Consider the following 144,179-nt stretch of genomic DNA (forward strand, 5'->3'; position numbering starts at 1 on the left):
CCAGCCTACTCTGTATTTGTTTCCACTTTCCATTCTACAAGAGAAGCTTTCATTTGTCAAGGACAAGACTACAAGCCCCCTTCCTTTGACTCCTTTTGTGATTCCTTAATAAGAGAACAAGAAAAACTCTTACACCTTGGTCTTCTTAATCTTGGAAACTCTTCCACGAAAGCGTTAGCCGCCCAGCAGCAACCAAATTCAAAGAATCCGAAGAAGTCATATTCTCAAAAGAATGGTCCTAAACCATTTCAGCCTCAAAATGAAAGATCATTTCAGCAAAATGATAAGACCAATAAAAACAAATGGAAGAAGACTGATAGACATTGTAACTTTTGTAATCGAGATGGCCACTTAGAATCTAAATGCTTTAAGAAGATGGAAGCCTTGGAAGCCGCAATGAAGAAACATAACATCCATGTGGAGCCTACTTCAACTTCAACTTCCGGAATGGCACTTTCTGCATCTCATTGTCAATCATCTCAGTCTGGTTATGCATTAAATGTATCTTCTTCTTCTTCTCATTCTCATGAGTGGCTCATTGACTCTGGAGCCTCTTGTCACATGGCCAAAAACCAAGCCATGTTTTCTTCTTTAAATGATTGTAACACCAAAAATATATATATTGGTGATGATAGATCTCTTAATGTTGTAGGGACTGGAACTGTTCATCTAGACAATGGTCAGTTTAATGATGTATTATGTGTTCCAACCTTATCCTGCAACCTTCTATCTGTCTATCAGATAACTCATTCAGGTGAAGGTAAAATTGTTGAATTTTCACCTCATGAGGTTGTAATCAAGGATCTAAAAGATCCTAAACAGATTCTAGCTACTGGTCTTGCTGATGATTCCAAAAGGTTGTATAAGTTTCACAACTTTGGGTCATCCAATCTTCCCTCAGTATTTGTTGCTCATAATGATGAAGTGAGCAAACTTTGGCATGAGCGATTTGGTCACTTAAACTATCGCTCCCTTCAGCATCTATGTAAAGAAAATATGGTGACCGGTCTTCCTATGGTATCTTGCAGAGATGGTGTTTGTTCCGGATGTGTACTCGGAAAACATCATCGGGACAGTTTTGACAAACGTGCCTCTTGGCACGCCTCAGCCCCTTTACAGCTTGTGCACAGTGATTTATGTGGTCCTCTTCCTGTTGCTTCATTCTCTGGCTGCAAGTACTTCTTAACTTTCATTGATGATTTCTCCAGACGCACTTGGGTATACTTCTTAAAACTCAAGAGCGAAGTATTTACCACTTTTTTGGCCTTCAAAGCATTTGTTGAAAAACAATCTGGACATCAAATTCTTAAGCTAAGAACTGATAATGGTGGAGAATATGTTAAAAACACATTCATCAACTTTTGCACCGAAAATGGAATTCAAATGCAACATACTGTTCCATACACTCCACAACAAAATGGTGTAGCTGAAAGGAAAAACCGCACCTTAAAGGAAATGGCTAATTGTATGCTGCAATCTAAAGGACTCAGTCTTAGTTTTTGGGCCGAAGCAATTAATTGTGCAAATTATATAATCAATCGCACTCCTACTAAGGTTCTAGAGAATATCACTCCAGAAGAAGCTTGGAGTTCCATTAAACCAGATGTAAGTCACTTTCGTGTGTTTGGAAGTGAAGCATGGGCCCATATTCCAGATGAAAAGCATAAAGCTTTAGAACCTAAAAGTGAGAAATGTACTTTTGTTGGATATTCTGAAGATGTAAAAGGTTATAGACTTATTCCATTTAAGTCCAAAAATGTTATCATTAGAAGAGATGTAAAATTTGATGAAAATAAATCGGCCTGCGAGCCTAGTCCGGCGGATGTGCCACCTCTTCCTATCTCTTCTATCTTTGAAAACATTTCTTCTTCAGATGATGAAAGCGAGGATGATAATCCTCCCCCACCTTCTCAGGATCCTCAACTTCCAAGATGGGTCCGTGCCACTCGGGATGCAGCAGGTGATCTTGCCGGTGATCCTACAGATCAGCGACGTACACGTTCTCAGTTTGAAAGAGCCTCTTCTTTACTGGCTCAAGCTCCAGTAAATCATGATCCTGACACTTTTGCAGAAGCTTCAGGCCATCCACATTGGGAAGCAGCTATGAATGAAGAATATCATTCATTGATGACAAATGATACATGGGATCTTGTTCCTCTACCAAAGGGACGCAAACTTGTTAGATGTAAATGGGTTTACAGAACCAAGTATGGACCAGATGGGAAAGTTGATAAACATAAAGCTCGTCTCGTTGCTAAGGGCTTTTCACAGGTTGAAGGCATTGACTACACTGAAACCTTTTCTCCTGTTGCCAAAATGAACTCCATCCGCCTTGTTCTTTCCCTTGCTGCCTCTTTAAAATGGGAAGTCCATCAGATGGATGTTAAATCTGCCTTCTTGCATGGGGACTTGCAGGAAGAAATCTATATGGAACAACCCATTGGCTTCATACAAACAGACTCCAGCCTTGTTTGTCGACTTAAGAAATCCCTTTATGGCCTCAAGCAAGCTCCTCGGGCTTGGTATGCCAAAATGGATAGCTTTCTTTTAGAATCTGGCTTTTCTAGGTGTCATTCTGACAATACTGTCTACACCAAGAAAGAGGGCAACTCTCTTATCATCCTTGTTCTTTATGTTGATGATCTTATTCTTACTGGTAGTGATCCCAACCTTATAAACCATGTGAAGTCCAGCCTTAAAAAGAAATTTGAAATGACAGACTTAGGACATTTACACTATTTTCTCGGTCTTCAAGTCTTGCAATCCCAAGAGGGTATTTTCCTTTCCCAGTCCAAGTATGCTTGTGATATTCTTCGTCATTTTCACATGGAAGACTGTAAGCCAGCCCCTTCTCCCTTTCAGTCTGGAGTCAAACTTTCAGTCTCTTGTACCTCTCCTGAAGTTGATGCTACCTTATACCGTCAACTTGTCGGAAAACTCCTGTATTTAACCCATACTCGTCCTGATCTTTCCTTTGCTGTTGGCCTTGTTGCGCGTTTTATGCAAAACCCCCGTGAAAGTCATTGGAAAGCAGCTAAAAGAATACTTCGTTATGTTCGAGGTACAGTACAGTTTGGGATTCATTACAGTGCCAAAGCAGCTCCTCTGTTAGTTGGTTTCACTGATTCTGATTGGGCTGGTGACCCTGATGATCGGAAGTCTACTGCCGGTTATGTCTTCACTCTTGGTTCAGGACCTATTACATGGGCTTGTAAGAAACAGGCTGCCATTTCTCTTTCGTCAGCAGAAGCAGAGTATCGTGGTGCCGTGGAAGCTAGTAAGGAAGCCTTGTGGCTTCGTCAGATCCTATCAGAGTTTGGCTTTGAGCAGCAGCATTCAACCACACTTTGGTGTGATAATCAAAGTGCCATTCAGCTATGCAAAGATCCAGTCCAGCATCAGCGCAGCAAACACATTGAACTACACATGCACTTCATCAGAAAGCTCATTCATGACCATGTTCTTGAAGTGCAATATTGTCCAACAGATGATCAGGTTGCAGACATCTTCACAAAGGCTCTCACAGAGGCGAAGTTCACTAAACTTCGATATATGCTTGGAGTTCAGGAAGTTGTCACTAAGGGGGGATAGGCTCTAGTGCCTCCTTCCTTCTCCTATTGTGTCATATTTGTAAATCCTTCAATCCTATCCCAAGTTGTTCTTAAGGGGGGATGTTAGGATATTCCGACACATAGGATATAGTTAAGTTCAACTTGGTCTAGTATAGAGTTAGGTTAGAGTTAGGTAAAGTGTGTTTCTTTACCGTTGTACATTTTGTAACTTACAATCCGACGGTCACGATATGTAGTGATCCGACGGTTCACTCTCACCTCGGTATTACCGACACTTGATCCGTGGCTTGACACCCGATTGGTCCATGAGTTCTATTTAAAGCGCATGGAGGGTCATTGTTCGGGTAAACCGTGCATGAGAGAAGCTTATGTAAATTTTCATTCTTTGATTAATAAATTGCCTGTAGTACCCACGTTGGGACAGGCCGTGGACTGTTTCCCTCCTTGCACTCTGAGGGTTTTAACCACGTCAAAAATACTGGTGTATTGATTTGAGATCTGGTTGTGAGCGGTGTCCTTTTGGTATTCTTTCTGTGGAACTTACCCTGTAAATTCCTACACACGTGTGGGGCTAGTCGTGGAAAGAATATAACACACATCGAACATTCTCTTATATATTAAGTAAAGACATTTTTTTTAAATGTTGGTGATTTTCATGATGATTTTGAAATGTATTGATGCAACATCAACCTTTTTTGTTTGGAAAGGGCCATATTTTTGACACTTCAAATTTTCTTATGTCTTAAGTATGAGCAATTTTTTTAAGTGTTGGTTATTTAACCATTTTTCAAGTTGCCTTCTTTTTTTCTTTGTTTTCTTCCTAAGAAGTGATTTTTAAGTCTTTTTCAAGTTTTTTTTTGTTTTTTTCCAATGTTTTTTCTGTAATGAATTCCAATTTTTTTCCAAAGTTCAAAAAAAAAAAATTAATAATAATAATAATAATATTTTGAAGTTAGGTTTTTTTATATATTTATGTATTTTAAATCAATACTTCAATACACATAAAAAAATTGTCACTAAAAAATAACAATTTTAAACACTTGATAAAAAAAATACACATTTCAGGACCTTTTCACTAAAAATGACATGTCAAATAAAGGATTTTTATGGAAAAATTGAACAACAAAAAGTTGAAAGTTAGAATTTTTATGAAATTTTTATTAATTTTGAAGTCCAAAGATGATAATATTTGAGGTTTTTCTTTTCCAAAAATAATGATTCACAATTTTTTTTGTAAGCTAAGTTGTATTACCTTGCATAAAACAAGAATTCAGTACATAGTCCATCCATATATTGTGATCCAACTTTGCGACAAATGGTCTCAACCTAACCAATGGGAAACCAGGTATTTTTTACCATCTTTCTATAGAGTAGCAAGTCCAAAACTGCAAAAAATGTAACATTTGCAATATAACTAGAGTAGCTATAAAGACATCATACCATAAAAAACTAACAACAAACATATATCAAATATGAATCAGAAGAAGTGACTGGTGTCGAATCTCTTACACAAGAACCTAGAGGGGAAAATGAGGTAGCTATGCATGGGATATGGTGCTCAAGTTGAGCTAGGCGAGTGTCCATCATGTCCATGTGGAATCTCATATTTCTTTGCTCTCTTTTTACATCCACAAGGCTAGCAAAGATATTGTACTAATTAATATGTCTTTCCATCAAAATCCTAGCAATCAAAGTTTTCATCTTGTAGTTCTGAAAAAAACTTGGAGGTACTGCTTTTTTTCCCCTAGTATGTCTAGGGTCAAAACTATCTTCCCATACTCCTCCAGTAACTCTGAATCATAAAGTACATTTCTATCTCTAGTTGACATGGTTTCAAGGGTCTAAATCTCACTATGAATATTAAAGGGAATGGTCGATTTGGAAGCCTCAACAACCTATTGGGCTTGTTGTTGGGCACTATTGCAACCCAAAAGGCCTTGGCCACTCACCACCCCTTCGACTCCTTATGCACTGATGTTGCATCGTGTCTTACGTGCAGGGGTCTATATAGAAATAAACAAAACACAATTCACAGCTGAAAAGACACCAAGGTTAAAACTTTGGTCGAGCTCAAAACATAGAAGTCCCAAGTAAGATGGTGCAACTAAGACCAACCGTAACCTAGCAGCCCATAATATGTGAGTATGAAGTCATCCATGGCTCGAATACCACAAAAATAATATTCCCCAATGCTTGAAACTAGACTCTAACTGACCACATTCGCCACAAGTAAATCAATTCAACAAAACAATAAGATAGATCACATTGTCATCATTGGGGATTGCAAGCAATCCAATGAGCCAAGCACTAAGAAAGAGAACCACAACTACACAAAGAAATGTAAAAGTGTTCATACTTACTAGAGAGGAGTCGTATTCCACCTTTTGCATGCAAGATGCGCTATTTGATTTCATAATTTTGGGTGTGATGACCACCAACAAACCCCCTCCCTCTATCAGCTCTTGATCTAGGTTTCCATCTTGTTCCCCTGACACATCTTCTTTGAGCTCTGCAGTGAGATTGTTTAAATATCTTCTGATGTGGAAATATGCTTGGAAATTCTAGTATGCCAAGCCCTCTCTTACTTTTGGGAGTCCCTCCCAGTTGTTAAACCAACTTTGAATTGCCTCTAGTATTCAAATTACCATCTTCTCTAATTGTACCCCTAAACCTTCTAACAATGGAAAAGGGCATATTCTCCACATGGTGACGGTTCAATTGGTCCTACTACTCCCCCTTTTGCCCTCCATTGGCTATCCTCTGGAAATCCATATTAGCTTCAACACGTATGTGATTGCATGCACGGGGGTGGCCACACCACCCCCATCCTTTAATGCCCCTCATGTCACTCAATTGCTAAGGTGGTGGGCACATTTACCCATGCTTCCATTATTTTTTAGTCACACAACCATCTATGAAGTCTGATCTCCAATCTCCATATTTCCTCGAAGACTAGACTTGTCTTCTTCCAATATATCGAATAGTTTTTTAAGTTCGACCATTTGAGTATCCAGGGTTCGTCCACTCTCTAATCTTATTCGTTGATGCATGCAGCCTAGGTTGGCCAAAAAACTAGTTTCTTGATTCACAGTTCTTCGCTTATGAGACAGTATCACATAGTTAAAGGATCAAAGAAAATGTTTTGTTCCACAAGTCATGTTATTAAGACTCCAACTCTATGATAGTTTTTCAACATGAACTCCTTGGATTAACTTCTGGGTTGTTCTTATGGCTAAGTGAGAATCCCCGTCTATATGAATCTTCATATATTCCACTAAGAGAGCTAGTTTGAGACCCCTTTCCAAGGCAAAGAATTTGGGCTCATTGTTACTAGCTACACCACAGTTTGTTGCAAAGATCTTAAGGACCTAATTTCTATAATTCCTCTTAGTCCTACTGAGCTAGGACTTCCTTTGGAAGCTCCATCAAAATTGAGCTTTGCAAAACCCTTAGAGGGAGGTGAATATATAGGAGTATAATTCTGAGGAGGAGGGGGTTTCAATGAAGCAGGATAGATCATACTAGGGGATAAGTTGAACTTGTTCAAAATGTTTTCTTCATGAGGTTGGGATTTCCAATCATTTGGATTCTAAGGTTCCACTAGGATCGTTTCTCTAGTATTTTACTTAACTATAGATGGCATTCTATCCACTGACTCTTGTTCATCCCTAAAGATCCTCTTGTTCCTTCCTTTCCATATGGCTCACATTGCAAATCCAACAACAAGAACCCATGCTCTATTGAAAATTGGGAGGAGAATATAAATTGTCTCCATTGTTCCAACGTCTCAATCATGTTATTGTGAGATTGATCTAAGTAACCAAATATCTCTTGAATTCGGCATCCATATTGATTTAGAGAATTGGTAGTTATTGAGGAGGAGTTCCATTATTTCTTCTTATTATCTACACATACAGTAATACAAACCCTGGACTCCTTTGTGTTGGATCTAGTCCCATGTTAGTATCCTCTGGCATCCCACCAGGCACATAAACCATGCTACCTTAGGCCATAAGTGATATGTCCATATTTCTCTCCATAAAGGTTCACAGTCCAATATATTATGTTTGGCTAAAATTGAATAGGCTTCCTTTAGGGTAAACATCCATCTCATTTGGTATCCACATCTCAATGTGTCTATTTCGATACCTGTTGGTTTGTGTTCAAGAAAGATACCTGCAAGATGGTTCGGGAGCACTGGTATTGATGTGAGGAGTTTGGATTGGAACTTTATACAAGCTGCAAGGTAGCATTGTTATTGATGGGTGCAACAGTTCTGTGGTTCCTGAAAGTGGAGCAAAAAATCTAGTGATCTCTGGAGAAAAGACCATGTTATGGCATCAAAAGCTTGGACATATTGGAGAGAAGGACCTTCGAATACTTCATGGTAAAGGTATGGTAGAAGGTATGTCTAATAGCTCTCTGGATTTTGATTTCTATGAAAATTGTGTATATGGGAAGCAGAATCGGGTGAATTTCCCCTCTGGTGGTAAGAGGGCGAAACAAATATTAGAGCTTGTGCACAGTGATGTGATTGGACCTGTGTCAGTTCCATCACTGGGTAAGTTTGTGTATTATGTATCATTTATAGATGACTTCTCAAGGAATACATGGATATATTTCCTCAAGAAGAAATCTGAAGTTTTTGACAAGTTTAAAGAATTAAAGGTGTTGGTGGAAAACCAGATAGAGAAGAAGATAAAGGTGATGAGGATAGATAATGATGGAGAGTTTTGCAAGAAGGAATTTGAAGAGTTCTGTAAGAAGTGTGGTATAGCACGGTAGAAGACTACTCAATACACACCTGAGAAAAATGGAGTTGAAGAAAGAATGAACAAGACGTTGATGGAAAAGGCAAGAAGCATGCTCATTGGTGTCGGGTTAGGACAGGAATTTTGGGCAGAAGCGGTGGAGATTGCATGTTACCTAGTCAATAGATTACCTTCATCAGTGTTGGAGGATAAGACTTCACAAGAGGTATGGACTGGTAAGAAACCTTCTCTTTCACATCTGAGAGTATTTGGATGTGATGTATATGTACATGTTCCAAAGGAGAAAAGAACAAAGTTGGATAGTAAATCTGAAAAGTGCATCTTTATTGTGTATAAGGATGGTTTAAAAGGTTATAAGCTTTGGAACCCAGTAACAAGGAAGGTTGTGTACAGCCGAGATGTGGTGTTTAGAGAGGTGAAAGATGTTATTAAACATGAAGTCCTACCAAAAGAAACTAAGAAGATAGATTTTGAGCTAAAGGAGTAAGAATCAAACTCTACAGCAGAAGAGGAATCAGAAGATGAAGAGCCACAAACTCCAGCTATGAGAAGATTAGTTCGCGAAAGAAGGCAACCAGAAAGGTATATTCCATCTTCTTTGTGTTCAAGTTTTTCTTTATCTATTACCAATGATGATCCCAGAACTGTGAAGGAAGAAATAGATTTAGAGGATGGCAAACTCTAGAAAGAGGTCATGGTTGATGAAATGGCATCTTTGCACAAAACTGAGGCTTGGGATCTGGTGGAGTTGTCAACTGGAAGGAAACCCATTGGCAGCAAATGGGTGTTCAAGAAGAAGATGAATGCATAAGGAAGGTGGAGAAATACAAAGCTCGATTGGTAGCAAAAGGTTATTCCCAGGTGTCGGGAATTGATTTTGGTGATATCTTTTCTCCTGTTGCCAAGGCAGCTTCTATTAGATTACTTTTATCTGTTGTTGTTGCTTTTTATTTTGAGGTAGAACAGATGGATGTGAAGACAACATTTCTTCACGAAGATCTGAAAGAAGAGATCTATATGAAGCAACCTGAAGGCTTTGTGGTGAAAGGTAAGAAAGAACTGGTATGCAAGTTAAAAAATTCTTTGTATGGGTTAAAACAGTCACCAAGGATGTGGTAATGTCGTATCAAAAATTTGATACATTTATACAGGGACTTGGCTTCACCAGAAGCAAAGCAGATCACTGTGTGTATTTTAAATTAATTGGTGACCATGTTATTTATCTGGTCTTGTATGTGGATGATATGTTGTTGGTTACATATAAATATCTAGTCTTCAATAGCAAAGGGACCTCCCCGTGATTAATCTTCAATTGGTCATCATAGGCATCATTATTTCATTAACCTAATTATCTAAGGCCATCGTGGATTTGATGGGTAACGATCCATAGGCTAAGAGATGGTTGAGGCTATAAATAATCATTCCCGGAGAATCTATTACTAGTCCTAGGTCCCATAGAACATGATTATAAATCATATGTTCCCATGCTCTTTTTTATTGTGTAAGGGGAGGCCTCCAAGGACAAGAGTTGGTACAAATGATATGCATCAACGTAGAATTTGCAAGTCATCTTGCACTCCTCAAAGTCATACAAAAAGCATGCAAAGGCATACTAAGGAATGGCCTTTAAATAGGTTTGATGATTGGGATCTAATACATGAAATTACTTTCACCAACCAACAAGGAACCCCCGACGCCTACATATATGCAAACATTTGTTGAAGGAAAGGAGGGGGTTTTGGACTTGTACATGGAATTCCTAGAAACAAGATCTTTCCTAGTCAAGGTTTTCTCAAATTGTTAGCATCCTCATTTTTTATCTCCCCTTATATATCTCAATCCTATTTTTCGAAGGCTATACCCAAATTAAAGAATCACTCTCAATGATAATTTTTAAGGATTGTATCTTTGACAGTGGTAATTGGGAGGAGAGATCAATGAAGTGATCATTGTTAATCCCTTGATATATTTTTGTAATAGTTTATTGGTTGGCAATGAAACACTCAAACTACATTTGATTGTAGCTCCATGTTATTAATTTATTGCTTTTTCTCTATTTGATTTTCAGGTAATTTTTGGATGCTAATAACTATTACCCAATCATTTGAATGTCTTCATTGGTGTCTTTGTTAGCAATCCGTAAGGGCCAATCTACAAGATTCATTGAATTCTTAACACATTTCTAGATTTATCCAATTCCCATTTTAGACCCTAACAAATGAATGTATTAACTCAGCCTAGTGGTTTGTAGCACTAGGCACAATGAGTAGATCATCCAATGGTTCATTTCAGTGTTCAGCTTTCAACTCCTCTCAAAACCCTGTTTGTCCCCATTTCTAAATCCAAAGTACATGTGTTTTTCTTTTTAACCATGGCGAATCAATGACACAATGGAGTAATTTGGGCGAGGTCTAGGATCAAATATTTCGACTGCTACTATAACTTGTGACTTAGCAAGAGTCGAGATGTTGTGTGGATGAGGGCACCTACTCTTCGAGCTTTATCACAACAGACTAAACATGTCCCTTGAAATTGGACACGGGTGGATGGGAGAACAAAGCATACTCCAACCACTCGAGCTACTGACTCAGGACCAAAGAACATGTGTTATAGTGATAAATCCAAGGACACTCAAGGATACCCCCTAGAATAAGAAAACATCAACCTTAAAGTGAGAGTAACCTTGGGAAATAGTGGGTTGTGCCTCTCGAGATTGCCTCTTAGGGATGCATATGATATTGAGCTTAAAATTAATATTGCATGGAGTAGATCTACAAGTAAACATCATTATATAAGCAATCCATATGGGAAATAGTTGCAGTGAACACAGATCATCAACTTTAGGTCACCTATCATTGTATTACCAAAGAAGGATGGGGCTAGGAGAATATGCATTCAATACAAATCACTAAATAATATCATCCTCAAGAATCAATACCCTCTACCTATGATCAAGACTTGTTGGATCAATGGTAGCATGCCAAGTGCTCCCCTTAATTGGATCCCAAATTCAAATGCCACCAATGATCCATGGAAGAAGAAGACACCTAGAAGGTTGCCTTTAGATTAGGAAATATCTATATGAATGGTCAATAACACAAAATAGTAAAGGTTAAGAAGCATATTGTATTAATTGTTCCATGTTGGAAATATCATTAAAAATAATAATAATAATAAATCTTCCTTAAGGAGCCCATGCTTCAAAAATTAGAGCTTCTTTAAAGGTGTCGTTCAATGAATTATTAATGAGGCCTTTTGATTTTATCCTTTTCATTTTACTCAGTTTCCAAGTCACGATTGCCTTAATGAATCTTAGCCCATTGTGGTGCACATGGTATAGTTCACTAGGATGAGCTACTAGGAGCTATATAAATATTTCATGAAGTTTTGACCCCTTGAGTATCAAATGTATCATAAAAGAGGTTTCTTGGGAGTCGAGGTTTGGGAAGGCAAATTCTCTCCATGTAAACTCAAGCTCACAACCTGTCCAACTCCTACCTTCTAATGACAGTCATTCAGGTGGTTAGTTCAAGAGTATCTGGTTGATCAATGAGTTGTGAATCCTCCCCGATCCCCAAGAGTTTGGAGATCAAACAACAAAAGAGGTTTGAGTCTTAGTAGAACCTTGAATGGGTGAACTCACTTAGCCTCAACTCATTGAATGGGAGAAAGGATTCACGTATTGAGACTTGGATCTTCTAGATTTTAGTTGTTGGGTTAATAAGCATTCTCCAACCATTTACCTTCGACCTCCAAAAGGTCGAGGGTCAAAGCACAAGCATAGGTTGAAGGAATAAGATAAGTGTAACTCCCTACTCTTGGTATCCAACCTCTGACCTAAGTACTCAAAAGGACTCTTAAGAAATTTTCTAATACTCAATGAGTTTGAAGAATTCAACTTGATAGGGAAACTCTATAGTTTAAAAAAATTGTTTACTAGATACACTAAATTAGCAACAACCCTTTTTACTAGATCTTATCCTCATTTTAGTTTAGCTCTTGGACATCAATGAAGCCACCCCTTTTTTAAATTGGACTATATTTCATTACGACCATCTGAACTGTGTTTAAGACTCCAAACTGCTCAACAGCATCTTTAAGGAACCCATATTGTTGTGTAGCTATATTTTCTGATGCAATTCCTCGTCTTTGAGGGTCATTAAGAAAAATCACATTTGTGCTTACATGGGTTGATTGCTTCGACCATCCTTAATGTTTGAACAACCATATTTATTATTTAAACTAGGCCTATTTACACCCTCATGTTTTGCCATTTAAGGTGGACCTTAGTTTATTACGACAAAGACGATTTTGGATATTCATGATTGCTTTACCATTTTTCATAATAATAATATGCCTCGCAACATTTTAAAAAGTATTAAAAACAAATTGCATAAAATAAACACAAAAACAAATCAACGGTGACTGCATCTTTTACTCATTCACACTTTGGGGATGCTCTTCATATTCATTACAAAATGGAACCCTATTAGTGCTTTTGAAATTTACTTAGCAGTACTTAATGCACTTCTTGTAACATGACTTTCATATCTTCAAATTACCCATCCTGAATGAATCATCTTGTGTCTCTAATTTATATTAAATGAATCATCTTGTGTCTCTAATTTATATTGTTATTTTGCAATAGACCAGCTTTCATCATGTAACGTTATTATTTCAGAAGTGTTAGAAGTCTTCTCACAAGCTTTCACTTCAACCCTTTCTCTCAATAAGAAAATTTTACTCGCCTTGAAAATCCTGATGCACAAATTTTACCCACACAAGTGGCAGCCCTTCGTATGCTTGCCTCTTTTGCTTTTTGCTTATACTACGATCACAAATATTGCCAATCTCCACTTTTCCCTTTTTAACTGGAGAATTGAAATTGATACATGTGATCATTCAACATTTCTCGAGATAATTCTACAATTTCCTCTCGCTATGAAAAAACTCTAAAAAAAAAAATTGAACTCTCTCTTATTTGTTGGCCTGTCGCACTTTCATGTGAAATAAAAACATATATGCGAGACTAGGAAGATTTTTGAGTTAGAAGGCCTTTAATTGGATCAGCTCGGGTCAGTGACACGAATTACTGATCACTTCTCAATCTTGAAAGGAAAACGACAGAAAAAAAGAACCATCTAGAAAAGCATACTGCCATCCTAACAACAAAGATGGCATTGTAACATCAAGTCTGCAGTTTTGAAGGGCAGAATGAGAAAGAATTTTTAGACAATTTCAAAATGTAGTCCCTCACCAAGTTAGTTTGTGATCTATGAGACCCAATAGCTTAAATTGCAATATAGCTTGATTCCTTCACTATGCTAAACACTTCTATCTATTTACTTAGGAACATGAGTAGCAGTTTCATTATATACAACTCTCACATCCAGACATAATTCTAACCGAGTGATGACCTGCATCCTTTTCCACCAGTGGTATTGCTTAACCGGAGATACCAGATTTTAATGAATAATCAAGCATTGGAAAATCTACTGTTATTAAGATGCTTGGAATGACCTTGTTTTAGTGATACAAATCAGAGAGAAGACATCTCCAGTGCCACGGGACTGCACCTTACTGAAATTTTTCATGTGATCACACAAGATGGACTACCAACCCAGCCAAGATCAGATCTAACAAATGGTTCACGTCAAGAGACATCATCCAACTGATCACAAGGATCAATATAAGACAGCTGAAAATACGACAATAATAATAGTACTTCGTAGTTTTATCTTTCTCCAACTTATTTACAGCTACAATTCTAATCTATAAAAACAATTATTGGATAGCAGTTCAAATACAAATTTATAATGTCTTTAGAGAGTGAAAAATTTGCAGTCTTTCGTCACGGAAATTTCAGGGCCTGTCTCCAAAGTGAATTCAACCAACAAAATAAAGAAAAACAAGTCTTTATAGTATATAATTTTATCAGTTTTGCAAATTATTTCAAGATAGGAGATATAGCACATCAAGAGACAAATACCTGAAGAAATACAATGAGTATATACGATTTTTTTGGCAATAGATAAATTTGCTGTTACATTGAAATTCTATCAACATTTTGCTCTTTACATTTTGTTGAGAATCAACTCCAACCACTGGGCAATTACAGAAATTGTGCAGGTGCCATTTTATTGAATATCTACAAAAACAGTTCACACTTTAGCCTGCATTTCTCGAAAATGTTTCAAACCAATGCCCTACTTCCGGAGTGATTTCTGTGCTAAAGAAGCCAAGAATAAAGACTTTGCCCCTGTATCAGATCTTATGAATTCTCTCTCTGCCCGTCTCTGGTGTTGCCTCATGTTTTTTGCTCTTTTAGGTGCAAGGCGTTCATCTCTCTCAACAAAAGCTAGCCTAAATAGCTCAGCTTTAGGTAACATGCCAGGCTCAGAACCTTTTTTTTCATTCAAAGTTTTGAGCCTTGGAGCTGCATTAATTGTCCATGTCTTTGGATCTATGTCTCCAACAATTTGTGCATCTAAATCTATACCCGGTAGAGCTTCCCTTGGAACTGATACCCCTCTGTAACAAAGTGTAGATGGGTTGACACTGATTCGAGGGCACTCCAAATTAAGGCAATCACTTGAATCCTTGTCAATTGAAGGCTGAAGAACCAAAACACACAAGAAATATAATGAGAAATCATTACCTTCAGCCCAATCAACAGAATGAATTTGTATAAATGTCTGTTAAAGATGATTTCTAAGCATTGATGTACGTACAGCACGAACATATATTTAGTTTAGTTAAGCTCTTTAGGTATTGTAATCAAATTTTTGATAGATAAAATAAAAGTGGTTTACCCATATTAACCAACGAAGTGCCCAAGCACCAGTAGTAATGTCCTTGCTATCCAGCTCTTCCCAGCTATCTTCTTCCACCTCATTCAACTTTGGCTTCAAGAAATCTAAACATCTCCTCGCATTAAAATCACTTAGACGTGTGCCCCTACAATGAGTAATACAAAATCTGTTAAGTACTTGAAAGCAGGTTATTTGTTGTGAAGGAATTGTAAAATACCAAATTAAAATAACACACATTTTACTGCTTAATTAAAAGCACACGTATGAACCATAAAAGATTTAATATTTATCTGATAATCCTAGTCTCGATTCTTGACCAAGAACAACTCAACTGAGAAAAATGCCAAAACCTTGCAAACCCCTTGCGCAACTAGGAAATGCAGAGAAAAAAATAACAGCAGCGTAGTTTTCTTTCCACGTGTATCAAACCCCAGAGGCCATATCCGGGTGGTTAGAACAGCCTAAGTTGCATGAAAACCAATAAAGATCCACCAGATTTTTTGAAAAGTCAGAATAAGGATACAAGGAGCCACATATATATATATATATATATATATATATATATATTAGATTTCCAAATATATTTCACTCCAAATCACTCTTAACAAACTCAGAAATAAATACTGCTCTGAGAAGCTCATATTTTTAGGTTTTATGATGGGGGAAGGTGTTGAAAATTTCAAATCGTGATATGCAGATCTGAACTCAAAGATCTAACCTAGAACTGAAAACAAAAAACTTAAAGAACAATCAAAACTTTTCATTTCCAAGAAACAAATACTGTAGAGGTGTAGGTGAGGAGTAAATATAAAGAATATTTGAATTTGGGATCAACTCACCTAGTAACGGGCAGTAGACCTGAGAAATATTTCTGCTGGAAATCAAAACCAGTAAAGCTAAAAATCTGTAGTAGCAAACAGTAATCTTCAAACTGACCATCAAATAAAGATTACAATAATCCAAATACAAGAGAGACAACCCAACAAGGTAGGCGCTCCCACATGCTTTAGTTCTCTCAATTTAACTCACTGTCTAACTCGTCACATGCTCACTCCAAGCATCTAGATTCTAAGGGGAGGAAGAAGACAACCAGCAGATTAGAAAAATATCAGAAGTCACAATTAACTTTCCTTAACTGAGATACTAGCTGTTAGCTTTTGGGATCACTGCAAAAATATTGGGGGTGCTTCATGTGATGTGCAATGCATGGGGTGATGCATACCTTGGTTGTATCTTAGAGGACATACAAATTGGAGATCGGTTACTCATGGATTGATCGACCTTGACATGATGCTTATGTGGTGCACTTAGAAGGTTTGTATCCCAAGTGGCATGGTGACATTCTTCAATAGGCACACATGGAGGGTTTGCTACTTACTTTGGAGGTGAACATATGTGAGAAGAAGAGTGATGGGGCATCTAGGAGGAGGGTGCTTAGCACTAGGTAGCACGGGACCACTTGGTTGCTTACATAGAGACTTGTGCTTCACTTGAGGATGCTCATGTTGACGGTATTTCATGGAAATGTGGTGGACCCAAAGGAGCACATGGCTTAGGAGGTAGCAATTGGAGCTTGGATACCACCTTGGAGGAGAGTGTTGGACCTTGGTCTTGTGAAGCACTCACCTTCGGACCCTTGCTCAATGGACATTCTTACCTTGGAGCATGACATGTGTCATCTTAGAGTTGGTGCACTCCACAAGTAGACTTAGCTAGTGATTAGTTAGAGATCAGTTAAGGTAGTTGGAGGTGGACCAACTCCACCACTCTATTGTTGGCATTCCTTACCTCACATGTAAAGGAAGGTGGGATCCTTGGTCATTATTAACTCTTTGCGTACTATTTGTACTTGACCAAACTTATATCTTTCATGGGAAATTCTTCATTGTACGTTGCACTCTTATCTAGTGCACTAGGATTCTTATGTTGATGCAAGGAAGGCATCAGGGTTAGGGTTTAATCTAAGAAGACAATAAGAGCTAAGGTTTAGGAGAAACCATAGGGGAGCAAAGGGAGCACTTGTTCTTGTGGTTCTTATGTTTGTGGCATTGGAAACCCTCAGAATAATTGGAGTGTGGAACGTAGAAAAGATAGTCGAAGACTGTCTTGTTTTTTCTTGTGCACTTGTAATGCAATTATAGGTGCCAAATAGGATTTTCTAATGTGTACAATAGCTAGTTTTGGATCTTTGTTGGAGCAGCTAGCTTTGGTTAGGAGTGACTCCTGGCTAAGGTTTGACCGTTAATGTGATGCTAGCTTGTTGCGGTTTCCCTCACTGGGATTTGGAGAGCATTGGAGTCCTAGTTTGCAATAAGCTTGAGTGTCTCTCTTCAATCTTGTACCAGCTTGTGATAAGTTGTCGGCATATACTCGTAACTTCATTCTTTTATATATATATATATATATATATATATATATATATATATGAGGTGTGTTTTGCTGTCCAAACTGTGTACTTGTAGATCTGATTTTCAGCACATAGACTTACGGTTTAGTTTCTAGGGCTGTTTGGTATGTTGATTTATCATGAACAATTGGTAGATTTCGTTGAGTGTTTTGACATGTATATGAAAGCTAAGAGAGCATCTTTGTGGGTGAAATAAATCTGTTGTTAATAAGTAATTTTTAGATCTGTGATATGTTAGGAATTGTGCCCTACGGGCTGGAAACATTGTTCGCTTGAAGTACAACTGTTCAATGTTTATTTTTTGGGCTGCCTCGTTTAGTTAGACAAAAGTGAAATATATACTGGCGTAGTTTATATTTCAAATTCAGCACAAAGGCAGTTGACAAAAAAAATCCAAGGAACTTCAATGTTGAGCTTAAATTTCTGAATTTGCAGGGAGCAACTTTTTTCAAAACTTCTGCAGCAGCTAAACTAAGGTCTCCCCATTTAAGAGGTTGTCTCACTGAAGTTTCACTAACATGCATCAAGCCTAAGTAGCTCTTGACTATTTCTCTCTAGATAAGCTGCATTACACATGGGGAGTGAGGCCCACTGTGCATAGGGAGTAGGGCACAGTAGGAGAGGATATTCTCTCTTATTAACACATTCAATTCATTATTAAATGCAAACTCATAAATAACTAACCACTAGTCAAACAAACTAGAGTCTAAATGTAAAATAGAATTTAGAATCCTTAAATTTAGGAAATGAAAGGAAAAATGGTTAATCACTAGTCCATCAATAATCCAAAGATAAAATCTCCTAAAAAATAGAAACCCAATTTTTAGGAGTGGAAGGAAATCATTTGGAGAATAAGCTTGGAGCAACTAAAAATAATATCCTATTTGTGAGGAACATGTTCTCCACCAAACCAAGTTTGTCTCTCAACAATTCAAACTTCCCCTTTGCTAAGGGCTTCATTGTAATGTTCCAAACTAAGGAAAATAATGCTATGCAAAGCAAATAATAAAAACAACACCATAAAATTGAAACATTCAACGCACACACATAAAAAGTCCAGGAATATCCAACAGTTGAGCCATTTTATTATAATCTGGGAAAAAAGTACAATAATGTGGAAGTGGTGCACCTGGGCTTGCCTCAATGGCAGGCGTGATCAAACCCAGGTGGTAATATGTCAAGCCCAGATGGCACAATAACTGTTGCAATGATGCCTTGCACTGCCCTTGTGAAACTGTGTTGTCTGTTGCAAGGATGCTGCTGGAAACCCCACCTCCGATGCTCAGAAAATTACGGAAAATTAACCCCAACCTCTCCACCAAATACCCAGAATAACCCACGAAGGAATTGGCAAACTGTTGACCCTGGAATTTTGGCCCAAATTTGCCTTAGCTCCTCTAGTTGCTAGCTGAGTTGGGATCCCTGTTTGACCCCTTAGATCTGCCCAAAAAATTCCATAAAATTAGGTGTGATCCTTGCCCAAAACCCAGAAAAACCCAAAAAGGGTTTCCCTTGTTTCCAACCTTCAAAATTGACCCTTCACAACTTTGACCTCCTCCAATTTCGAATTTTGTTGCTATGACTGATCCTGACAATCTCTGCTCTCCCAACTCCAGCAATCCTCCTCAAATGGCCCTCTCCCATCCAGCTCCAACTCTACAATTCCTTCCTCCGACTCCCACGTGAGCCCAAGGGATTGTAAATCGAACTACTCCAATGTAGCAACCTCCTGCTCCAAAGCTCTTTCGAAAGGTTGATCCTCCACTGTAGCTTCAATGCCCAAACTCCTCCGGCAATTGCTGCCTGGATGAACCCACAAGCAACACCTGCATGTTCCCCTTCTGCATCCTCCAGAAACACGCACTAGCTGAGACAAATGTTGAATGACTGAAACTCCACTGGCTCTCCTCCAAGGTAGTACGAATTGCCTTCCTAGGGTAAGTCCACCAAAGCAAGGGTTGAGATCTCCACACAGAGACACTTGTGTGCTAAACAACACAGTAACCCGGCTAAGCAGCTCAAGCAACTAAGGTTGAGTTCAATATGTCAAAAGATAAGTTGTTGAAATGAGAAGAGTTGTCTTCCTTATATAGATTTCGTGGAGCACTTTTCCCTCCATTGTGGGTCCCTCACTTAACCATCGCTTTCCCCTCCATGCAAATCAAACTAGGGAATACGTATTCTCCTAGTGTGGGTGGCCCCCACCTACAAATTAACCACATCGAAATAACTTCTACTAAGTCTAGCCTCCTAATAAAATCGAATGGGCCCCATCACCTCCAAAATCAGCCCCAAAATGTAGAAATTAATCCTGTTCCTAAATAATTGAGGAAGGGACATTACATTCATCAAAAAAATTGTCATCTATGAATATGTAGGATTGGATCATCGCTCTCCATCGTACTATGTGTTTTGCAAACATCTCGATAACATCCCGATTTTATCTCAAAATCACGATTTTTTGGCCTAGCAAATGTTTGCCGATTTTTACCAATATTTTGATGGTATCTTGATTTCGCTGATGTTCACTGATTTTTACTGATATTTTCCCGATTTTTACGATTTTTTGGTTTTCCAAACCCTTGCCGATTTTATCCTCATGCCGATGTTTGCAACATTGGTCAACTTTAGATCAATCGTGGAAGACCATATTCTCAAAGAGCTTAATGTAACTTTAATTATCACAATGAACAACAATGGGCTCTATCATCTCACCAATCAACTCAACTAGCAACTTGAGAAGCCAAATTGTCTCATAACTAGATGAGGAAGCTTGTTAAATTTGCATGAAACTTGCAACTACTTAGATGGATATCTGAAAACTGAAATCTAGTTTACTTTCACCAAGATACCGAGTCTCTTAACAATTCATAAGCAACAAAATAAAAGAAAAAAAACAAACAAAAAAACAAACAAAAAGGAACACAAATAAAAACATATGCACAAATTGACATTTATTTTTCTCATGAAACCGAACAGGGAAAACCTGCTTGCTTGATGTGGCTATTTTATTGATTTTTTCTTGGGCACTTGGATCTATAACAAAGCAATTTGTCTCTTTGAGAAAGCATTCTAGTTCTCTCTCAAATCTCAACTGATACAATTGATCTTGGTTGGCCTTGATCTTGCTTAATCTCGGCCCTCTAGCAAACAATTCTACCTCTGCTGCCTCCTTAACTTGCTCTACAAAACCTGCTCTCTTATGCTTGATCTTTGCGCACTAGGCCCCTTTCCTAGCACACATGAGCCCTTATTCTCTAGCATTAACCAACTCCTATTTTATCAGGGAAAATCCCTATTTCCTTGCACACTTGGCAGCCCTATTTCTTAGGACCCAGCACCTCTTCTCTATGCAAAACCAACTTCTAAATCCTAGCGCATTTGTTCCTCCTATTTCTTAGGAAACAATTCCTGTGCTCTCCACAATCAAGGCTCTCTCACAAACTCGTGAGCTCTGTCTTGTCATACAAACCTTTGTGCACAAAACAATTGAATTTACTTGTGCCTTTGTCCTCCCTTTATAGGTGAGCTTTGATCCATGCAAGGAGACCCAGCTTAATTTAGAACTCAAGCTTTGATAGCGAGTTAATAACTCGAGCTCTCTCCAATCAACACTGGAGATTAACTCATTCTAACTCAGCCTATAACTGTCACCTCATCTTGCAGTCAAATTGATGAAGACTTCCACTTAACTGAAGCTCCAACTCTACACATGTTAGCGTGATGATTAATCTAGTAAATTGCAAATAACTCATCCTAACTGAAGTCTAACTCATGAGGACAATTAGAGGTCTTTGCTGGCAAGGCACAAGCCAAAAGGCCTTGCTCGCTACATTTTCAACACTCCCTCTTAGCGAGGAAGGTACTTTTGGAAGTACCTCTTCCACCTGGATCTATCTCCAACACCACCACATTATCCGTTGTTGTAGTTGCTCCCTCTGAACTAGAAGACTTCCTTGCTTGTTGTTGCGGAATATGATCTGAAGACTTTTTCTTTCCAACCATGCTCTGCGAATCTATCACCTCAATCATAAGTGCCATGTACCCCGTGTATCTCGATGGTTGCTTACTCTACCTGAAGGTGGTACTGGGAGGTCCAACTCTCTTTTGATCCTCTCCCTAAACAACTCTTATGCCCACTCGGCTTGAACTCTCCCTATACTAGGAGTCATAGACTGAGTGGCTACCTCCACTCGCCCTGGGCTCTGCTCCTCATCATCCTTTTGGTCGGCCCAACTGCCAACTAGCTGAGACTCAAACTGAGATACTAGCTAAAGCTCCATCTTGAGTAGCTTCTTCTCAGGTACTCTCATCCATAGTTTTAGAAACTAGAACCGGTGACCGGATTGGTCCACCTATCAAACTGGGTTTCAAACCGGGACTGGTCAAATCTCAATGAACCGGTCTTTAAAAAAATACATGAAATAATTAGTTTTTAATGAAAAAAACTATTTTTAAGATTTAAAAACATGATTCCAAACCAATAGAGATAAAGTTTGCTCATTTACATACCAAGTAAAGGTGAATATATCAAATTAGCACTGAGTGCAATACATATCGACATAATACATAATCAATGAGGCTCTAAATGGCCTCTACAGTCCAAAAACTATGGGGTCACTGGCCTACTACAAGTCTACATATCAGTGATCAGCATGATCACTCCTCATCATGATCAAACTCATCACCACTACTAGACAAGGGATCATCAACATGAGCTACATAAATAATTTGGTTGAGTGTTTGAGGACTCCTAAAACTCCTCTGCAACCTTAGCAGTAGTGGTAGTAGTAGCAGCAGAAATAGACATCAAAACTACAAATCACTGATCAACATGATCACTCATGAAACTCATCATTGATTCAGCGCTACTAAAAATGGGATCATCAGCAAGAGATACATAAACATCATCTCGCTCAAAGTCTTCAGACTTGGATTGCTCAACCTTATAATATGATAGAAATTGAAAAAGTTTAACATGCCTAACTAGTGATTTTGGTTTGAGTGAAGGGTTCATCTCCTCAACCTTATAATGTGGTAGAAAAAGCTTAGCATCCTTAACCAATTATTTTCCTTTGAGTGAAGTGTACATTCTTGTTAAGGCCATGGTAGAGGAGTTCATCAATCAATACCACCAACATCAACAAAGTTCAAAAATCAATGCCACTAACATCAAGGTTCTTAAAGGGCTTCATGCTCTTGATCAAACACCAATCTCATACCCTCATGCATGATAAAATCAAATGGAAACACTGCAAACCCCCAAACCATGAAATCCTAAAAACCATTAAGTCTACCGAATTTTGAGTGAACTCTAAAATTCTAGTTTCTCCATATGAAATCCAATGAGGTCGAGACTCGAAACCACTCTCAAATATCCTGAGTCATTTCATGGTAATGTTAAAAATTTAAGTAAAAGGATGAAAATGAAAAATAAAGTAAATGCCACTTTTACTTTAAGAATTTAACATTACCATTGATTGCTAGTGTTGCTAGGGTTGATATGTGCGAGGCAAATGAGAGGGGAGGCATGCTTTTCTTAGAGGGGTTGTTTTTGGAGGGAAGCAACCACAAATTCCCGTCAAAACGACATTTTGTGTGGTCCATAGCTGGCCTGGCAATAAACCGGTCGGTTTATGAAGGAACCAGTCGGTTTACGACCGGTCAGACCAAAAACCCGGTTCGTCGCTCAGAAAACCAGGTTTTTCAATCGGTTTGATGGCCAGGGCTAATGAACTGGCTGGTTTGACCGGTTTCCAGTTCAGACCGACCGGTTTTGAAAACTATTCTCTAACCTGTTCTTGCTCTAAGGACTGCCTCAGAGCTCTACTCTCCTCAACCATCACTTCCCTGCCCTGTGCACTTGCTACCTTGCTGCTCAAGGCGATGCCTGTCTCTACCTAGGACTTGTAGAGATTCTTCTTCCTCACACCTATCTACTTCTTACATCCAGAGGCTAAGCGTTGGAGGTAAGCCTTACCACCACTGAAGATGACATTATAACCCTTGTCCTCAAGGGTAGCTACTGAAACAAGATTTTGCTTCAGGCCTGGAACATAGAGGACATCTCTGAGATGAAGAGGATTACCTAACTCCCTTTGAAAACTTGCCCCAATCAACTTGCTATATATAATAGAATCAACCAAATTATAATCCTCAGCACAAGTGAATTTCAAATTTGGAATTACGGTGGTAGACATGTGCTTGCAAACCAACATTAAAAATTTCATCTGAATATTGGATCCCAGAGAATAGTGCAAGGAGATAATGTCCATATTAAACTCACTAGCCAATTCCTTATTACACCATGAAATAAGTTGGTCCAAGTTTTCTGTAATGATAAGGTCATCTGCATACATGACCAAGACTAGTAGTTCATATTTGGCAATTACAAAGTAAAGATTAGAGTCTGCAGAACTTTTGGAAAACCTCAACTTTTGTAAATACCCATTGATCATAGTGTACCATGCTCATGATGCCTATTTTATCACCAAAAGAGTTTTCTTCAACTTGCAAACATGAGTGTCTTGCCCAAGCATTTCAAACCTTCTTAGCTAATTTATATAAGCCTCTTCTCTAATCACACCATTAAGGAATGTAGTGTTTACATCCAACTAATGTAATTACCAAAGACCAACCAAGACAATAAGCCATAGATATAATGGTATGTACTATAAATGGAGGTATAAATGGCAACTTGAGCAAGTGTCTCATCTAGTCAACTCCCTCTTTCTGAAGGAACACTCTAGCTACAAAGCTAGCCTCATAATTCTCAATGCTCCCATCAACAACACGCTTGATCTTGTAGAGCCATTTCAAATCAATCAGTAATTTCCCAATCAGTCTTGGTACTATCTCCCAGATATCATTCTTAAGAATGAAGTTATACTCCTCTATCATGGCATCATGTCATCCCCACTCTATAAAGGTCTCCTAGAAGATAGAAGGCTCTATCTTAAGAATGAGATTCATCAAGACAACATAGGTAGGAAACTTCTTAGGTGGATTGCTCACCTGAAATGTAGATTTAGGCATGCCAACATGTTCTTGTGCATCCTGCAAGACTTAGGAAAGACATCAACTTCCTAGCTAAACTAGAGGGTGGTGTTGTCTCTCGTCTTTGATGGATTAGTTGCTGATCTAAATCTGGAAAAGCAGAATTTTCACCTTCGTAGGAGGCTAATGCTTTCTCCAAGACCACTCATCCTCATCAAACTTCACATCTTGACTTACGAGTCTTCCACCATGTAAGAATGTGAAGTTTGCAACCCTTTGAAGTTTTGTTGTAGCCAACAAAAACGAAAAATCCCCCTTAATACTAGAGGGTTCAAACATAGTATGTTTCTCATCATGAAAATGAATGTATACAAGGCAACCAAAAACTATAAAACAAATGACATCCATGTTTCTTCCCACCAGTAAGGGCTTCCTCATGTGCTCTTTCCCCATGATTCTGTGTGGGCACCTATTTAGTATGTAGATAATTGTATAACATGCCTCAACCCAAAAGCATGGAAAAATCCATATCATGAATTAAGACCTTGTCTCAAAGATAGGTTTGTTCTTTCTATCCACAACCCCATTCTATAGTGGGTTGTACAATGTTGGAAGCTCCCTATTGATTTCCACTTCACTACATTAAGCATCAAAATACTTCTTGTGCACTTTCCCCCATTATTTGATCTAAGCACATTCCTCCCTCCCTCCCTCCATCCATTCTCTAATCTAAGGACCTCAATCTCCTTTCTTGTTTGGTTCTCAACCAAGGCACTAATTCTTTAAATTTACGAGGCACTTAATCTTTAGATTTCATGAAGTGAATCCATTATTTATGAGAACAATCATCAATGAAGAAAGCATAATACATAATTCATGTCGATGAAGGAGACAAAATAGGCCTACAAATATCAAGGTGTATCAACTTGAGAATCTCTCTCAACCTTTGCTCATGATAAGGAAACAAAGTTTTGGAGAGCTTACCAGGTGCACACCAGTTGCATGCACCAATCTACTCCATCTTGAAATCCAACAATCCTTGAATCATATTTTTGAAGAGGGGAAAATTTCCATGGTGCGAGAGACCAAAATGATTTTACCAAAGCTCAAACAACTCGCCACTATCATGCACAAAGCTCCATGTTTTTCCAACGCAACAAGAAGCCTGTAAAGGTATCCTCACATTCCTTTGGCCAAAAACTAGGTAGGTTCTTGGCTGAAATATCCTTTTATAATGCACTACATATCATCAACCTCAATTTTACATTTCAAGTCTATAATAGTTGAGATGGACAAGTGATTCTTTGTTAATCTAAAGCACAAAAGGAACATCATGCAACTTAAGAACATCACTTGAAGGCACCCAAAGGATATGATGTCAATCCCAATCATTGGATAGGTAACATCATTGTCTAACTCCACATGCATGCCCAATTTATTTTCTTGAAGCTCATTGTCAACTTTCTTATTGACTAGCATATGCCATGATGCTTCACTACTCACATACTAACAAAGACCTAAGATGGTGTTAGTAGTGTTGTTACCTATTTTGCATGGGGATACACGTGATGACTTAGATTTTCTTTCTTGCAAATTGGCATTATGGTCCTAGCTCTCAAAAGGTTGGGATGTTGGTAGAAGGATTCTTCAAACGTGCATTGTGGAGAAATTTGGTTGAGTCTCAATTCTCCTTGGATGGGTGGTGGTCATGCTTGTTTCTCATGTGTCGATTGCCACGACTTGGTTCTTTCTCCATGATGGCATATTTGTGTTGATGGAGCTCCAATTCACCATGGCCCTAGAGAAAGATAAAGCTCTTGTTGCCCCTTAGATGCAAGGTTGCATTCTCTTCCTCCTCCTTGGGCTTCATCCCACTGTTGTTGTTGCCATCAAGTTTGCACTTGACTAAGTCTCACCTCATCTCTTCTTGTTGAAGAGTGGCCCACATTCCTTCCCAATCCGGCAATTTCTCTCTGCCCAGGATACTCTGGAAAAACACTTGCCATTCTTCTGAAACTGAATTCAGGGCCAACCTCACCATCTCTGTAGGCTGAGGTGTTGATCCTACAGCTGCCAACTGATCTCAGACTTCCTGAAGCTTTGATAGGAACGGATCAATGTGTTCCCCTTTCTCCATCCTAGCTGATCTCAACTTCTCCTCCAAGTACATCTTCCGTTGCTCGGAAGATCCTTGATATAGCGTAGCCAAGGCATCCCACATCTCTTTGGTTGTCCCTTTGCCAGCAATGTGACATACAACGTGATCCCTCACTCCATCGAGGATCAACCACTTGGCTTTCACCATCTTGGCCTTGTACTTTTTGAGTGGATTTGCATCAACGGGTATAGTGACCACACTATCGACGTACATCTTGAGATCATGCTCATCCAAAAGGCATGAGATCCTAGCCTTCCAGATCACATAGTTGGATGCTCCATCCAACCAATCTTGATCTCTCAGCCCATTAGCTACCATCTCTGCCAACAAAATGTCGAACTGCCTCCTCTCTTCTTTGCACTGCTGCTTTGCAAGCCTACGCACTCCCTGTTGGAGTTAGTAGATTTGCTCCTCTCAACTGCTGCTTAGCAAATGAGAATTTGCACTGCTTGGCTGGAAGTCTTCTAAGGAAGAATTCCCTCAAAATAGTGTCTACTTCTCTCTTCTAACATTTTTCTGCCCCAGCAACTACTGCAGAAAACTGTGTCTCACCAGAAACTGCTCTGCGTTGAAGCTTCTACTGCGCTGCTCCCTCTGCCGCCAACAAATCTCAATCTGGAAATCTTACCTCTCTGTCGACTCACTCAAAGAGAGATCTTCCACGAAAATCTTGCCCTCCTGGCTTGGATTGCGCAATCCCTCTAGGGTTTTGATCTGTTGCCTATGCAGCACTTTGATCTCCCTCCTCCTCTTCAGGGTTGGCTTTTCCAGTCTGCTCCCTTGCTTCACCTGCCCTCTGATACCATGTGAAAATTCGAGAAGCTTATGTTGCGCTGCTCCCTCCGCCACCGACAAATCTCAATCTGGAAATCTTACCTCTCTGTCGACTCACTCAGAGAGAGATCTTCCACGAAAATCTTGCCCTCCTGGCTTGGATTGCGCAATCCCTCTAGGGATTCGATCTGCTGCCTATGCAACGCTTTGATCTCCCTCCTCCTCTTCAGCGTTGGCTTTTCCGGTCTTCTTTGCACTGTTGTTGGGCAGGCCTACGCACTCCCTGTTGGAGTTAGTATATTTGCTCCTCTCAACTGCTGCTTAGCAAATGAGAATTTGCACAGCTTGGCTGGAAGTCTTCTAAGGAAGAATTCCCTCAAAATAGTGTCTACTTCTCTCTAGTGACATTTTTTTGCCCCATCAATTACTGCAGAAAGTTGTGTCTCACCAGAAACTGCTCTGCGTTGAAGCTTCTGTTGCACTGCTCCCTCCGCCGCCGACAAATCTCAATCTGGAAATCTTACCTCTCTGTCGACTCACTCAAAGAGAGATCTTCCACTAAAATCTTGCCCTCCTGGCTTGGATTGCGCAATCACTCTAGGGATTCGAACTGCTGCCTATGCAACACTTTGATCTCCCTCCTCCTCTTCAGCGTTGGCTTTTCCGGTCTGCTCCCTTGCTTCACCTGCCCTCTGATACCATGTGAAAATTCGAGAATCCCTGAATCACTACCGCAGCAAACTGATATTACTTCTCCTACTTATTAATCCATGTAAGTTATTTATTGTGTTCTACTGTAAATATCGAAGTAAATACAACTGCAGCCTTCACAACTTTAAATAATATGCGGAAACAAGAATCTGAGCAAGAAAGAAATAACACATAAGTGACACCATTATTTTTGGACCAATGTCCCTGGCAAGACCTAATGTGGGAAAACCGGTGCAGCAGCTGAGGGTTTGTATTACTAAGCAGTAATTTCTAAATACAATCTTTGGATGCCTTGTTGGCTATCCAATACAGAGAATTTGACTGACAGAGAGATGAGTGAGATATACCTCACACTATCATTGGCGATCCATCACTGATCCATCCACTGAATGGCTAGCCCCTACCTACCTCTACACAGTTTCTGTACAATCACTGTGTTACTTTGCGTCACAACGTCTGGGGACTGCGTCACTCCTTTGGCTGATCGATTTGCCTCTAGAACTTTGACTTTCTGCCCTCCCAATCTCACACCCCAGCTTCTAGCTCTGGAATTCGATTCTCCAGCAAATTTTGGATCTCCTCTTAGGCTTTGTGTTGCCTCTGCGTGGCCCTACGCTGCCCAGCATGGCTCTACGCTACCTCTTTTGGATCTCTCTTTGCTTTCTCTGTGATGTATCCCCGGATCAGGAAACTCTCCAACAGAGAAATCACCTTGATCACTGCTCCGGCAATTGTTGCGCTGCTCTCTTCAGAAATCAATCTCTTGATCTCTTACTCGATGTATCTTCCAAATGCCCATCAAGCCTCTTCTTATAATCTTCTCGTTGAGAACCAATGGCCCAGATTAGATTCTAATCAATGGCTCAGATCATTTTGGCTTGATCCTCGTCTTCTTCTAGAAGTTTCACCCCTAGTTTAATTAATACCCTTTAATTATTTTAATTTCCTAAGTTTAGACTTAGGCATCCATTAAAAATAATTAATTATTTTAATAAAACCTTCTCTAGGTGGAATTTCCCAAAACAATTTATGGGTATTCTGGAATACATGTGTCCTAGCCTCCCTGCAAATTTTGAGGCCTAGAGCACATTCGATGCTACCAGAAACCAACAGGGACCACTATACTCTTTTTCTTCTTCCCTTCTATTCCTACCCCCTTACCATCATGAAAACCAAAATTGGAATGATACATAGAAGCCAAAAGAACACCATTTTTGGAATATGAATATGGACGGACAACCTGCAATGAAATGAGCAAGAAGAAAGAATGGGAAAGAGTAGGAGAGGGAGGAGAAAAAATACAAACAACAATGACAGAAAAATGATGGAGTTTGGGGTTTGCACTTTTACCTCTTTAGCTCTTGTAGATGGAAGCCCTTCTTTACTCCTCCAAGCTCCTCCCCTTTCACTACTCCTAGATCCTCCTCCAAGCTCTCCACAAGCCTCTCTTCTCCAAGCTCTCTTCTCCTCTTTTCTCCAAGCTCTCCAAAGATACAAGAGTGAGGAAAAGAGAAGGGGAAATGACTTTTATCCCCATCTATTATTTCGCTAACTCACCTTAAACCCACCCCCAACTCAAGCTAAAGCAAAAAAAATAAAATTGGGTCAGCCTCTGTGGAACTCCCTGTCGAGCCTCAAATCCACTCAAGATCCGCTCGGATCCGTGCCCGACCCATCGTGGATCCAAGGCGGATCCCCATCCGGAACCACAATTCGGAAATCCAAAACCACGGATCGGGCTTGCGCAGTTCCATATTTCTAGGAACTAGCCCAATCCGGTGGATCCCCCACGAATCCATACGGGACGCATTTCCACCTTTGGAACCTTGGGGGGTGGGGGGAGGATCGTGCAACATCGAGTTCCTCACGAGCCTACTGGATACTTGTGAGGTAAGATGTTACGATCTCAAACTTGTTCATCCTGATGTTGTTTAATTTTTCCCGCGGCACCATCTTCCTTTTTTCGTTTGTAATATGATAAAGATTGGTTAGGGCTACTCACATCTTACGTGTTGTATCCTTCTCTAATATGTGAGGAATTATATAATCCCTCACACCATCCAAAAAAATACCCATCGCTTTCACATCCTTCTGATTGTGCTCGGCTACTTGGTTTGGATACGAAGGAACCTAGATATTTGTGTTCACAAAAGTCCACAAGTTATCCACTCCTTACAAGGACTGAAGTTAACAACCCTGTCCAACTTGTCTTCATATCTCAAACTACTTAGTGATGCCATCTCACAAATCCACCTGGTAACTTGGCCACAAAACCCCAGCTGCAAAATTAAAAATAATTATGTTGTCGTAAAAAGAAAAAAGAAAAATTGCTTTAAACCCTAGTGATCTCAGATCTCTCTTTCAGAGTTTTCTAGAGCTCTGATACTTAAATCTCCTAATACCAAGCCAAATTTATTTTCTCACAATTATTTATACCCAAAAAAATATTTTATTATCCAAATGATTTTTTTATTGTTGAAAAAATAAAATCATTGGAATTCTAACTTTCATAAATTAATATGCAGCGGAAATAAAACCAAAGAGAGATCAATCACACACACATTACAACACATAAACACCCACAACAATTCTCCTTCATTAATTCATCTCAGGAGAATCAGGGTTTCGACCCACAGAGAAATTACAAGGAAATACGCATTGGCTGGAACCTATAACTCAGCCCCCACTAGAAGAACTCAGTCCTAGGAATTTTGGCCCACTAGAAATTAGCCTCTGAATAAATTTGGCCTGAAGAATTTAGGCCCACCTCTCACTAGCAACTTGACCTTGCGTCTTCCCCTCAAACAGCCTCTACACTTCAGGAAATTCAGCCCTAGCAAATCGGCTTCTCCAACAATTCGACCTCCTCACTTCAGCAATTCAGCCTCCTGGAAATGCTCTTGAATCCACCTGCACTCTTCCTCTTCTGCGCTACAATCTAGTTGAGCCTCTCGCTCTGGAGAAAATTGTTTTCTCCACTTGTGTCTTCACTTCTCCCTTAGGATTATTTTATAATCATCATCAAGCCCAAATCCTTCACCCTAATCTACCTTTTAGAAGATCTAAGAGATCAATGGTTGAGTTCATTTCTAAGTCACTTAAATAATTTAATTATTTATCCTTAGAAATTGACTTAATAGTCCACAAAAATTAATTGACTTTAACTATTGTACTTTCCCTAAGTTGGACTTAGGAAAGAAGACATAGATCACTCACTCCATCAAGCAAGCACCTAAAGAGGCAATAACTCATCTTTTACATGCTAAGACTCCAAGCCTATGCAGAAGACCTTCGAAGCTACCATAAGCTTCAACAACGGCAAATCACATGACATACAATTTGGATAATTTTTAAATTTGAATATGAATTGCAATGTAGGTAGATCTATCCTTCACTCATCCACAAAAGTGTATCCAAAAGCATTTGAGATTCTTAAATCCTGTTCTAGAGCCTCACAGCCAAAGGGTTCTGGTCCAGAGGGAACACACTTAAGTAGGTGATGCAAAAGATGAGCCCTTGGGCCAACAACTCAAGAACTAGTACAGTTAGGGGTAAACTAAACACAAGGTAGCAATCTTTATGGTGTCTGACTGTTAATCAAATTCAGCCAACTACAGTGAGATTGGAGAACAGAGATTTTCTAAAGAGAAAATTGGACAAACAAGACTATTAATGTGCATTTACAAATTCTTGAAGAAAACAGTACACTGCATAACTAATGAAAACCACATAGCAATAAATTCTGAACAGTCAGCAACACAACAGAATACTATTCAAAATTCAATGTTGCAACTAATAGCCATTCAAGTAACGATATTTGAAAAGAATATATCTAGTGAGATAAATGCAATATAATCATATTGAATAAAATGTGGTTATGATACCACAAATTCCATTAGCACTCCAAGTTACAGTTTGATGTACTAAAATTGCAGCCAGACAGTTTTGGTTTCAATCAGACAAACCCAGTATAAGTGAGAGGCCACTCATAAATTGTAGTACAAGTTGTATACCAGCAACAAGAAAGCATTGTGTTATATAAAAGATAATTTGTTGTAATAATGCCATAATTGGTCATTAAGACGTCATAACTAATTGATTAAGATAGTTAGACAACTGTGTCACTCAGTTAGAAACTGAAATAGAGGAAGTTTACATACTTAATATGGTGGGTATCTATCGTTATGAATCATAATTTTGAGGATTTTGAGGAGTGGTGCAACACTTCAGCTAGCAGTTTAATGTACCTTATGTTCCATTAATGAAGACAACATGCAGATTATCTGTTAGTCTAGTACATTGATGGCATTCTTTGTTTTATGAGTGAATAATCCTTGACAATTGCTGCATGTAACTTTATACATGCTATATATTTAATCTCAAACTGTTCATTTTTGGAGCAATCATCTTAGGCATAATAGGCTAGTATCTGATGTTCAGACAGAATACAGCAACATTGGTAAAGTGGCCAAAAATACATACAAACCTACAAGTAAGACAACAAAAACAGAAACAGAACATAAAAGCAGAAAGACCTATGATGATGAAATATTTTCACCTCTTTTAATGTACTTATCAAGACCTTATATGCAAATATAAAAGAAGAAATGACTGGCATACCCACAACGTAGTATCTCCAACGAGTGGCATTTTTGCAGCAAAGCACAAATTGACTTTGAAGTTAGTTGGTTGCACCGGCTGAAAAACAAAAAGGGTCCAAAATGAGAAGGATCAGTGATATTCCAAATAACAACTAGGAGAAAAACAATATAACAGAACTGTTTTAACATTTCCCTTGAACAAATAAGCACCAACATCACCATTTGTCCTCACATAAAGAATACATACAGTTTTCCAACAAAAGACATAAAACCAGTTGTCCAATGAATAACAGTTTCTTAGTTTATTTCATTTTTTACTAAGGATAACCTCATGGGGAAACCCAAAGGAAGCTGCCCGACAACCCTAGATGGCATCCCTAGTAAACCTGTCGACATAGACTAGTGCACCTTACCCATGGGAATTTGAAACAGGCACAGAACTAGCCAAATGCCTAGCAATGTTGGCGACAACAAAGTTGTGCTAACCTCTCAGGTTCATACTTTTCTCCTTTCAAATAATACCCAAATAAAAGTAATCTACAGATATAAATATTGCAAGAGCTAAATCACTATCTCAATACTGCTCTAGCACACCGTCAGAAGTTAAGAACCAAAACAGGTTGTGACATTGAACTCAAGCAAACAGACCTTACATCAACAGCTTTCAAGTGCAGGCATATCTCAGCAACATTCTGCAGGCCTGCATCTGTCACATCTGATCCTGAGATGTCCAATAGCTCCCATGAACAGTCTACTAGTGCAAGAAGAACACTATCAGACAACAGCCCTCGTCTCTTAGCAATGCCCAGCAATGTCATCTGGAATATTTGTAAAACCATTGTTAGACGCCATATGATTCCTTCATTAACAGGCTCATATACCTAATGTATTAGAAAGAAACAGCCCTGAGGAAATTTTCATTATAGAAACTATGAAAGTTTCAGTGCCTAGACTAAGAACATCAATGTTTGACTTATGGAGGAACCAGCGACACTCTTCAGAATACAATTTGACTTTTTGTTGAGATTGTCAAACTAAGTTTCTTTAATGTAATACAATTCCTTCTATTTCTACTCTAATTTTTCAATAAATATGACTACTTTCAAGAATGGAAAGCCAACACTGTCTTTTGATACAAAATATATAACATCATAAATCCTTTGGCCAGACTTCAAACATTTTTTTATGACTGCAAGAAGTCAAGGATCTTTGCTTCTTTCATATAAAACAATTTGAGTCAAAACCTTTTTATTCATTATTGTTTTTGGTTCAATCTAGTTTCCTTACAGAAGTTTGGTACTAGAACTATTCAGAATGCTATGCTTGCATTTTTCCTACATACCAATTTGCATCTTCCTCTTTTCAATGCTAGCAATCACAGAATGGAAGGCCATTTGTTTCACTATTCATTGTTCAACTAACTCAGAAACCTGCAGTTTCTTTCACTAAATTCAAAGCCAACTCCTCACAATGTGAAGAGTTCGATGGTTATGTAAACAATAAGAGAATCAAATGGCACCAAAGACAAACCCAAATTCTGCCATAACCCACTCACAAGTGTGCTAGAGAGAGAAAACGATAAACAAGAGATGCACAAATAAAGAAACATCAATCACAAGACAATGACAAATATATAGGTGCCCTTACGCATAAAACACTTACATAAAGGAGATCAAGATGATCACAAGTGGATGATATTCAAATGAGAGAGTTGTGTATTTACATAAAACTCAAGTAGGGCACTTTCCCCAAGAGAAAAGTGATTGAGCCTACACGTGCAAGTTGACTTGGTCAGCCTTAACCATTACTTAGTATAATAATAAATTATTATATTAATGCCTAACCAAATGCATTCATGACACAATATGAGTTGACCATAACCGAATGTAAGAATCACACCATTCTCACCATTTTCAACACTGGAGATTGTAGGATGGAAGGCCATTTGTTTCACTTTTCAATTAATTTTGGAAAACCTACAGTTCCTTTCACTAAATTTCCTGCCAATTACTCTCAACATGAAGAGTTTCATGGCCGTGAAAACAATGCAGAACATCTGATCATTTTATATGATATATTTGTTGCCAAAAGAGGTCCAGCTTGATGCAGACATTTGGAAACTATTGGTTCATTGCATATTTGCTGCATCTATCTCAAGTGCTGTCCTTGAGAGAAGTCCCATGACAAACAAAAAGCCTTTCAATGTATACTTCATCTCATAGGAAAAGGGGAATTTTTTCAAATTATGACAATGTAGATGCCTTTAAAATAGGGAAAAAATTTCAAACTATCACAATGTAGATGCCTACCACCAAAGTCATCTTATTCTATATTTTTAAGAATCAGGATTCTTTGTTGAACCTTTATTATGCCTGTGTGTTCTAAAATGAGCTCACAAATGGTAAAATTAACAGTCTTCAGAGATTTTCGAACATTCTGTCAGCATGATTCTTTTTTTAAGGTAACAAGTTCCAAGGAAAACCCCTAGGCACTTCCTTTTATTCCAAGGATGGTACCCAGGATAAATCCCAGATTCTTCAAGGCACAAGGCCAGGTGAACAAGGGCTCAAAATTTCATGTCCCTTCTCAAAAACATTAGTCACATGGTGCTGCTACACATTTTTGGCACAATTTTGACTTAGGAGGAGGACCCCACACTTAGACTTAGGAACTATTGGGCAATTTCGACTTTATTTAGCAGCTAGTGGAATGTGGGAGCCACCCACATGAGTAATTCGAACTTGGCCATTCAATGTGCTTGGAGGGAAATTGAATGGGTGGATGGCAGGGGCAGAGGAGGAAAATGGAGAGACTGTGTATAACCCAAAGGAGGGAAAAAACACAGGCAGCATTTTAAGCTTCACTTCCTTTCTTTCAACCCAATATTGTGTTTTTAGTCATCCACCTTATATAAATATCATATGCAGAGAAGTTTCCTGAGCCTACCTCGTCTGGAGCTTGAAATTTGCCGAAAATCCCACGTTTTCCTTCAGCATGGTTGTTTTCTGCGTTTCCTATAGACGACTTCCTGTAGAAATGCCTGTAGAGCGCCCCTGCACCTCTGAGCGAGCCTGATATGCAGCAGAATCTCGAAGACAGGTAGAAAAACTCAGTGGAGGACTATAGGTTAACCGATTGTGCACACTTCAGTTGAGGATGTGGAAAGTGCACATGAACAACAGTTCATGAGTTTCAGCTGAGCCGTCTTTAATTGCTGCGTGATTTGTGGTGAGGTGGCAAAAACATGTGCGCTGGCTTTTTTGAACTGCAGTGATGTTATGAACTGCATGTCTTCTTCTATTTGTTAATCATCTGATGTCCTGTGCGCTGGAGTTCAACACGTCCACCACTGCCTGTGTTTTTCAACTTCCACGTGAATGACCATACATGCATGCGGCGTGATTTTTTGCCTGGATGAGTGCAATCGAATATGACTAGCTTCCTGGCTGAATCCCCCCATCTCATTCATTCATGCAGTGCTTAGATTAGATTCATGCGATAGAAGAACAAGTTTTAGTCACGTACCTGAAGTCAAATGGTTGTTGTGATGTGCTTTTTGTTGCTGCATGCATCTGTTTCGGTGCTTGCATGATGGCTCCTTTGTGCTATAAGCTCTTTGCTGTCTGATGTGTGGTTATTTTGCTTGTGCAGGTATCCTCTAGCCGGATCTAAGCTGCAGGAGTTCATTTCCATGTTCAGATCTGCACCCTCAAGCTGCTGCTGCTGAATTTTCACAAGACCGAAACTTGTTTTCGCCATTGCTCCCGAACGATAAACCGGATCGATCTGAAACTTGCTGAGCATGTTCCTATCGTCATTATGCACCTCCCATAGCAAAATTGCGATCAATGGATGCACAGATATCGAGAAAAATGGAAAATGGCTGAAGATTTCAGAGATCAATTTCTCGAAAACTGTGCATCGGAATCAACTGAAACTGCTTGGGTAGGTTACTATCACCCATATGCATCTCCCATGAAACAGGTTTTGAAATGGATGCACAGATATGGAGAAAATGAAAAAATGGCTGACGGTGATGGAGGCGGATTTCTTGGAAACCGTGCACCAGAATTCGTTGAAATTGCTCGAGCATGTTGCCATTGTCCCTATACAACTCCCCCTGTAACAATTTTGCAAATGGATGCATGGTTTTCAAGCTAGGGAAAAAAAAATTATGTTCTATGTATTTTTTCTTCAAAGCATTCTGCAAGTTTTTGCATGGAAAGAAAAACTGAGCTTGGGCTGTGATGCAGGCATGGAGATGATGGAGGAGGAGTTTGAAAATTGCAGGAGGACTTCTGAACCCTTGAGGAAGCTACCATGTTCACCAAACTACTTTTTTTCAATCCATTTTTAACTTCTTGTAATTTCTACAGGAACTTCCTGTAGAAAAGACAATTTTGAGGAAAGAAGCACAATGACATGGAAAAAATGATGGAAAAGGATGAGGGATGGAAACATGGATGCTTGTAGGCATAACCAAGAGATTACAAGCTTTAGATTCCCTTCCAAAATCAAATATGGCTCGCCTGAAGGTTCTACAGGATGTTTCCTGTAGAAATACAGAACTTCCTGTAGAAGGCACAAAAACTCCTTAGGATGTTTCCTGTAGAAATACAGAACTTCCTGTAGAAGGCACAAAAACTCCTTTGTCTTTGTTTTGAGTGATCCTCCTGACCTGCAATGTCCTTCTTGCAACCTGCAATTATCTAATGGAAATTAGGTTTATTTTTATTTTTATTTTTATTTTTCTCTTTTTTTTTTGAAAAACAACTAGAGTGCCTCATGGAGGTTTTCACCCTAATTGCCTGCCCTGGGCGCCTCCAAGGGAGGTTTTCACCCAGAGATCTTATTCTCTTTTCTCTTTTTTCCCAACCCATTGACCGCCTCATGGAGGTTTTCAATCAATGAACCAATCTAAGGCGCCTCCGAGGAGGTTTTCACCTTAGATTTTTATTTTCTTCTTATTTTCATTTTTTTCTCTTTTTTCTTTTTTTTCTATTTTTTCTCTACCCTACCCTACTTGAAAAACAAAATCATTTTCAAGTGTAAGAATACTTCCAATGGAGCCATGTGCACATCGAGATTAGAGACAAGATGATTTGAAGGCTCGAAATGCATGCTTTGACAGGTATCCGGATTTCAGAGACCAAATGATCTAACTTTGAAGGGATCAAACATAGCTAAGGAAGATAGTACTGCTGCAACTTAGTGACCGTCTGGAAGCATGTCTCAATATAACTTTGATATCCTTGGTCCTTTTGCTGATCTGGATCATTCTCCATATCTTCTTCTATCATGAACTTCACATCTTCCTCTTTGTGTTGATTTTTCTCTTGACTAAATGGAGGGGTTGATGGTAACCATGAGGGAGCTTTCTTGATTTCTGCTTCTGATGTTTTCTCTTCATCAAGTGCAGCCCATGGTGCTTTGATCTCCTCTTTTGAATCTTCTTTTGCCTTTGGTCCTTCAATGTTGTCAACATAATCTCTGCTTTGCAACACTCTTCCTGAGCTATGGTGAAGATCATTGAGCTCAAGAGGAGTCATTTGGACATGTTGTGTCCTAGCATTGCAATTGTGTTGAGCTACTCCAATGGACAGGTTTGGAAATGGTGGTATGGGTAGCTGAGTGGGGGCGTAGATTTGAGATGGATGTGGATGGGGTTGTGGTTGGGCAGGCATTTGGGGTTGCCTTGGTGGAGCAGGAGGCGATGGTTGTGGACGAGCAGGTGGTGGAGGAAAAGAAGCGGGAGGAGTGTTGTATTGGGGCCTCCACTCCTGATGAAGTGCATTCCATTGAGGTTGTGGCTGAGCATAAGAGTGAAATGAATGAGCAGCTGGTTGGGCATAATATGGATCTATGAAGGAACAAGGAGGAGGTGTGAACCAGGAAGGATGAGCAGGGGGACCCCAAGAAGGCATGAAAGTGGCTTGATAGGGGTCATAATAGGTCTCGGATGTCCCTTGCAGTTCCTGCTGATAAGATCTAGGTTCATGTGGCCTCCTTTGGTTCATATAGTAGAGTGATTCAGTGGCTCCTTTTGCCCTCTGATATGCAGCTTTGATTCCAGGCAAGGAAGGGCACTGATTCGTAGGATGGTATTCTTCACAGACGAAACACACTTCTAGGGAGTGCATTGGACATTCGTCCCTAGGATGCTTTCTAGTGCACCTGGGACAAAAGATGGCCAAAGCCCTCTTGGCTTCCTCTTGCTTCTTTTGGATCCACAGGGTATCCAATTGCATGGCAAGAAACTGCCTCATATCACTCTTGAAATCTTCCATCTGATCTTCAAATTCGTCTTTGGACAAGGTGTTGCTCCCAACATTTCTGCTTGTAGCCATTTGCTCCAGAGGAATGGTTTCTTCTTCTTCTTCCCTTGAGGTTCTTCAAATATGTCTTGCTGTCCACCTAAGGGTTCTTTAATCACAACCATCGAAGAAGAGAGAAGGTTGGCTGTGTGAAGCAGTGGGGGTGTTGTGCAATCATTTTTCTAACTTATCTCTACTCCTACAAGGCATGAAATGAAATCTTTTTGGTTGATTTTCGCTTTTTTTCTGCTTGTACCTGCAAAAACTAAAATAGATTGAACTGCAACTAACTATCTTGCTGAAATGAAAATGCGGAATTGAAATGAAAGCAGGAAATGACTAATCTATTTTGCTCAAATGAAATTGCAGGAATGAAATGCTATTCTACGCTTGCGGAATTGAAATGCTAATCTATGAAAGCGGGAAATGTCTACTCTACTTTTGCGGAAATGAAATGAAATAAACTACTTAGCAAAAGGTTGTAGTGGAAAATAGAAGAAAAGCAACAATCACCAATACTCTGACGCTTCCCCGGCAACGGCGCCAAAAAGAGTGGTGAGCCCCAGTAATGCAGCAATAATGCTACAACTCCTGAGACTCCCTTCTTTAATTTTATCAACCCGGTAGTTCGTAACAAACTTGGAAGCGACGGTGTTGTATGCACAAGTACTAGCTCTTGCCACAGCTGTCACTTGGTCAGCTGGCACAAGTCCGCTAGGGGCTTAAGCCAACTTCTATGAGCGCTTAGAAGAAGCTTTTTAACTGATGGATGAAAGCTAACTCAAAGGAAGCTAATCTACTTGCGGAAAGAAACTGAAAGCCAAAAAGTAACGCAAACCCTAATTCTACCAGCTAGTCCTACTGATGCAAAGGAGAGAATGCAAACTACTGGAAGGGATGCCATTTCTTCTATGAAGGTAAAATACATGTGTCTAGACTACCTCTACCTGAAGAAAACATCTTTTTGTATTTTTGAATAAGTTATTAGAATTATCATGCATGTGCTTTTAACTGTTTGTGACTGTGCAGAGGTGGATTGGCGAGAGGAAATGCTTGGAAGAGGTCGGGAAGGTTCAGAGAGGGCCTAAGGGGTCCCTAACACCCTTCCAGAGAGTTTCACAGAGTTTGGCTATCAAGAAACCTCATTTGTGAGCTTCTACAGGAAGTCTGCAGGGGTTCTACAGGATGTTTCAGGAATTTCTACAGGATGTTTTAAAATTGGATTTTGGAGGATGGGTGAGTGAGGGAAGATGCATGAATGGATATGGAGGTAGGATAGGGGTCTGAAGTGGCCCAGGGACTGGTGGATGGAGTGGTGAGAAGGTGTAGATAGCTAAAATGGCGGCAAACGTGAGGTAAGGATTCTAAGTAGAGGGTGCAGTGAATGGTGCTGATGGAGAATAAGCAGATGAAGGAGTGGTACAGGTGCTCTGCAAGTCGTTTTTCCAATCTGAACCAACAAAGACTTGTAAATTCAAAGACCTAGTTACGTTGACCTAATTTGCTAGCTGTCAGTAAAGAGAATGAACAGAAGTGTGACCTGCAATGAAACCATGTATTTTAATTCATGCAACTAAGCAAACAAAAGTCTAAACTTGTAACCAACTCCTACACATGAAGATCAAACACTAGTGGTTGCATGGCAAAGCAAAATCAGTGTTTTTGTGGGCAGCAAAGTCATCCTAGTCACAGCTCCTAATCCCACTGAGGGAGAGGTGAAACCACAGATGTTTGTTGGCCCTTTTCTTGAAGCTTTTTCTGTTAATAACCTATCAACTAAATCTAAGCATGAAAAGCTATTTTACTCATCAAAAACAACCTAAATAACAAAACAAGATTTAAATCTAAATAGCAGATTTTATTCTAAGAATGCAGCAAAGACACATGAAAGTAAACAAAGGAGGTACTAGGCGCTTGAGATGGGCCCAACCCCAAGAGCTACAGCCTCCTAAGAGAGATTTAGAGCTGGTGCAAAGCTGGATTCATCTTTTTTGATCAAAATAAACATTACATTCCAAAAACTGTCCACAAGGAGAACTTGAAAATGTGCTGAAAGCAAAGCTAATCTACTGCCTAAAAATCGAACTACAAAATGAATACAAAATGACTATAAAGTGACTAACTGAAATGATGCCCTAAGCCCTCTTATTTATACAAATTGAGGACCCCAACAGTCCTCCTAAACTTTAGGGACTCGGCTGCCCAAAACTTGCAGTTAATAGCAGTCCTACTTGACTTGCTTGGCTGCCCTTGTGTTAATTGATTTGGTGGCCCTTGAACTCCGAGCTGATGGTGGAGAATTCGAGGTAAGGGCCCATAAATGAAGGGGACACCTTCCTACAAATCCTCTCCCTTGTTCTCCCACGAATTTGGCTGCCAAGTTCATTTACACCTTTGATTTTGTCTCCAAATTGACCAAAAAGGCTACACAAAGCACAATTAGACTTGTTGGCATAATGACTAACCCAATTCACTCTATTAGCATAAATATAATCAAAAACATGCAATAAACTAATGAGAATGGTGGATTAAGTCGAATTAGGAGGTTGAATGAGCCCAAATAATTATCCATTTTTTGGGCTCATCAGCAGGACCCGCATGAGGTTAAGGAGGCCCAAGGTAATAAAAAGAGGATCAGCTCTCATTTTCGAGCATCTTGAACATTTGCAAACAAACACTCTTTTGTACGCTCTGCTGCTTAGCGAGTCTACCCGTTGTTTAGCCACAAATCTCTCACACGAGAGATTCAACCTCTTCTTCGGGGGCCATCCGTGCCCGCCCTAGGGAGGCCGTTCCACAGGAGTTTCAAGCAGTCCGGTAGAGTCACACACTTCAGCCATCAGCGCAGAGAGGGAACTGCGTATTTCCTGGGCAGCTAGAAACACGCAAGAGGAGTTGGAAGCCAGCAAGGAGATTCAATGCTTGCTGGGAGTCCCGGGAGCTAATGAGGCTGCTTATTGAGGAAATTTTCATTGGAGTTTGCAGCCAGCTAGACCAGTGCATCAATTATTCAAATTTCTGGGCAGAGGGATTGCGCAAAGGCCTACAGCAGCAATTCGTGGGGACTTGCAAAGGTAGTTAATCTTGGCCAAGAGCCATCCGGAGAGCAAGGAGATGGATTGCTCAAGAAAAACCAACATTTCAGAGGAGTTGCAGAGGGATTTGCAGGTTGTTTCTTGCAAGTCGAAATTGGCAGTCGAAGCTGGGAGAGAGGCTCCAAGGCGGCCGAAAATCCAAAGTCAAAGCTAGCTAAATTCCCTTCTAGGTTTTTCTGGGTTTTGTCCAAGGAGTCCAGGGTTAAAAGCACACAATTTTCTAGGCATTTTTTTTAGCACCTTCCAACTAGTCAAAGTCCAGCAAGGCAACAGTTTACTGTAGCAGCACAGTGCAGAGTGGTGCAACAGCTGGGCAGCCTTCAGCTCAGTTATTTTCCCACCCGGGGTTGGCCTTGCTTGTCCATTGGGACAAGCCCAAGTGCACCATTCCATTTCATATTGTATCTAGCCTGCAAAATTTTAATAATATGGCTCAGCAGTTCCTTATTAGCAGCGTTTTCATGGATGTTTGATGTGTGTTTAATTTTTATATGCTACTGCACAGTTTATTTGCTTAATATCACTTGTATTCCTACTTAGGAACATTACAATGGTATTAGAGCCTAGTTCTTGGCTCAGCTGTGGGAATTGTTTCCTATGAGAGAAGGGGACCAACAGAACATCACCTACCGTAGGCAGAGGTACTGCAACAGAGAAAGGGAGTTAGAAATTACTCCAGACACGGAGGATAGAGGGAAAGTAGTGGCCGAAGAGGAGGAAATGACAGAGCCCAAGAGCAAGGAGGAGATGGCTTTCGACAGCCTCCTGCGAGCCTTGAGTGACTTGGCCAAGGGGCACAAAGACATGCTAGAGGAGATCAAATCACAGAACAGAGAAAGGACCACGCCTAGAGGGTTTCTATGTGGAGAAACTTCTAGGGCCTCTCAGCCTTTCGATCACCCCACACCAGCGGCACAGCCCCTTCAATCAGTGTGCCAACTCGGGCTACACTGCCTTCTTTCGTACCAATGGCACAAATCGAGCCTGCAAGGGAGGAAGATCCTCCTCAGATGGGCGATTACTTCAAAGAGTGGCAAACCATGGATGAAGACTTCAAAGAAGCCCTCTCCTTCAGAGATTACTGCAAGCTCAAGCAGAGTGAGAGGAACAAGGGTTACAGAGGACAAGGGACCCAGAACAATGAGCTGCAGAGAACCATAGGGAGGATGTATTTCCCTACTTTTGATGGCACTGCCAAGTGCATGACAAGGGCTTGGGTTGAAAATATGGACACATACTTTCAACTCAACCAAATGACAGAGCAGGAAGCCATTCAGATGACCGCACTGCACATGGAGGGGGAAGCCCATGATTGGTGGTTCCATGGCTTGACCACCTTAGGGCATGCCCAGATAATTTCTTATGAGGACTTCACCCAGAGGGTGGTGGAGCAATTTGATCAGAGGGATCCGGAGGCGTATTTTAGGGAGCTGACACAACTACGCCAAACTGGCAACCCAGAGTAATACTTTTCAGATTTTCTGCGTGTGTCAGTGATGGTCCCAAATCTATCTGAGGCAAGGAGGGTATATACCTTCATTGAGGGCTTGCTTGAGCCCCTGTGTGGACTGGTGAAGTCATGCAGACCCTCCACGTTGTAGGAAGTGGTCTTGTGTGCCAGAGATCTACAGGGGGGCATCCCCAAGACTAGAGCACCATTTCCTGCACGGACCCCTTTCCCACAGAAGGGGCATGAGACTAGACTCCCACCACCGAGGACCACACAGGGGAGGGGGCAATTAGATGAGGAGACACAGAAGGACCTCCAGAGCAGGAAGTTGTGCTTCACATGCAGAGAGCCCTGGGCACCTGGCCATAGGTGCACTGCAGGTAGAGCACACTACATTGATGTCTTTTCTGACAGTGACCAACAGGATGAGGTGGAGTAGGATTGTGGTGGGACCAACGTTTTAAAAACAGGAACCAGTGACCGGATATGCACGGGTTACACAACAACCTCTTAGAGGAAAATCCAAACGAGGGGGGCAACGAATAGGAGAAATGGAAGTTTGGGCTCTAGAAGGTTTTGGTGTTGCTTATATTTTACAAGAGATGCTTACTCTCAAATCTGACCATATTAGAACTCGTAATGAATTACTTGGTGCCATTATCACTGGAGGGCCAATACCTAAACCTGACACTACTCCAGAATCTTTTCGATTGCTCATTCGAGAATTACGATCTTTCGCTCTAGAATTGACGGTCACTGGTCCACCTAATGAACCGGGTTTTGAACCGGGACTGGTTAGGTCTAAACGAACCGGTTTAAAAAAATACATTAAATAATTAATTTTTAATGAAAAAAAATATTTTTAAGATTTAAAACCATGATTCCAAGCCAATAAAAACAAAATATGCAAGGTTTGCTCATTTATATACCATGTAAAGGTGAATATATCAAAATGGCATCGAGTGCAATACATATCTGCAACAAAATACATAATCAATGAGGCTCTAAATGGCCTCTAGAGTCCGAAAACAATGCTCTAAGCTATGGGGTCACTGAACTACTACAAGTCTACATATCAATGATCAACAACATGATCACTCCTCATCATGATCAAACTCATCACCACTACTAGACAAGAGATCATCAACATGAGCTACATAAATAATATGCCTCTGCGTTTGAAGACTCCTAAAACTCCTCTACAACTTTAGTAGTAGCAAAAATAGACATCAAAACTACAAATCATTGATCAACATGGTCACTCATTGTTAAAATTGGCAACTAGGGCCAAACTCCATGTGGGTCATCTTATTAATGGAAGCTGATATTTTTTTTGGATCCCTCTCATCGAGAGGTGTAGGATTGATCTAAAGATCATCCGATTCCGATAAGTATTCATGGAGATATGAATTTATTTGTGTTATGGGACAATTCGTCAAGGTCGGCCAGCAACCAAATATACCCCACTTGTGCTCAACGTTTTACTATAAAAGTTTAAAGGAGGAGGTCTTCAAGTCATATGCACACACACTCTTCTTGTGATCTCTTCCTCTCCACATGTCTTTGGGTTTTGGTGGGAGGAGAGATACTAAGAGTATACGTTGGCCTAAGTCTTATGATGCCCTAGCCACAGTAAGGAGGATGCCCTAGCAGCAGTCTAGCCACAGTTAAAGGAGGAACATCTAGACGCAGTCAAAAGAGAAGGCTCTACGCAGATCTAAGGAGCAACTAGAGGAGGCTTCTAGCCACACCATTTAAGGGTGCCCTAGGCCGCAGTCAATGAGGGTTTTTATGCAGCAATAGAAGGCACTTATACGCAGTAAAGGGAAAACCTTAATCCGCAGTTGAGGGTGACACTTATTCACAGAAAGGAGGTCTCTTAGCCGCAATTGGAGAGGCCCTAATCAACTGCAAATGAAGGCCTAAAACCGCTACCACAAGAGGCTTCTATCTGGCCCTAATCCGTAGTTAGGAAAGGTCCTAATTTGCTGTCCAAGAAGCACTTATATGCTGTCCAGGAGGAGCCTTAATATGTTGTGAAAGAAGCCCTCAAACCATAGTTAGAAGAGCCCTTATCACAGCATTAAAAGAAACCCTCAGACGCAGCAAGGATAGAGATATCTAGCCGCAGAAAAAGGAGGTATCTAACCGCAGTTTGATGTATGATCTATCAGCTGTCCAAAGGAGCTTCAATACGCTGCAAAGGAGGTCAACTAAGGAAGCCCCAACACATCAAGAAGAAGCATGATCAGATTGTTGTAGGTGACAGCTCATTGCTGTAGGTGACAGCTCATTGCTGTAGATGACAGTAATGTGATAGAGATTGTTCCAGGTATGGGACTGTTTGTAGAAGTGAAAGCCACAGTCATAAGAGGAAACTGTGTGATGATGAAGTCTGCCCGCAGACTTAGATCAGACCTAGTAGGACTGGTTTCATATGCAGATTGGGTACTGATATACTGATGCATTTATAACTGTTTTGAGGTCTTGTACTTTTGTGTTGCTATGTGCTAGGCCACAGGCCATAGCACCATAGCAAAGGTTTCTTTGGGGCTGCTCTCTCTTAAGTCTGTTTTGAAGATCATATAGGAAGCGTTGGACAACCTCAGATATCCTCATCAGATCAGCAAGCTTATACATGGGTCAGCTGCAAGCATGAAGAATCATGGACAGCAGCAGCATGGTAAAGCATGGACAGCAGCAAGTACATTGGGACAGCAGTAAGCATGGTGCAGCAGTGGCACTATGTACAACAATGATAAACACTGGGACAGCAGCTGCATGAGGTCCCAGATTGTGATGATGGGTGCAGCATGGTGCAACACGGTGAGCTACAGCACATGGACGAGATGCAGCACAATGATAGGTGGAGGAGTCACCTTGGAGCTGCTTCAACTGATCTCATGTAAGAGATGATCTATTCTCTTATCTAGAAAGTCAAACTGTTGACTTCTGTTGTAAATGTACTATCTCTCTCTCTTTCTGCTGAACTATTGAAGAACATAGAAGAAGAATTGATCAAGGGTTTCCCCACATTGGGGTTTGTCCCTGGCTAGCGCCACATCTTGTGTCCTCTTGTCTTGGCTTGTCTTCTGCGATTTATGTTTATGTTCGATCTGCAATTTACTTTAATGCTGATGTGATTGCTAATCTAAGAAAGATATTGAGCTAACTGTGAAAATTGAAATAAATTGCTATAAACATAGAACATACCTAAAATTAACATGGTATCGGAGCTAAGGTGAAGACAATGCCCAAGCAAGAGTGAAAGAGCAATCACCGAAGACAGTTGGGAAAGGAAAAAAAGGATCAATGGATTCCTCATCCCTCTTCAAATTCACCAAGGGTGAAGTCGAAGCAGAGAATATTATCCAAATGGCGCAGCGGAAGTTTCTGATGGCCTACCTAAAGTCCGGATCTAAGGGTGGAAGGAAAGGCAGATGCCTTGGTTGCAATAAGTTTGTCCATTATGCCAAAGAGTGTCCGAATGGCAGAGACACATCTCTTGATGAAGATAATAATCATTCCAGAGATATCTTCAATGATCAAAGGAATGACAGGTAATGCAGGTCATCAAGGAAATGGCCGACCCTTCAAAGAAAGCAAGGAACCCCAGGTATGAAGAATCAAATGTTGTTTTTGATAAGATAAAGAAGCGTTATCTAGTATTGGCCCTCTCCTTCAAATTCTTTGGGAATCTGCCTTATTGATTGTAGTGCTTCAAGGCACTTCATTGGATAGTAGGGTGCACTCTCTAATTTGGTAGAGATGGAAATAATCGTGGGATTATACTTGGAGCCGATGCCACCTATCCCGGAAAGAGTGTAGGGAATGTTACCCCTCAATTGAATGAGGGTAACTCAATTCATTTACAAAATCTCTTTTATGTCCCTGATCGCAAGAAGAACCTGGTGTCCATTTCAGCAATGGAAGTCAAAGGTTACAGGGTGGCACTCATCGAAGGAAAGGTACATGTTTCAAAATAGAATTTTCAAAGATGTTTTTGAGTTCAGGGTTGTATCAAGTTGCAGGAAGTCCACTGGGGACCATGTCCATTGACACATAGCACTAGAGGTCTGTGAGTCAGATGGTGACAGGGATGCCTGAATTCAAAAAGAGCATGAAAGTACATGTCTGAGATGTAGCGAAGGAAAATCTTACAAGGGGACCATTCCCCTCATGTAGCAGGTCCACAGGTTTGGAACAACCCGAGGGGTTTGAGATTCATGATCAAGAATCTCACGTATACAGGTGGAAGAAAGCCCTCTATGGCTTGAAGCAAAATTCCCCGGGCGTAGTATGAGAGGATTGATAGCTGTCAGATGAAGCTAAGATTCACTAAGAGTGAAGTCGATCCAAACCATTGTTTGAAGGTTGTGGATGATAGACCTCTCATACCAGCACCTTCTGAGGACGACCTATTTCAAACAGGTGCAGACCCTCTCACTTGCAGAAGTAAGAGGGAGTTGGATTCCGGATGTGGAATGGTAAACTGCAAGCCCGTGACTACCTCGAGGATCTTAACTTTCAGAAGTTATATGGTGATGATGCCAGACCAGATTTGGGAAATGCCTCTGAGTTCCATAAACTCATTTGCATTGATGTTCTTGGTGAACTTCCATCTGGACATATGTTTTGCAGTTAGCATGGTGAGCTCATATTTGGTTGAGCCTCACTGGATTGGTGCTAAGAATCTTTTGAGATATCTTCGGGGCACAATCTCTCATGGATTGAGATACACTGCCGGAAATATGAAGCGCCTGATTATTCGAATGCTGACTGGGCAGGCAGTGTGGAGGATCACTAGAGCACTTCTCAGCGCTGGTTCTCTTTGGGTTCTGCTTTGATATCATGGATGAGCAAGAAGCAGAAGTCGGTTGCTATAAGCACCGCCGAGACCGAATACATAGCTACGAGTATGATCTCGTATGAAGCTGCCTAGTTGTGGAAGCTCTTCAGTGAGTTGTTTGTACACATGTTGAATACCACTGTGATTCTCAGTGACAACCAGAGGGGGGATTCGATTATTGAGGAATCCCGTATTCGATGATTGCTCCAGCAGATAGACATCAAATACTGCCTTATCTGGGATATGGTAAGTCGATGAGCGAGGAGGCTCCATCGCATTGAGACTGATGTACAAGTCGTAGACATTTTGTGAAAGCCTCGGGAAAGGTCAAATCTGTGACTTTCCCGAACGACTTGGAGTCGTTGAGAGACCCTCTTATGAGGGTCGAGTATGATGTATTGAGCTCTGTGAGCTCCAGGGGGCACGGGGTACTTCTTGGAGCGACATGTGACCACAGGGTGACTCATTATCCCCTGGTGGTGTACTATGTACAGGGTAAAAGGTTCAACCTTCTCCTGTGACACCCAGTGGCGACTGTGGAACAAGATTATTAGTTCTCTTGTGGGCCAGGATGATTAGTTCTCCGTGGCGACTATGGAACAGGATGATTAGTTCTCCTATGGGCTAGGATGATTCGTTCTCCGTGGCGACTGTGGAACAGGATGATTAGTTCTCCTATGGGCCAGGATGATTAGTTCTCTGCGGCATCCATTGGATAGGATGATTCGTTCTCCTGTGGACAGGATGATTAGTTCTCTTGTCGAGGCATCCTACCCATGCAGTCTGGGACTCGTGGGAAGTACCTCTCATCTAATCAATGAGCAGGGAAATGAGGTTAGGGACCATAGTAGTACTATTAATGGACGCATCGTTGTATCTACCGTACTCCCTATGCTAGGATAACCTCCATTGATCTGGGATCAATGAAACTGATCTCGAATTAGTATGAGTGGTTTGAGACACTCTCTTGTGATATTGATTTGGGATGAATAAAACTTATTTCAGGTCAGTAAGAGTGATGTGACACAATCTCTTCAGATGAAACTGACTTCGGGTCAGTAGAGAATGGTATGAGACATTCTCGATCAATTCTTCTTTATGGTTCAGCAGAGCAGTGCAAGGCACTGATGGCAGAGATCGTACAGTCAGACATATGGATCAGCGGATGGAATTCTCCCTAGTTGAGAGGGAGTGTTAAAATTGGCAACTAGGGCCAAACTCTATGTGAGTCATCTTATTAATGGAAGTTGATATTTTTCTTGGATCCCTCTCATCGAGAGGTGTAGGATTGATCTAAAGATCATCCGATTCCGATAAGTATTCATGGAGATATGAATTTATTTGTGTTATGGGACAATTCATCAAGGTCAGCCAGCACCCAAATATACCCCACTTGTGCTCAATGTTTTACTATAAAAGGAGGAAGTCTTCAAGTCATTTGCACACACACTCTTCTTGTGATCTCTTCCTTTCCACATGTCTTTGGGTTTTGGTGGGAGGAGAGATACTAAGAGTATACGTTGGCCTAAGTCTTATGATGCCCTAGCCGCAGTAAGGAGGATGCCCTAGCAGCAGTCTAGCCGCAGTTAAAGGAGGAACATCTAGACGTAGTCAAAAGAGAAGGCTCTACGCAGATCTAAGGAGCAACTAGAGGAGGCTTCTAGCCACACCATTTAAGGGTGCCCTAGGCCGCAGTCAATGAGGGTTTTTATGCAGCAAGAGGAGGCACTTATACGCAGTAAAGGGAAGACCTTAATCCGCAGTTGAGGGTGACACTTATTCACAGAAAGGAGGTCTCTTAGCCGCAGTTGGAGAGGCCCTAATCAACAGCAAATGAAGGCCTAAAACCGCTGCCACAAGAGGCTTCTATCTGGCCCTAATCCGCAGTTAGGAAAGGTCCTAATCTGCTGTCCAAGAAGCACTTATATGTTATCCAGGAGGAGCATTAATATGCTGTGAAAGAAGCCCTCAAACCATAGTTAGAAGAGCCCTTATCACAGCATTAAAAGGAACCCTCAGATGTAGCAAGGATAGAGATATCTAGCCACAGAAAAAGGAGGTATCTAACTGCAGTTTGATGTATGATCTATCAGCTGTCCAAAGGAGCTTCAATATGCTGCAAAGGAGGTCAACTAAGGAAGCCCCAGCACATCAAGAAGAAGCATGATCAGATTGCTGTAGGTGACAGCTCATTGCTGTAGATGACAGTAATGTGATAGAGGTTGTTCCAGGTATGAGACTGTTTGTAGAAGTGAAAGCCACAGTCATAAGAGGAAACTGTGTGATGATGAAGTCTGCCCGCAGACTTAGATCAGACCTAGTAGGACTGGTTTCATATGCAGATTGGGTACTGATATACTGATGCATTTATAACTGTTTTGAGGTCTTGTACTTTTGTGTTGCTATGTGCTAGGCCACAGGCCATAGCACCATAGCAAAGGTTTCTTTGGGGCTGCTCTCTCTTAAGTCTGTTTTGAAGATCATATAGGAAGCGTTGGACAACCTCAGATATCCTCATCAGATCAGCAAGCTTATACATGGGTCAGCTGCAAGCATGAAGAATCATGGACAGCAGCAGCATGGTAAAGCATGGACAGCAGCAAGTACATTGGGACAACTGTAAGCATGGTGCAACAGTGGCACTATGTACAACAATGATAAACACTGGGACAGCAGCTGCATGAGGTCCCAGATTGTGATGATGGGTGCAACATGGTGCAACACGGTGAGATACAGCACATGGACGAGATGCAGCACAATGATAGGTGAAGGAGTCACCTTGGAGAATCAGTGGAAGCAGCATGTCTTCAACTGATCTCATGTAAGAGACGATCTATTCTCTTATCTAGAAAGTCAAATTGTTGACTTCTGTTGTAAATGTACTATCTCTCTCTCTCTCTCTCTGCTGAACTATTGCGGAACGTAGAAGAAGAATTGATCAAGGCTTTCCCCACATTGGGGTTTGTCCCTAGCTAGTGCCACATCTTGTGTCCTCTTGTCTTGACTTGTCTTCTGCAATTTATGTTCTATCTGCAATTTACTTTAATGTTGATGTGATTGCTAATCTGGAAAAGATATTGAACTAACTGTGAAAATTGAAATAAATTGCTCTAAGTATAAACATACCTAAAATTAACACTCATGAAACTCATCATTGATTCAATGCTACTAGAAATACATAAAAATCATCAACAAGAGATACATGAACATCATCTAGCTCAAAGTCTTTAGACTTGGATTGCTCAACCTTATAACATGATAGAAATTGAAAAGGTTTAACATGCCTAACCAATGATTTTGGTGTGAGTGAAGGGTTCATCTCCTCAGCGTTATAATGTGGTAGAAAAAGATTAGCATGCCTAACCAATTGTTTTCCTTTGAGTGAAGGGTGCATTCTTGTTAAGGCCATGGTAGAGGAGTTCAACAATCAGTACCACCAACATCAACAAAGTTCATCAATCAATGCCACCACGATCAAGGTTCTTAAAGGACTTCATGCTCTTGATCAAATGCCAATCTCATACCCTCACGCATGATAGAATCAAATGGAAACATTGCAAACCCCCAAACCATGAAATCCTGAAAACAATTAAGTCTGTTGAATTTTGAGTGAAATCTAAAATTCTAGTTTTTCCATATGAAATCCAATGAGGTCGAAACCACTCTCAAACATTTTGAGTCATTTCATGGTAATTTTAAAAATTTAAATAAAATGATGACATTTCCTTTAATTTTCATTTTCATCCTTTTACTTTAAGAATTTAACATTACCATTAATTGCCAACATTGTTAGGGTTGAGATGTGTCAGGAAAATGAGAGGGTAGGCATGTTTTTCTTGGAGGGACTATTTTTGGAGGAAAACAACCCCAAATTTCCCTCAAAACAACTTCAAAACTCACAAAAATGCATTTTGCAGAGGTTATAGTTGCCCTGGCAATAAACCGGCCGGTTTAGGACAAAATCAGCCGGTTTGACCACAAACCGGCCAGTTCCGTCCTAAATCGGCCGGTTAGGGCAAAAAAAAGGCGAAATGAGGAGGTAAACCGGGTTTTTAAGCCGGTTTGACCCAGTGGGCTTGCTAACCGGCCGGTTTGACCGGTTACCGGTTCAGACCAGCCGGTTTTTAAAACACTTCTGTGGGACAGATGGAGAGAGTCTAGCAGACAAAGGGCCACAACCACCACCACCACAGGGAGGGGCATCTCTTGCTCTAGCAGGAATAGTCCTTGCTTCTTTATGCGAGATTCCTAAGTTTTTGACATTGAGAATCAGAGGCACTGTACAGGGACAGAGGGTATCAGTGCTGGTGGACAGTGGGGCTACCCACAATTTCATAGATGCACAGCTGGTCCATAGGAGGGGCCTCACCACAGCAAAGTTTGAGGGTTTCCCACTCCTCGTGCCAGATGACCGTACCATCCAGTGCACCAAATATGTGCCCTCCTTAACAATAGTTATGGGGAACTACTAGATTACGGACCACTTTTTTGTGGTCGATGTGCCAAACACCAACGTGGTGATGGGTGTCCAGTGGTTGTATTCCCTTGGGCAAGTCACAACGGATTGGAGGAAACCAGAGATGGAGTTCGTTGGGCTAGATGGAAAACTAGTGGTCTTTAGAGGCATGCAGTCTTACCCATCTCAGACAGTTTCAGCCCACAGGATGGAAGCAGATCTACGACATGGGGACATTGCATGGGCAGTTGAGTTGGGGATCTCAAAGGCTAGGGGACAGGCACAGCCACCACCAACAGACATACAAGCTTTACTAGACAGGTATGCAGTAGTGTTTGGGGACATTCCACCAAAGCAGCCACCAGATAGAGGATTTGAGCACACCATTGGGCTGAAGCCGAGTGTACAAGTCATGATCACTACTCCTTGCGCCATATCAAGCCAAGTTCTAGTCCTTTCGCTTCTTCAATAGTGCTGGTGAAGAAGAAGGATGGAACCCTTCAGATGTGTATTGACTATCGGGCCCTCAACCAGAAGACTCTTAAGAACCGGTACCCTATTCCCCGCATTGACGAGCTGATGGATGAGCTTAGAGGAGCCAAGTACTTCTCTAAGATTGATCTGCGTTCAGGGTACCACCAGATCAAGGTGAGGGATCAGGACATCCCGAAGACAGCTTTTCGGTGCCACTATGGGCACTTTGAGTTTCTGGTCATGCCATTTGGGCTGACCAACACTCCAACCACATTCCAGTCATGCATGAACCACGTCTTCCGAGGACAGCTAAGAAGGTTTGTGCTAGTGTTCTTCGATGACATCTTGATCTATAGTCGGACGTGGGAGGAGCACCTCCAACACTTGGCAGAGGTATTGCGCACTCTGGAGGAGCAGCAGTTCTATGCCAAGCTCTCCAAGTGCGAGTTTGGGTTGACAGAGATGCTCCACCTAGGGCATATCATTGGAGCAGATGGGGTGAAAGTTCACAAGGAGAAGATTTAAGCCATCCGGGATTGGCCAGTACCCCGAGACGTGACTACGCTGAGGGGCTTCTTGGGCATTTGCACCTATTACAGGAAGTTTGTCAAAGGGTTCTCGCAGCTGGCAGCGCCTTTGACCAACTTGACCAAGAAGGGGGCCTTCGCATGGACTGATGGAGCACAGGTTGCCTTTGATCACCTCAAGGAGGTGATGAGCAATTGCCCTGTCTTGGCACTTCCAGACTTTTCCCAGCCATTCACGGTGGAGTGTGATGCATCTGGGGTAGGAGTTGGAGCAGTATTGTCATAGGAGGGGCATCCCATAGCTTTCGAGAGTCGGAAGCTCCTACCGCATGAGCTATCATATTCCATATATGACAAGGAGATGTTGGCCATTATGCATGCATTGGCCAAGTTCCGCTAGTACTTGGTGGGCAACCGATTCCGAGTGAAGACTGATCACAATAGTCTTCGACATTTCATGGGGCAGCAGGGCCTCAATGACAAGCAACAGAGATGGGTCAACAAGGTGCAGGCCTATGATTTCGACATCGAGTATGTGCGGGGCATGCACACATTGGCCAAGTTCCGCTAGTACTTGGTGGGCAACCGATTCCGAGTGAAGACTGATCACAATAGTCTTCGACATTTCATGGGGCAGCAGGGCCTCAACGACAAGCAACAAAGATGGGTCAACAAGGTGCAGGCCTATGATTTCGACATCGAGTATGTGCGGGCCATGCACAATGTGGTGGTCAATGCTCTATCTCGGATACCAGCTGGGTTATCTCTCATGAGCATCCGCCAAGATTGGAGGGCTCAATTGTTGGTGTACTCCAAGGACAGGAGGGCATGCGAGGTACTGGCGGGGACACATGCAAATGACCATTACCGTGTGATGGATGAGATCATCTATTACAAGGGGCGCATTTACTTAGTGCCCAACTCATTGTTGAGCGAGAGGATACTCCAAGCAGCTCATGATTCACAACTGTCCGGACACCAGGGGTTCCGGAAGACTTATATGGCTACTCGAGAGAGATTCACGTGGAAGGGCCTCAAGGAGAACATGCTGCAACACGTACGGGAGTGTGAGGTTTGTCAGCGGAACAAGGGGGAGTTAACCCACCCTACAGGATTACTACAGCCACTTCCCATTCCGGAGGGGAAATGGGAAAGTATTTCGATGGATTTCATCACTGGGCTCCCCATAGTACAGGGGAAGGATTGCATATACATAGTGGTCGACAGGTTCAACAAATTTGCCCACTTCTTCGCCATACCCACTAGGTCCACAGCTGCACAAGTTATTGAGTTGTTCTTTGGGGAGGTTTTTAGGCTGCATGGGCTCCCCAAGAACATAGTGAGCGACAGGGACAACAGATTCATGGGTGGTTTTTGGCAGGAACTCTTCAGGTTGGTTGGGACGGAACTCACTCCTAGCACTAGTTATCACCCTCAGACTAATGGCCAAACGGAGAGGGTTAATCAGTGGTTGAAGGGGTACCTGAGGAACTATGTGACAGGTCAGCAGAGGACGTGGATTTAGTGGTTGCATCTGGGCGAGTATTGCTACAACACTGCGCACCACATATCTATTGGTATGACTCCTTTCCGTGGCCTTTATGGATATGATTCACTGACTTTTGCTGATATTGTTTTTGTAGAGAGTCGGGCCCTAAAGGCCAAAGACTGGGTCCAAGAGAACCAAGATATCCTCAAGGCTCTGAAGGTTAATTTGGTGACAGCCCAGAATCAGCAAAAACTCTATGCAGATCGGCACAGGACAGAGAGGCACTTTGAGGAGGGGGACTTAGTATACCTCCGACTGCAGCATTACAGGCAGTCTACGCTGAAACAAAAGGGGGCCGAGAAGCTACAACCACACTTCTATGGGCCTTACCAGGTGGCTAGGTGAGTTGGGGAGGTGGCTTATCAACTGGAGTTGCGTCTAAGGAGTAGAACTCACAATGTGTTTCATGTCTCATGCCTGAAGGTGTTGGGACAACAGGTGACGGCAGTAGCTGATCTACCCCCATTGGATGATGAGAGCCACTTGGTGTTAGAACCAAAGGCCATTCTGCAGAGCAGGGAAAGAAGACTGAGGATCAGGACCATCAGGGAGTTCTTGGTACGCTGGAAGAACTTGTCGGATGAGAATGCCACCTGGGAAGGTGAGCACATATTGGAGCACCCAGCTTTGAGGTTGCTTGAGGGAAAGCATCATTTGGGAGGGGAGGATTGTCATGTCCCTTCTCAAAAACATTAGTCACAGGGTGTTGCTACACATTTTTGGCACAATTTTGACTTAGGAGGAGGACCCCACACTTAGACTTAGGAACTATGGGGCAATTTCGACTTTATTTAGCAGATAGTGGAATGTGGGGGCCACCCACATGAGGAATTCGAACTTGGCCACTCGATGTGTTTGGAGGGAAATCGAATGGGTGGATGAAGGGGCCCACATGAGGCTAAGGAGGCACAAGGTAATAAAAGGAGGATCGGCTCTCATTTTCGAGCATCTTGAACATTTGCAAACAAACACTCTTTTGTACGCTTTGCTGCTTAGCGAGTCTACCGGTTGTTTAGCCACAAATCTCTCACGCGGGAGATTCAACCTCTTCTTCGGGGGACCATCTGTGCCCGCCCTAGGGATGCTATTCCACAGGAGTTTCAAGGAGTTTGGTACAGTCACACACTTCAGCCATCAGCGCAGAGAGGGAACTGCATATTTCTTGGGCAGCCAAAAACACGAAGGAGGAGTTGGAAGCCAGCAAGGAGATTCATTGCTTGCTGGGAGTCCCGAGAGCTAAGGAGGGTGTTTATTGAGGACATTTTCGCTGGAGTTTGCAACCAGCTAGACCAGTGCATCAATTATTCAAATTTCTGGGCAGAGGGATTGCGCAGAGGCCTGTAGCAGCAATTCGTGGGGAGTTGGAAAGCAGTTAATCTTGGCCAAGAGCCATCCAGAGAGCAAGGCGCTGGATAGCCCAGGTAAAACCAGCATTTTAGAGGAGTTGCATAGGGATTTGCAAGTTGTTTCCTGCAAGTTGAAATTGGCAATCGAAGCTGGGAGAGAGGCCGAAAATCCAAAGTCAAAACCAGCGAAATTCTTTTGGTTCTTTCTGGGTTTTGTCCAAGGAGTCCAGCGTTAAAAGCACACAATTTTCTGGACAGTTTTTGAGCACCTTCCAGCTCGTCGAAGTCCAATAGGGCAACAGTTTACTGTAGCAACGCAGTGCAGAGTGGTGCAATAGTTGGGCAGCCTTCAGTGCAACTATTTTCCCACCTGGGGTTGGCCTTGCTTGTCCACTGGGACAAGCCCAGGTGCACCATTCCATTTCATATTGGACAAGCCTAGGTGCACCATTCCATTTCATATTGTATCTAGCATGCAAAATTTTAATAATATGGCTCAGCAATTCCTTATTGGTAGCGTTTTCATGGATGTTTGATGTGTGTTTAATTTTTATATGCTACTGCATAGTTTATTTTCTTAATATCACTTGTATTCCTACTTAGGAACATTACACAAAATCATTGCAACAATATACTCACTAAAAGCTCAACATGTCATTTATGGGAATTGAACCTGTGCAGTGGGAAGAATAACTCTCCTCCTCTCAACCACCTAAGCTAGACCCAATTGACATATCCATCAACATGTTTGAGTGAGCTAATTTTCTAATCAATATGCTCTCTTCCATGAGATTGGCATATAGTAACAACTCTCAAGGCTTGGTTGGATTTTGTTAGCTTTTAGGGTTACTCCAAAGGTGTTTATACCATGCTTGGGGGTGCTTCATGTGACTGCAGGCGAGTATGTCTTATAGTGGCAATGGTTCCTACAACGTTATCTATGATATCCCCCCTTTTAGAAGGTAAAATTGGAGATAGATCCACAGTATTCATTGTATTGGAGTCAACATTTCGAACGAGCAACTAGATTCATCATCGAGACAACGAATCAAGAGATAAAGATGCAAGGAACTTCATTAAATACCAATGTAGCGAGACCAAATGGAGAAGGCGCGTAGGCCGACTTCACAAGAACAACTCAACCCTAAAAAGTTAGACAAAAGAAAAACGTCAAAATAAAACCCTAAAAGTATTATTAGGTTAATATTAGGTTAAAACAAAATCCCCCTTGTTTGCATCCCCCTAGACAGTGGACACCTTGAATGGATGGATGAATGGAGAAATGTTTCCTTAATCATACCAACAATCATTGTAGAGTTCTAGGGAAATTTTGCCCTAGGTTTTCTTTAGGCAACTAGAGTTTTCAATAAAAATTTCCCTTACTATTCAAAGAACTAATCGTTCCAGCAAAGATGTAACCTTCCAATAAACAATACATCAACCATACAGAACAAGGCTACAAATTGATTATCCAATAATGCAACAACAGTGATATGGTCCAAATTCAACTGTTTAGTAAAATCCAACCAATTCCAATGCAATTACAAACAATTCAAAATTAATTATAGATTCAACAAACTAGATGACTATTCATTGACTTCTAGACCACCAATACAAGATTCAAGATAAAGCCTTGGCCAACTTCAGAGGCTATCTACAAGGTGATAGTAACTAAGACTTCGAGTGCAAATGATCTCAGGAAGACGGTGTAATATCTGATGAGTTATGCAAAATTCAGGTTTATTCAATTCAAAATATAGTTTTGTGTTAGCTTCAAGACCTTCGGCCTATTCCAGTTATCCATCCAGACTTAGTCAGAGCTCAGACATGTTCCTTTTACTCCTATACAACCTCAGGTGGCCACAGAATGGTAATAATCTAAGTCACCTGACATGGAACACGCAGGACACGCAAATTCGAGTGTCTGACACGAGGCATGTAGACCCCCCTAGAACAAGACAAGTAGGACACATTATATATTATTATTATTATTATTAATACTAAATAGATATTTCAATCATTTCATATTACACAAATTCTCATTCATGATACAAATTCGGACATAGATCTAGATTCTACATTGTAAATTTGTAAGTCGTAACATTACGCATGCATATTGCAAATACAAATGTGATAGATTCATCAACGATCCAATAGGAGAAAGACAAGAAACTGCAGTTTTCTCATTAAGTCATCAAAATAAAAATGTGTTACATAGGTACTGAGTCCTGAGGACTCCTAACTAGCAATGCCCATGGCAAATGGAAATAGAAAATACAAAACAACTACAAGGTAGTAGGTAGTTCATCAACCATCATCATCAAAATCAACATCACTCTCATGGTCACCACTACTCTCCTCTGCATCCTCCTCCTTTGTATCCAATGTAATCTCTGCATCTATTGGTGTGGAGGATGACCCCTCAAGAGTATCACCATCATCAAAAGTGACGGGCTCTAGCACTGGCTCATTAGACCAATGCCAGCTCAACAGTGTTGTCTAAACCCATATCATCAAGAAACACATCCCACATCTTTGTATTTCCCTTACCACTCATCCCTCTGCCTGAACTCAACATTGTTTTCCAAGCCCATATCATCAGGAAACACATCCCACATTTTTGTCTTTCCCTTAAACCACTCATCCCTCTGCCTATAAATAAGACGAAGGTTTGTGTGCAAATACACCATTGTCTCTATCCTACACTGCTCAAGCCTCCTCTTCATCACACTATACAAATTCCCATATGTGCTTCAATTCCTCTCGCAACAAGAGGATGAAGTAACCTGAGAGATGAGCCTCGTGGCTAACTATTGTAGAGGAGGGCATGTTGCCCCATTGTAATGTTCCTAGCTAGGAAATTCAATGATAAACAAAGCAAACAGACAAATCAACATCCAGAAATGAGATGCAATCACTAAACACCCATGAAACGCTGGAAATAGAGAACTTTTGAGCCATTTTATTAGATCATCATGGGGCAAATACAATAGTGAATGAAATGGTGCACCTGGGCTTGTCTCCAAGGACAAGCGTGACAAAACCCAAGTGAGCAAATGATGATCTGAAGGCTACCCAACAGCTACTCTAGAAATGATCCACACTGCCCAAAAATTGCGTTGTCTGCTAGAAAGGATGTGATAAAACCCCTGCTTCCCTTGCTCAGAAAATTGTGAAACTTCAACTCCCGGATGCTCAACCAAAACCCACCAAAACCAAGGAAGGGTTTGCCCTAGTTCAGACCCCTGAAAATCGACCCCCAACGGGTCATCTTCTTCCTCAAGCTAGCAAACTCGGCCTTTCTGAAATGTGCTAAGAAAGCTCTCTAAATCTGCCCCAAATTACTGAGATGCTATCCCTTATGAATTTCCACCCTTCTCCAATCTCTAGGTATCGGCCAATCACGAATAGCTCATATCTTCTCCCCATGGACCTTCACCCCATCTACGCCAATGATATGCCCCAAGTAGAGCATCTCGATCAAGCCAAACTCACACTTGGACAACTTGGCATAAAACTGTTGTTCCTCTAAAATACGTAGCACCTCCTCCAAGTGTTGGAGATGCTCCTCCCAAGTTCTGTTGTATATCAATATGTCATTAAAGAAAACCAATATAAACCTCCTCAACTGCCTCCGGAACACATGGTTCATACATGACTGAAAAGTAGTCGGAGCGTTGGTCAACCCAAAGGGCATGACCAGGAACTCGAAGTGCCCGTAATGGCATCAAAAAGTTGTCTTGGGGATATCCTGATCCCTCACTCTGATCTAATGGTACCCCGAACGTAAATCTATCTTAGAGAAGTACTTGGCTCTACATTCATCCATTAACTCATCGATGCGAGGTATGGGGTACTGGTTCTTCAATGTCTTCCTGTTGGGAGCCCAATAGTCAATGCACATGCAAAAGGTTCCATCCTTCTTCTTCACCAGCACCACTGAAGAAGCAACGGGACTGGAACTTGGTCTGATGTGGCCCAATGCCAACAGTTCCTTGATGGTCGGCTCAATATCGTCCTTATAGGCCTTAGGATGCCTATAAGGGGTGGTAATCACTGCCTACACACCAGGCTCCAGCTCGATGGTGTGCTCGAGTCCCCTGTTTGGTGGCTGCCCTCGCAGGATATCTTCAAATACCACTACATACCTATCTAGCAAAGCATGTATGTCTGGAGGTGGTGGCTGAGCTTGCCCCCCAACCTCCGAAACCCTCAACTCTACTGCCCATGCTATGTCTCCATGTCGCGAATCTGCCTCTATCCTATGCGCTGACACTATCTGTGGTGGGTACAAATGCATGCCTCGAAGGACCACCGATTTGCCATCCAGGCCAGTGAACTCCATCTCTAGTTTCTTCCAATCAGTGGTAACTAGCCCAAGGGAGTACAACCACTGAACACCCATCACCACGTTGGTGTCTGGCACATCGACCACAAAGAAATGGTCTGTCATAGAGTAGTTCCCCATGGCCACCGTCAAAGTAGGCATATATCGAGTGCACTGCATGGTTCGTTCACTCAGCACCAGGACTGAAAAGCCCTCAAAATCGGTCGTGTTGGCCCCTCCTCTGAACCAATTGGGCATCTATGAAGTTGTGGGTAGCACCATTGTCAACTAAGACTGACACTCGCTGCCCTTGTATCGTGCTTCTGATCCTCAATGTCAGAAATTTGGGGGCCCCACATATAGAAGCAAGGACTCCCCAAGATGGGGCAAAGGATGCCCCCCCTGTGGAGGTGGTGGTTGTGGTCCTCTCTCTGCTGAACTTTCACATCTCCCATACCACACTTCTGCTCCATCTCGTCCTCCTGGTCACTTATATAAGAAGACCTCGATGTAGTGTGCTTTGCTAGCTGTGCACCGATGGCCTGGTGCCCAAGGCTCCCGTCAAGTAAAGCACAGCTTCCTCCTCATGAGGTCCTTCCGTGTCTCATCATCTAGCTGCCCCCGTCCCTGGGTGGTTCTCTGAGGTGCGGATCTAGTATCACTCCCCTTCTGGGGGTAGGGGGCATGTGCAGGAAAGGGTGCTCGTGTCTAGGGATGTCCCCTTGTAAAACTCTGGCACATGTAACTGCTTCCTGCAGTGTGGAGGGTCTGTGTGACTTCACCGGTCCACGCAGGGGCTCTATGAAGGTGTATACCCTCCGAGCATCTAATGGGTCCAGCACCATCACTGAGACTCTCAAGAACTCCGATATGTAATGTTTTGGGTTGCTTGTTTGTCGAAGTTGGGTTAGCTCCTTGAAGTGAGCCTCTAGATCCCTCTGGTCAAAGCGCTCCACCACCCTCCTAGTGAAATCCTCATATGAAGTCACATTGGCATGCCCCAAGGTAGCCAAGCCATGAAACCACCAGTCATGGGCTTCCCCCTCCATGTGCAGCGTGGCCATCTTGATGGCTTCCAACTCTGTCATCCGGTTAAGCTGGAAATAAGTGTCCATCTTCTCAATCCAGGCCCGAGCAGTGCACTTGCTAGTGCCATTGTACGTGGGGAAGTACATCCTCCCTATCGTCCTTTGCAACTCATAGTTCTACGTGCTCTGTCCTCCATAACCCTTGCTCTTTTCATTCTACTTGAGCTTGCAGAAATCTTTGAAAGAGAGTGCTTCCCTGACGTCTACTCCCATGGACTGCCATTCTCTGAAGTGTTCTCCCATTTGTGAAGGGTCTTCGACTCCTGCTGGTTCAGCCTGTGCCAACAGCACAAAAGAGGGCAGTGCAGCTCGAATTGGCCCACTCACTAATGGAGGTGGTGTTGCAGGTGAAGGATGGTCGAATTATTGAGAGGCCCCCGAAGTCTCCCCAAATAGGAATCCCCTAGGAGTGCTTCTCTCTCGGTTCCACATTTTGATCTCCTCTAACATTAGATCATTCAAAGCCTTCAAGAGGCTATCAAAGGCCATCTCCTCCCTGCTCTTGGGCTCTCCCATGTCTTCCTCTACTACTGTTGCAATTCCCCTATCCTTAGTGTCTGGAGTGATCTCCAGCTCTCTTTCTCTGCTTCGATACCTTTGCCTCTTGTATGTAATATTCTGCTGGTCCCCTTCTCTCATAGGAGAAACTCCCCACGACTGAGCCAAGATTTGGGCTCTCATGCCACTATAATGTTCCTAACTAGGAAATTCAATGACAAACAAAGCAAACAGACAAACCAACATCCGAAAATGAGATGCAATCACTAAACACCCACGAAAACGCTGGAAATAGAGAATTTCTGAGCCATTTTATTAAATCATCATGGGGCAAATACAATAGTGAATGGCATGGTGCACCTGGGCTTGTCTCCAAGGACAAGCGCGACAAAACCCAGGTGAGCAAATGATGAACCTCTTCAACCCCTACTTCCCTTGCCCAGAAAATTGTGAAACTTCAGCTCTCAAATCGTCAACCAAAAGCCACCGAAACCCAGGAAGGGTTTGGCCTCGTTCAAACCCCTAAAAATCGACCCCCAAAGAGTTGTCCTCTTCCTCAAGTTGGCAAACTCAACCTGTCTGAAATGTGTTGGGAAAGCTCTCCAAATCTGCCCCAAATCACTGAGATGTTATCCCTTATGAATTTCCACCCTTCTCCAATCTGGTCCCAGTGTTGTAGCTCTCTTCCTCAATACCCAAGTGAGCCCAGTATGACCCTTCGCGCAGTCCTCCAAGGCTAAATTTCGAACTGCTCAAATGCAACACCCACCTGCTCCAAAACTCCTCCCAAATGTCGGTCTCCTGATGTACTCCAACTCTCCAAGTTTCTCCAGCAAGTGCTACCCGGATGAACCCCTGATCACAACTACATGTTCCTCTCTCTGCGTGGTCCAGAAATACGCTCTCTTGGTCTGTGGGTGGAGTGTAATGGCCTCAAATCTTCCCCAGTGCTCCTCAAGGTAATCTGAAAATGCCTTCCTCGGGTGGCACTCATAGTCCCCCGACGGTAAGGTTGAATCTCGCACCTGAGATACTTGTGGCTAAACAGCTAGTCGACTCGGCTAAGTAGCTCGAGCAAACATACACGTAAATTCGATGTGCAAGTATGAATGAATCCTCAATTGAGGAGCTCTTCCTCCTTATAACTTCGTGGGCCTCCTTTTCCCCCATGTGGGCCCCTCCACAAGCTATATGATTTCCCCTCCAAGGCAATTCGAATTGCCCAAGTGCCCAATGCGTTTTCCCACGTGGGTGGCCCCCACCTTCCACTAGCAATTTAATCCAACCTTCATTTCTCCTAAGTCCCTAAGTCAAAATGGCTTGGGTTCTTTACTTATCAAAATTTTATACAAAATTATGGAGAGACCAAAACCTGTTACAAATCAATTTGGGAAGGGCCACGACACCCATGAGTTTCCCTCCAAGAATAGGGCTTCTTAGCCCCCTGTCTCTAATCACATCATAGCCTGCAAATCGCCCAGTGCCAGTGGAAAAATCTGCAAAGGCATCATCCACCTCATCAAGGGATGCTCTATCCTGAAATATCCGCCTCAATGCATCCTTCCTCCCCTGTGAAATTTCACCATCGATGTGAGGAGGGAATATACGAGAAGGTCCACCATTCAGCCACTCATGGATGTAGTATTTTGGATTCAATGAGTGAGCCAAGCAATGCAAAGGTGTGTAATTTTTGTCCCACTTGCTAACAAGAATATTTTGTATGGTGGTGAAGAAGGCCTTTGATGATGTCTCATACTCAAGGCACTCACTCTGTAAAATAATGGTCCTCACTGACTCAATCATGGAATCCCGTCTTCAAAAACCTCTCCTAGGATGGGTTGGTCTGTATCTACAAATCATAGCAAAGCAATGATAGGGTCCATGATCTTAATAGTGAGATCTACCCTCTCCCACCAAGCATCATCTAACATTGTGTCCTTGACTCTTTTTTAGGCTACTTGATTTGTCTTTCTCCAAAAAGACAAAAACTCTAAAATAACCATGGGCCCAAGACCAGTCTTGACCTCCCTCAACCTCTTCAACAAGATGAACGAAGAGGCAAACAATGTATTTGCAATCTTCAACAATGATAGATGGGTGTACTCCTTGTAGATTGTGAGGGCATTAGTATAATTTGTACAAAGTTTTGGATATGTCATGCATCCTCAATAACACTTCCAATCCAAGGCACATCAGAAGCAATAGTTTTAAGTGCTAAATTCAAGGAATGGAAAATGCAAGGTGTCCAAAATATTTGTGAATATTTAGCATCCACAATCATGTCAACAGGTGCATTGTCTGTAATGATTTGCATAGAAGAATCAACACCTACATCTTTAATAACTTTAATGAACAACTCACCCATATATTATGCATCCGCGAATTTTCCAAGTGCATCCACTGACTTCAAGAAAACTCCATTCAAGGAAGACACCTTGAAGTTGATGAGTGGGTGGCATGTTGGATTTGTCCATCCATCAGAAACAATACTAACCCCAAATGTTGGCGATGTTGATTTAATAGGATCAAGCATTTGGTCCACCTCTTTCTTTTCTTTAGTCAACAATGTGGTTCTGAGCTTCTCTGACCCAGGAGGCACATACCCTGATTGAGCCCCTTGAGTTACAGCTCAGCACCTCTCAATAAATAAAGGTGATCGTGCAACATTAAATGGATGAAGTTCAGATAGAAAAAGAAGGCAATGGTGATATCAAGCTCTTCCCGTCTCTCTTTCTAAAGTATCTTTTCCATTGACCAAGTGCCACTACCTTTCTTTTTGCTGCATGACCTACAATGCCACCAAAACTCTCAAATGGAAATTTGTTGTTGCTTTTCCTCAAGAATGGAAGGGGATCCTCAATATTTTTTTTTTAGATGATGCAGCCACCCTTGCCACACCAGCGTTGGCCTCTTTTTCCATTTCTTTCCTCTTAGCTACAGACACATTTGCACATGCTCCAATTCCACAACCTGGTAAGCCCAACAAATGAGCTTTCACACGGAAATAAGTGCTCTTGAATTGATTGTTGCAATAGTTGCATGTCCAAGAAACATTGCCTCCTCCCTTTAACTTGTTCCCTGACCCTTGATCTCTTGTGACATACTTCCACAAGGGATATTTACTTTCTTGAGCATGTTGTCTTTCTAAATTTATTTTGCCCTCAACATTTGAAATTGTTATTGCAGCCCCACTTCCAATAGAGGGAACACTTGCAAACCCTAATTAAATTGGAACAAGAGGGGCATCAACAACGGAGACATTCTTCACCTTCGTTTGCCCCTTCCCTGTTGCCCTTGATTGACCTATGAATGTTGTAAAAAAAAACAAAAAATGCACTAGCATGTAAACAAAATGGACAAGCAAACTGTTGTAGCAAAAATGAAAAAAAAAATGGAAGAAAAATGCACTTACCAGTTGCTTGAATCACCTGTAAAATGCTCCTAAACCCTTTGCTACTCGCTCACACACAACCACAGTAAGAGAGAGACACAAGAACGAGGTGAAAGCAGCGCAAATCAGGCTTAAAAAGACCTACGGAACGCTTTTCTAGAGGGACACGTGTCCCAAAATCAGGACAAGCTAACTGGGCGAATCCAATTCGCTGGCCCAGTGAATCCCAAGTGTTAGGACATGCTTGAGCCACGAATTAGACATGTGTCCCTCGAGAATCGTGTCCGACATGCGAGATTGGGACACGAGGGGGGAGGACGAATCTGGTTTCTTAGGTAATAGTTGAACCTTGTCTTACAATTCATCTTCAAAAAGGTGATGTTTTAACTTCAGGAAGGCCACGACCTGCTTCCAATAATTATTCCTTCTACCACAGGGTGATTTTCAAGGGATTAGACCTGAGGATAGTTCGACCATGTTCCAAGAATATTTTGTTGTCTTGAGGGCATGATCTGCTCATAAATTTAGCATCAAAAATTTCGTCTAGCTTCAGGTTTATCTTGCTACCACACGAACTTCAAAACTGACCATGAATTAACCTCAGAGATTTCATTCAACTTCAAGAAATTTAATTTGATTTGTTGCTCCTTAGTTAGAGAATTCCCTATGCTAGAACAAAGTAACAAATAGAAAAGATAAAGAAGAGTGACCAGGTAGGGTGGGATCACCTCAACCGAAACTAATCCAAACAAAATGGGGTCTTAAAACCCTCAGAGCCTTAGGCTCAAAGAGAAACAGAGAGAAAAGATCTAATCCAATGATGCCTCAAGTGATTCTAATCCTCTTGTATTTATAGATTTCCCTAAGGGGGGTTTTCTCTTTAATTAAATGAGTGAAGTTCACACCAAGCCCCAACTTTGGGCTCTTTTTCCCCAACTGCCCCAAACATTGGGTATTTTGGGGTTTTCCCCTTTATTAAGGACTATAGCCTATGGCGATCGATAGGATATTTCGTCCCTTGGGCCAATTAATCCCTTGGGAACATTACAATCCCCAAGTAATGGTATGTCTAGGTGTTGTATAATTTCAACTTTAAAGTTTAAGAATAGCAAGCTTCCTTTCATCCTTATTGTTGTCATATCAGCACCCCGTTTTTCTTTTTGCATCCCAACGGCCATAAGGTTATCGGGGAAAACCATCATGCAATAGTCATGAGTTTCCTCCCCACATTCCCAGTTTCAAACAAATTTGTAATGGCCATCGTATCTAATTTCAAATGGCCAATACTGTCTGCAGTTGGTGATATCAACTTCTCATAAATTTGATTCTGCAAGTTTGTCTCTTCCTTGGCATAGAGCAGTGGAATAAAATTGCCTTTGCTTGATGTAGGAGGTGGGAGTAATTGAAAATCCATACCATATTTGGCTTCCAAAAACAAACTCAATTCTGCAGTGTGTGCCCTTTTTGAAGTTGCAATGTGTGCCCTATTTGAAATCTTCCTCAAATAGTCAACAGATTGGGATTCCTCTGATTGTGTTAAGGGCCTGTTAGGACAGTATGTATGGTTTTCACTAGAAAGCCAACTTCTTTTCCATCTTCTTCCGTGAAATAGACAAAAGGAACTTGCTTCTAAAACGTTCGTACGTTATCATGATCAACATGTTCGAAATTTGTCCTTACCAATTTGATCTGCAAGATCTTTATCCTGTGCCACTTTAATAATAGTATAAATATGTGCTTTTGTCTTCTCTTTCCGTTTCTTCTCCTTTCCTTCTTGTTCGTTCTTCAATCTTGACCATAGGTGCTCCGCTATATCTTTCTCATCGATATTGCAAATAATCGTATCCCTGTCACTTTCTCTTATATACACATGCATATAAGCATTAGAATATTTGGTAAATTTAAATGGTGTGTTGAAGAATTTTGGATTGTTAATGAGGCCTAGATTTGGATGAGGCAACCCTTCTTAACCACCATATTGTTCCTCCAGTGCTCTCTTTACTTCTTCCCTTGTGATCTTTCATCATTAAACTTGTACCACTGGTCTCAAAGAGTTGGTCTAATGAAAGCATAATAATGACTACCGTGCACACCTCCACTATGAACCAGAACACTGAACAGTATATAAATTGTGCACACTTTTATCTGCATCTGGAGAAAGATATTCGCCATTGTCTCTATCCAAATCAAGTTGAAGTGGAAATTCATATCGATCATTTATCTTGACCATTGTATCTCGCATGAAATCATATTCAAATCACTTCAACTAAAGTTGTAGTACAAGAGGAAAATCAAGGAAAAAAACACATTTTCTTGCCTATTGTAGTCCATACAACTTTGCATGATATTTGCTATCACCATCAAGTCGTTCAACTTCAACATACTTGTCAAATGAAGCATAGACTTCTCGATGACCTTTAACATCAAGGTGTAGATCATAGAGTGACTCCTTCCTTAGAGTGACTCCTTCCTTATAGGTTTATAATATGCATTTATGCACTTAATGTAGTTCACATGATATCCTTCAAATAGATTCTTTATTGTGTCCTCAACAATTGTGCCATTCATTTTATCTTCTAACTTCTCGCAAAGCACTCGGTTTAGCTCTTGTACACCATGTGGCATGGAAGAATCATATGTGCCCCATCTGAGTGATTTTCTCAAGCTTTTCGTGTTGAGATTTGGTAGCTTGGGAGGTACTCCAAACCCTAGGCTAGAGGGTTGTGGAGGAATGGGCACACGAATATGTTTTGTGGGCTTAGAACCCAAGCCTATGGGCTTTGCACCCAAGCATGTGGGTGTGAAACCGTGATGAGAATTTGTGGTTTGACCGATGGAGATGATAGAGGACCTCTAGAGCAACTGGGGGCAACAAAAATCATCAAAATCTGAGGTCTAGAAGTCAAGTTATGAATTTTTGAAGTTGTGTGGGCTAATTTGTCAATGAGAGTAGGTCGGCTAGGGCTAGTTTAGCCCTCTTGACAAATCCGTTGGAGCCCTTGAGAAGTGTATAAATAAGAGGGCTTGTTGAGGCTATTTGTGACACCCAAGTGCATCAATCACCAAGATATACCTCCGAAATTTACAAAGTACTTGAGGCAACCGAGTTTGGAGTTTATTGACTATTTTAGGGTGCGGATTTGTTGAGGAAGAGAGGTCGCAGATGTCTGAGGCTAGAAGTAACCTATGTGGAGGATTAGAGGGCTAATTCTAGACAGGTTTAGGCAGCGGACTTCTCAAGGCACAAATCCGCAATTTAGAGGTAAGGTTGGTGGTTTTTTGTGCATGTTTTTAGTGTGTCTTCATTGCGCAACACAGGAAGGCACTAGCAGGAAGAAAGTCCCAAAAGAGTTGAGAAGCAACAGTGGGCAATTGAGAGTCGTTCACAAACGGAGTTGTGAACAACTCAAGAGGAATCTCAATGTGTTGATGTGTTGAAGAACTAACGGTCAATTAGAGAGCAGGTGGAGCCAAGTTCAGTGGCCTAATGGAGTTGGTTCATTGATAGAGGAAGATTGAAGTTGTTGAAGATCGGGAGCCAAAGGACCGAGTAGATGTGTACAGGGTACAACTAAGGCAACTGTGAGGAGCTCTACATGAGACAAATGGTCAAAGTACTTTGTTCAAGGTAGATTTGTGGTCATCACGACAAACACCAAGCCATAGTTGTTGTTGTCTTGTATCAGTGGATGTATGAGGGCCATTATCCCTAGTATGGGAGCCCTAGACTGTTTTATTATCAGTTTGATTAATATAATGAAGTTGGGTTGTTGTATAAAATTGTAAAAAGTTGTGTATATTTTATTAGAATAATGTTATTTAGTGTTTAATGCTCATTCGGATAAGATCATCTGTGATCTTATTTGTTGTTTCTATTTTATCGTATTAGCAGTTTCTTAGAAGAAACTTGTTGTTTCTATTTCCTAATAGAAACTTGCTGTTTCTATTCTTGTAAATATCTCTGTATTATTTATTGAGCTTCATTTGCTCATGGAAAATCAATTCAATTCATTCATTCATTATGGTATCAGAGCTCAAGTATCTTTCGAAATAATTTTTTCATTGCTGGAAAAAATTTTGTGGCTCATTTCGAAATTGCTCTTGGAATCTAATTTTTTTTGGCAGCCTCTCTTCATCATTCTCATCATCGTTCACCATAAGCTGGGATTTCATTGAAGTCTAGTTACTTTTAGACCATGGGGGTACGTTTACCGGTGCAGAACGGTGATACATCCGGGTAGAGCCCGAATACCCTTCTGAACTCCTCGGCTTAACAGAGACCCCAGTCGGAATCATCCTCGCCATAGCCACACTGGCAAGACTTTTGCTCATTTGAACGTCGTTGTTTAAATTTGCACCCACGGGTTTTATATTTTTTTACATCACTGTGTTGCACTTCAGCAACTTGCCATGCTTTCGCAGTGATTCGAATCAATGGTGTTGGTGCCTCAGTTAATGCGCGTGCAGTTTTCGTTTGCAAGCGTGACCACCACGAGAGCCGGACGTAATTTTTTTTGTCGTGGATATCCACAGCGTCAAACTTATCAGCACGAGAAAACGCGTTCTTTGCATTCTCCTCTTCGCATTCCTCACGGCGTTCTTTGCGTTCTCCTCTTTGCATTCACTATGACAGCTCCAGAAAACGCGAGCGTGCCAGACACAGAAATAAGAGAAAGGGACGCATATATACGCTAGATCTGATCTGCCTTGCCCTAGCCACCTAGCGTACCTGTAGCGGAGAGTGGACTGCGTCAGATCATCAGAAGGCTGAACCAGTTCCACAATCGCCGAAGTTTCTGTGCATTAGCTGTCGAGCTTCGCAGCACGACTTCAAGTCTCCGTATATATTCACGCATCCGTTCAAAATTCTACATATTTGCAGGCTATTTTATCAGAACAGCAATTGTCGGTCAAAGTTGTTGAAGAACAAAAGGCTGGGCAGCCCAGCTGTAGTTGATAGATTGATGTTTTGATGCTTACTGTGCCTCGATTTTTTTCCGTGAAACTGCTCTCCAAACTGTCTTGAAGAGAGCCATAAAGAACCAAGCAGCAACAAGGGTGTTGAACGTATGTTCTATACTACGTGGAGCAATCAGCATTGGGCATTTCTTCCTACCTAAGTTTCTCAGAACGATTTCTAATTCTCTTTCATACTTTCATCAGCATCTGTCAAGAGTTTGACCAGATCAGCGGGCATCTGCATTGAAATCCGTGCTGGATTCATTTTGGTGTTTTTCTATATCTTGGAAAACGTGCAGATGGCTTCGCTAACCAATATGATGTTGGAATGTAGTCAGCGCTTTATTGGCACCAATTATAACATCTGGAAACAGAGAATGTTGACCATTTTTGAATATAGGCGTCTTGATCAGCTTGTTTTAGGAAAAGAGCTCAGTCCTGGTACACCTAATACAGATCAGGATAAGTTTGACGATCGAAATCGAGACGCTGTTATGCTTCTCAATCTCTTTGTGACTGATGATCAGTTACCACAAATTCCTTCTGGCAAGACCACTGCCCAAATCTAGCAACATTTAAAGGAATTACACGAGACATCCGACAAGAGCAGAGCATTTTTTCTCAAGAATCAGTTATTCTCCATCATGATGGAAGAATATATGTCTTTACAGGAACATCTTAACAGGATTAAAGATATTCGAGATCAATTCGAAGCCATTGGTCGGACCATGGAGGAAGAAGATATGGTAGTCATCACTTTGAAAAGTCTACCAAAACCTTATGAGCACTTCATAGAAACACTCAACATTACCTCCACTAATGTTGATCTGAAGTTTCCAGAGTTATGCACCAAACTCGTGCAGCAAGATCATTGGAAACAACAGTTTGGTAGTGGTGCTTCATCAGCCTCCTTAGAAAATGCTTTTGCTGCCAAATATCAGTCTTCTCAGTCTTTTCAGCAGAAAGGTTCTTCCCAACCTTTTGACCTTGCTAGAAAGAAAAATGTACAGTGTAATTACTGTCACAAGTTCGGTCACATGAAGAAAGATTGCCGACAACGGATTGCTTCAGAACAAAAGAAACAGGGAGGGTCCTATCAGACAACAAATGTTGCAGAACATTCCGAGCAAACAGAATCTGCCTTTTATGCCTTTATGGCTAAGAGGTCATCAGATCATCTTTCTTCTTCTGCCTGGTACATTGACTCTGGTGCATCACACCATTTCTCTCACCGGCGTGACAGGTTTATTGACTTCGCATCTTTCAGTGATTCTATGGTATTCAGTGGAGGTGAGGAGTTCACAGTGGTTGGTTGAGGTACAATTCAGATCCAGTCTGGTGGGCGCACACTCATCTTCTTGAATGTGTACTATGTTCCTGGTATGGAGATTAATCTGTTGTCTGTCAGTCAGATTATGAGGAACTCTCCTCAGCTCGATGTGGTGTTCAAAGCACACAAGTGTTCCATTATTGACAGGGACACTTGTCTTAGGTTGTTGTTCGCCTAGAAGATCATGGCCTATACAGGCTTCTTGACACCAGTGATTCTCCAGAAGTGGCTCTAGCAGCTCGTGTTTCTCCCATTAGCACTCTGTGGCATCAGAGATATGGGCATCTCAACATTCAGTATCTCTCTCAGTTATCTCGGGAGGGACTTCTGTCAGGGTTCCCTGATATTCAGACTCAGCAGTTGGGAGTGTGTGGCGCCTGTCAAGCTGGCAAGCAACATCAGTCTTCATTCAAGGATGGAGAATCTTGGCGCGCATCTAAGGTACTCCAATTAATTCATGCTGATATTTGTGGTCCTATGAATACATCTTCTATTACTGGTTGCAAATATTTTTTGCTTATTGTAGATGATTTCAGTAGAAAGATGTGGGTATATTTTCTAAAAAATAAATCTGATGTATTTAGTATCTTTCAGAAGTTTAAATCCTTGGTTGAAAAAGACTTTGGCTGTAATATTGTAACTCTTAGGACAGATAATGGGGGGGAATTTTGTTCTTCTGCTTTCTCCAACTTCTGTGATACCCATGGCATCAAACGCCAGTTAACTACACCCTACACTCCTCAGCAGAACAGTGTTGTTGAACGTCGCAACCGTACGGTTGTTGAAATGGCTCATTCCATGTTACAACACAAGAGTGTTCCGAAAAAAATTTGGGCTGAAGCAGTGTTTACTGCTGTCTATCTTCTTAACCGATCACCTACTCAGGTTGTTAAAGGGAAAACTCCAAAAGAGGTTTGGTCTGGCCGTAAGCCTAAGATCAGTCACCTCAAAGTGTTTGGCTCGATCGCATATGTTTGGATTCCAGCTGCTAAGCGTTCTAAGTTGGATTCCAAAAGCCAGAAACTCATGATGACAGGGTACAGTGATCACCACAAGGCCTATAGGCTGATAGATATAGACACTGGTCGTCTTAGCTTCAGTCGCGACGTAGTATTTGATGAAGACAAAGGGTTCTTTCAGCCTCTTTCTTTTGAGCAGTGTTCTGAGGATCCGTCTCACAGTGTTCTTCTTCTGTTAGGTCCACCTGATGGGAGGGATGATGCAACATCAGTATTTGATGTTGCACTACCTGAGCTTCCTCCGGAACATAATCCTCCTCTTGTTGTTCCTCTTGCTCCTGAACCTCCCCCACCTCCTCCTGATATTAGTTCCTCTACTCTCCGGCCTAAATGGTGGGCTAAAACTATTGGTGATCTCCAGGATAATGAGCTCCTTGAAGGTAGGACTTCCAGAAATAAGAGCACTCAGCAGTCTACAGTAAATTTTGCTCTTATGGCTAACCTACACAGTATCTTTGAGCCTCAAACCTATTCAGAGGCTAAGGGTATACCTGAGTGGGAACAGGCTATGGAAGCTAAATTCCAGAGTCTTCAGAAGAATCACACTTGGATCCTTTCTGATCTTCCTCCAGAGAAGAAGCCCATTAGCTGCAAATGGGTGTATAAAGTGAAATACAAAGCTGACAGAAACCTAGACAAGTATAAGACTCGCCTTGTTGCTCGAGGGTTCTCACAGAAGGAAGGCATTGACTATGAGGAGACTTTTTCTCCTACAGCTAAGATGAGTACCATACGGCTTGTCCTTGCCTTAGCAGCTGAGTTCAGTTGGAAAGTCCATCAGATGGATGTAAAGAGTGCTTTTTTGAATGGTGACTTACAGGAAGAAGTCTACATGACGCAACCTCCAAGATTCAAAGTTGTTGGTCAAGAACAAAAAGTCTGTAGATTAGTCAAAGCACTCTATGGTCTGAAACAAGCTCCTTGGGCTTGGTACATGAAAATTGATAAGTATCTAACAGATCATGGCTTTCAGCGGAGCCCATCTGATGCAAATTTGTATATCAAGCATACTGGTCATGATATTTTGTTTATGATTGTCTATGTGGATGACCTTATCATTACCGGCAGTTCAGCACATTTGATCCATGGGATCAAACAAGATTTGTGCAGCACTTTTGATATGACAGATTTGGGACTCCTTCATTACTGTTTGGGGGTTGAAGTCTGGCAGACTAAGAACAGCATCTTTCTCTCTCAGTCCAAGTATGCCAGAAATCTTGTCGACAGGTTCAGAATGCAGGATTGCAAACCTGCCACAACTCCTATGGAACCAGGACTCAAACTTTCAGCTCAGTCATCCTCACCCCTTGTGGATGAAACTTTATTCAGGCAATTAGTGGGCAGCCTCATCTACCTTACTGCCACTAGACCTGACATCAGTGTTGCTGTGAGCTACATTTCCCACTTCATGTCAGCTCCTAAGGCTTGATCTTGGATAGCAGTGAAGCGTGTGCTCCGTTATGTGCGTGGCACTCCTGATTATGGACTTCTGTACACTCGGAGTTCCGATCCTACACTCAGTGGTTACACAGATTCTGACTGGACCGGTGCGGTTGATGACTGTAAATCTACAGCTGGGTATGTGTTTAGTCTAGGATCCGATGCTGTCACCTGGACTAGTAAGAAGCAACAGGCAGTGGCTCTCTCCTCAACAGAAGCAGAATATCGGGGAGCAGTTAAGGCATCTTGTGAGGCAGTTTAGCTTCGACGTATGCTTGCGGATATGCATGTTTCCCAGACAGGTCCTACTCCCTTGTTCTGTGATAATCAAGGAGTGCTCAAACTTGCCAAGAATCCAGTCTTCCATGAACGAACAAAGCATGTGGAAACTCATTGCCACTACATTCGCCAGCTTGTTGAAGACGGATCTGTTCAGTTGCGATATGTTCCCACAACGGAGCAGCTCGCAGACATCTTCACCAAGCCCCTTGGTCCTTATAAGTTTGTAAAATTCAGAGGGTCTATCAGTATTATAAATAGATTGAGCATTAAGGGAGGGTATTAGAATAATGTTATTTAGTGTTTAATGCTCATTCGGATAAGATCATCTGTGATCTTATCTGTTGTTTCTATTTTATCGTATTAGCAGTTTCTTAGAAGAAACTTGTTGTTTCTATTCTTGTAAATATCTTTTCTATTATTTATTGAGCTTCATTTGGTCATGGAAAATCAATTCAATTCATTCATTGAATATCTTTTGTGCACTAGTAGATTTACTGTTGTTTATATTTCGCTGTACAAAGTAATCTTGTTGTGATACTTGGATTGGTAGCGTCAATGGTTGAAGATTCTATCACAGACTCCAATATCGTGGAAAACCAACATTTCGTTGAAGTGTCATTATAATGAACTTTATAAAAAAGCTTTGTAGAACCAATGGAATGCTTTGTGAGGGAATATCATTTTTAGTGGTCTACGCTGCTCCAGAAGTGATCTACGTTGCCCAGAAACTGCGCTGCCTGTTGGAAAGGATGTGCTGAAACCCCCGCTTCCCTTGCTCAGAAAGTTCTGCAACTTTAGCACCTGGATCCTCAACCAAAACCCAGGAAGGGTTTGGCCTAGTTCAGACCCCTGAAAATCGACCTCCAAGGAGCACATCCTCCTCCTCACGTTGGCAAACTCGGTTGTCTGAAATGGGCTGGGAAAGCTCTCCAAATCTGCCCCCAAACATTGAGATCTTGTCCCCTATGGATTTCCACCCTTCTCCCAACTGATCCCAGCTCTGTAGCTCTCTCCCCCAACTCCCACATGAGCCCAGTCTGGCCCTCTGCACAGTCCACCAAGGCTGAAAATCGAACTACTCAAATGTAGCAACCTCCTGACTCCTCCCAAAGGCTAGTCCTCTGATGTACTCCAACTCTCCAAGCTTTCCTGGCAAGTGCTGCCCGGATGAACCCCTAATCACCTCTACGTGTTTCCCTCTCTGTATGTTTCGGAAATACGCTCTGTTGGTCTGTGGGCTGAGTGGAATGGCCACAAGTCTCCCTCGGTACTCAAGGTAATCTGCAATGCCTTCCTAGGGTGGCACTCGTAGTCCCCTGAAGGTATGGTTGAATCTCTAGCCTGAGAGATTCGATGCTAAATAGCCAGTTAGCTCGACTAAGCAGCTCGAGCAAACACAAGGAAGTTCGATGTGCAAGAATGAATCCCCTAATTGAGGAGCTCTTCCTCCTTATATCTTCGTGGGCCTTCCTTCCCTCATGTGGGCCCCTCTCCAAGTCATTTGATTCCCCTCCAAGGCAATTTGAATTGCCCAAGTGCCCAAGTGTCTTTTTCCATGTGGGTGGCCCCCACCTTCCACTAGCAATCTAATTCAGCCTTCCTTTCTCCTAAGTTCCTAAGTCAAAATTGTTGGGTTCTTTTACTTAACATTTATGCAAAATTGTGGAGAGACCAAAACCTGTTACAAATTTATTTGGGAAGGGACATGACAACAGTCTTCGCCATTTCTTGTGGCAGAAGGGCCTCAATGACAGACAACAGAAGTGGTTCAGCAGGCTCAATGCCTACGACTTTGACATAGAGTATGTCAAGGGCAAGCAGAATGTGGTGGCAAATGCCCTGTCCAGGAGGCCCTCGACATTTTCGCTCAGGAGTATATATCAGGGTTGGAAGGTGTGGCTGCTAGTGGAGTACTCCAAGGATCTAAGAGCATGTGAGATCTTGGAGAGCACCCATGGGGATGAGCGCTACTAGGTGATGGTCGATGTCATCTACTACAAGGGGCGCATACATTTTGTGTCAAGATCACAGTTGAGGGAGAGGATTCTTCAAGCAGCACATGATTCTCCTTTACTTGGGCACCAAGGATTCTTGAAGACGTACAAGATGGTCCGGGAGTGTTTCACATGGAAAGGCCTCAAGGGGGACGTGTTGAGACATGTATAGGAGTGTGAGGCCTGCCAGAGGAATAAGGGGGAGTTGACCCATCCAACTGGGTTGCTACAACCGCTTCCCATTCTGGAGGGGAAATGGGAAAGCATTTCGATGGATTTCATTATAGGACTTCCCACTGTACAGGGTCAGGATTGCATTTATGTAGTGGTGGACAGATTGACGAAGTACGCCCATTTCTTCGCCATCCCCACTTAGTATTCTGCTTCGCAAGTTGCGGAGTTGTTTTTCAGGGAGGTTTTTTGGCTGCATGGTCTTCCCAAGACCATAGTCAGTGACAGGGACAATCTCTTTATGGGAGCATTTTGGCAGGAACTCTTCAGACTGGTGGGCACAGAGCTCACTCCTAGCACTAGTTACCATCCTCAGACGGACGGGCAGACCGAGGCAGTCAACAAATGGCTAGAAGGGTATCTGAGGAACTATGTGATGGGGTAGCAATGAGCGTGGATGAGGTGGCTGCACTTGGGAGAGTACTGCTACAACACCGCCTACCACATGTCCATCAGTATGTCACCTTTCTGAGCCTTGTATGGATATGATGCTTTATCTTTCGCTGACATTGTTTTTGGAGACAATAGGGCCCCAAAGGCCAAAGATTGGATATAGGAGAGTCAAGACATCCTCAAGGCTCTCTGGGACAACCTACAGACCGCCCAGAACCAACAGAAATTGTATGCGGACAAGCACAGGGTCAAAAGGAATTTTGAGGAGGGGGACTTGGTCTTCTTGTGTTTACAGCCATACAGACAATCCACGCTGAAGCAAAAGAGGGCTGAGAAGTTACAGCCACATTTTTAATTTTTATGTAACTTGCAGGGTGATTAGGAGAGTAGGAGAGGTGGCTTATGAGCTGGAGCTTCCACCAGGAAGCCAGATCCATAATGTTTTCACATCTCGTGCCTCAAGAAGGTTCTAGGACAACATGTGACAGTTGGTACAGAGATACCCCCACTTGATGATGAGGGGAACCTATTGCTGGAGCCAAAGGCCATTTTGGAGACTAGAGAGAGGAAGTTGAGGCACAAAATTATCAGAGAATACTCGGTACGCTGGAAGAATTTACCAGATGAAGATGCCACTTGGGAGGGTGAGCACATACCTCAGCATGTGGTATTATAGTTTCTTGGGGGAAAGCAACATTTGGGAGGGGAGGACTGTAATATTCCTTCCTAAAATAATTTTTGCTAAAGAAAGATTCACAATTTTGCATTTTTGGCTATTATGGGGGACCCACGTGTTTTTGGAAATAATACTTAGGAGAAGGGGAGGTCGAAATCACTTAGCTAGTGGAATGTGGGGGCCACCCCCTCATGAAATATGCACCCCTTGGAGAGAAATTCGAATTGCTAAGGAAAGGAGGTTGAAATGCTATATGGAGGGACCCACATGAGGAGCCAAGGAGAAAATTATAAACAGAAGAAGAATGGCAGCTATTGGGGCCTTTTGTTAACTCAACTCTTTCCATTATTGCTCAAGTTATTCAGCTGGGTCACAAGTGCTGCTTAGCACAGATTTTTCCAAGGGGAGAACTCACCCTTCTTTCGGTGGACTTTGAGTGCCACCCTAGGGAGGTAAATTCTACTACCATAGAGAGAGGGATTTGTGGATTCTTGGAGTGTTCTTCAGCCAATTCCCTCAGCCAGTTCGTACTCCAGGGAGGACGCAGAAGCTAATTCGTGCCACTCATTTCAGCGAGTTCCCAAGGGTGTTTTGCCAGGAGAAATTTGGGGAAGTTGCTTCAGGGGTAGGCCAACATTTGTGGAGAGTTTTGGAGCTGGAGGTGACTGCCTTTGAGGGAGACGAATTTGTCAAGTTTGGGCCTGTGCAGGGGGTCACTGGACAGAGATTTCATGGTGTTGGGGCTCAACCATTTTGTGCCGGAAACTCGTGGAGTCTCTCTCCTGCTTCAGGAGGAATTTCCCGGAGCATTTCTACAACAGCTTGGGGAGGAATAAGGAGGATTTTTCAGCAGATTGTGCTACTAGGGACACAGTCTTTGGCTAGGAGGGTGTAGCTCCAAAATAGGGTAATTTCGAGAGGTCGAAATTAGCCCAAACCCTTTCTAGGTTTTTGTGGGTTTGGTGAGAGGAGACCGGGGCTAATTTTGCAAAATTTTCTGAGCACTAGAAGTGGGTCAAGTCTTCAGTTCTTCCAGCTAGCATGTAGTTCCACAAGGGCCAGCGCAGACTTCTTGGAGGGGAGCCATTCTACGGAATTTGGGCAGTTGTTATTCATCACCTGGGGCTTGTAGCTTGCTTTGAGCAAGCCCAGGTGCATTCCTTCCATTTCATATTGTACTCCCTCTATTATATAATGAAATTGGCCCATTTTGGCGTGTTTCTAGAGCATTTCTGGTTATCTGATCATGTGTGCAATTTATTGTGTTGAATGTAATGTGTTTGCTTTGTTTATCATTGTTAACATCCACTAGGAATACTACATAATTTTATTAATGTCCAATAAATGATCACAAAAGTAGGTCAATGGGACTAAAGAAGAGTACAATCAGTATGAAGCCAATGTGAGTGCAATCACAGCTCTTGAAAATGTTGAAAAAAAAAAAGCAATAGTGTTGTCACAACACACGTAAAAGATCGTGGCATTATACAAAATAAAGAATAGCCTGCAAAGAAAGAAAGAGTGAAATAGGAAGATCTAGCGATGGAGCTAAAGATGTCAATCACTCCCGATTCTAATGGTTGATGATGAGGAAGGTGAACTCGGCACTAACTTGCTATCGAGTCCCCTACAAACCAACAATGGATTCAATTGTATGATCTTAAGGGGGTTGTAGGAGCAAGAGATACTCCTAGCATCCAAGGTCAAAAAAAAGAAACTTTGAACAAATCTTTGGCCACTTCCATGGAACTAGGAAGTAATCGAATGAAGCTCTACTTCGAAACTATCTAGAACTGGTCCCTCTAGTGTTTTGAGGGCATGTGAACTAATGCACGCCTCAACAAAGCCGAATTGGTCCTGATGGTAGACGTCGATATAACTCTTCATGGGAGGAGAACATCTCACATCTCATGTAGGTGTTTCAAACTCTAAAATACATAAATTGCTAGCAAACCTCAAGAAATGTGAGTTTTCTCATCAATCATTGGTGTATTTGAGGTACGTGGTCTATGGAGGGGAACTCAAGATAGATCCCATAATGATGGAGGCCATCATGAAGAGGCCAGTTCCTACTAATGTCACTAGAGTTAAGAGCTTTGTTGGGGCAATGCAAAACATGCGAAAGTTCATCCATCCTTTTCAGCGATAGCCATGTCACTCCATGTTGTAATAGCCAATGGTAATAGTTTCCAATGGAGAAAGAATCAGTAGAAGACTTTCAATGAGCTAAAACAAAAGATTAGTCAAGCACCAATTCTTCCACTGCCTAACTTGTATAATCCTTTCAAGGTGGAGACAAATGCAAGTGGGAATGCCATGGAAAAGGTTTTAATGCGAGGAGGTTCTTACACTGCCTAACTTGCAAAAGCCTTTCAAGGGGGAGACAAATGCAAGTAGGAATGCCATCGGAGCAGTTTTGTTGCAAGGAGGTCAGTCAGTATGCCATCATTCAAGATGTTTCATACGAGTAGTTTGTAATTATCCTATATAAGCTAAGGATCTCTATGCTCTGATTCAAGTTGTTAAAAAGTGGAAGCATTATCTAATGAGTAAGGAAATTGTTATCCACATCAACCACCACAATATTTGCAAGCCCATAGTAAGCTACAATGACCTAAACATTACAAGTGGATCAAGTTTTTGCAACAATTTCATCTAGTCATCAAATATAAGAAAGGCAACACTAAAAAGTTGGCAAACAGGCTATTGAGGCCACCCACATCCATGATCACAGCACTTGGAACTTTTATGCACATGGATCCTTTTACCCATGTTGCATATAAAGAGGCATACACAAAATATGAGGACTTTAAAGAGGATTCAACAACTATAGCGCCAAATTCATATAGAAGAAGGTGATGATAAGGCTAACTATCGTCTCCAAATGGGTTGCACTACAAGATATATGAGGCCTATGCTCCTAAAGGTGAATTGGTTGTAGCTTATCAAAGAGGCTCACACCTCCAAGGTTACAAGACATTAGTATTGATAAGACAATTGCCAACTTACAACAATATCTGTATTGGCCCAAGATGCAACTTGCAATATTAGAGGACGCATGTCTTGTTATACCAACAAGCTCAATAATAGAAAGCAAGGTTTATACCATACCTTATCTGTACCCACTCCACCACGGGAAAGCATTTCAATGGATTCTGTTAGAGCTTTGCCAACAACTAGGAAGGGACATGACTATCTATTTATGGTAGTTGACAGATTCAGCAAGATGTGCATTCTTATCCCTTGCAAAAAGACCATCAAAGAACTAGAAGCAGCAAGCATGTTCTTTAAATAGGTCTAGGTGCACCACCATGGGAAAGCATTTCAATGGATTCTGATAGAGCTTTGCCAACAGCTAGGAAGGGACACGACTATCTATTTGTGGTAGTTGACAAATTCAGCAAGATGTGCATTCTTATGCCTTGCAAAAAGACCATCAAATAACTAGAAGCAAAAAACATGTTCTTTAGATAGGTCTAGGTGCACTTTGGGATACCAAGGAGCATCATCTTAGATAGGGATACAATATTTCTCAATGCCTTTTGGACTGTACTTTGGGAAGAGATGGACCCTAAGTTGAAGACATTTACGACATTCCATCCATAGTCTAAACAAAAGTAGTCAACAAGACTTAGGTTTAAGTTTTGAGGGGTTACAATCAAAAGCATTCAAAGACCTAGAATGACAATTTGATCTACGTCACCACTCTTATAACAAAGTAATCCATACTTCTACTGCTAGGTCCCCATTTGAAACTTGTTTTGGGTATTTGGCACCTTCACCCTTGGATGTTGTTTATGGACAACAAGGAGTGAAGGAAGACAACAAAGGAAAAACATTGAAAGCAGAGATGTTTGTTGAAAGATTAGCCAAATCCATTTGCAAGTACAAGAGGCACTAAAGAAGTCACAAGAAAGATATAAGGCCCAACATGACCAACACAAAACAAGGAAATCATTCAAAGTGGGAGATGGAGTTTGATTATAGTTGAATCAAGAAAGACTACAGAGCCTTGGTAAGAAGATCAAGGCTCTTCTATATGGTCCTTTTGAAGTAATGGAAAAGTTGAGTGATAATGCCTGCAAAGTTGACCTATCCCATATTACTCAGTAGTGAATGTGGAGAATCTAAAACTCTATGAAGGTTCCATGTTGGATCAAGAAACTGAGCAAATCATACCTACAATAAAGGACCTAGCACTAGAAGCTCAAACAAAGTTGGTAGAAGATATAGTTTTGTAGGAGGAACTCCAGAACTACCAAGCAAGGATAACATGACCTTTGGCAGAATGGGTTAAAAGAACAACTTCTAGGCAAAGAAAAATGGTACTTAATGGAGAAGGTAGAGGAAAAATTTCCTCATTTCATTTCATAAAAGATTTTGGGGCCCAAAAGCATCCCTAACTGGAGAGGTATTATCCAAAATGGATCATTGTAAAAAATTTCATATATCTTAGTATTTTCTATGTGGAAAAACTAGAGGAATTGGATTGTAGGGTCTATTTTAGTGGCAAGTCTCAATTTGAAAATTTGGGGCCAGGAACCTTCTCAAGCCATTTTGATGCATTAAATGGCATTTTTTGGGGTCCAAACTTTGTAAGTAGAGCCCTAACTCCTAGATGTTGTTCTACACAGCAAGATCTTTCCAACGGTGCAAAAATCACCTCAATCAGAGCTTGTGTGTGGAATTTATGCCTCTGGCAAGTTGACCTACTGTGTTGACCACCATGGTACAAGTGGATGCCACATCAACACCCATTACTAACATGTGGGGCTAACCATGTGTGGGCTTACAAGAAGATTCCAGTAAGTCCAAAATTTGATCACTAATTAAGCACTAAGGATGCAAAACCCTAAACCTAGATAGCTATCGAGTTATGTTAAATATCGAGCCACCAGGAGGACAAGGGATTCCATTATTTAGCATTGTACTCATTCCATAGTTGAGTAGTGTTGGAAAATTAGAAAGGCAGTAAAGATTTTCTTGATCTTGATAATTAATTGTGATGTTGCTTATTATTACAATTCTTTATATCTTCTTTCTTTAGTTCATCAAGGAATTACCAAAAGCAACAACAAATAAAACAATAGACACAAGATGTAGGCACATGCCAAGGAAAAACCCCCCTCGAGGGGAAAACCTAGTCAAAGTAATTCTTCCTTTCAATAGTATTCTTTGAGACTCTTCACCTTAGACCAAGACCTGACCTTCCCTCCACACCAAGTCAGCCTCCAGAAGATTGACCTCTCCCCAGCAACTTCCACTATGCAGCAGCTAACAGCTTCCGGTGGCAGTCCAACTTGGAAGACTTCAAAATCCCAATCCGGAGCACGAAACGGAGAGAGACCACCACCGAAATTTTGATTTTCTTTGACTCCTTATACTCACCCAAACTCACATTCACTTTGGCTTCCCGGCAACAGACTTTCCCAGCTACCCACTTCGCACTTCTGCCCAGTAGAGAGAATTCGAACTTGATAAGAAGTGATGCACCAAATGAATTCGATGTCCTTCCTTTTATAGGCCCGTTGTGGGTTCGAATAGGGTCATAGGCCGACTTGATCTTCCCTTAGGCCGACATGGTGTGGAGGTTACATAATTCATATTTGACTCAATACTTAACCTTTTTACATGATTCAAAAGCCCAAGAAGGGTCTCTTTAAATGTAAAATAATTTTATAGACTCAGAATAAATCCTAGAAGTCCTCAATGGGGACTTTGACCTAAAACATGGTGACCCAAGCATGAAACCCATGCTTTAATAAGTCACAATAATAATAATAATAATTCTTTTCTTTATTCTTTTGACAAGTACATTACATGATGACTCAAGTACATTATTGAAGACCGAACATAGTTACTTTTTCCAACACTCCCTCTTAACTAGGGAGGTATTCATAATGTACAAATACAATGGAAGATCTCAAACTATATGAACCATGAAGAACTTTAGGCATCACAATGCCATGGACTAGATTCCTAACCAGGGCAATCTATCGAGGTGGGACTAAGATGGACTCAAGCTTCAGCCCCTCTAGGTACTATCAGGCTTACTTGCTAACCATCAACCCAAAATCTAGGTGCGTGTTAGAGCTCAATGACCAACGCCACCTTTCCAACTTCTAGACATCAATACAATGTGCCGGCCAGATGTCCTCCAAGGCAATGCTTCACTCACAAAGCCTCAACACCCCTTGATCCAGCAAATCAAGAATAACGAATCTCTCCCAATCAAATCCTTCAAGAGATTCACTTGTACAAACACAACTCCAATCAATAATATTCTTTCACATGTACATAATCAAATACAAACCTCCGAAGTCTTACAGACAACAGATCTTGCTCCTCAACTTTCCATAGTAGGACTATCAACCGAATCTTTGACATGAGATTCCTCGATTATATGATTTCCTTCCTACTTATGCAGCAACATATCCTCCGAAATTCATTCTTCAATTAATACCAAGCTATGCCCTCCCTCTCAACCAGGAAGCACCTCTTTATCCAGACTCTGTCTTAATCTTAGGGAGATCTCTTCTATTCATGCTTCCTTTGGGAGATCAGCTTCTTCTTTTCGACATCGGAGAATCATTCGTGGCTTCTAACCATTTGATCAGAGTTATCATCATCCCCATCATGCTCATCACATCTTCACCAAGTTGAAGATTGTGTACCTGTACAGCTTAAACAGCAAGTACAACCAAATCTATAGAAGCATGATGTTAGCCATATCAAAATCACGTTAGCATTTCATATATCATATACCCAGACTTAATTACAAACAAGAGATATATACTCTTCAACATCTTGCACCCCAGAGTACTTCATAACAACATTCATTCCATCTAGGGTTTCAATGTGTCTTCCAAAGGTATGAAATACCTTACTACAATGTAATGTTCCTAAATAGGAATACTAGTGATATAAAGCAAATAATCTGTTCAGCAAAATATAAAAACGAAATATGTATTAAGCACCCATAAAAATGCTGGAAATAGTGAACTGTTGAGCCATTTTATTACTTCTTTGAGGGAAAAATACAATAGATAATAGAATGGTGCACCTGGGCTTGTCTCAATGGACAAGCATGACCAAAACCAGGTGAGAAATGGCTGAACCGATGACTACTCCAACTGTTGCACCAATTTGCACTGTGCTGCCAAGAAAACTACCTTTTCTACTAAAAGTTCAAATGGCTGGAAAAACCACTTCCTATGCTCAAAAAATTATAAGATTTGAGCCCCGGACTCCTTGGCCTAAACCCAAAAAAAAAACCCACGGAGGAATTTCGCTGGTTTAGACTCTGAAATTCGACCCCCAAGGAGCCCAACTTCAGCTATAACTACAAAACTCAACCTGCTGGATTATGCCTATAAATCCTCCAAGAAAATGTCCCAAAGTGTTGGGTTGACCCCTACTATAAATCCCTTGACTTCCCGGATGAGATTCCAGCCTATAGCACCTGCTCCTAAGCCCCACGAAAATGTTGGACTGGTCCTCTGCGCTGTCCCCAAGCCCAATAATTCGAACTGCTGGGATGTTAGCTCTATTGGCTCCAAAACTCACAAGAAATGTTGGCCTATTGCTGCTCTCCCAATCCTCTGACTCTCCTGGCAAATGACTGATCAATGTTGGCTTCAACTCTTGCGTATTCTCCAGATAGCCCAGAAATACGCACTCCCTGTATGTGGCTAAATGGTAGTGTTGTGACACACTCTCGGATCTCCTGAAATGCTTATGGAACTGCCTCCCTAGGGCGAGCATAGAAGGTCCCCCGAAAGAAAGGTTGAATCTCGCGCTTGAGAGATTCGTGGCTAAACAAACGGTTGACTCAGCTAAATCGCGGAGCGAATAATCAAGTAATTAGATTTGCAAGTTGTAAGAAAGAATCCAAATTAGAGCTTCCTCCTCCTTTTATCTCCTTGGGCCTTCCTTGCCTCATCTAGGCCCCTCCATCCAGCTATTCAAATTCCCTCCAAGCCATTCAAATGGCCTAGTTCGAATTCACATGTGGGTGGCCCCCACATTGCACTAGCAGCTGAATAAAGTCGATTTTCCTCCTAAGTCCCTAAGTCGAAAATGTTGGGTTCTTTTCCTTGGTCTAAATTGTGCAAAATTGTGTAGCAACACCCTGTTACAAATGTATTTGAGAAGGGACATGACATACAACATATAGAAAACCCTAGAAACAATTCAAAATACATATGTCACACTTCTCACTAGGGATTCTACAAATCCTAGATTTCATAGAAAAGAATTATAGCTTAGTCATTAACCTGACCAACTTTCACTAGGGTTAGTTCCAAACCCCTAAATTTTTAATCAACCATCAATCAGTCACTAACATGACCAGCTACTACTAGGGTTAGTTTGCAAACCCTAGATTTTCAAGCAATCATCAGACTCAAACAAAAATTCAAATTTCAACATTCACTGCACAAATCTCAAATTATCATATAGTCAACATTCATCAGAGATTTCTACTTCAACTAAGGCTAAACTCCAAAACCCTAGAATTCCATTTTCACAAATTCAACAATCTTACGCAGATCTCATATCATCATATTTCAGAGATTTTACAATTTTTACTTTCACTAAGGTTTAACTTCAAAACCCTAGAATTCTGCAATCTCAACAATCATTAAATACATAGATCTCAAATTGTTACATTTCACAACAGACAATGTCACTACTAGGATAACTACAAAACCCTAGATTTCATTTTAAACAATCATCTTATAGATTTCAGTTTGTTATATCACACATACTAGACAATTTTAACTTTACTAGGGTTAGCTACAACACCCTAGATTTCCAAATATCATCATCCTAGAATCCCAGACAAGGACTTCCATTAAATCCTAAAACTTATGACCATCAATGACTAGGTCAGCACACATATCTAGGAATTCATAACCATACATAAGCATATCATATGTGGGATTTAAGAGCATAATAAAGGATGAAAAGATTTTGTAGTAGCCATTCAAGCCATAGTATCAAAGGAAACTCCATAGTGAGTGCCTCATTCTTTGTATTTGCATTTCCATAAGAAAACAGAGCAAAGCATAGAACTCACCTTCTAACTGGGTTTTCTCTTGTACTAAGTTTCCCAAGATGCATCTTGTTTTTTATTATGTGGATGGTGTGTTCTTTTGTTCATTTCTTTCATTTTTTATTTCAGTTATTTTATCTGGGATCTAAGAAAATAAAGATTAAATTGCATAATCTAAGACTTCAAAATATTATAGAATCTGTTGTGATGAACTATTCCAGTAGAATATCCACCACTATAGTTTATAAATCAGGCATCAGTGCCAACTCCACTTGTATGCCTTCATCTTATTCCTAAAGTTTGTTGGACGGTGGACCAAGGTTGCCAAAAGCGTCCCCTCCCCCTTCTCTTGTACTAAGTTTCCCAAGATGCATCTTGTTTTTTATTATGTGGATGGTGTGTTCATTTGTTCATTTCTTTCATTTTTTATTTCAGTTATTTTATCTGGGATCTAAGAAAACAAAGATTAAATTGCATAATCTAAGACTTCAAAATATTATAGAATCTGTTGTGATGAACTATTCCAGTAGAATATCCACCACTACAGTTTATAAATCAAGCATTAGTGCCAACTCCACTTGTATGCCTTCATCTTATTCCTAAAGTTTGTTGGACCAAGGTTGCCAAAAGCGTCCCCCCCCAGCGTCCCAATCAACTCTAGCCTTGGAACCTCACTCCAAGCAAGTGTGCTCAAAGAGTGCCCATCGAACATGCTCCAAACACTTTGGGCACACTCCCTGCCAATTCGAGAGCATGGCACTCCCAAGGATGCTCCCAAAGCTTGGAACAATGTTCCCTGGGCGCTCCCTAATGGTAATGTAAAATTATTGAAGTGGCATTTCCTTTATCTTAAAGGAAATGTCAACTTTTACTTAAAACTTTTAACATTACCATTAATTGTTTCAAGATATTTGAAAGTGGTTCCAACCTCCTCGAACTGCATATGGAGAAAGTAGAATTTCATATCCCATTCAAAATTTAGTTGGCTTAATAGTTTTCAGGATTTCTCAAAATGATGGGATTGACATTTTCATTAGATTCTAGAATATATGAGAGTATGTGATCGGCATTTAATCAAGAGAACCAAGCCATAAATGTATCATGATTGTTGAAATCCTTTGTCAGTGATTTAGCAAAAAGCTACCCTTCACCCTAACCAAAGTTATTGATCAAGCAAGCATGCTAAGCTTTGTCTACCATATTTGAAAGATTGGATTAGGTGATTTCATCAAAATTTTGTGGTGTTGATTGCTGTCCCTATAGGATTGAGGTTGAGGCAAAGGCTAGACAAGAGGCAAAGAATGAAGGATGATGGTAATGATGAGGATCTCAATATAACCGATGGTGGAACATTGCTTGTCAAGGAGTGGTGGAACATGCATGGTGATGCTACCCCATAGTTATAACATTTGAAAATATGGGTGCTTTCACAATTGGTGAAAACCTCTTCTGTAGAGAGGCATTTAGCAACTAGCTCAGTTTATTGTTTTGCACCTTTAAGCATTCATTCTTCAAAGAGTGGATTGACATTTTCATTAGATTCTATCATATATGAGAGTATGTGATCGGCATTTAATCAAGAGGACCAAGCCATAAATGTATCCTAATGTTGGTGGTGTTGATTGTTGAAATCCTTTGTCAGTGATTTAGCAAAAAGGTACCCTTCACCGTAACCAAAGTTGATCAAGCAAGCATGCTAAGCTTTTTCTACCATATTTTAAGGATTGGATTAGGTGATTTCATCGAAATTTTGCGGTGTTGATCGTTGTCCCTGTAGGATTGAGGTTGAGGCAAAGGCTAGACAAGAGGCAAAGAATGAAGGATGATAGTAATGATGAGGATCTCAAAATAACCGATGGTGGAACATTGCTTGTCAAGGAGTGGTGGAACATGCATGGTGATGCTACCCCATAGTTACAACATTTGAAAACATGGGTTCTTTCACAATTGGTGAAAACCTCTTCTGTAGAGAGGCATTTAGCAACTAGCTCAGTTTATTGTTTTGAACCTTTAAACATTCATTCTTCAAAGAGTGGATGGCCTATTTTGTAAAAATAACTATTTTGCTCATGTTATTGTTGACATTTACTAAATAAGCTATTTCATTCCATAATTTAATGGTCTACTTTCTATTATATGGCTTAAAATTTGTATTTTTGTTTGGAATTAATAGAATCTAGATTCTAGATGGTTGACGCTCAAATGATTAATCCCACTCCCAAAAAATGCTCCTGCTCCACTTTGCCCTCTGGCTACTTTGTGTTGGACACCTTCTTAATAAAGGTCATATGTGTGGATCCTCCATTATCCACATACCAAACTACGCCAGAAATGGTGTTAAGGACAAGGCATGATACTATAGAGAAAGGTGTCTCAAGTCTAGACGCCAATGCATCCTCTCCTATTGAAGCTTCTGCACTCCCTACAAATTGCCTATGTTATTCCTTGGCATTTTTCCTCTCCATACACGAAGATGCATAATGGTCCATTTTGTGGCAATTAAAACACTTCACAAAACTCAAGTCTTTCTTCCCTTGGTTCAAAAAATTTGATTCCTTCTCCTTGCCCTCTGACCCAGCCCAGGTCCTCCATTCTTGCCTCCTCTCATCTTCCCAATTACGACTATGTTCCAGATCTTTTTCTCTTTGGCTAAAACAGTCTATAGTTTACTCTTCTCCTAGATGAAATCATCCCAAAGCTTCTCAAAGTTAAGAAGCGTCTCCCAAACATAGACACCACGAACAAAAAATTCCCAAGAATGAGAACCCATGTAATGCTATGAGCACCAACACTTCATCTTCAACCTTCACCTCAATAGCAACAGCTCAATCTCGAAGGCTGGTGATCTTCATCATATTGTTGGCCATTGTGTCTATTTCATTCATATGTGTGGTAGCAAGTGATTCTTCAAGAGCATCTTACAAGGTACAAAGTGACCAAGGCATCATACATCTTTGTCTTCTTCTTCTCTATGATGTGAGGCATCAAATCATCCTTCAGCAAATCAAGAATGATTCACTTTGCTTTAGCAGCCTTTTTGAAATGCTCAACAAGCTGCAGAGGATTAATTGAGGTTGTAACCTTCGCATAGGGGTTGTAACCTTTGCCTCCATAAGACATCACAGATCAATCTCCTCTCTAATATATATGCATTATGCACTTACATGCAAGTTGGATGTGTCTGCTAGGAAATCACACTCTCCAAGACTGAGACTTGTCATCACTGCAACTGATGAAATCACACTTCAGCAAATAGAACAACAACAAAATAAATCCTATGTGCAAGCTATCCTATGTGAAAATCACTTATCATACGCCAAAACAAACTTTCAATCACTGGAAGATCCTAGGCACCTCACCCAACAACCAATCATAAATCCTAGTGCCTCTCAGAGGAGAGGCACAAATCATTTTCAATCACTAAAGCTATGGATCGCACCCTCTCTCACAGGCACAAATCAGCTTTAATCACTAAAGCTAGAGTATTACAGCTGAAATCCTCTAAAAACTCCCTCTCATAGGCAACAGCCTTCTTCACATATGGATTCCTAAAAGAATTCAGATCTGCAGCTCTGATACCATGTTAAAGTTTTCAAACCATGGCATGTAGATTCTGCACTCAGAAGACTTAACATAATGGCTAGGAAACAGAAACACTAAACTTCAATCAAAACTGCAGAATTTGAGTATGTTAAACTACAAACACATCACTCTAGAAAAGAACACACGGATATGAATTCTCAATTCCACATCTGTATTCAGTAACTGAAGAGAAATACACAGAAATAGCTCAAATCCTAACAAATACACAAAGAATAAACACCGCCAACCTGGCTTTCTTTTATAGAATAAGACAGGCTAGGGATTACCAAAATAAAGACACGCCATGCACAATGCCTAACTTCAAATAGGTAAACCTAACCTGCATGAGAGATGATGCCTAGAACAGAGCACCTCCTACCTAGGAAAGCGTGCCCTACTCTAAATCTGGAACCCTTCTCTAGTATGCATTATTCCTAAACATACATCTGTGACTAAAACAGAACTGAGAAAAGCACTTAGAAGTTAAGAAAACCCAGCATCTTAAATTAAACTGGAAAAGCATGCTAACTATGGCTCTATCTAAGTCTAGAAAACAATCTTGAGCTAAGAAAATGCATGTATACAACAACCATAAGATGTGTATAGCCGATGCACCTCTATTAATAGTGTTGCCCCCTCTTACACAAATTGCAATCTGCTGCATGGATCCCAAGGCCGTGCAGATCTACTGAAGGTGTAGACTGTACAGATCTGCCGAGCTGAAGCACAGATAAAAGAGAAACACCTTCAGAACAACAGATAAACTTTAATATCACTGCTGCACAAGGCTGATGCTCCACACAGGATACAAGGCACTGCTGCTGCAGAATCTGATGCTACAGAACCTGCTGCTGATCAATCTGCCACTGCAGAACGTATCAACAGCAACAGATAAAACTAATAAGGATTCTATCCGGCAGAAAATGATTTGCCTCCCTGCAATCTTGGCCAGATTTGAACTGCAACCAGAATTTTGCAGATTTATTCATAGCAACTTGCACTTTGGCCACATATTTCAATAACATTTGGTCGACGTATACCTCCCGAGTACTTGTGTTTCATGTGTAGAGGGCCAGAACATAACACAACAGAAATATTACAGATATTAATACAAGATATAAAATAGCAGGTAGGAAGAGTAACATGAATGGAAGTGTCTTGTGAATTCCAACATCAGTATGATATAGTGCATGTCATCAGAATAATCACTATGGAAGTATCTAACAGAATTGATAAAAGAACATCATTAAAAATATTAAGAGTTAATTATGCTATCTCTATTAAAGTATGACATGCAAAGCACCAAATCACTCCAGACCATGGTCTGAATCAAGGTGATCATGTTTACCTTAATGTCAGGCGGAAATAGCACAGCAATTTCACTTAGATCCTCAATTACATCCTCAAGATGACGTCCAAGGACACCCAAACATAAGCTAACCAAGCTCCTGCACCTATGCTTTGTTGCATTTGAGTCTGCATTGCACATTGATCCAAAAGAAAATTAACATTCTACAGATAAAACATATAAAAACTAAAAGAAAATGGGCTCAATGACAGTTTTGCCTCTAGATTGAAAAACATTTGTCTGATGTACAGAATCAAAACTTTTAACTGATGGTTAATCAAGACCTACTTCATGAAGGACAAAGTGCTTAGCACAAATCTCAAACACAGACTAATGGCAGAACTATAAGTTTTTCCCTATTTAATGTCCATGATAAAATTTGACCTTAAATGATGTGAAAGACTTGGCTTCTTGCTTTTCTTCAACGATTGAATTTTTTTAATGCTTCAGGCATTACTTCAAGGAACAAATAAGTACAACAGTTCAAAATAATTACACCATATGGACAATAGCGAAACAAGAAAGTGTGAGTTAATGAAAGCTAGAAAGGCCACCATACAAGCTTGGGCCCCCACAGGACGGGACTCAACATCACAGCAAAAAGCATGTCAGTGAACTCATAGGAGTAGAACCAACTCCTGCTTCAAGCTCTGCAAAGCCGCAGAGAAACAGAATGAAGAACCTCATTGAAAGCAACGTTACAACAATGTTTTCACAAAAAAGCAATTGCAACCAAACAAACAACCCAAAGTAATCTGCAGTTGTCCCTGTCCATCCAAGCATTCCCCTGGAGGGGGCCATTTTAGGAGAGCAAAGCTACAAATAAATGCTAAAATTCAGCCCAAAAGCAAGCAAAAAAGAGCAAAATAACATTTCTAAAAAACATGTCGCACCATATCCTCCTAATCACACACTACACAAGTTGAAATAGCAAGGTCGATTTTGTGCAACTTACTCTTGACAGCCAATCTGTGATGAAGTAATAACCAGCCCCAAGCTTTATGTTTAGTAGGCATAAACCTTCCAAATTGATTGACATCATCGCAACCATCTATCTACCAGATCTCCAAGCCTCTTCAAGCAGATCCCTATGTCAAAGTTCACACCAATGCATAAATGTTTGTCAACTCATAGGTATAAACAGGCCACTTTGCCATATCCTATCCTCCAGATAGGACCTTCCCCTTGCTTTTGCATTTTATAAAAAACAACTCTATGGAATCATATAACAAGACTTGTGAGCAAAGGATAAGCTTCTCGAAAGCACAAGTTCTAAACATTCATAAGTTGCTTTGTGTTGGGAACGGGTCCCCTGGGGATCAATTTTGGGTTAAACACTCAAGTTTCGGGGCAGAAAGCCCGAATTTTGTGTAAAAGAAATGTAAAGTCTCCGCATTTTGTGGTCGCGGAGTGCGAAAGATATCTAAAGTTAAAAGGGTTTTCCGCCCTTGTTTTAGATAAGTTGTGTTGGTTTTGAAATCTACCCATGGTCCGCGGACAATGGGATTGTATAAAAAGGGAGGAAAGTAAGTAAGTTAGAAAAGAAGAGTCATTAGTAAGTTTTGGGAGAGCTAAGAACGAGAGTCTTAGTGTAGGAAAAGGCTCTGCAGCTGAGTGCGTAGAGGCCTAAGGTGGAAGTCCTTAGTTGAGTGCACAGACCCCTGCAGCTGTGTGCGCAGGGCGGATAGAGTCTGTACTGGGAACTTGAATCATAAATAAAGAAAAGTATTCTGGAATCACTGTATTTTCTCTCTGACTATTGCATGCGATTATGATATGTTAAGTTCTGGGTTTACATTATAATGTCAAATTGATGCGCGAATGTATCTAGTGCGCAGACCCCTGCAGCTGTGTGCGCAGGGCGGATAGAGTCTGTACTGGGAACTTGAATCATAAATAAAGAGAAGTATTCTGGAATCACTGTATTTTCTGTCTCTGATTATTGCATGCGATTATGATATGTTAAGTTCTGGGTTTACATTATAATGTCAAATTGATGCGCGAATGTATCTATTTCTATTTGTTATTTGAACGCAAGTAATAATGTATGTTTACGCGAGGGTAATCTTAATTGCATGATAAAGTTGGCTAACCACTAAGATAATTAGGGAACGAGACAGTAACATAGTCACAGGGGCGCATAAGTGCCTGAATCATTATTTAAGGTTGCACGAAGGACAGTCGGATACCTTCGCGAAGGTTCTGAAAGACGGAAGAGGAAATACATCGATAAGCCCTAAAAGGCTTATCGATCTGCACGAAGGCAGGGATTGAGGTAGAAAACCGACATCACAACCATCTCAGGGTGCGGAAACTTGGTTCCTGCATCCCCCCATACTGCTTTGGGTGAGACTTCGATCTACGCTCTGCAGACTGATGCCGAAAGGGCCAATAGTGTAGGGATTTGCTTGGCTACCTAACGATGAACCTGGGTCAGCACCTATCAAGCCAACAAATGGTTCCGTTGTCGGGACCGGGATTTGCATAATGAAATGTGTGATGTCGTATCATTGGAATCCAACTAAGAAAGAGATCGAAACCTGGTTGGATAGAAAGATCCACGAATTCGCGGCGCAAGAAAACAAGAATCCGCAATTGACAAAAGAACAGTGGTTGGACAGATACATATACACATTAATACATGAAATCTTCTTATGTTCCTTCCCGGTTGAGTTATACGAGTGGATCGCGAAGTTGGCAGACGGCCAAGGAAAGTGGAGACTTGACAATCCGATTGTTTGGACACCAGAGTTAGTAAGGAGATTAGAAGCTTCTGAAGATAAGATCATGCGCGCTATCAACCATTGGCTCGACCGCATGATAGGAGGATTTGTGACGGAGTTCGCAGTCGATACCTTTGTCAATTAAAGCGAAGCAGAGCACCGCTTCTTTAAAGGACCGCAAGGTAAGTATTTAAAAGTGCTAAATACTTGGATTAAGATGCTCTTGTGTGAATAGCGGGTTATGTGGTTACCTTGATGTTTGGAGCTACGCGAAGCGGAAATCCTTTCAAGGACGGAGGAAGAAGAGGTCCTGAGTATAGCCCGCTGATCAGGCCTCCTTTGAGTGACAACGAAGGAGCACCGCAGACTTCTCCCCTGAGCGCTAGTCAGTTGATAAGACAAGGGTTCCCGCGAATACCTACACCGCCTCCACCCTCATCCCATCCATCTACACCGCCTCCATCCTCGCCTCCACCGCTCACCCCATCACCCACACCACTGCCACCTCCACCATTATTCAATATGGCGAACTTCGTAAAACTACCTATATTCAAGGGCGTAGGGAACGAAGATCCGAACCAGTTCTGGTTCGTCACGAAGGCTGTATGGGAAGCCCAGGGTATCACGGATGACCAAATGAAGAAAGCCACGTTGGTTAGTGCTCTACAGGACTGTGCACTAACGTGGTACATTAAGTACAGTATTGATAACCCAACGTCCGCGTTGGCAGATATCCAGGCCGCGCTGAATAGAGAATTCACTAGACCTAAGTCTCAAGCGCAGTCGATTGTAGGATTCAAGGAGATCATGATGAAGCCAGGGGAGACGCCCTAGGATTTGGATCAAAGATTGAAGTGTACGATCCGTGAAGCCAACATGAACCTAACTGATGGGCAGCACCGCAAATGGTTTGTAGCCTCACTCCTGCCCCACCTAAGGGTTGCACTATCACAACAAAAGATTGGGACCCAGGCAGAGACTCTAGAAATCGCGATGAGGTTGCATGAGGCACCAATGCAGGATGCTAATCTGGGGGTTCAGCAAATTCATGCACAGTTGCAAAACCTTTGCCTCGAAATGCAAAGTCTGAAGCAGGACAGAATAGCTCGGCCAGAGGTGCGTGAAGAAGTTTGGTGCCTAGTCAGGGGCATGACAAGGATCATTGCCCAGTCTTCGCAAACTATGTTGCAGCAGGAGGACCAATGCCTCTACAACCGGAGGCCGCGGCAGGGCCAAGTGTAGGATCTGCGCTATGGTGCGCTATATGCCAGGTGGTTAGGAAACATGCGACCAACAATTGCCATTTGTTGCAGAAATTCGTGCAGACACCACAATAGCTCTTTTGCAATTTATGTTAATCAGTAGGCCATGACGAGTGAAATTGCCTAAGTTAGGAATTGATGATGGACAGGACACCTACATACAGGGTGTAGACAGAAACGCGACCTCCAAACCAAGGCGTTGGGGGAATACGAGGTGAGTAGCAAGGGCACGGCCAAGGCCGAGGACAGCTGATATATTACAATTGTGGAGGCCCAGGACACTACGCGAGGGACTGTCCGAATCCGACGCGATTGTCATGCCGCTACTGTACTCAGTTTGACCATGCGACTGAGGATTGCCCAATATTATTGGCTAAGATTCGTGAAAAGGGGGCGCAGCCTACGCAGAACCTCCAGATGATGAGGGTTGAGCCCCGCAAGGAAGACCCTAAGGTAAACATTATGCTGCAAAGCGGAACTACGATGGGGGAGGATAAAGGCAAGCAGCCTACAGAAGGCGAATGGGTCCGCAAGGCACCGAAAAAGGAAACTGGGTTTGACTTGGAGCACACGAAAGAAACATTTATGGAAGCAAATAAAGGCTTCGTTGAGGCCTCTACCTCAGGAAGTAAGAAGAAACCAGTTGAAGAAATGGACCCATCCATGATTACCACATTCTTGGTGACCTGCATGAAGCTGCTCCATGACAGTAAGGCTGTGAAGGGCTTGCAGGAACTGATCAATTGGTGCGCTGGTAAGGATGGCGCTACCAGTGAACCACGCGTGGTCAGGAAGCTTGGCAAACACAAGGCAAGGACCGAGCATGAAATGCGACTCACCGCACAAAAAGGGGAATACGAGATGGACCAAATTATCCTGGATCTGGGGTTCGACACGAATGTTTTGCCAAAACAGACTTGGGAAAAAATGGGGAGACCAACGCTCCAGTGGTTTCTGATACAGTCAAGAATGGCAAATCAACAGAAAATTATCCCAATGGGGAGGTTGCAGGCGGTCACAATTGACATCGAGGGCGCGAGCACACTGGCGGATTTTGAAGTAATTGAGATTGTGGATGATAGCAATCCCTACCCTGTGCTCCTTAGAATTGATTGGGCCACTGACATGAATGGGGTAATCAACCTAAAGGAGCGGAAGATGATATTTGAAAAGAAGTCGCTCCGAGGGGTGGTGCCGCTAGATCCCGCGGAGGGACCACGCTATACAGAACCAGTCGAGATTATGAAAGTGATGATGATCTGGACCAGATTTACAAGATAACGGTGCGAGACCAGAATTGGGTGAATCCGACAGCGGACGGATGTATTGCATGGGACCGCATGCACATTAGATTCGGACAAAGAATTAGAGCATTGGCAAAACCAGCTGCATGAAGTATCTATGTTGCGTTGTAATATGATGACCAAGTCATTGCGTTGTGTGTCATCCAAAGTCAGGGATCTGCCTCATTATGATGGGCTAACTGATGTTGATTGCTTTTTGGATGCATTTGAAAGAGAAGTGTCGAAGAAACATCGCTTCCAAGCCTTGGACTGGGTACTGCGTGCTACGCCCGCAAGATGGTGGGGTACGCACAAGGATAATTTCAGTGATTGGCGCGACTATAGGAGGATGATGAGAATACGTTTTGGGCAGCCAAAAGTGCGGATGACAGATAAGTATGATGGAAGGGATGATCCGCGTGATCACTTGGCCAAATGGACTAAGGCTTATGGAGCGGAGCCCCAGCCTGAATGGGTGCATCTGTTTTGTCATACCCTGGGCGTCATACCAATGAATTGGTACTTGGAAACCGAGCTCTACCATGGCACTGAAGAGTGGGACATCTTGCACCAGGGATTTATAATGATGTTCAGCTTTGAGGATGGGTTTGACTGTATTGACGCGGCGCTACAAGAGGTTAAAGCAGCGATCTTTAGGATACTGCAAGATCCTTTGGACCTGGTCCAACCTGATTGGACTACCCAGCTGAGCCACGCACTGGAATGCTATAATGTGACCGCTGAAGAAAAAGACAAGGATCCCGAAAGATTAATATTCTAAAAACTGAAGGTCACCGCGAGGTTGAAGGTCCGCAAATAAAAGATCCAGACATAATCGTGCCGCTGAAAAACTAGGCAGGTTAATATCGGCACACAAGCAGAAACGAAATTTGTAAAGATTGGGGACTATTGGGATGATGCGACAGTAGACAAGGTCGTTGAGCTCCTTTGCGAATATCAGGATTTGTTCCCCATGAAGTTTCCTGATTTAAAAGGGATAATAGGAGACCTGGGTGTCATGAAGATCACCCTGAAACCGGATGCGAAGCCTGTAAAACAAAAACCTTACCGCCTTAATCCTAAGTACAAGGAAAGGGTTCGTGCTGAGTTAGATAAGATGCTCGCGGCAGGGATTATTGAACTAGTGGAAGAATTTGATTGTGTAAGCCCGATAGTGGTTCAAAAAAGAAACAGAAAGAAGAAATAAGGATATGCGTGGATCTCCGGAAGCTAAATGATGCTTGCATACATGATCCCTTCCCCGACCCCGTTCACTGACAAGGTCCTAGATAATGTGGGTGGCCAAGAAGCATACTCATTCATTGATGGGTTCTCTGGGTACCATCAGATCAAAAATCACGCCTAAGGATAGAAGCAAGGCGACCTTCGTGACTGAGTGGGGATGTTTTCAGTACACTGTAATGCCTTTTGGGCTGAAGAATCCACCAGCAATCTTTTCGCTCATAGTCATTGCGGCATTCAAAGACTTCATTCATAAGTTTCTGGAGGTATACTTTGACGATTGAACAGTGTTTGGATTGGTCAAGCGTCATGTGGCAAGTCTGCGTTTAATGTTAGATACATGTCGAAGATATCAAATCGCGCTCAATCTAAAAAAGTGTCTGTTTTGTGTCCCTTTCGGGATCCCACTGGGTCATGTGGTATGCAGACAGGGATTGATAGTAGACCCCACGAAGATCGCGGTGATAATCAACTTGGAGGTGCCAAGGAATGTGAAACAGTTGCGCGCAACTCTAGGGCATACCGGATACTATAGGAAGTTCATCAAGAGCTATGCCCAGATCACCGCGCCCATGGAGAAATTGTTGAAAAAGGATGCTATGTTATGTTGGAGTGATGAATGCCAAAAGAGCTTGGACGTGCTGAAAGAGAAAATGGTCACCGCGCCAATCCTAGTCTTCTCAGATTGGAAGAAGGAATTTCATGTGCACGTGGACACCTCATGTATTGCGTTGGGGGTCGTGCTAACACAGGCAGACGAGGGGAAATTGGGCCATCTTATAGCGTTCACGAGCAGGAAGCTGTCCAAGGCTGAGAAGAACTATTCCACTACAGAGCGCGAAGGACTAGCCATGGTATACGCACTCCAAAATTTCAGGCACTATTTGCTGGGTGGACATTTTAAGATGTATATGGATCATTCTGCGTTGAAATACCTGGTCAATAAGCCTGTGTTGGGGGGAAGATCTGCAGATGGTTGTTGTTGTTCCAGGAGTATGACTTTGAAGTTATTGTGAAGCCAGGACGACTGAATGTGGGACCTGATCATCTGTTGCACATTGAAACGGGAGAGGAACCTACTAATTTAGAGGAAGGTTTCCCTGACACACAGTTCTTTGCAATGCGCGTCGCGGACAGTCACTTCGAAGATATCATACATTTCCTGACGACGGGAACTACCCTCGAAGGGTATACAAGCCAGCAGAAGAAGGAGTTAGTAGTACGCACGACAGACTTTTCCGTCATTGCAGGGCACTTGCACAAAATGGGGTCAAGCAAAATATTGCGACATTATGTACCCGACTTTGAACAAAGCAGCATTCTCGTAGAGGCTCGTGGAGGAGCTGCAAGAGGACATTATGCAGGGGAAGCAACAGCGCAGAAGGTTCTACGTGCTGGGTTGTGGTGGCCAACCCTGCATAAGGATTCGAAAGCATATTGTAGGGCATGTGGCGCATGTCGAAGGACTAGCAGGCCGTCGTAGAGGGATGAACTGCCTTTAATGCCGCAGGTGACGTTACAACCATTCGAGAAATGGGCAATTGACTTTGTGGGCCCAATTCAGCCTCCGGGAAAGAAGATAGGTGCGCGGTACATCATCACCACGACTAAGTACTTGACCAGGTGGGCGGAGGCGCAGCCTGTGAAGGACTGTACAAGCACGACAGCAGCGAAGTTTCTTTTTGAATACATATTGACAAGATTTGGTTGTCCAAAGATCTTGATGAGCGATCGCAGTACGCACTTTCTTAATGAAACAATCAACGCGTTGACAGAAGAATTTCAGGTGTATCATCAGAAGAGCACGCCTTATCACCCACAGGCCAATGGGACGGTGGAAGCATTCAATAAGATACTAGAGAACGCACTGACGAAGGTCTGCAATGCTTAGAGAAGTGACTGGGATGTGCGTGTACCAGCGGTGCTATGGGCCTACAGAACGACTTGCAAGAAGTTGATTGGGCAAACACCTTTCAGACTCGTGTATGGCGTAGAAGCTGTGATGCCAATGGAATACATTGTACCTAGTATGTGCATAGCAACACTCACAGGAATGGCGGACCGCGGAGCCTTGGAAGAGAGGCTTGCACAACTAGCAGAGCTTGAGGAAGACTGATTTCTAGCTGGATTTCATCAACAAGTTCAAAAGGAGCACGAAAAGGCATGGCACAATCGGCACATCAAACTGCGCACCTTCAAGGTAAATGATCTGGTCTTGTTATATGACAGTAAATTTGATAAATTTCCAGGGAAATTTCGGATGAACTAGCTAGGACCATATGTTATCAAGGAGATTACTGATGGTGGAGTAGTTCAGTTGGTCAAATTGAACGGAGAACCCTTCCAAGGGAAGGTGAATGGCAGTCGATTGAAGCCATACACCGATGATCCAGCTAGGTGACTATATGAGGGAAGCACAGTCTTAGCGCTCTAGGCAGCTGAAAGGAAGCGCGGGACTATAAACTACATTGCCCGGGTCGAAGAGCTGCGTGATCGAGGAACTACGCGAAACGAAGATATGTCACAATGCCCATGAAAGTGCGCAAGGGGCTACATTACCAAGGAAGCAACCGCGCAGGGCAGCCGAAAAGTGACCGTTAAAGTCACTGTTCATGATTTGACGATGAAAAAACGGCCAAATGGAGCAGGGGGCTGCATTTAAGTCGGACTTTATGGACCAGATCTATGAAAATTTGCCGCCAATCTAGCATTAATGAACTGATTTTAGGGGGAACAGTCAGATTTGAATTTGAAAGTGCCTATAAATTCCCAGCGAAAAACACTTGGCATTTTGAGAATTGAGTTGTTGAGCTCTCAGGCGCACATGAACCGTGAAACCTTCAAGCTTTTGCTAGCAAGTTCTGTGTTTGAGACATTGCCACAGGCGAATCAGGAGTTATTACGTAGCATTATGTCGACGCCCACTAAAGCTATGAGCGCGGAAGCAGCGACAGGCGAGGGAGTTGTCCCAGAGGTGGCTATGGCAGCAAAAGGAGCTGCCCCAGAGGGAGCGCCTGCAGAAATACCAGTTGAAGTACCAAAGTCTCCACGGACGCCTAGGCCAAGGCCTACCCTGACCACGGAGGGTCCCAAGATCAAGAAGGGCAAGCAAGTCACGCCATCGCAGTCGGTGCGTGCATCTCCCAGGAAACACCCCCAAAAGGTTAAGCCCACTGCACAAGAAAAGGGCAAGACAATTAACCTAAAGCCAGAAGAAGAGGATTTCGAGGATATCCCAATGGATGATGAGGATGTTGGGATGGAAAAGAAAGACGTCAAAATTGTGGGGTCTGACCCCATCACTAAGTTGCCTAAGTACATTCCTCAACGTAAGGGAAATACCAAGGTGTCCAAAGACATTGACGAAAGTAAGGCCACCCTGCATACACCCCTCTTACCAGACCAGATTGTGTTTGAAGGACCGCGCTTGGGGCATGTTCCCCTTTTGAAATTAGAAGACTGGGATTTAGCGGACACAGAGCGGTTTCCTCATCTAGCAACAGATCAACTCATGCACCGCGTGTTCCACAAAACCACTAGAGTAACCACGTTGGAGCCGCGAAAGTGGCTGAGAGGCGTGGATAAGGCAGGACTGCTCAACCTGCTATGGGTGCCGCATTACAACCGCGCGCCCATCACAATGGTGGTAATCAAGCAGCTACTGTGCTTGGTGCACGATGGGTGTTTGTGGCTAGAGGAGCCAATACCCATCACTAATAGACTGATCCATAGGATCACGCGGCTACCATACACAGGGGAAAATCCGGCCATGGCGTTTGGCAAAAAGACCGGCGAACATATCCTCGCAGAGGCCATGAAGGAAAAATTCAAGTTAGTGAAGAAGTCGCGCGGCTACGCCATCTCGAGCATCTGTGACCCGGTGGTCAAAGTAGCCATGCAACTCTTAGCAGGGAAGGTCATGCGAAAGTGTCGCGCAGGCGCAGTGTCGGCACCTGTCTTAGCTTTGGCAGCCCAATGCGCGGAAGGTGTTCATTTAACTGGGCGCGCTAGCTCTGCGGTGAGTTCCTCGCAAACTACTGCAAGGCGTAGGATCTCAGCAAGACATTTCACTATGCATGGCTCTTGTTGTCCATAGTGTTGGTAGCATGGGAGCTACCCAAAGACAGTCAGTTCCCTTCGGTCGCACCGGACCTACCAGAGGTCGTGAAGTACACTTCGCTGTGGGCAACCAAGGATCCTCAGCGGGTAAAGGACAGAAAAATCTTTTGGACCCTGATGGAGATGAACATGCACATGGCCATCAACCGCAAGCCGCGGTTGTCGCCTACCAACTTTGACAGATTGCAGGAGTACACAAAATTCAAGGCTGATTTCCACCACGTATCAATAAGGGCGCGGAAGGACCCCAAGTAGAAGTGGCACGACTTGCCCTACTTAGTGACGGATGACGCAATCGAAGCGGTCCTTGACAACTAGTCGGCAGAATGGCGCACTACCTCAGACTTGACTGTGGTATCTAGCAAGACTGCCGCGCAGCGGAAGAAGGAAGAAGCCAAGTTGAAGATGGAGCAACTGGCCGCGAAACGGAAAAAGGAGGCCGATGTTAAGGCTAAGGCAGAGCACGCTGCCGCGCAGGAGGCAGGAGGACAGGCAAGACAGGCAGGAGGAGAGGAGCACGGCTCTGACAAAGAGAAATCGCCCTCACCAGAGACAGAGGAAGAAGCGGATGAACCGAAAGAGCAAGGAGGAGCGGACCTGGAAACGACTATGTTTTGTATCAAGCGCACCAGGGATCCAGAAAAGCTAGGACTGCGGAAGAAGTCCAAAGCGAGCAAGATGTCTTTGGAACCGATCACCCTGACAGACGGGGATCTAAACAATATAGGGGGTACGGTACGGGATGCCACCGCAGAACTGCTGCAACAGTTCGAGCAGTAGCAACAGCAAGCGTTGGGCGCTATTCAGACGGGTCTGCACGAGCTACAGATCCACGCTTCACAGATGTAGACCGGCGTGGCATCCACCGGCGTGGCATCCACCAGTGTGGCCATTAGCACCTCCGAAGCCGCAGAGATGCTGCGTGTTAAGGACCCCCGAGCCATAATACTGCCAGACGGAGCATTGACAACGACGACTGATGCTGACAGACCCGCTGTCAGCGCCCTAAAGGGCATGGGCCTTAATTTGGCAGTGCTTCCTAGCGAAGTGCTTTATCTTTTGCAGGATGGTGTGATCGCCTAGCTTCGGGCTCACGATCAACACGCTTTGCAGGTGATCAGCAAGCAAAAGGTGAATAATGCTCAGATGGCAGTATAGCGCAACTCCGTTGTCAACCTTGTAACCGACCTCACAGATAAGAACCAGTGCCTCACTAAGGTTGTAGATGAAGCATGTCGGACTGTCCCGGAGTTGGACATCCCCAAGGTTGAGCCAGTCGATGTGCGAGTTCAAAAACTCGTTGTGGGAGTGTGCAATGCACGCACAGAGTTAGCCAAGGTTCAGCTGGAGCTAAATCTCAAGATCGCAGAGTTGTAGTTGAAGGCCCAACCTTCGACGCCGCCAAATGTCAGGGAGCAGTGCGTAACTGCTATGGAAGATGCGGTAGCAGCGGTAGCAAGTGCAGTGACAAACTGCACAACACTTTTTGAGCAGTCGCTCGAGGTCCTCACCAGCCTACAAGAGGACCCCAATGTACAGAGGCTGGAGACAAAAGCGCGGGAACTACAGCAGCGCTACGACGAGGTTAAGGCAACAGCGCAAACTATTGTCATCACGCAAAGGCTCGCGAAGCTGCAGGAGGCCAAGGCACTGAAGGAACAGGTAGACACAGCGTAGCACAAGGAAGTCGTGTTGAAGGCTCGCTTGAAGCCTTGGTTAGATGAGGCCTATGAGATCACGACCACCATTGAAGGAAAGTTGGCCAGTCTGCAGGAGACTCAGCAGAAGCTACAGAACAGTTGGTTGAAAAGCTGAAGCAGGCAGCAACGCAGTGCACCGCTGAGGTAGCAGTTGTTCAGGTCGAGCTAGGAGGTCTGCGCGACAAGATCTCTGCACCAACCGAGTGACTCGAGGGCGAGTCACCATGTTTATGTTGGGGGCCTGTTGGGAACGGGTCCCCTGGGGGTCAATTTTGGGTTAAACACCCAAGTTTTGGGGCAGAAGGCCCGAATTTTGTGTAAAGAAATGTAAAGTCTCCGCATTTTGTGGTAGTGAAGCGCGAAATATATCTAAAGTTAAAAGGGTTTTCCGCCCTTGGTTTAGATAAGTTGTGTCGGTTTTGAGATCTACCCATGGTCTGTGGACCATGGGATTGTATAAAAAGGGAGGAAAGTAAGTAAGTTAGAAAAGTAGTAAGTTTTGGGAGAGCTAAGAGCAAGAGTCTTAGCGTAGGAAAAGGCCCTGCAGCTGAGTGCGCAGAGGCCTAGGGTGGAAGTCCGAAACTGAGTGCGTGGACCCCTGCAACTGTGTGCGCAAGGCGGATAGAGTCTGTACTGGGAACTTGAATCATAAATAAAGAGAAGTATTCTGGAATAACTGTATTTTCTGTCTCTGATTATTGCATGCGATTATGATATGTTAAGTTCTAGGTTTACATTATAATGTCAAATTGATGCGCAAATGTATCTATTTCTATCTGTTATTTGAACGCAAGTAATAATGTATGTTTACGCGAGGGTAATCTTAATTGCATGATAAAGTTGGCTAACCACTAAGATAATTAGGGAACGGAATAGTAACATAGTCACAGGGGCGCGTAAGTGCCTGAATCATTGTTTAAGGTTGTGCGAAGGACAATCAGATACCTTCGCAGAGGTTCTAAAAGACAGAAGAGGAAATACATCGATAAGCCCTAAAAGGCTTATCAATCTGCGCGAAGGCAGGGATTGAGGTAGAAAACCGACATCACAACCATCTCAAGGACGGAAACTTGGTTCCTGCATCCCCCCATACTGTTTCGAGTGAGACTTCGGTCCGCGCTCCGCGGACTGATGCCGAAAGGGCCAGTAGTGTAGGGATTTGCTTGGCTGCCTAACGCTGAACCTAGGTCAGGGCCCATCAAGCCAACACTTTGGAAGGAAAGAAGCATGAGGAATAATACAAATGACCTATTGCTAAACTTATCTCCACAATTGTAATGCACCCAATCTGTGATGAAGTAATAACCAACCCCAAGCTTTATGTTTAGTAGGCATAAACCTTCCAAATTGATTGACATCATCGCAACCATCTATCTACCAGATCTCCAAGCCTCTTCAAGTAGATCCCTATGTCAAAGTATCACACCAACGCATAAATGTTCTTCAACTCATAGGTATAAACAGGCCACTTTGCCATATCCTATCCTCCAGAAAGGACCTTCCCCTTGCATTTGCATTTTATAAAAGCAAACTCTGTGGAATCATATAACAAGACTTGTGAGCAAAGGATAAGCTTCTCAAAAGCACAAGTTCTAAACATTCATAAGTTGCTTTGGAAGGAAAGAAGCATGAGGAATAATACAAATGACCTATTGCTAAACTTATCTCCACAATTGTAATGCACCCAATCTGTGATGAAGTAATAACCAGCCCCAAGATTTATGTTTAGTAGGCATAAACCTTCCAAATTGATTGACATCACCGCAACCATCTATCTACCAGATCTCCAAGCCTCTTCAAGCAGATCCCTATGTCAAAGTATCACACCAATGCATAAATGTTCTTCAACTCATAGGTATAAACAGGCCACTTTGCCATATCCTATCCTCCAGATAAGACCTTCCCCTTGCATTTGCATTTTATAAAAAACAACTCTATGGAATCATATAACAAGACTTGCAAGCAAAGGGTAAGCTTGCCGAAAGCACAAGTTCTAAACATTCATAAGTTGCTTTGGAAGGAAAGAAGCATGAGGAATAATACAAATGACCTATTGCTAAACTTATCTCCACAATTGTAATGCGCCCAATCTGTGATGATGTAATAACCAGCCCCAAGCTTTATGTTTAGTAGGCATAAAACTTCCAAATTGTTTGACATCATCGCAACCATCTATCTACCAGATCTCCAAGCCTCTTCAAGCAGATCCCTATGTCAAAGTATCACACCAATGAGTAAATGTTCTTCAACTCATAGGTATAAACAGGCCACTTTGCCATATCCTATCCTCAAGAAAGGGCCTTCCCCTTGCATTTGCATTTTATAAAAAACAACTCTATGGAATCATATAACAAGACTTGCAAGAACAAACTTGTCCACACTACAAAGCTTTTGAGCACACTTAAGAGTCCTCCACAATGCTTGAATTCCATAAGTCCTTTCAAAGAAAAGGTATTTCCAGCGAAACTTTTATCGCCGTACCTTGGACAGAACCCATGCTCAAACCAGGACAACTGGAATGTCAAGATTTATTGGGATGCTATGTCCCAAGCATCCTAGGGATATTTACACTTGCGACTACAAAGCCTAGAGACTATCTGCTAATTCGTGCACACCCTCTTGAGAAAAACCAAACCTAGGATCACAAAGACCTTCACATTACCACTAATGTCATAGCTGAAAACAACCTAGTCCCTCCAATATGATGAGTCAGTTCAATTTGATGATGCATTAAATGCTACCAAGAAGCATCCCCTTGCACTGCATGTATCATCCACTTGCCTATAAGGCCCAAATCCCCTTGAGCAAAGGATAAGCTTCTCGAAAGCATAAGTTCTAAGCATTCATAAGTTGCTTTGGAAGGAAAGAAGCATGAGGAATAATACAAATGACCTATTGCTAAACTTATCTCCACAATTGTAATGCACCCAACACGTGGCAAGCCAAGAAGAGACCAACCAAGAAGCTTCTTTTAAAATTTGTCCACAATCCACCTCCATTGATTCGCAAGAGAAACCTCTATGCCAAAAGGGGATGCCCCAATACCAAATGATCACCTAGGTGTAACATATTTTTGACATCAAATTCAACTAGTGGCGAGAGATCCTCATGGCCAATTAAAGAAAACATTTCCTTCCTCCTCACTAATGACTTCCCCAACAACTTCCACAAAAGTATCCAAACATAACATCATTGCCTCCATAAAATGTTGGGTCAATTCATGTGTTAGAACCAACTATTATTGTTAACAAGTAGATACCTCTAATTTTCCCTTACATTTGTATTGCGTCTAATAAGCATTTCAGAGTATCAATTGTGATGGCATAGAGATACAACACCAAAGGACATCCTTGTCAAATGGTGAGTTGCAACACAATAAGAACTAAAATCACACCATTCACACTAGCACATGTAGAAGTACACAAGAACAAAGTTGTTATAGACTGATGATAAACAAAACCAAATCCCAACCAATCCAACATGTGGATGAAACTCCATTCAACTTTATAATAGGTTTTATCAAAATCAACCTTTAAAAAGAGACCCATTTGCCTAATTGGATAGCCACTCAAGGCCTTCCCAGGTATTGATAAAATTATCTAAAATAGATCTATCCTTTATGAAACTTATCACATCATTGCAAACAATCCTAGTCGCCAACAACCGAATCTACATGGCAAGGTCTTTAGCAAGTATTTTAAAGTAGACATTTAGCAAGGTTTGGACCACCAACCACCCACCAAATCCCATTTAAAACCTTTATAAATGAGCTTGTTGATCCTAGTGTTAACCAACTTCCCATACCACCCCCCTTAATAGCTTCCAAGAACATCTTCAAACAAGCAAGGCCCGCCATGCCACATATGTTTATAAAATTTGAGTATGAATCCATCAAGACCATAGGATTTCTCATTCTTGAGATCCTCCATGATAGTCTCTAATTCATCCAACATAAGCTCTCTAGAGAGAAAGGTAAGGGCCTCCATTCGTCAAGGAACAACATAATAGAAACTCGGTAGCTTCCCATGGTTTGTTGCACACATTTTGTCAAAGTTCCAAACAAGCAGTTGTACTAAATTTTTCCAAGGATCAAGATCATCAGCGATCAACTTTTTGAGTCATTGTAAACCCATTCTACAAATTTGTAATGTAAATGATGCTAGTAAGGTCATGTAGGTATGTAACAAACTAGGTAAACCTATTATTTGGGCGACGAATTTCATCCTAGGAAGTTTTTCGTCTCACTGATTATATGTGTTTCTAAACACAGATGATCAACAAAGTTTTTCCCTCCAGTGTCAACCCAAAGCTAGGGTGGAATTTATCGTCAAAGTCTTAGGTGAGCCCTAGTGTTTTAGTCAAGTCTTTTGTAAAAGTGATTTCGGAGTAATTTAAGCTAATTGACTAAATTATTTTATTACAAGTCACTTGGTCTACTAGATCATATTGTGTCACAGCATTAGGTGTGTATTTTGAGGGTCTATAACATACAGGTATTCCATATTTTAGTACATGGTCCCTCATACTTAAACACCGTAGCTAAAATATTTGAGGGTAGAAAAATAATTGATCCCTTCAAGTGTCAATTAATGCAAAAATAAAATTAATCATAATTCAGAAAATTAATTAATTAGAGTCAAAAATTAAAATGTTAGAGAAATTAAATTCCCCAAGTGGAAAAATTCGTTGGTCTTGAAGAAATTAAATTTTAGAAGTCCCCCGCCAAGGGAATATTGGAAATTCCAAGAAAAAATAGACCCTTGGGCCTTGGTAGTTAAGTCAAAGTCAATTTTTTGAGGAAATTAGCTCAAAATAATTATTTTTGAGCTAATAAAAAATGGGTTTAATGAGAAATTCGAACATTTCTCAAAAATAAGCATTTTCGACGTCAGAGATTAAAAGTTGATCAAGTATCTATCGAATGTCGAGATTATTTTGACAGGGATCTAGCCAACTAGCCATTATTTTCCACATGGAGGATTTATCTATAAATTAGAGGCCATTTGTGTCTCAAGCCAATTGATCTTTGGCTAATGTAACTTTGTAGAAGCTGTAAAGCCATTGTCCCACTAGGAACATTTTGATAATCATAATAAAAAACTTTGGGGTGCAATTCATGGTGTCTTTGTCTTGCTAATCTGTGGTATGTGTTGGGTATGGGCATTCCTATATTGTGCTTTAAAATTTTATTGAATCGTTATTTCATTGTAAATGATAGGAACATTCTAATGGTAATTTTTGGGCTTATCTTAGGTGATCTAGTTCGTTGTTTGTTCTGATAGTTTATTCTTGAGAATATATATAGTGTTTGCAAGTTCCCCAGCACTTGCACTCCAAGTTCACAAATTGTGGGCACAGGCTGACTATGTTTGGATTCTGAATATTTTATATGATTGTCTAACTTCACTAAAGCTATGGTTTGGCATTTATTTTTCGAAATTCATTTATCCATTGTCAAGATTTACAAAAAAAATCTTCTTAAAAATTCTTCTAAGCATTGTACACTTGTATATTTTGTAAATGTATTTTGTATAATAAATTTGTAAATTATTATATTTTCTAACCCTTGTTTCGCAGCTGGGGTTTTCTGGGGTTTTGGGATTTTGAAATTTGTGTAAATATTGGGGTTTTGGGCAATTGTAAATTTATTTGTGCAGGTGAGATCAAAGGACAATTGCTAGATTAGAGCTAGATCTAGGCCCTTGAGGGTAAAATCTAGCCTCTACAAAAAAAAATCACGGTCAGCAACTGAAAAATCTTGCATAAATAGAAAATTTGAAGCCAGATATTTTTTTGTGGCAAGGGTTTCGAGTTTTTCACGCTTCCTAGGCCCAACGTCCTCCTTTCTCCCAGCCCTCCAACCCCTTCCCCCCCTACGTCAACCTTTTTCAGCCTTTTAGGGCTAGTCGTGGGCCCTTAGAGGCCTTGGCCTCCCTTTTTCCCCCAGTCATGGACTTTAAAGGCCTTTTTAGGCCTGGCCGTAAGCCTTTAAGGCTTCAGCCTCCCTCCCTGCACCTAGACGGCAAACTTTTAGGCTTGTCGTGGGCCCATCTAGGCCTCTAAGGCCTGGTCACAGGCCTTTTTAAGCCTTGTCCTTCCCTCGGCCTCCCTTCCCTTGCTCCTCGACACTCCTCTCTTGCCTTTTCTACCCTTGTGTCCTCTTGGGCCTCCAAACCCTAGCTGCAGGCCTTTTTAGGCCTTTTCCCTTACCTCTTGCCCTCTTCTCAACGCTAGTTTGCCCACATTCATCTTCTAGTTGGTCAATTGATTTCTGGACTGAATATTAGTGGGTTTTGCAGGAGATTTTGATGTTTGCAGGTGTTCCAGCCCTTGGAAACATTTGAGCAAGTTTGGCAAAATCTTTCTAGGCCTAAGGCCTTTGGTTTGACCTCTAACCCTTATCCTCTCATCTCTGTTTTACTACAGCAGTCATAATTACTTCATAACAGTGGTAAAATTTCATTTAATTGGCTTAAAACAAGTTCATAGATTGTCTAGCCTACTAAGGAGTCAATTGCTTAAGTTGGGCATTCATCATTAAGTTTGTTTTATGTTTTGTAGTTGACTGTAATGAGAGTAATCGGATCTGATATATCACTGATAAACAGATTTAAGAGTCATAAAATTGATTGGTAAAATATCTAGCACATTTTCACATCATCTAAGCAACTTGGGCATTAATATTTTGGCATAAATCTTCAAGTTTTCATGACTGATATCTCTGCATAAAAGTGTGATCAGATCTGATATACTTCTGAAAACTACATCATAAGAGGGCTAATCAACTCATAAATTCATACTGGCAAGTTTGGTTTGGCATCTAGAAACTTTTTCGTATATTTTGACATACTAGTAGCTCACTATTTTCATTAGTTATCTATTGTTGTCATATATAATCTTACTGTTGTCCTAAAGGGTTAATAATTGCTCATTAATTGAAAATGCAAGTTATAATCATTGTTTTAAATGCTATTGTGAAGGAGGATTGCTGAACACTGGGATCTAACTTTTGCTTGTTTTGTGTAAGCTCTAAAAAATCTCTATTTGCACTAGATTCACCCATAAAGCACTTACACATCTAAGCTCCAATCTCTTAATTTTGTTGAACGGTTTAAGTTACCTTGGACATTGAAATCTATTTAACATTGAAGTATCTTACTATCTTGCTCTCTTAAATACTTTGGCATCTAATTGGCATTATTGTGTTGAGCATCTAATTGTCTGAAGAAGATTGCCAATCTCAAAATGAATCATTGGTCTATTGTTATTGTGAATCCTTGACTTATTGTCATATCTTAAGAAGCATTGATAATTCTATTGTCTACTTAAGCATTGGCATCTTGAGAATTATTGATTGTGAAATATCTATAGTGGTGAATCATTTTAAGGAGCATCTCTTGATTGTTGGCATTAAGTAATATTGGCATAGGCATTTACTTTGTTGAAATATTTTGGAAGATTTCAAATCGTCTCAAGTAACTGTCATTATTGAATCATTGAAGTGGATAAGTGCTCTGAATTTCTATGATTTACATTGGTCAAGCATCTTGAGGAAGATAATTTTATCCTTGGATTGATGAAATCTATTGTTTAGTATTGGCACTTGACAATTTGGCACGTTCTTGCTGTTAAGATTGTCTTTCCATCTATTCTAAAATACTCTTGTCATGAATGCTGTTAAGATTGTCTTTCCATCTATAGTTAAATACTCTTGTCATAAAAGCTAATCATAACTAAAGTCCTCAGAACCTTAAGCAATCTTAACCCAGGAGACACTCATAATTATTGCATTGCATTCTAAGTCTAGTTGCACTAATAACTTACCTCCAAGCATAAGCTTGCTTGATAGACATTTAGGACCACCCTTTCTCAAATTTAGCTTGAGGAATTTGGACTCTCTTTTGTGGTTAACATGGTGACCTTGCAGGAGTCAGAGCCACAGTCTCCGCAGCACCGGAGGCATTGGGTGGTTGGAACACAGGGGGAGGTATCATTAATCAAGCCTTTGCTTGCTTCCCATTGGCTTCCATCCCACAACTTATTCTAGAGACTGATTCCAAAACAGTTAAGAGGAAGGTTACACTTAAAATAGGCATCTAACTTAAAATTAACCAATATTTTGCATTTTCACCTAGTTGTTAGGTTTTGCATTTCATTTAGGTTAGTGAAGCATTTAAGCAGCAATTGTCCATCAAGTTACTTGGCATTTAATTGACAAGAAGCAAGAAGTTGACTCCACAAGATACTGGTCTCACAATTCAATCTAATCTAATCTTTTAATCTTGCTAAATTTAACCAAATAGTTAGGCCATTCAATCGTGTCTCCCGGACTTGTTGGTTGTCAACTTGTCTTTCATCTTCACATTTCCATAGGGACTACCCCCCATAGCCCGTTGTTTGGAGACAGCTAAAATGGAGAGGTTGGGGATCAAAGTGACAACCCCCGACCTGAGTCATTGTCGCTGTTCCTGTAGAATCTAAGCGACAATAAGGTCAAAACCTACAAAAGTGAAAATGCACTAAATATGATGTTGAAAAAATCGTTAGATCTCCACCTCATCTTTTGTAAGGTTACCACTATCATCGGATCCACTCAAATTGTGAATGCATTTTAAATAACGGAATAAAGTTTGGTAGGCAAATCACCCTCAGCCGACAAGAGTATATGCCCCTTGATCCTAGCCCCTTTTGACCTTACTCTTCAAACCTTGTATCTACAAATTCATCTCCTCTAACTTCCCACTTGCACCACTCATTAAAGGGGGCCTACTCTAACTCTTGTCAAGCAAGATAAAAGAAAGTTTGAACTTAGTTTTCATGACCCTTATAAAGATGCACAACTATCTTAGCACAACCCCAAAGGAACTTCATTATGCGGAGAATAGCTTCCTCCCACCAATAAATCCAACCACTCTCCACTATAAGGGTGGCAACCAAAAACCAAACTTGTGCCACTACAAACCTGCACTCCACAAACTCGAGCAAACAGACCTTAATCTTGAAGAAAAATTGAGCTTGATTGGGATAGTAACTACAAGCATGCATTCAAGTAGAGATGAGCTAATGCTAAAAGATTCAACATGCATTAAACATTCGCTAGCAAAATGAAAAGCGACAACATGCAAAATTGCATAAAAACTGTCCATCTCTTGCACACTCCTCTCCACTCCACCTCAAACTCCATAAATTCAACCACCATATCATTCTGAAGAGGCAAAGATCCATAGTTTAGGTGATCAAATCCTATGTGCCAAAGCTCACATAGATAGGCATTGCTAGTGAACAAGGCTCTCTAGCTAATAGGAGTTAGCCACCTATAGAGTCTGCCCTCTCCGACTCCTCTAGCCAAGACTCGATCAAGATCAAGGCTATGATTTCTGATGATTAGTCCCTAATCATCAAACTCAGTCCCATACTTCAAATATGTTAAGAAATTGACAGCATGTTTTTTTGTCATATCAAGAACATACAGTACCTCATGGAGTTCCTTAATTTCTCTTGTTGGCATGTGGAATGTGATAGAACCCAACCCCAGCATTAGGCATTTGCCATCATCACCAAGCTCCACCTACATCCTCATATCTTGTCCCTCTAACCTGAAGAAGGTCAATCTATTCATTGTTATATATCAAGATGCTCCACTATCAATGTACCACCCAACACTTGAAATTGTGTTAGTGGAAATGCATGACACCATGGCAAAGGTAGTGTCAAGCCTGGTAGTCAACTTGTCCACGTCTAAATTTTTTGCACTTCCTGCACACAGTTTCTGTTGTTGCTGCTATCTAGCCTTCCCCTTCCTCTCAGACTACTAAGAAGCATAGTGGCCTTGCTTGTTGTACTTGAAGCACATGATATGACCCAAATCCTTCTTCCACTAGTTGGAAGACCTGAAATCTTCCGTCTTCTAACCCTGCCCAGATCCTACTTTTCTTTCCTCCTTTCCTCACCTTCCCCAGTGAGGGCTAGTATAGGTAATCCGTATTACCATTGCAGATTCACAATCATTAACTTACCAGAGGATGAGATGATACTATCTAGATATATGAGAAGATGCTCCCACCTACAGCTAAGTAGTTGATTCATGCTGCTTCGAAGCTCTTACTAACCTTAAAGCAAGTTACAGGGGTGCCAAACGATTCTTTTAAACCCACTATGATTGAGGATGTGGAACCTCATGGGGACAAATTTCAAACAGACAGCTGTTCAGTCTTCCCTTAGAAATCAAAAAAGTTACAGATTCTTTACCAAGATTTTCTATGCCTCTTTGGCAAAAATTTGAAGATGTGGGCCATCGCAAAATTTGAACCCTTGCATGGCATGTTCATTCTGTCCATTCTCAACCTGGTCCATTTTTATCATTTAACAATTGAGGTGACTACTGATTCCTTAATGCTACTTGTTTTAATGCATAAAGGCCCTTAAATATCTTTGAAGAGCTTTTTCTGTGATCAAGAACATGAATTTGGGATCGGATTGGCTTGGCTCCAAAGTTTTGAAATTTCTTCCGAATTTTCATAAACGCATTAAAACCAAAATATGCTGAAATCCAACTCGTCAATGGAATATTCATTTAATGATCAAATTTTTCCTGAGCCCCCAAAGTTTATCCTTTTATTTATGAATATATTGGATGTTAAACTTGGTCTGGTGCATGATATATTCTCTCGGAAGCTTGTAACAATCTAGTGTTCAACTTATGATTACTGTTCATTAAAAGTTTGCCCAAGTCATCAATTTGTAAATAACGAGGAGATAAAACTGTATGCCTCTTCTAATAGACTTGACGCTGGCTACTGACAAATATTAAGTTATTAGGCTTTCACAGTTCCTTGACATGTTGAATCCACTTGATGATCAACTGCATCCATGATTTTTTATTCTCACGTTTTGGTTAAAATCGTCACCAATCATTAGGGAAATAATGAGAATGATAGGCAAGGATGCCACCCAAAAATGTTGGAATCAAACATTATGGACGTAATTCCCTGTACCAGTTCAGTAACAACAAATAATCAAACCACGATGCGTCCAACATTCCAATGAAATTTCCACGCCACACTTCATGGAAAACAAAGATTTAAATGCCCATCTCCATAAAGGGCCAAATATACATAATCCTTATATACAGATACTATAGCTGTCTGTCAATTGATAAAAATGGCATTCCAATTAGCAGAGCAATGATGTATTGCAGTACATTCAAAAATAATCACCGCGAATTGGATAATTTAAATAAATAACGACATATAGAGGTAAGTTTCAGAAAAGAGAATATCTAAAACAGCAAATTCTATGCCAGATTTTTTAATGTAATTGTATTGTGGAAGACATTTAGACCTAACTAGGAGGAAGTAACGTCAACAAGAACTGAATGACTTACTTGAAAATGAAGCGATTGATGTGGAACGTGTGACTCGAGATGAATTTGAAAGAGGAGGCCCGGGATCAATCGATAACCGCTGTACAGAGGAAGACAAATCTGTGGCTTCGTATGATGAAATTGGAACCTTTTCCATCAAACCCTCTCTCAAACAATGGCTGTCAAATTCGGTCCGATTGAACGCGGCGCCTCAGAAATTGTTCGGTTATTCCTCCGTATCCTTCCGCCGTGATTGCTACCAGAAGGTTGAGCGCATATATACAAGTCCGCGATATCGAGCTACACGGAGAACGTACAGCCTTTACGAAAGAGGAGATCCTTTCAAATAAACCAAACAGAAATGGATGACCGGTAATGGGACATTTTGTTTATGTTCTATTTCTAATTGCTTCTATATCTCCGAATTAAAAGTTAACAGAAGTCCCTTCTTTTCTAAAGTAAAAATCCTCTTATTTTTTTCTCAAAAAGTGTTTGCGAGTTGACCATTTCACTTGCCAATTTCGTTAATGGTGATTAGATAGGAGATAATGTGAAAGGGTGGCTTGCAAATGTAGGGTATGTGTGATCAGGTTGAGGTTGATGTGATGTGATGGAGGAGGTGTGGGAGAGATTAAGGAGGGAGCCAATTTTTGTTGAGCGATAAACCTCCAGGTGGTGTATGCTTGTACCTCACTTCATGCAGTTGCGTTGTGGTATAGTGTGGTCTCGAGAGCTGCGAAGAGGAGGCATTTGGGTTCCCTTCTAGTGGCAAGTTTGGCAGGGAGGCTTTGTTTGTGAGAGGACATTCGCATCAGCTTCATGGCGTTGGTAACAGGACATGTCTCGTTTCTTCTCATTCATCCCTACCCGCGACAAACTGTTATTGTGAATGTTGCATGTAAGATTTCTGCGCCCTCTTGTGAATGGGTCACTGTGCGACTTGGTAATGTTTGTTCGTCTGACGAGCATGTCTGTGTGGCTCAATTTTATCTTGAAATTGTTGTTTCTAAGCCGGTATCCGTTTTTTATGGTATATTACTGCTCCGAATGGGAATGTATGGTATAATTTGGGCTCCTTGTCTGTTCGGGAAGGATTTCACGCTTGGTTGCTTCTATATTTGGTTAAAATGGCTTTTGAATATACTTTGCATGTCGTCGTTGTTGGTTTTACAATGTGTTGATGTATTTTTATATGGGAAGCGGTTTGAGGAGTCGGTGGGTAGCTCAGCTCTTCCCTCTGGTGGAGATAGACCCTCTTTGGCTTATATCTGTTTCGTACGATGTCTGAGCACAAGGCGCTGGTAATTCGAAGAAGGCGTCAATGGAGGTTGGTCGTCTCAACCTGTTATGCTTTCACATGGCTTGGGTCTAATGTTATTTGCTTCCTACTCTTGTGATCTATAAATGTATCAGGTTCTACTAACTTGAGAGACCGCTTAGTCTACGAGTTGTGGGTCTCTGTTCGATCGGTGGTTTGGCTAGATGAGTATATTGCACTACAATGGAGGTTGACGAAAATGGTTAGGCCATCCATGGGCACAGGCCCGTTAGGCACTGGGGGTCTTGGGCGAAGCCGAAAGAATGGGTCCCGAGGTGGACGAGGAGCATCCTCGTCACAGGCCCGTTAGGCACTGGGGGTCTTGGGCGAAGCCGAAAGAATGGGTCCCGAGGTGGACGAGGAGCATCCTCGTCGCAGCCGCCGAGGAGGAGCGGATGAAAATCGGATGCTCAGCATATTAGCACTGCAACCCAAGCATATACAACAGGCATTCCTAAGCAGGGGAGGAAGATGATTGCGGGCTGGGAGGCCGACCTCAATCAATGGGTTGAGCAGGAGATACAGATGGAGGAATGGCATTTGTTGGTCCCTGATCCAAGCCACACCCGTGGCAGGCTCACTCAGTGCAAGCAGTCAATCCATCTTTATTAGATGATAAAGAGCATAGTAGGCAGAGTTATTATGAACGCAACAAGTTCCATTAAATCTGATCCCTAATTTGAGGAAATTCATAAGGAATTCCAACTTGTTCAATTTCAAATTCAACAGCAGAATGTCCGTCTGGGTCGTATTGAGAAGCACATTTTGTGCCTTCCTCAATCAGAATTACCAAGTTCCAGTGCAAAGGACCCAGCTTTGGTGGAGTCTTCAAATGACTAGTATTTAGTAGTTTCCTTTTTGTTAAATTTTGATGATGTATATGTCGATTAGTAGTACTTTTGTTAGCATGTTAAGGGTGAACTGGTTTCTATACATTCATGCCTATAAGGCTAAGTATAATAGACTTAAGAACCTTGAATTTTGGATGGTTTATAATGCGTTCTGATGGCCAACAGACTTGGTTTCCCAATGGGTAGGTTGAGGCCATGGAATGTCTTTTATGGATGTAACCTGCTTTGAAAATGAATGACTGAAAGGTCCTACTAAGCTTATAAAAAAACAAATTGTTTTAAAGTACGTTTATTTCACGAGGATTACAAAAATGGTTTTGTGCTAACATGTAATGGATAGATGTGACCTAAAAAAAATTAAAACACTCATTTTAAATACTATTGTCACATGTAAATTAAAAAAAATTGTTGCGTTGAAGACCGTCTTCCACCATGGTACACGCATTTAAGGATGGAAATTGATGGTAAAATTGTTGATTTGCCCATCAAAAATAGTTTAAAATTTACAAAATTGTCAAGATCATTTCTTGAAACTGTGAAGATGAGTTAGGGAGGTAAGAAAACCGTCAAATTTGACAAGTGGGTCCGTTTTGAAATTCCAACCCTGCGTGTACACAAGGGTGTAGGTTCCCCCGCATTTTCTATATTTCCATGATGGGGACGGTTGGAAAATGTTTCTCACATCTGTTTTTGGGAAACTTGGGAAGACGCAGAGAGAAAAGTTTCTCCAATGTGGGGGACATGTTTCCTCAAAAGAGGTGTTTATGAGCATCCCCTCAAAAAAGGAATTATAAAACAATAATTTGTAAGTGGAGAAGCTTAATATTCGACACTAGGCCCTACTAATGCAATATAATTAATGGTAATGTTAAATTCTTAAAGTAAAAGGAAGAAAATGAAAAATAAAGGAGAATATCACTTTCATTGGATTTCATAAACAAAAAGGAGAATTTCATATCCCACTCAAATTCTAGTAGACTTAACAGTTTTTAGGATTCTTCATTGGATTCTATCATGTATGAAGGTATGGAACTAATATTTAATCAAGAGCACCAATCCTTCTATGTACCTAGATGTTGGTGGCGTTGATTGTTGAACTCCTCTATCATGACCCCAGTAAAGTTGTCTTTATCACTCGAGCAAAATCTTGATTTGAGATGTCAAGCTTTTTCTATCTTATTTTAATGTTTAGAGGGTGATATCAATGATGAGGATCCCAATATATGCAATGATTTTGATGATACATAGGTATTTGTTGTAACATGATTTTTTTTTACTATAAAATCTATTTAGAGCCTCTTTGTTGATATATTTTTGGTCCAAAGTTGGGTTGCCCTAAATGTTATTTTAGTTATATGCACCCTTGTTATATATATGAGAAACTTTGCATATTTGTGTATAATAGTTTAGATTTCTATGGATTCACATGAATATTTACGTATTTTGGTCAACCAATTTTTTGGCTTAGTTTTTTCCTAATTCCTAGTTTTGGGTCAATCAATTCGATGACAAGTCTAGTTCTAATAACATTGGTTCAATGTCCATTATTCATTTTCAAATTTGACTTTTGAGTCTTGATGCTAAATACTAATCTCTGACTTGCTACATTTTACTATTTTGAGTTGGATTAATTTCAATTTTCTATTTCAGTCTTTAAACTATAGTTTAGTACTAATCAAAAAATTTAAGGCTTGAGAGCCAAAAGTAATTGAAGAGTCTAGAGTAATCAAAGAGTCAAACAATTAGAGTGCTAAGGGGCATGAGTAAATTTATAAATAGAACCATTATATTTAAGAATGGGATTTTCTTCTTTGCATTATAAGCTATCTTGGTGTGTTAAGAAGAGATTATTGTTAGCTCTTATGTGAATGCTCTTGCAAACTATGATTAGATGGTTGATTTTCCCTCCTTTGATGGTTTTCTTGATACTTTTGGGCATAGACCTTTCAAGTTATAGACTATTCTCATGCTTGTGATCTTTGTTCTTAGTTATCTTTTCATTGTTAACACTTGATATGAAATAAGTTATCTCTTGATGACTTTCAGACTATTCTGAATCACTTAAAGATTCATTGGTTGTGTATAAAATATAGTTGGTGGACTATTCCCCCGGTTGTTTGTGTTTAAATATTGTTTCATGTCAACCTATTCTTTAGAGGCCTTAGCTAGGATCTAGTTAGTTACATCTCATTTTGCATTATCACATTTGCATTTTAAGGTGCATGTCATTTTATTTATCAAAGTTGGATCACAACAGTTGGGCCATAACTATAGGGTTTACCATTTCAATGAAAGAAGGTCTAATTGGGCCCTTGTAGTAAGTGAGCCTACAAAGTTGATAGGGGGCACTTTGACTGTGTCAACATCTTCTTCTAATCAAGGCCTTAAATCCTTGAGGGTTTCCACCTCTTACACCCCACTAGATCTACGATATCCAACAAATTCAAGTTTATGCAATTATGCATTTAAAATAATCAATACCCTCTCTCACTTGTTATGGGGAATACTCAATTTTTAGTTTCTTCATCACCTTTACACCATATCCACTTTAAGTAGTGCTATAAAAATGTCTATGGAATATACTATTTTTTATTAGCTTCATCTTTATTGTATTATCCTTAGACAACTCTCTATAAGGCTAAAAAGCACACTTTTAGTGACCTTTGATCTATATAGTGAGCATCAAGGCATGATATCCCTCATGCAATGTCACTACATTAGTATAGGGTAGGATTTGGGATAGTGCCTTCAAAATAAATGGAACACAAATTGTTGGTTGATCCTTGACCTAAGATGGCTCCCTACAAAATCACTATTGGATGGAGCAACTCTTGGAACTTTGGTTGTGTTCATGCTTCGACCAAACAAATGAAAGAGCAACAATGCCTATTATTTGAAACCCTTGTGACTTAACAAAATAACAACCCAAACAACAATATGAGTTTTAAGTTATAATGATGCATAATGTGATGAGTATGTTTCAAAACTCGTCACTCGTCAACAATAATTATATCCACAACCTCAACCTTAACCTACTATTCAACAAAAAATTATCGTTGTTTAAAAAAATTGGAAGTTGGATACTAAATTATTGATGCCTAAATTTGATTGGGCTCTTAATGGTGATAACCCTGATTTTCAGATACACAACATGGAATTTTATTTCAAAACCTAGTTGAACTTGATAGAGGTCTACAAGATTTTGGTGGCAAACTCATACCTATCATTTGAAAACTAGTAATCAACATAGAATTTGCACTTGGGGAGACTTCAAGGGTTCCATGTGGAAGTGGTTCTACTCAATAGAGTGAAATGATGTTTTGTTGAGCAAGTGGTGACAACTTCAACAAAATCTAGGATAGTTTGTCCCATAGTTTATTCAAGTCTTCAACAAAGTTTCCATTAGGATGAAGGTAAAATAATCTAAAGATGCTTTCAATGTTAATTTCATTAATGGGTTGTTACAACATTTACTGAAGGAGCTAGAACTCTTCGTTATTACTTCCCTATACCCTCTAGCTTGCTTCCAAAGTAGAGGTAAAGTTGGCTAAAACAAATTTTATTAGACAAAAGTAGTCAATTTTCTCTTCTCAACTCCTTACCACTTCCATGGATCATTGAAATAGTAGCCAATAGAATTTAGCACCTCCTATTATAACACTTATTATCAAGACACTAAAGAAAAATAAGTGGCACACCTATCATAGGAAATGTGAACACTCTGATGAATAATGCAGGGTACTTTATGGTAAGATTGTTAAGGAGACTTGGTCCCTCCTCACTTACATAATGGAAATCTAAAAGTTCCAATATAGATGTCACCAACCAATATATAATATATCCACACTTGGTTCTAAAGGCAAATAACTACATAGGAAATGACAAGGAAGTTGTGTTCACCCAAAACTATGAAATCAAGTAAAAATGGCTTATATAAGCATGGACAATGGTAGCAATAAAAACATGAGATCCTAATAGTTGTTAGCAAGCTTGCAATTTCGAATTATTCCTAACCCCACTCTATAGTAGCTTAAATGGGTCAAGGAGTATGGACAACATATCACATACTTGAAGGTGCTTCATTTCATTTATCATTGGACCCATAGATCACACAATGGAGTGTGTATCACTCCTCTTAGTTGTTCCAATTTGATTCTAAGTATGCCATATCATTTTTCCAAGTACGCACAATACGATTATTGCTTAAAAACCTATATGCTACACAAATATGGTAATATGCACCAACTCATTTCCACTTCTTTATTGTCTCACCTATAACTTTTAGCAACTTGACAATCAAACAAGTCACTCTTTACAGATTCAAGTTATTGTATGTTATTTGTCAAGTCAAGGAAGACAACAAAGAAAAACTCCATGCCTTTTACATATAAATAATCATTGAATCATACATGGATGTACTTAAATAACCCAAGGGAAATCCCCCTCTTTGAAACACACAACATTCTATTCATTTGGTTTCTTGTTGTTGCTTGCCCAATTTTCTTTCATGTCACACCTCCATTAAAAAGAGCGTAGATATTAAGCAACAAATCACACAACTCTTGGAGTTTTGAAAGCTTAGCCCTAACACTTTCCCTTATGGATCATGTATGGCTTTGGTGCTTCCCATGAGCAATAGGAGTGGCATACTTGAACAAATTATAGGGCCCTTAACAAGGTCATTATTAAGAATGTAATAAACCAATCATAATTATATAATAATGATTGTAAGTAACAAACCAAATATAATGATATAAGATAATGTTTGTAGTCTCTCAGGTAGACATACCACATGAAGGGTCACATCCCAATGTTAAGCAAAGCATATAATATTGCCATAGACCATTGTAAAGATCATATGTGTGTGCGTGTGTCTATATCTATGTATGTATGAATCTTGCACCTTCAAAATGATAAGATGTCAATGAATGCAATCCACTTCAAGGGTGGAATCTCCTTTTACAATGAATACAAGACAAGACAAGATATGATGATCTTCAGACTAGGTCTCCTTGGTACATATAAAGGAGACAAAGGGTACAATGAATGTTCTAATTGACATAACGATATAACCATAGAAATGTAATATTTCAATATCTAGGGCTCAATAAGGGGTTTCAAGGTCAACATGGGGCTTGTCTAGACTTAACATGCCCCTCCCTCTCAAACAAGTATTGTCTTCGATAATTGACTAAATATAGATGTTTCTATATGAATATATCATCTTTCCATGACATCGCTTCCTCTGGTAGGTTCTTCCATTTGATGAGGTACTCAATAATTACTTGATTTTTGAGCTACTTAATCCTTGTTTCAAGGATTATTTATGGCTCTAGTATTATTTTCCCTTCTTCATTAATCTTTGGTAAAATAGCATGGACTAGGATATTATCACCAATTACCTTATTTAAGAAAAAACATGGAAGATTGGATGTACACCTGAAGATGGAGTACACTCAAATTTGTGAGGCATACTACCAATGCTCTACAACACCTTACAAGGGACATAATACCTCAGTGTTGATTTTCTAGAAACATGTGCCAAAAACCATCTTTTTTTATAAAAATCATCATTGGTGAAGAGAAAGCACTTTGGCTATGTTAAATGATGCCAATATCTAACATTTCTTGAATTAGATGCTTAATTTATCTCTTATGTGCACATGGATGCTTGTAAGGCTTAATGTTAGGTGGTATACTTCCAAGTTGCAAATGAATAGAATGGTCATGATCTTGAGCAAGTGGAAGACCTTCAAGCAACTCTCCAAATACCTTGGAATGATTGTTTATAATTTTTCAGAGATCCATTGGAGTTGAGCATATCTATGTTTGAAAATATAATGAGAACAATTGTGCAATCAACCATGGTAGCCCTCTTTGAGTACTTTTGTCATGTTATTAAAGCTTAGCACTTTAGAGGGTTTCCATTAGATACTTATAAGCTCAATTTCATTACCTTCTAAGGACACTTTGATCTTGAAAATTAAGGGCCATTGCTATGATTGTAACAATTTGACCCATAACACGGCATTGACACCACCCTTTCGGATTACAGTCATCGGACTATTCAATAACTATTACCCCATATTAGCACTTCCCTAAACAACTTAGGGTACCTCCATTTGCAACCATTACTTGAAATTTTGGTGCTAGAAATACAAAGCGATTAAAAAGTTTTGCCAATTTGTAATTAATGAAGTTATGGGTAGTACCAAAATCAGACAACACTATTAAATTTTTCTTTTTGATATATTCTTCTATCTTGAGGGGTTTTGGAGTACTAATGCTAACCGATGCATGACAATTATTGTTGGAGTGGTCCCTTCTAGCTCTAGATATTATGACGGTTCCAATTGTTGATCATCTTTATCTTCATGATCTATGTAGAATAATTTATTCTCACCGCATTTATGCCCCTTACTATACTTGCTATCACAATTGAAACATAGTCATTTTCTCCTTTCATTCATTTGTTGAGGTGTCAACCTTGTTGGTTGATTGAGGAGGTTAGGACATGGAGCATGATATTCCTCATAGTTGTTAGTGATAACTCTTCTAGTAGCCATATTTTTACTTTTAACTTTCCTTGCCAGACTAAAAGCATGCTCTAGGGATTTAGGTTCAAAAAGACCACCTCGTGTTGGATGGTTTCCTTTAAAGTTCCCATAAAAATGTTCTTTACCTTGAGACTCAAATTTTGAATTGTTGAATGTGCTTTGCAAATGGACCTATTTGCCAAAGATTTACCAATTAACTAAAGAATGTATTGTTCTTAATATCCCCATAATGTGCTATCAAATCCTTTGTAAAAATGAACCAAGATACAATAGACTTATTTTTCCTTTCACAAATCCATTGATACCATACAAATTGATCTTGCTCTAAACACATGGATGCAATCAATTTTCACCTAGTGTAGATCAAATTATTGCTCCATCTAGAATATTCATAATATAGGATTGAAACTATCAAACTTTCTCATATCGATCTTTGGAGTGAAGTAGTTCCTTGGGGTTGACTTGAAGCCTTGATGATGTGGATCATGGATTGACAAATCATGATTATGGTTTGGCAATTCAATATTTTCACTCTCTAATTGTGGTAAAATACTCTTCATATGCAATTGAGTTTCAACACAATTATTTTCCTCATTTTCATGATCTGTTGTCTTTTTTTCAAAGGAATGGTTAAGATTTTTTTATTAAAAAGAGAGACTAGTTTTCAGGAGAGAACCCTTACATATTTCGTCCAGTTCCACAATGATTCTACTTTCAAATCTCCAAAAAATTAAGAGCCTATGCTTATGCCATTTTTTAGCCACTAATATGAAAATATGTTTGTCATATTCTCTGTAAAAGACTACTAAAAGAAAAATAAACCTACATAGCATCAGACAAACTTAACAAGGGAGGTTTAATAGATGATTGACTAGCCTACTACTTTAGGCTCTCCTTCAAGCGTAGTTTCATCAAATCAGACTTGCCACTCCGAACCTTGAACTTTCTTATATTTTTTCCTCGTTGGACCTTCGCTGGCTTTGACCTTTGCTGACACAATTTTTACTCCACTAGCATAGTTTTCTTCCATATTAGCCAATTTATAATTCATAATTGTCATTTCTATCATAAATTCTCCTTGGAACTTATAAATTTTGCTTTGCATCAGCTCAAGTTTGGTGTTTATGAGCAACTGGAAAGATTTTTTCTCCCTCTTCTCTCCTTCATTCCTTTGATTCATTGCACACAGTAGACCTTCCATAACTTCTAAGAGATTGTCTAGAAGTTTGATCATATGATATTGCTCATTTCTATGGAATGAAGAGCCTATATTCTCTATGGAGGGGTTGCACAACGATGGAACTCGACACCTAGGTGAGAGAGTTATTCTCAACACATAGATGCAGGTTCTTAAAATTGGGGCAATGTTGGCTTGACACCCTCCTTTGGTCATTTCCCTTCATAGGACAAAATTTTGGTTACCCATCAGTATATAAACCCTAATGAGCCTGATGTCGAGCCTATCATATCTGCCTCGACCATTGTTCATCCTCCTATTGTAGCGGCTACAACCACCCTCCAAAATTTTTCCTTAGCTTCGTTTTCAAGCCTCCCTACAAACCATCCTCAGCAGCATGTCTTGCACTGTTAAGCACATCAGCTTCAGTTGTTTCATAGAGTCTTGCCAGCCTGTACATGCAAATTTGTTCCACCTCCTTCACAGGCTAATTTCAGGACTTAGTGTCAGTTACTGGTTGAGAAGCTCCCTCTCAGAATTGCGCAATTCTGGAGGGGAACTCGCCTTCCCTCTAGAAATTTCACAAACTTAGTTGGACACCCAGCTGGGCTCCAGAATTGCACAATTCTTCCTGACAATGTTCCTCTCAAAAATTTCGCAATTCATCCCAGGGCAACTGCCCAGCCTAGAAATTGTGCAAATCAACTAGGAAGCCTGCTGGGTTCAAAAATTGCGCAATGCAGTTAGACAGGCTTCCTTGAGAAAATTGCGCAATCTGACCCAGGATAGCTGCTCAGCCCAGAAATTGTGCAATCCTGGGAGACAGTTACTTGTTCCTCCTAGAAATTGCGCGATCCCTCTGGGACAACCATCTTTGATCATCCCATAAATTGTGTGAATCCCTCTCCCAGGCTCGCAGATCGATGTATGTGCCTTCAGGTTGACTGGTTCCCTCCGGGACCGAGCAAAACTGATTTGCATGCATGGAATACTTTTCCCAAGGTAGCATGCAAAGGCATCCCTAGATTTAGGGATCTATTTTTAGCAGTTGGAGGTTACATGCATGGATCACTTTAGAAACCTCCCGCCAAGTGTCCTTTTCCTTAGATTTGTGGCATGCTCATCATAACCTCGACTTTATCAAAACTTATGAACCAGATGCTACAGAGCTCATTCCTCGCATTGATCTTGTAGCTCTGACATCCCACATTGCATCTAGGAGTTGTCGGCACATTCAGCTCAACTGTTTCGGGCTAAGCCCGCTTCGCATGTCTTGCACGACGTTTTTATCTCTTTTTGTGTTTCGTCTTGTGTGAATGTTGTCTGCTTTATTTCTATGAACGCTTGTTGTCGTTTGCATGCATGTTAGCTTGTACAAGCGTCATTTCAGTTTTCGTTCGCATCTCACTGTTGTCGCATGCATGACACTATTTTTGCACTAACGGTCATCATTGCGGCGATTCTCTTCACACACATTCATGCTTTCCCATTTTTGAGTCCCGCACTCACTGTTTGCATGCATAATCACTCACTCTTGTTTGCACTCATCTCGTCATGCTTTCAAACTTCTCATGTTTTCAGTCACTCGTCGGCTAGTTTGGGTTGCCTTCGCCCGGACCGTGCCTTGCCCAGCTAGCACTACACATTTTTAGAAGTGAAGGCTTTGCCTTCCCTACAGAAATTGCACAAGTCTGGCCCAAAACTGACATCCAGGCTTGCATTGTGCAATTCTTAGAGGCAGTGTCCCGCTGGCCCCATAAATTGCACAATGCAGTTTGCTGGTTGCATGTCGCTGCTGACTAAAATTGTGCATTGTGCAGTTTCGGTCCCCAGGAGGCCAGGCTAGACAGTGCGTTGTGCAGTTTCAGCAGTCAGTAAACCTCCTGATAGCCCAAACTGTGCCTTGCGTAGTTTTGGCAGTCAGTCTCCCAGCCTCCCGGTGAGAATTGCGCAATCTTCGCAGACAGTCACACAGGTATGTTGCATGTCATTCCTCTAGTTTGTTTTGGTTTTCAACTGACATATTGCTTGTCATGAGTGTTGTTATGTCTCCAGGTATCACAAGTGTTCATCTGCCTCTCAGTAGCTGATCCAGGTGGATATTGGTGGCCACTCGCCAATTCCACTTAGACCCCCACCATTGCTTCTTTCAGTTTTTTAGTTTCCTTAATTGTAGCACAGTTTACAATTTTTAGTAATTTTTCGGGTCCTAAACTTCCGGAGATGTTTTGAGGCCCAAAACGACGTTTTTTTGGAAATCTACAGGCAGCGATTTTTTGTCTAAATGTCTTTTCCGTCATAGGCCTCGGAGAGATCTTTCCAATAGGTTAACATGTGCATCAAACGGAGATAACATGACCAAGTTGCAACCCCAGGAAATTGGTTGTCCAACTCACCCCAACGAGGCCCGTAAACTCTTGGTGTTACATCTCCTCAGGTTAGGGTTTTGGTTGTTTAGGGTTTCCTCTTATTGTTTAATAATAAAAAGGCTCTTGAGCCTCATTGTAAGGCAGTTCAGAGGCATGTAGCCGCCACATCTCTTCTCAGAGATAAGCTACCATCGCCCTAGCTGGTTTATTTCCATTTCTGTTTGTAAGCATATTTCAGTATTTTACATTAATGAAATGAAGTATTATTTCCGCTGCATCTTTGTGTTTATGGTTATCTCTGTAATTTGTTGCGTTCCTGTTTAAAACTGGATCAACAGCACAGGTACAATGGCTTCTAGCAGAGCAGAGTCAAAGACACCTTTCAAAGCACACTTGGGGATGTAGTCGATCAAGTGTTTATGAAATTTCCTATCTATGAAGACATCAAGTTGTTCGTAGACAAGGACATCAAGGTAATATGGCAATAACATCATAGCGAGTAGCACCATCAGCAGTAGCAGAAGGCAGCACACCTGCACGCGATGAATGTAAGAGGAAGGTTGTTGACAACACAGAGGCGGAGCAAAGCTGTGAGTTCAAAGAAAATCCGCTCGTGACGAAAGCAGCTATGGAGATTGAAGCTATGAGGTGACGGCGTGACACGAAGATCGCGTGAAGGAAGAGAGAGAAATAGAGAAGGAGTTGCATGTGCTGAAGCGGCAAATCAAGGAAGAACAAGAGCTGCACAGACAAGAGAATGAGTTACAACAGGAACAGGTACATCAGGGGGCACAACATGCACAAACAAATGAAACTGTGCTCGTACAAGTTATAGATCCATCCCAACAGTTGGCACAGAGGAGACAAGGTGAGTAGCGTTGTCGACCGCATGCAAGGGAATTCAGCAGCATGCATGTCATTGTGCACACGCATGTGATCCCACCCTTTTGGCACCTTCACTGAGGCAAAGACAAGAAGCAAGTCCGACTAGAACTAAACATGTATTCCGACAAGTTGATGCACACGACCACTAGCACATGCTTGGAGATCAGTGCAGACACTATGCATCAGTATGTTGTCGGTCCGGCTGCACCCATAACGACCATGCGCATGCTATCAAACGAGTTGGATAAAGGTGCCATATCAGTGTACCCAGATGCAACGGAGGCAAGAGTTTGCTTTCAGCAAGACGTCACGATTGAGCGCACAGACACCATCACGAATGACCAAGCTTGGCATCAGTTCGTCACCATCAACCATCACAAGGATGTCAAAGAGTTGGTCTCACCACAATGGTCCGAGTGTCAATGATGTCTTCCATGGCTTGCTCAAGCCATTTTGTCTCACATGGGTACATGTGCAAATTGTATGTAACGTTTTGTCAAGTGGAAGTTCAAGTGTCGATAGTTGGATATAACAATCATAGAGTAGATGAAGAGTCATGAGGGTAGATGAACAATCACAAAGGGGAACGCCAAGGGTCACCCCACCCTTTGCTATAAATAGGACCTCATAACTCATTGTAGAGGCTTTTGGTCAGCCAAGCTTCCAATAGGAGTATCTTAGAGAGAGCTTGGACAATATTGTAACGAGCCTTGGCTTCTCCACTGTGCAGAGCTAGTATATCTCTTTGGAGGAGCAAGCGGCAGTGACTGTAACGTTCCGCTGTCGGAACTAGTGGTTGGTCATGGTTGTATTTTATGACTGGAACTTACACTTCTCAATATAACAGAGCCAACACGTTTCATGCATATGTTGTTATTGTATTTCGGCTAACTTGTCTACTCTAATAATATATGTATCTATTTGCTTACGCATGCATGTATGGCTTTCTTATATAAGTATGTATGAATATTACTGAAATGTGTTGTTGGTTTAACCATCACTTCAGGTTGCTAGCTCACTTGCTTTCCAGTTTGTGATGCATCTTTGCTCGTGTGTTCCCTTCTTAACTTCGTGCTTTCACAAGTTTCCAAGGGGCGCACTCACCTCACTCCCTGTGTGTTAGAACCGCTCTTGCACCTTCCTTGACTTACTGCATATGACACACCCTTGCTACCAACAGGGACATCTTACTTGCCTCTGCACACCATCGCGTTCAAGGTGATACCGTACGACCCACTGCTGGGATTCCTACACCAAACAATTTGAGGTCTAGTTAGGATACCGGGGAGATCCCCTGACATTTTGGCGGGTCCAACACCGTCAACATTTTGGCACTAGAAGGAGGGCTAGATGACAAGCTGAATCCTCGTAATCTGTTTTGAATCTCTACATAGCTATCATGACTAACTACAGAGTTTCTCTTCTGGAGTGTATGTCTTATGGAAATGACTTCGAAATCTCGAAAGAGCTCTCGGATAACTTGTCACATAAAACATATGATAGTGGAGGCTACGTAGCCTTGGTTAGGCGTGCGATTGGCGTTGTAGGCTCATGTGAAAGACATGGAATCTTTGAAGAATACATGACTTGTGCATTGTTCACCTACATGCTTCGAGGGCACCTAATGCACTGGTGTGCCACGCTGCTTAAAAAATCTATTCATTCTCTTGCTCATCTGGTCGCATAGATAGATTGTGCTTTCAATCACTTTAACCGTAAAGCACTAAACAAAGAAATTCAGGAATTACGGAGAGCACCTGATGAATCCATTAAACAGTTTCACAAACACTTTTGTAATCTTGCATATCGATTTCCCGAAGATGAAATTGATTGGAAATTTCTCGATGGAATATTTGAGTATCTTCTTCACATATCTGAAAATCCGCAATTCTTGAAGTCACTCGAATCCCGCTCATACTCCGGTGATGGAGTTGAATAATCACAGGTAGTCAAAGTTGTTGTCACAAGTGATTGTCTGCCTTCACCTAATCAAACAACTCCACCACCGCAGAGTGATGTGGGAGAACATGCACACACATCTGTTGAACTGTCACATCCTCCCACCCCACTTGCTCTTGATATCTACGAAAATTTGGCTTGCAAGCTTGTTGGTTGTCACATGTATTCGCTCCCTCAACCTTCGTCCCCGCGTTTTGTTAATCCTCTGGATGGTACTCTCTTGTGTTCTTCCATTCTGGACCCCTCACCTGCTGTGAATGAGGATCAAGTTGTTGACGGAGTTGGTGTTATGCAGCCAAACTACCCCATCATTCATGATGAATGTGTGCGGGAGAAGAACCCGCAGTGAAGGATGACTCCCTTCCATCTGCGCCTCACCTGCTCTATCTTGACATCCCTTGTGATTCTACCACTGTTGATTTCCCTTGTGAAAACTCATTTTCAGATGTTTCTACTTCCGATCATTCACAGGACACGTCGGATGTCAGTGTGTCATTACATTGCGGAGATGACACATCTTCCTCTGGAAATCCGTCAATTTGTCATCTGTCATCCCTAGAAACACAAAGGGTGAACATCCTTGCTTCTCATATACCTCTCTACATGATTCATCAAATCATGAGGATGCCGATAAACATCCTGGATTTTCTGATCTTCGTTGTCGTGATCTCTCTACTTCTTCATCCAATCATGATGTTGATTCACTCGTTGTTAATCTATCTAAGCCACTAGTCTAGGATGATCTATATGTCAATGAAGTCAAGACCCTACAGACTGTCGAGGCACTTCAGCCTGAGCTGATGGTTATGTCAGGCCCTCACTATCCTGAGGTTGGTTTCACTTCTGATCAGGAAGTTGATCAAACATGCAAGGCTCCTCATCACTCATATGTATGCATTGAAGATCAATCTAACACTCAGATTTCACTTCCTCCACTCGAACTACACGATCCCATCGCTCATGCATTGGAGGAATCTTACACAGCAAGCACACTTGTGCAACGTAAGTGGTCTACCTTTCTCACGTTTTCTTGCATGTCACGGTCAAGGGATTGCATGCACTCAACATCTGCACGCAGTGTAGCACAACACCATGGAAAGTCCACAAAGTGCATGTCATGCATTTTCACTCATTTTTGTTCTGTGGATGCTTGTAAGCTCGATGTGTGTCCATCTTCATCGTTATATCTTTCATGCTTGCTAGTTTGCACAACTGCAATGTTCGCACACCATGCCTTCGCCAACATGGGTCGACCAATGCGTCGGTGGCTGCATTGGAAGTATCACTTCACGTGAGACAACCCATGCACTATTAGCTTAGGAGTAGGAGTAGTATTTGCTTTGACTTGTTTGCTTGCATGCATGTTTGCTTATTTATTTGTGTGTTTGCTTGCTTGCTTGTTTGTTTGCTTACTTGCTTTGCATACGCATTTGCTTCTGCTTCTTGCTTTGCTTTTTGGTTTGTCTGCTTGTTTATGTCCATAGGTTCGCATGGACAATGCGTGACTCTTGAAACAAGCTGGGAAAAGTGCAAGAGGACTTGTACAACTATCAATACTTGGTTATATGTCGTCCTACCTCTCATGTAAGAACTTGTTGTCTTCCGTCCATGATACATCAATGGAAAATACGCACTCTTTGAAGTGAATCTTGGCAAAAACACAACGCTTGCGTGCGAACTGGTATCACCTACTCTAGTCGATTGTTTTTGGGTTAATCCTTGTCAGCTCAGTCAAGTAGAATAAGGTGAGGGGGAAAACCTTAACAAGCACGACAGAGGTATATACAAACTACTTCTCTGAAGGAACAACATTTTTTTCCTTTGAAATGAATTAAGTGTTATGCACAACTATGAAAAAATATGAAAATATGAAAAAGAAAAATGAAAATGAACAAGGCGAAAGAAGAGAAAGGCTTCATGCACAGAGAGGTGATGCAAGTAACTCCGCCTGGGTACTGACTAGGCTCGCTGGCAGTGGAGCGATGCTTGTGTTCCTGTGTGACTCCGACGAGGTACTATCCACGCCTGCTGGCAGTGGAGAAACACCAGAGATGAAAGTAAAACTCTAACGATCATATGACTTGTGCACCAATATACCCCTCATCCCCAATCGAAACAACTGTGTTGGCTTGGCTTGGAATGTGTGTCGACCGACCAACAGTCTGGAAGATGCTACATCTTACAATCAAGCAAGTGTGGAAACCAAGACGAACAAAGAACTGAACAATACTTTCGGAGGTGTTAGAGTCGCTTTTCATGAACAAGGTCCATTCAGAGCGTTGGAGTTCTACCAGTGTGTCGCCAAGTGTTGTAGCGACTACAACCACCCTCCAAAATTTTTCCTTAGCTTCGTTTTGGAGCCTCCCTACTGACCATCCTCAACAACATTTCTTGCACTTTTAAGCACATCAGCTTCAGCTATTTCATAGAGTCTTGTCAATGTGTGCATGCAAGTTTGTTCCACCTCCTTCACAGGCTAATTTCCGGACTTAGTGTCAATTACTAGTTGAGCAGATTCCTCTAGGAATTGTGCAATTCTGGAGGGGAACCAACCTTCCCTCCAAAAATTATGCAAACCTAGTTGGACACCTAACAGGGCTCCAAAATTGCACGATTCTTCCTGACAGTCTTCCTCTAAAAAATTATGCAATTCATCCTAGGACAGTTGCTCAGCCTAGAAATTGCAGAATCCTGGGAGACAGTCACTTGCTGCTCCCAGAAATTGCACAATCCCTCTGGGACAGCCAGCCCAACAACTAGCAGAAATTATGCAAATCAGCTAGGAAACCTGCTGGGTTCAGAAATTGTGCAATGCAGTCAGACATGCTTCCTTGAGAAAATTGCGAAGTTTGACCCAGGACAGCTGCTCAACCCAGAAATTGCGCAATCCTGTGAGACAGTCACCTGTTCCTACCTGAAATTGTGCAATCCCTCTGGGACAACCATCTCTGCTCAACCCAGAAACTACGAAAATCCCTCTCCCAGGCTCGCAGACCGATGCATGTGCCTTCAGGTTGACCGATTCCCTCCAGGACCAAGCAAAACTGATTTGCATGCATGGACTACTTTTCCCAAGGCAGCATGCAAAGACATCCCTATATTTAGGGATCTATTTTTAGCAGCTGGAGGTTACATGCATGGATCACTTTAGAAACCTCTCGCCAAGTGTCGTTTTTCCTAGATTTGTGGCATGCACGTCGTAACCTCAAATTTATCAAAACTTATGAATCGAAAGCTACAGAGCTCATTCCTCGCATCGATCTTGCAACTCTCACATCCCACATTGCATCTAGGAGTCGTCGGCACATTCAGCTCAGTTGTTTCAGGGTAAGCCCACTTCGCATTTCTTGCACGACGTTTGTCTCTTTTTGTGTTTCAGCTCGTGTGAATGTTGTCTTCTTGATTTCTATGAACGCTTGTTATCGTTTGCATGCATATTAGCTTATACAAGTGTCGTTTTAGTTTTCGTTCGCATCTCACTACTGTCGCATGCATGATACTATTTTTTCACAGACGGTCATCGTTGTAGCGACTCACTTTACACACATGCATGCTTTCCCGTTTCAGAGTCTTGCACTTACTGTTTGCATGCATAATCACTCACTCTTGTTTGCACTCATCTCAACATGCATTCAGACTTCTCATGTTTTCAATCACCCATTCGTCTGTTTGGGTTGCCTGGCCCGGACCGTGCCTTGCCCAGCTAGCACTGCGCATTTTCGGAAGCGAAGGCTTTGCCTTCCCTCCAGAAATTATGCAAGTCTAGCCCAGCACTGACCTCCAAGCTTGCATTGCGTAATTCTTGGAAGCAGTGTCTCGCTGGCCCCTGAAACCGCGCAATGTAGTTTGCTGGTTGCATGTCGTTGCTGACTGAAATTGCGCATTGCACAGTTTCGGTCCTGAGCAGGCCAGGCTGGACTATACATTGTGTAGTTCCAGCATTCAGCTAGCCTCCTGACAGCTCGGACTGTGCCTTGTGTAGTTTTGGCAGTCAGTCTCCCAACCTCCTGGTGAGAATTACGCAATGTTCACAGACACTCACATAAGTATGTTGCATGTTAGTTCTCTAGTTTGTTTTGGTTTTCGATTGACATATTGCTTGTCATGAGTGTTTCTATGTCTCCAGGTATCACAGGTGTTCGTCCGCCTCTTAGCAGCACAGGTACAATGGCTTCCAGGAGAGCACAGTCAAAGACACCTTTCAAAGCACACTTGGGGATGCAGTTGATCAAATATCTATGAAATTGCCTATCTATGAAGACATCAAGTTGTTCATAGAGAAGGACATCAAGATAATATGGCAGTAGCATCACGACGAGTAGCACCATCAGCAGCAATAGGAGACAGCCCACCCGCATGTGACGAATGCAAGAGGAAGTTTGTTGACAACATAGAGGCGGAGCAAAGCTACGAGTTCAAAGCAAATCCACTCGTGTCAAAAGCAAATTTGGAGATTGAAGCTATGAGGTGATGGCACGACACAAAAATGCGTGAAGGCAGAGATAGAAACATAGAAGGAGTTGCATGCGCTAAAGTGACAACTCAAGGAAGAACAGGAGCTTCACATACAAGAGAATGAGTTACAGCAGGAATAGGTACAATAGGGGGTGCAACATGCACAAACAAATGAAACTACCTGTACAAGTTATAGATCCATCCCAGTAGCTGGCACAGAGTAGACAAGGTGAGCAGTGTTGTCGATCGCATGCAAGGGAATTCAACAACATGCATGTCATTGTGCGCAAGCATGCGATCCCACCCTTTTGGCACACTCACCGAGGCGAAGACAAGCAGCAGGTTCGACTAGAGCTGAACATGTATTCTGACAAGTTGATGCGCACGACCACCAACACATGATTGGAGATCAGCACAGACACTGTGCATCAATATTTTGCTAGTCCAACCGCACCCAGGATGATCATGCGCATGCTATCAGATGAGTTGGAGAGAGGAGCCATATCAGTGTACCTGGATACAATGGAGGCAAGAGTTCACTTTCAGCAGGATGTCACGATTGAGCGCACGGACACCATCACGGACAACCAAGCTTGGCATTAGTTCGTCACCATCGACCATCACAAGGATCTCAAATTCTTGGTCTCACCACAACGGTCCAAGTTTTAGTGATGTCTTGCATGGCTTGCTCAAGCCAATTTGTCTCGCATGGGTACATGTGCAGATTGTATGTAACGTTTTGTCAAGTGGAAGTTCAAGCGTCGATAGTTGGACGTAAAAGTCATAGAGTAGATGAAGAGTCGTGAGGGTAGATGAACAGTCACAAAGGGGAATGTCAAGGGTCTCCACACCCTTTGTGATAAATAGAACCTCATAACTCATTGTAGAGGCTTTTGGTCAGCCAAGCTTCCGATAGGAGTATCTTAAAGAGAGCTTGCACAATATTGTAACGAGCCTTGGCTTCTCCACTGTGTAGAGCTAGTATATCTCTTTGGAGGAGTAGGAGAGAGTGACTGTAACATTCTGTTGTCGGAACTAGTGGTTGGTCATGGTTGTATTGTATGCCTGCAACTTACACTTCTTAATATAACAGAGCCAACACGTTTCATGCATATGTTGTTATAGCATTTCAGCTAACTTCTCTACTCTAATAATATATGTATCTGTTTGCTTACGCATGCATGTATGGCTTTCCTATATAAGCATGTATGAATCTTACTGAAATGCGTTGTTGGTTTAACCAAAACTTTGGATTGCTAGCTCACTTGATTTCCAATTTGTGAGGCATCTTTGCTCGTGTGTTCTCCTCTTAACTCCGTGCTTTCACAAGTTTCCAAGGGGCACACTCACCTCATCCCCCATGTGTTAGAACTGCTCATGCACCTTCCTTGACTTATTGCATATGTCACACCCTTTCTACTAATAGGGACATCTTACTTGCCTTTGCGCACCATCGTGTCGTGGTCAAGGTAACACTGTACGACCCACTGCTGGGACTCCTACACCAAATAGTCTGAGGTCTAGTTGGGACTCCTTACCGAGGAGATCCCCTGACATGTTGGCGAGTCCAGCACTGTCAACATTTTGGCGCTAGAAGGAGGGCGAGATGACAAAATGAGTCCTCACAACCTGTTTTGAATCACTGCATATCTATCATGACTAACTACAGAGTTGTCTTCTGGAGTGTATGTCTTATGGAAACAACTTCGAAATCTCGAAAGAGCTCTCCGATAACTTGTCACATAAAACATATGATGGTGGAGGCTACATAGCCTTGGTTAGGCACGTGCTCGGCATTGTAGGCTCATGCGAAAGACATGGAATCTTTGAAGAATACATGACCTGCGTGCTTTTCGTCTACACTCTTCGAGGGCACCCAATGAACTAGTGTGCCATGCTGCCTGAAAAATCTATTCATTCTCTTGCTCATCTGGTTGCAGAGATAGATCGTGCTTTCAATTACTTTAACCGCAAAGCACTTGACAAATAAATTATGGAATTATGAAAAGCACCCGCTAAATTCGTTGAACAGTTTAACACACACTTTTATAATCTTGCATACCAATTTCCCAAAGATGAAATTGATTGGGAATTTATTGATGGAAGATTTGAGTATCTTCTTCACATATCCGAAAATCCGCAATTCTTGAAGTCACTCGAACCCTGCTCATACTCTGGTGATGGAGCTGCACAATCACAGGCAGGCACAGTTGCTGTCACAAGTGATTGTCCGCCTTCATCTGATCAAATAGCTCCACCATCGCAGAGTGATGTGGGAGAACATGCACACACATTTGTTGAACTGTCACATCCTCCCACCCCACCTTCTCTTGATATATGCGTAGATTTGGCTTGCAAGCCTGTTGGATGTCACGTGGATTCGTTCCCTCAACCTTCATCCCTGCGTTCTGTTGATCCTTCGCATTCTACTATCTTGTGTTCTTCCATTCCGGACTCCTCACCTACTGTGAACGAGGATCAAGTTGTCGACGGAGTTGTTGTTATGTAGCTAGCTTGCACCATCATTCATGACGAGTGTGTGTGGGAATCTAAAGAAGGACCTGCAGTGAAGGATGACTCCCTTGCATCCGCACCTCACTCGCTCTATCCTGACATCCCTTGTGATTCTGCCACTATTGATTTCCCCTCTGAAAACTCATTTCTAGATGTTTGTACTTTCTATCGTTCACAGGACACGTCGGATGTCAGTATGTCATTACATTGTGGAGAGGACACGTCTTCCTCCAGAAGGCTGTCTAATGTGTCATCTGTCATCCCTGAAAACACAGAGGGTGAACATCCTTGCTTCTCATATACCCCTCTACACGACTCATCAAATCATGAGGATGTCGACAAACATTCTGGATTTTCTGATCTTGGTTGTCGTGATCTCTCTACTTTTTCATCCGATCATGATGTTGATTCACTCATTGTTAATCTGTCTAAGCCATTGGTCTACAATGATCTATCTGTCGGTGAGGCACTTCAGCTGAGCTGATGGTTATGTCAGGCCCTTACTGTCCTGAGGTTGGTTTCGCTTCTGATCAGGAAGTTGATCAAACATGCAAGGCTCCTCATCACTCATTTGTATGCATTGAAGATCAATCTAACACTCAGATTTTATTTCCTCCACTCGAACTACATGATCCCATCAGTCATGCATTGGAGGAATCTTACACAACAAGCACACTTGTGCAATGTAAGTGGTCTACCTTTCTCATGTTTGCTTACTTGTCAGGGTCAAGGGAATGCATACACTCAACATCTGCACGCAGTGTAGAACAACACCATGGCAAGTCCATAGAGTGCATGTTATGCACTTTCACTCATTTTTGTTTTGTGGATGCTTGTAAGTTCGAAGTGTGTCCGTCTTCATCGTTATATCTTTCATGCTTGCTGGTTTGTGCAAATGCGATGTTTGCAAACCATGCCTTCACCAACATGGGTCGACCAATGCATCGATGGCTGCATTGGAAGTATCACTTCACGTGAAACGACCCATGCACTGTTAGCTAGCAGTAGGAGTATCATTTGCTTTGAGTTGTTTACTTGCATGAATGTTTGCTTCTTTCTTTGTGTGTTTGTTTGCTTGCTTGTTTGTTTGCTTACTCACTTTGCATACGCATTTGCTTCTGCTTCTTGCTTTGCTTTTTGGTTTGTTTGCTTGTTTATTTCTGTAGGTTAGTTTCGCATGGACCGTGTATGACTCTTGAAACAAGCTGGGGGAAATGCAAGAGTACTTGTACATCTATCAATACTTGGTTATATGTTGTCCTGCCTCTTATGTAATAACTTGTTGTCTTCAGTCCATGATACATCAATGGAAAATACGTAATCTTTGAGGATCCCTCTTCTGCCTCTGAAATGAATAAGTGCTATGCACAGTTATGAAAAAATGAAAAAATGAAAATGAACAAGATGAAAGAATCCTGCATAGAGAGGTGATGCAAGTAACTCCGCTTGGGTACTGACCAGGCTCACTAGCAGTGGAGCGATGCTTGTGTTCCTGCGTGACTCCTACGGGGTACTGTCCATGCCTGCTAGCAGTGGAGCAACACTAGAGATGAAAGTAAAACTCTAACGATCATATGACATGTGCACCAATATACCCCCCATCCCCATTCGAAACAACTGTGTTGGCTTGGCTTGGAATGTGTGTTGATCAAACAAGAGTCTAGAAGATGTTACATCTTACAATCAAGCAAGTGTGGAAAACAAGACGAACAAAGAACTGAACAATACTTTCGGAGGTGTTAGACTTGCTTCTCACTAACAAGGTCCATTCAGAGCACTAGAGTTGTACCAGTGTGTCGCCAAGTGTTGTAGCGGATACAACCACCCTCCAAAATTTTTCCTTAGCTTAGTTTTGGAGCCTCCCTACTGACCATCCTCAGTAGCATTTCTTGCATTGTTAAGCACATCAGCTTCAGTTGTTTCATAGAGGCTTGTCAGCCTGTGCATGCAAGTTTATTCCACCTCCTTCACAGGATGATTTCCGGACTTAGTGTCAGTTACTGGTTGAGCAGATCCCTTTTGGAATTGTGGAATTCTGGAGGGGAACCAACCTTCCATCCAGAAATTGTGCAAACCGAGTTGAACACCCAGCTAGGCTCCAGAATTGCACAATTCTTCCTGACAGTCTTCCTCTAAAAAACTACGCAATTCATCCCAGGACAATTGCTCAGCCTAGAAATTACACAATCCTATGAGAAAGTCACCTGCTACTCCGAGAAATTGCGTAATCCCTTTAGGACAGCCAGCCCAACAGCTAGCATAAATTGTGCAAATCAGCTAGGCAGCCTGTTGGGTTCAGAAATTGCGCAATGTAGTCAGACAAGCTTCCTTGAGAAAATTTCGCATTCTAACTAAGGACAGCTACTCAGCTCAGAAATTGTGCAATCATGGGAGATAGTCACCTGTTCCTCCCAAAAATTACACAATCCCTCTGGGACAACCATCTTTGTTCATCCCAGAAACTACACAAATCCCTCTCCCAGGCTCGCAGGCCGATGCATATGCCTTCAGCTTGACCGGTTCCCTCCGGGACAGAGCAAAACTAATTTGCATGCATGGACTGCTTTTCCCAAGGAATAATGCAAAGGCATCCCTAGATTTAGGGATTTATTTTTAGCAGCTGGAGGTTACATGCATGGATCACTTTAGAAACCTCCCGCCAAGTGTTGCTTTTTCTAGATTTGTGGCATGCGCGTCATAACCTCAACTTTATAAAAATTTATGAACCAAATGTTGCAGAGCTCATTCCTCACATTGATCTTGCAGCTTTGACATCCCACATCGCATCTAGGAGTCATTGGCACATTCAACTTAACTGTTTCGGGGTAAGCTTGCTTCGCATGTCTCGTGTGACGTTTCTGTCGCTTTTTGTGTTTCGTCTCGTGTGAATGTTGTCTGCTTGATTTTTGTGAACGCTTGTTGCCGTTTGCATGCATGTTAACTTGTACAATCACCATTTTAGTTTTTGTTCGCATCTCACTACTGTCGCATGCATGGCACTGTTTTGCACTGATGGTCATCGTTGCGTCGACTCGTTTCACACACATGCATGCTTTCCTGTTTCTGAGTCCTGCACTTACTGTTTGCATGCATAATCACTCGCTCTTGTTTGCACTCATCTCGTCATGCATTCAAACTTCTCATGTTTTCAGTCACTCATCGGCCGGTCTGGGCTTCCTTGGCCCAGACTATGCTTTGCTTGGCTAGCACTATGCATTTCCGGAAGCGAAGGCTCTGCCTTCCCTCCAAAAATTGCGCAAGTCTGGCCCAGCACTGACCTCCAGACTTGCATTCCGCAATTCTTGGAGGTAGTGTCCTGCTGGTACCACAAACTGTGTAATGCAGTTTGCTGGTTACATGTCGTTGCTGACTGAAATTGTGCATTGCGCAGTTTCGATCCCCAACAGGCCAGGTTGGACTGTGCATTGCATAGTTCCAGTAGTCAGTTAGCCTCCTAACAACCCAGACTGTGCCTTGCGCAATTTTGGCAGTCAATCTCCCAGCCTCCTGGTGAGAATTGTGCAATCTTCACAGACAGTCACATAGGTATGTTGCTTGTCAGTCCTCTAGTTTGTTTTAGTTTTTAACTGACAGATTGCTTGTCATGAGTGTTGCAATGTCTCCAGGTATCACAAGTGTTCGTCTGCCTATCATTAGCACAGGTATAATGGCTTCCAGGAGAGAAAAGTCGAAGACATTGTTTAGAGCACACTTGGGGATGCAGTCGATCAAGTGTCTATGAACTTTCCTATCTATGAAGACATCTAGTTGTTTGTAGACAAGGACATCAAGATAATATGGCAACATCATCACAATGAGCAGCACCGTCAGCAACAACAAAAGGCAGTACACTCGCATTCGACGAATGCAAGAGGAAAGTTGTTGACAACATAGAGGCGGAGCAAAGCTGCGAGTTCAAAGAAAATCCACTTGTGACGAAATCAGCTTTGGAGATTGAAGCTATGAAGTGATGACACGACACAAAGATTACACAAAGTCAGAGAGAGAAACGGAGAAGGAGTTGCATGTGCTGAAGCGACAACTCAAGGAAGAACAAGAGCTTCATAGACAAGATAATGAGTTACAGTAGGAACAAGTATAGCAGGGGGCGCAACATGCACAAAGGGATGAAACTGCACCCGTACAAGTTATAGATCCATCCCAGCAGCTAGAACGGAGCAGATAAGGTGAGCGGTGATGTTGATCACATGCAAGGGAATTCAGCAGCATGCATGTCATTGCGTGCATGCATGCGATCCCACCCTTTTGGTACACTCACCGAGGTGAAGACAAGAAGCAAGTTCGACTGGAGCTGAACATGTATTCCGACAAGTTGATGTGCACGAGCACCAGCACATGCTTGGAGATCAACGCAGACACTATGCATCAATATTTTTCCAATCCAGCTGCACCCAGGACGACCATGCACATGATATCAGATGAGTTGGACGGAGGATCCATATCGGTGTACCCAGATGCAATGGAGTCAAGAGTTCACTTTCAGCAAGATGTCACCATTGAGCGCACAGACACCATCACAGATGACCAAGCTTGGAATTAGTTCGTTACCATCGACCATCACAAGGATGTCAAAGAGTTGGTCTCATCATAACGGTCTGAGTGTCAATGATGTCTTGCATGGCTTGCTCAAGCCATTTTGTCTCACATGGGTACACGTGGAGATTTTATGTAACGCCTTGTCAAGTGGAAGTTAAAGTGTCAATAGTTGGATGTAACAGTCATAGAGTAGATGAAGAGTCACGAGGGTAGATGAACAGTCACAAAGGGGAATGTCAAGGGTCACCCCACCCTTTGCAATAAATAGAACCTCATAAGTCATTGTAGAGGCTTTTGGTGAGCCAAGATTCCGATAGGAGTATCTTAGAGAGAGCTTGCATGTATTGTAACGAGCCTTGGCTTCTCCACTATGCAGAGCTAGTATATCTCTTTGGAGGAGTAGGTGACAATGATTGTAATGTTCCGTTGTCGGAACTAGTGGTTGGTCATGGTTGTATTATATGGCTGGAACTTACACTTCTTAATATAATAAAACCAACACATTTCATGCATATGTTGTTATTACATTTCAGCTAACTTGTCTACTCTAACAATATATGTATCTGTTTGCTTACGTATGCATGTATGGATTTCCTATATAAGTATGTATGAATCTTACTAAAATGTGTTGTTGGTTTAACCATCACTTTGGATTGCTAGCTCACTTTCTTTCCAGTTTGTGATGCATCTTTGCTCGTGTGTTCCCTTCTTAACTCCGTTCTTTCACAGGTTTCCAAGGGGCGCACTCACCTCACCCCCCATGTGTTAGAACCATTCATGCACCTTCCTTGACTTACTGCATATGTCACACCCTTGCTACCAACAAGGACATCTTACTTACCTTTGCGCACCATCGCGATTAAGGCTATACCGTACGACCCACTTCTGGGACTCCTACACTAAACGGTTTGAGGTCTAGTTGGTACTTCTTACCAGGGAGATCCCCTAACATGTTGGCAGGTCCAACACCGTCAAAACCTCCTTATAATTTTTCATTGCAAAATCGCAAAGTCCATTCCAGATATGCTTCAGTTTGCTTTCAAAGATTGTGGATTGATACGGAGACGGAGAAGGATTAATGCCAACCTAAGATGAGTTGAATGAGGTCTGAATATCACTATTATCAACACTTCAAAATTCCACTTGTCATTGTAAATTGTTAAAAGATCTGGACCATAGTTGCAGGAATCACCCCCCCCCCGGATCCTAAGCCGGAATCGCGTCCCGTACGGAAGCGTGCCGGAACCTCCAGGCAAAGCGCGATTCCGGTTTTTCTGAAGCGCGATTCCTATTTTTTGAAACGATTCCTGGAATATCCGCTTACCATCCGCTATGAGTTTATTTTATTTATGGTGACGCACAAGTCTTAT

The 144,179-nt window shown here is 41.6% G+C and overlaps 1 protein-coding gene across 4 annotated transcripts; it reads right to left on the bottom strand.

Moving 5' to 3' along the window:
- Positions 1 to 14,334: 14,334 nt before the first annotated feature.
- LOC149262495 (RNI-like superfamily protein) lies at positions 14,335 to 116,583 on the bottom strand. Of its 4 annotated transcripts, none has more exons than XM_089424817.1 (6): positions 116,189 to 116,580; positions 92,477 to 92,604; positions 33,457 to 33,621; positions 32,827 to 32,900; positions 15,157 to 15,301; positions 14,335 to 14,958 (listed from the first exon to the last, which is right to left on the bottom strand). In XM_089424817.1, exons 1-6 carry the CDS (start codon positions 116,322 to 116,324, stop codon positions 14,551 to 14,553), a joined length of 1,056 nt encoding a protein of 351 aa, XP_089280943.1. In that variant the 5' UTR covers positions 116,325 to 116,580; the 3' UTR covers positions 14,335 to 14,550. The 4 variants fall into 4 exon arrangements, with proteins under 4 accessions (XP_089280943.1, XP_089280941.1, XP_089280946.1 ...); XM_089424815.1 differs by having other exon boundaries at positions 32,823 to 32,900; positions 33,452 to 33,621; positions 116,189 to 116,575; XM_089424820.1 differs by lacking the exon at positions 116,189 to 116,580 and adding an exon at positions 93,432 to 93,560 and having other exon boundaries at positions 32,823 to 32,900; positions 33,452 to 33,621.
- Positions 116,584 to 144,179: the final 27,596 nt, after the last annotated feature.

This window comes from Pinus tabuliformis, chromosome 6, assembly GCF_031772625.1.
Source record: "Pinus tabuliformis cultivar Carrire ecotype Pingquan chromosome 6, CPIR1, whole genome shotgun sequence".
NCBI lineage: Eukaryota > Viridiplantae > Streptophyta > Pinopsida > Pinales > Pinaceae > Pinus > Pinus tabuliformis.

Coding starts and splice junctions, on each gene's coding strand:
- LOC149262495 (XM_089424815.1), bottom strand. CDS start 116,324: ATGGAAAAGGTTCCAATTTCATCATACGAAGCCACAGATTTGTCTTCC. Junction 32,901..33,451: donor TTGAAAGCTGTTGATGTAAG/GTCTGTTTGCTT, acceptor TTTGTTTTTCAG/CCGGTGCAACCAACTAACTT. Junction 15,302..32,822: donor TTGGAGATACTACGTTGTGG/GTATGCCAGTCA, acceptor TACTCATTGTAG/GGGCACACGTCTAAGTGATT.